This window comes from Polyodon spathula, chromosome 22 (genome assembly GCF_017654505.1).
Source record: "Polyodon spathula isolate WHYD16114869_AA chromosome 22, ASM1765450v1, whole genome shotgun sequence".
Classification (NCBI taxonomy): Eukaryota; Metazoa; Chordata; class Actinopteri; order Acipenseriformes; family Polyodontidae; genus Polyodon; species Polyodon spathula.
Window position 1 is genome coordinate 11,172,652 of NC_054555.1, and position 144,179 is coordinate 11,316,830.

Consider the following 144,179-nt stretch of genomic DNA (forward strand, 5'->3'; position numbering starts at 1 on the left):
ACAGGAAATTACAAGACAAGACAAACACAATCTTTAACTCTATATATTAATATCAGAAAATATTCCCCTCCTTTTCTCACAAGAGATAACATTCTTGCTCAGCACAGAGAAGATAAGTTGAAAGACTGAATCTCCCACACATGTTGTGCGGTGGAACCCTTTACTAAAGACAAAGCTGGTGTTTTCATTTTTTATCCTGTTGACCTTTTAGGGCTGAATTTATCATGACAAAAAAAGAGAGAAGTGGTCAACAGAATAGGATCTTCAGCTTGCAGCCTGCTCACATTTGTTATGTATTATGACTTTAGTTTATGAACTGTATAAAAGTCATTGTTTTATAGCATGTATTGGTGTGTGCCTAATATAGGTTAGCTTGAGTTCAGAAAAAGGTGCTAGCTCTTTGGTTTTCAATCTCTTTCCTTTCTTCTGTTGACAAGGCCAGACAAGTTAACAAGTTTGTAAACCTGAAGGGAACTTTTTTGTATGATATATTTTTACAGCTGAAACACAGTGTGGTAATTAAAGAAAAACACAAAGCGCTTTAATTCACAAGGAGAGGATTACAATAAAACCATCTCCACTAAATGGAAACACATGCAACATATAGCGCACACTTTGTTGAAAGAAATAACCTGTAATGCTGATGAAATCCCTGCTATGCATCTATAAATGTTGCTTCTCCCTGTCAGCTTCACAGGCAGGATAGCAGATATGGCAGACAGTGGTAAACTAAATACATTTCCTGCTTGATAATACAACAAAACCACTGCAGTATTAGACAACAGTACTTGTTGTTTAGAAGTGATAACATTTAAGAGAAAAAAAAGCAAAACTGCAATCCTTATTGTATTTACAGATGAACGCCCTAGAAACCTGAGTTGGCCTCTGAGTTGCCTTGTTTACATTGTCTAATGCTTATGAGTGAGTTGGTGTCCAACTGTTGCCATAGCTACCACTGGGAGAGCTTTTAGTAAAGACAACAAACCAGTGGAGAGCAGCATGGCAGTAACTGACTGAGGAGACTGAGCAGAGAGGCTGACTGTGTGTACTTCATTATACACCTCTTAAGGAGAAGAACGGGACGACAGACTGAGATCAGGCCACAGGTTTCGGGTGAGACTTGAACTCCAGTGGGTGTTCATAGGCTCTGTTAAAGCTCAGCTGTCTTTTATTGGATTTAGCGTGCTCTAATCCCACAGCAATACAAAAGAAAATCACCACTGGCAGCTTCAATACAAATGATCAATTTACATGTAAGCACAATCAGGGGCCAAACACACACAGAGAAACACTGTAAAGAATCTTTGCTACACGACTGCATGCAGGAAGCGTGCTGTAGACGACGTGTAAGAGCCAACATTATATGTTCATTCTCTTTAAATATACACGTTGCAGTTTAAATACTTGTATACAGTAGGTTTGCCAGGCCTGTCTGAAGCAATATATTTTAAATGCAGGACTTGGTATATACTGGAGAAACTGAATGCAGTCACAATTCCCTCTTTCTTTCAGGTGGTGAAGATAAGACATGTCAGCGGGGATGCTGAATGACCTTGATGAACAATGTCGATGCAGAAGCAGCTGTCTGTCAGGGATGACTGTCGCCCCATCACCGCTCTGGGGTACCATCCTGCACGGAGGGAGGTACTCACAGGCTGTGCAGGTACTCTACATGCAGGGCGGGTGGAAACGAAGGGCCAGCTTTATCAAAGGCTTTATGCCAAAATGCAATTTGCAGTGTTGTTTGTGAAAGGAAAACAAAACTGGCAATGTTACAAAACTAGTACCAAACAATCCAAAAGATTTTCAACAGTTTTTTGTTTTGTTTTTTTTATCGTGTAACTTTTGCATTTTTTTCTTTTACAAAATAATGTGCTAATTGCATTTTGATATAAAAAAATTGTCAAATGTGTCTAAATACTGTAATTAGCTAAGAAAAAAACATAAAATGAGTAAAAGTCATCTCATAATTTACTCTAAAACAAAGTTTGAATGAAATTAATTGTTTTTAATTAAAAACAAATGAAGGCTTTTCATCCTTTTTAAAATGAATCTTTAAACATCAGGACTAAGAAAGCTGTTTAATGGAAATACTGTAATGGACATTAGTGTTTATTTTATGCAACTGAACTCTGTATTAAAACCTATAACGATGCCTGCAACCTGGAGTAAGACAGCATCACAGTTCTTCACAGACTGGAACTTATAATAAGGACAGGCCACACAATTAGCTCACTGAATCTAAAGCATAGCTTGTGGAGGCAACGGCAGAATAGTGCAGTGGTAGATATACAGTGAATCATAGCCCAACAGATATAATACAGATAGACTGCATGTAACAGGCATTAACATAACAGACATGCTTAATACCAGTGAGAGAGTTCCACCAGCTGGGAGTAATTATAGAACGTCGTTAAAGATACCGGCATACCTTTTCCCAGTGGTGGTCTCACTGGACGAAGTCCCTGAAAATGACGATCTACCCCTGTCCAATTTTCTTCCCTAACCCTGTGGTAACACAAAGGCCAATGCATAGATCCCTGTGGTGCGCACATGTTTCAAACCATCTTGCATGACTCCCTCAGCATCTCAGCATACCAAGCAGGGGTTTTACTTGTTGAGCCACTGGGCACCCCATACATCAGTGGTTTTCTAACAAGAAGTTTTACTCAAAGAAAACATTGAGAAATGAATCTATTAAGAAATAAAAACAAAAAAAAATATATACTGTGCAAAACTTGCATCTAAGAATCTTCCAACTAAGCTGTTTATGTGTCATTTTGTCACATGAATAGAACTAAAGCTTATAAAGTTGGCTTAGAAAAAGAAATTGACTAAATCAGGCCCTTTTTTTTATGAATAATAATATGTGAATTCAAGAAGATGATATCTTTGTTTAATTAGATTGGGGATGTGTGACTCACCAGTTCTTGTGTGTTCACTTTCTGTTCAGATGGAGTTATTAAATGGTGGGATATAGAGAGTGGGAGGAGAACAGCCAGCTCCACTAAAGAGCATTCTGGAATGATCACACACTTCCTGTACTGGTCGGAATCCAAACTTCTCCTCTCCGCCTCAAACGATGGAACAGTGGTAGCGTGGACCATCGGGGCCACCGTACTTGAGAAGATACTGGTAGGAACATGGTTATACAGATATATTAGAAAAATACTACTAGTCAAACATTATAATACCTGTGTATTTGGACCTCTAACAGAACAGCCAGCAGACTACAGCACTACTAGCAAATGAAATGGCATGGCTTTGAAATATTGCACAGATACTGCAGAACACCTGAAATGGAAGTGTATTGGTTCATACACACCATTATTATACCATGCTATCACTTTCTACAATGCTATTGTAGTAGCCCTTGTGCTACCATTAGCCCTTAGTATCTCACAGCACCATTACCTTTGCATTCCTCTCGCACTTTCATTCTTGTTAAAAGGCACAACACAAATAGTCTTGTAACTATGACTCCCAGCTAAAACTATTCCCAAACTTTCTTTGCTCAAGGCCGCCCCTGCCCCAAGCTGACATCCTGACTGAGGACCCCCACCCAACCAATCCAATGGGAACTTTTGTTCTCCTTGTAGTTCCCCCCCTTCTGTTGTATAATGGCACATATTGTTAGCACAGTCATTAGAAGTTTATAAATGTACGTTAGAGCTAATAACAAGGCAATAAGTGTTCTGGGACATTATATCATTCCTTGATACAGCATCTTTGATTTATCAGTTAATGAGGCAATCTGGAATACAACTAATCCAACTTGTCTGGCATCAACGTTTACAGCTCCCAAAAATCTTGGATTCTGCAGCTAACTACCTGAAAGCTAACAACTGTAGGTCTTATAACTGTACAGTTGATAATGTGACACATCACATGGTGTAGCTCCTTTGTGTTTAAAGCACAACTGTAATAAATCTGACCCATCTTTTTTTCTTTTTTTTTTTTTTACTGTGCCAAGACTCACACATACGACACATAAAATAAACGTGATAAGCACATTAATGAACATATCATGTAAACCAGGGGATAAGGAGATTGATGTGAAAAGAATGAACTGTGTCACAGTGGACAGGGGAGAGAGAAACAAGCACGCTTTGTACTCTATTTGAAGATCACTTCTTCAATCCCTCATTCATTAGAGGAAGTAAGGAATTGATTTGTATCTGTAGTGTGAAAAGAAAGAAGAGTTCTTAATCAGCTACAGAATAAGTAAGATATCAGAGACAGAGAAGGAGATCAAAAAGGACAAACTTGAAAAGATAAAAATGATTTCCATTACATGAGAGTAGATGTTGAACTTCATGCTGATTTGAACTCAGCTCTCGCCATGATAAGCACCAACTAAGACATAGCTTTGCATTAAACTAATGTGATCCAACTCCATCCATTTGCGTTGTTTTCGATCTGATGATGTAGATATCCTTCTGTCTGATGTTGATTGCTGAAGTTTAATGCTGGCTCCAGGGATCAGCTCATTTTGCCTCCCCAGCGCATCAGCACACACAACGGCTGCGATGCTGGCTCCAGGGATCAACCCAGTGCGGTCTCCCTAGCTCATCAGCATGACAACCGTCTGGATTGAGCTAAGTAGGGTACATCTCTGGGGTCTTCAAGTGGGCACCTTCCATCCTCCGTGTTTCGTTGACTAGCCCACGACACCTCAAGAGGGCTCAACAGTGATTCTGGCATCCCAGCATCACCCCTCTCCATCCCCCACTCAGCTCAGCCCAGCTTACTTACCTGTACATTAGCGTTGCTTTCTTTCTATTGTGCTTGAGATCCCCATCCAGAATCTTTCCATCTCAACCACAGCCAGTTGCTGCTCCTTTCTGCTGCTTCAGATAAGTTCTTCACTGTGCGACGCAACTATTGGCTACTGAACCCGACGTCTCTGAGAAACCAGGTTGTAGAGTGTGCCACAAATCCACGACAACCCACCTCCACTGGGTAAACTCGGACCCTTGCTGTTCCGCTTCAGCAGCTAGTTGAGCATACCGAAGTTTCTTCCTCTCAAAGAAAATTACAAAACATTGCTAACAAAAAAAACTCAAATGTGATTACATACGAAATTAGATATCTATTTTTGCATTGAAAGTTTACATGATTATGAATTCCACATTGAGATTGGAGCGTATGTGGGTGGTAAGTGAAATGAAACTGAAAGATTACATTGTCTGTATTTTTCTGATGTTTCTATTGTTTCAGCTTATGTAAATTTTTGTCTTGCATGCTAAAATCTTAAACTATACTCACTTTGCAATGAGGTTGCTATGCAGTGAATCACTAATAGTCTAGTATAATGCTTAATTAAGTAGGCGAGCCTCATCTGCTATTTCAATGGATGTAATGAATTGGGCACGGGCACACGTAAATCCATAACATACTTAAAGTGTATTGCTAGCTAATACATATGGCAATCAGAACAAAATTTATTACATGTTCACGGAGGCATTTTAATGCCGTAAAATTTTACTTGATTGTGGGACACTACAGCTTTAAAACCTGAATAAGACAACAAAACATTTTCAAAAACAAAGCACAAAATGTGAGCATTATTTCGAACAATCTTCTGACCTTGCTTCCCGTTCTGTACCCTCTTTAGCTGGGCCGACCCGTTTTCTCCATGGCGATTAATCATAGGCGGCACCAGCTGGTGTGCGGTTTTGCGGGGCGCGTCACGGTCTACCCGCTGGACGAGAAGAAGGGGATCAGTACTGCAAAGAGCTCCAGCGATCACAGACACAGCGATATTGTCTCTTGCATCGTGTGCCACGATAGCCAGGTTTACACCGCAGGGTAGGTGAAAAACACACCGCAAGAATATGGTGTTGGGATTATATAGAGTAAAGAGTGACCCAGTACAGTATATTATGATGTTAAAACAGATTTCCACTGCAAAATAATTCTTAGAATAATTCTTAGGGAATATGACCTTCATAGGATACACATGGGAAATATAAGAACGTGGCCATTTCTTTTCTCAAAATAACATTACATCCAAGATTTCTGTTAAATTGGGTTCTGTAAAACCAGCCGTATGTCAAGCAGACAAACGTTTTGAGGAGGCCATTACTAGTTTTACTATCAATCAACCTGTATATAGTAAGAGCAACATTGGGGGAGTTATTTCTAAAAAGTAATCACTTACAGTTACAAGTTACAGTAACTTAATGATTTTGAAAAAAATGAACTAGTTACAGTTATGTTGCAGGGTGGAAGCCTGCATAGGTACATTGTGTGTGTGTGTGTGTGTGTGTGTGTGTGTGTGTGTGTGTGTGTGTGTGTGTGTGTGTGTGTGTGTGTGGGTGTTCAGCAGGGAAGGGGGTTCATTCCATCCCTGCTGAATACACCTGTGGAATGTGGCTGGATTTTCACTGAGTGAATGATTGATCACCAATCAAGTCTCAGCCACATGGTATAGAAGCAGGAGGAGGGGTTGCTTGTTTATTATGTTTGTATGTTACATTAAAATGTAATACCACAAAAGCTACCAGTAATGCTTTACACGTCACCAACACTATATTTGACTAGGTAGCAATTATGTACCCTGTGTCTTTTTTTTTTTTTAAATGGCTTTAGCCTTTAGTTGCCTTCCTGTGCTGTCTATGTATCATTATATGGTATTATAATGTGAATATAAAAAGTCTATTGTTTTGACAGCTATGACAGAAAGTTAATCATCTTTGACACCAGCTCGTACCCCAATGTGAAGGGCCTGACAGCAGTACACTGCATCTCGAGAGCTCATGAGGCAGGGATCACAGCCCTAGCTCTGGTCAAGGAAAAAGAGAGCACACGGTAAGAGACTAGCTGGCACCAAGAGAACTACACCAACTAGACTAGATAGATTAGCTGGCACCAAGAGAACTACACTAACTAGACTAGTGAGTATAGAGTGTAGGGTGTATTTGCATAAATGAATAGATTACAACCCATTTATTAATCTCAGTACCATCTTTAAACAATATCGTAATTTAATGTTGGTCACATCTCAATGCTAAGTAACATACTGAATGCTGAAGTTTAAGAGTGGCACACATTTGAAATGGATAAAATAAGAAATATGCCCTCAAAAATTAGCAATCAATTCATCTTATTGACTTTTGTCTTTTTTAACATTAGGCACATTCAATCCCACTGTGCATGTAAAAACAATATTATATTCGTTACAGTTTGCTGACAGGTTCCTTTGACAAGACTGTACGTGTGTGGTCTCAAGATGGACAGTTGATTCAGAGGATCAGTTTTTCTGGGGTGATCACTGGGCTGTGCTACGTACCCTGTGTCAGTATGCTTTGGATTGCCAGTGAAATGCCAGTCGCAACATTGTATGATCCCAAATCTGGAGAGATTGTAAGTGTGTAGATCTTATCCTTGTGGCTCTACAGCTTAAATCAAGAGAGATTGTATGTGTCTAGATCTTATCCCTGAGGGTCTAAAGCTCCAATCAATATTTTTTTAGCTAGGAAAAAAAGATCTGGGGTACTAAATATTCCATCAGTTGCAACGACCAGGGTTGTGTGATGCAATGCTGATACATCTTTGGTTGAAACATTTAAAGGTAGATGATTAAGATATTTGCTTGGGCACAGTGAATTTTCAGAGTTTGCAGGTTCGTGTTCAGGCTTTAACATTTACTCAAAAAATAAAATGAATTAAAATCTGTTTTATTACATTTTCCTGATATACTTTTCCCAATAAAATTATTTATTTAATTGGGCTCCCATAGGAGGTTAGCACAGTTGCATTCACAAAAATTACAATTTAATACATACAACTACAATCAGATTCTGTGTATCACTAGTCATTGTTTGATTTAATCCATGTACCTTAGGTAATGGTCTCACAGCAAGTCTCAAGCAAGCAAGCACATTGCTCAAGCACAAGCATACTAATATCTTAATAGTATTTAATATACATACAACATACTTATTAGTTATTTGGTTTTAAAGACTACCACATTCTGCAGCTACTTTATGAACTGGCAAGGTGGTACCAAAGAAAGAATGGACACTGTTCCAATGGACACTTTCCCTGACACTAGATTTCATGTTTCATGTTTCAATGGACGATCTGTCCCTGACACTAGGTTTCATTTTTCAGGTGTCTGACTTCATTGATACTTTCCAAAACACTGAAGGCGGGCCTAATCTTGAACGGCTCGTGTACGTACCAGAAACCAGCTCTGTTATTGGTAAGGGAAACATAAGCATTTTATAAACCTCCTTGACAAGCTAGACCAATGTTAACCTCTTTTACTCTACATGTATTTTATTTTTTGTGCACCAACGCTCAATTTAGGACAGAGAATCCATAATGGATGATTTAAATTACATTTGAGCAGACAAACTAATGATGGATGATGAATTTGGACGGAGACCTTGTCCATGGGTGCTGACAGCTATCCGCAATGTTGGCCGACTAGCGAATATAAGATGACATCATGTAGTCAAGTGCCACAGATAGGAAGTGTCTCATAGGGCCACCTCCCCCCAAAAAGACAAAGCCCCCAAACCATGACAGCCAAGAAATAGGAAAAAAAATGAATGAATAGTAAGCAGCTGAAACACGGGCCTGTCCCCCAGAGCATGAAATGCACTGAGGGAGAACCCGGCCTCTCCAGCCTGCCACACACCATGGCTGAGGGTAGCCCTTCCTCCAGGCTCTAAAGCCGGCCGTCACTGTTTGCTTCGCAGCGCGTGACAGAGAGGCCAAACAAAAGAAGCAACATGAATGAAAGACACACTGAATTTTTATGGTGCTTGGATATGACATGTTGATTATTTCCAAGAAACAGTTTTCAGAAAGAGGACCTAAAAAACAATATAAAGAGAGACCCAAAACAAAGTGACAGCCACAGCTGATGAAACGTTTTGAAAAACAGTTTATTGTGTGCTGCACAAAGCTGTAACTCCAGGGGGCTCCCAAGTGGCGCATCCAGTAAAGGCGCTCTGCGCAGATGTGCCCTATAGCCTGGAGATAGCAAGTTCAAATCCAGGTTATGTCACTGCCAACTGTGACTGGGAGTTCCTAGGGGGTAGCGCACAACTGGCTGAGTGCCACCTGGGGGGAGGGAGGGCTAGGTTATTCTTGGCTCACCGCACAACAGCAACCCCTGCCCAGAGCTGCGTTGTCCTCCTGTAGCTCTGGGTGGCTGCATGGTGAGTCTGCAGTGAGTAAAGATGCAGGCTGCTAACAGCACACGCTTCAGAGGATAGCGCATGTTCATTTTCACCCCTCCCTAGTCAGTGCAGGGGTGGTAGCAGTGAGCTGAGCCTACAAATAATTGGACATGACTAAATTGGGGAGAAAATAATAATAATTGTTGATGACTAAATTATGAAAAAAAAAAAAAAAAAAAAGCTGTAACTCCAGAGTTATTATTAGAGAACACTATACACTAGAGAATTATAGGGTATGTTTTCAAAGTCCAATTTTACAATTAAAAAACTGAATGGTATGTACAATACTTTCAATAATATGTCGTTAAAGAAGCCAGTAGCTATCCAGAAGTTTTACAAACATCACAAACTTTCTACAAATAACTCTTTTTGAATACTGTAACCATCAACATACAGTATACTGTTTTTCACTTATAAACTGTGATCTATTTGTCTGTTCTCATATGCAATCATACCTGTTTCTTAGTGAGGTTCTTTTTAATCATATTTCACAAAGCTGATGCATCATACATGAGTGCAAAATAAAAACAGTATTAAAACTCAGGAATACCTACAGTATCAAGAGATGTGAGCAAATGAACCGCAAAGCATTGCTGTGTGGCTCTGACACCCAAAGCGTGAGAGAAAAAGCATTATCATTGTAGACTCTTTCTAAGCAAGTCATCTCTGTGATTATTGGCTTTATTTATGTGCCAAAAGCAGGAAGCAGATTAAAGCAAAGAGACTCTCCCCTCATCAGATTCATAAAACAGTTCCCATAGGGTTGAATCTTATTAAGGGCATGTGTTTGATACTTGGATAACAGTTTAATTGAATTTATCAGAAGTGTTTTGCAATGGTTTGACAGGCTGAATATGAATTGTTCAATAATATGGTGGTGTCAGGGTTAATTCTAGCAAATGGTATTTACAATTAATCCTAACACTTATCAATTTCAGGCTTCTTGGAGAATAGCCCAGTATACTCTGGTTATAGTATTTTATATGGTATACAGTGTAATTTTTTGTTAAGACATGGTAGTATACCTCTTTTAGGAGGTGGACACAATACAAGGGGTACAACTATACAATGCTGCTAAACATATAAGTTATACAAAGAATGCATATTACATTCGGAAGATTATGGTAGCCACTTTTTGACTTTAGATGCCTTTCTATTTCTTAGGCTCTGCCGGTCAGCGTCATGTGACGGTCTGGAGGTACAACAAGACTGGGTGTGTCACAGTCCTTAAGAACAGACAGCCAACGGAGTGTCTGGCCTATAGTGAGTATTAATAGGATGCACAAACACTGGTGCAGAAAACAAAATGATACTGCACATGTATCCAGTAATCTGGGAGAGTTACAGTTATGCATTTAGATTTGCTTCTGTGACCTGGGCAGAGGCCCTGCATAATTAAAACATGTGTTTTGTGGCTGGCAGACATCTTGGATGGTCGCCTTTTCACAGCCACATAGTTTAATTGGTTTGTTTAATTGTTTTCATTAGTTAATTGAAAGTGTGGAATGTGGCCAGGTGGTAATTGATTTATTGATCTCAATCACCCCTAACCACACCCTATAAAAAGACTTTGCCCAGCTGACCACTGAAAGAAGAGACACCGAGTGCTTGGGCTTGGGCTTGGGCTTGGGCTTGGGCAGCTCTGAAACTTAAGTGTCTGAGTCTGGGTTTGCTATTTCTGCCACTAAGCTTAATTTAAATGTGGTTAATATAAACAGCAGTAAAATTACAAATTCCACTTTAAATAGGTCTCCTAAAGTCATATCTTAACTTTGAAGGCTTGAAGAAATCTTTGTCTATGAGTGTCTCCAGGTGGAGTTTCTGGCTTGTTGAAGCGGACTTCTTATTTAATTCTTTCTTAATTAATTCTTTCTTGCAATTTTTCAGCCAAGAAAAAGCCTATTCTCCTGTTCAGTGGCCATGGTGATGGGACTTTGCTGAAATGGGAAAGGTTCAACTCCTCCCACTTCCTCTATAGGTGCGTACTGTCACTGATGAAGGCACTAGTCAAAATAGTTGTCTACTTGACTTAATTTCTTACATGTAACAAGAAACTGATGTGAGTTCCAATACATACTGAAAGAGACTAAACCAATCACATACTTAGGGGTGGCTTCCAATCCCCCATTGAGGCCTTCCTATGTTGGAAACATATTTGGATATTACTATAGTAAGTTTGCCAAAAATATAAATATACATGCTGCTCTTTTGTGAGTATCAGAACTGGGGTTTGTTCAGTGCCAAAACCTTTTTTTCTGCATCCAAAGTACAGTTATTCAGTACTGAAATACACAGGTATTTCGAAAGAAAACCACGTGGCCAGCATTACTGGCAGTTAGTGACACTCGATGCACAGCCGTGTGTAGCAGTGCCTGTGCTAGTCATAGACAAAACAGCCCTAAATGTGGTGGGGGAGTCAAAATACAAGGCCTCTCTTTATAGACACATGCCCTCCTTCTTTCAGTAAAGAGCTCTTCAATGTGTTTGAAACACCTCCGCAAGGCAGAGAGAGACGGACGAGTTCCAGAGCAGACTCCAGCACTGTTTCTGATGAAATGAAGCGCAGAGGAACCTCGGCGAGGAGGTGCACCAGAAGCAATGAGAGTGTTCCACCAGCTCCAGGGGGCAAGACTGCAGGTTTTACAAGGTGCCCTTTTCTAATGGTTAAGGGGGTGTGTGTACGGCATTGGTATGGGCCAGTTCAAATGAACTGTTGCCTGAAAGGTGTATTAAAGGGGTCATTTTATATAGTGTACATAGTGATCCTGTTTAATTTTTTATCATCTGTGTTTTTTGTTTTTGTTTTTGCACTGTTGAAATTGATCAGTGTCTCCTAAGAGTTTAGTTGAATTGTGTTATGTGAAAATGGTGGTGTATCCCTCATGTTTACCTTTTGACTTCTATTTTTTTATATGTGTATACTGTGAATAAAAGCTTGCCTTTCAGGAAGGATGTTATGTTTTCACTTCCTGGGTCATTTCACCTCAGCAGTGTGTTCAGGGTCAAAGTATATTAGTCAAAGGGGATTGGTTATTAGCTAAGGACAGGAAAGAAAGCCCTAAAGGGACTCTCCAGGTGAAATGACCAAGGAAGTTCAAGACCTACTGAAAGCAAGGCTTACAAACAGAGATTTATTTAACCTACTGTAGAACAAGATATCCTGTTTTAAAATGAAAATGCTTACATTAATATGTGTTACTTTTGAAACTGCACATATGAGACCTCTATAGCAGGGCTTCTCAAACCCTGTGGCTGCTGGTTTTCATTCCCACCAAGCTCTCAATTACTTAACTTGGCTCTTAATTGAACTGACTATTTGCTTAATTAGACCCTTTTACTTGTTTTCAGTTGTAGATTTGAAGTTAGCCGTAACATTTGATAAGTAGCTTGAACTGCAACTGTTTTAGAGCTGAAAACAAGTAAAAACGTCAAATTAAGCAAATGATTAGTTCAATTAAGGGTATTGTTAAGTAATTGAAAGCTCAGTTGGAATGAAAACCAGCAGAAACAGGGGGTCCCAGGACCGAGTTTGCCCTGCTCTATAGGGAATGGAAGTGTTATTTACCACCGCTGTAAGAAGCATTGAAACTCCCTCATTTTAAAGGAGTGTGTTTGTGGAGGAGCTGGATCTGCTAGCCCTGTCCTCTGAGAATGGAAGTGTTTACCTCTGGGGCTTCGACGATTCTCTCTCTAGCCTTCTCAGGATGATGCCATCCAAGACTAATATCGACTCGGACCCAGCAAAGGCAAGAGAGGTTTCTTTCCTCCCCTTTCCATGAGGTAGCAACCCACATAGCTTGTAAAGGAGAAGAATAACGGTTTAACTGCCTGATAGGGCTCTACACACACACTGTACGAAAGAGCTGTGGGTGTCGGGTATATTATTATTATTGTTATTATTATTATTATTATTACCACAATGAAAAATAAAATTTCCCTGTAGTAAAGTTTCTCTTTAAACAGTGTCATACAAACAGAATATGTAACAGAATTGTAACTGAATCTGAAATGCAAGCCATCTCCATTTACCAAAGTTATCTCGCAAGCAAGAGGCTTAGCACAGAGTTGCATTTAAGATATTAACTCATTAAAATGAATGTGGTAAATGCGCGTGGTAGTGAAAAAAGAAAGCTATTGCCTCTTGGTGGGAAACTTTTTTTGCTGAAATGCTGGTGTAACTTGAAAACAGTTGGCATTTTTAAAATCCTGTATGCTACAACTACATTGCTTCCAAATATTTTAAGCCATGAAGAATCAGATTTCTAATAGAGATTAACACAGACTGCGGTTCACCTAGAGTGGAAGTAAACCAAAAGTGTGAGTCATCATTGCACTATAATTGAAACAATACGTGTACCTGTACAAAGCAAAGTGGTTATAGGCAGTTTTAAAGTAAAACAGAATTCCATTAATTTGCATGAGGTGCTACTCGAATGGGAAGGCCCCTGTGCTGTAGTGTCTAACTGAGGCAGAGGAGCTGGTTTGTGTTTTCTTAGAAAATGATGACCTCAGCCGATAAGGTCCCATCACATCTCTAAGGGTTTAAGCGCTCTGTTTGTGTCAGTGTTGGGTTGTGACAAACGCAAACCTACTCAATGACAAAATGGTGCCCCTCTGGAACTGGTGTACCATAAATCAGTGAAAACATTTTCTAGAAACTGGGACCACAGACTAACAATTTTGTGACTGACGATGTTCACAGCCCAGTTGTGTTCGTAGCGACCCGTTTCAGTTTCATTGTCAAATAACAGAAAGCCAAATGTGGTTGGGGTGGTCATCCTAATGCTCGCATCACAATGCAGAAGTTTCCCTTTTGTCCCAATGTTTTCAGTCACATCTTTGTGTTATCAGAGCTGAATTAATTATTGGCTTAAAACGTCAGTCTGGGTTCCACAGTGTATGCTCTGTCACAAGCATAATAGAACCCTTTTTGAACACAACCTTTCAGCTCTAATTGCAGTTGGTGTTGATTTGTATTAGATTTTGACTTTGTCTACTACGATACATGTATAAAAGATTAAGAATAATCCCAATGCTATCCTCCAAATAACTATGACAAGTAACTTGCTGTGTTTATACAGTAATATACGTTGTTCACAGCTAAGTGATTATCTTTTGTACTGGATCTTACTTTGGCATCTATCCTTGCATCCATTCAAATCCAGCAAGAGTGTGTGGGTGAATTGCACTGCTCCAAATTATTCTGTGTCACCATGCAGATTCAGAACTTGATCTAAGGAAAGGATAAACAGTTTGATAAACTGTATGAATTTATTTGTAGGTCCTGGTCCGTCTTTAACCCATCGTTTTGAGTTAGTCCAGGTCTGTCCAGGTCCTTATGGCTCTTTCTCTATCCTCTCTCTAAACTAAAATTATCTTGCTTTGGGAAATATATTTTTACATGATTTTCACAGCACAAATATAACTGAAATCACTTTACTTTTAGACTCGCTGCATTTCACCCAACAGCACTGCTTTGAACATCATTTCACTTCTTCACCCTGTAAAATTGATCAACTTTTTTTTTATTTCCCACCCCCTTCATCTACCATTTCCCACCTTGGTGCATAAACCTCTGTAAGGCATGCAATGATAATAATAGAAAGTCTTTTACACAAAAAACATTTGTCTACTTGACTTACAGTAGATACATATTTTAAAGGGTTTTATTCCTGTCTGTAATTTACTATTTTTCCAAAGGAACTATTTGATATTACAAAACAAGAAATACTCTTTTAGAGAGTGCTGAAGAGACCTTCCACTAAAATTACAGACTGGAGTAAAACTCTTTGACATGGTCCTTATATTCTTCTGGTTTTACCTCATTCCCTTTGCAGAGGTTTGAGTTAATGTCGGACCGAGCCGGTGGGTCACGGGACAGCAATATGACTGAAGAGGAACATGTTTCAGACTCTGTAACAAACCGGGTCTCAGGTACTGAGCACTCCATAAATTCTGGGTCAGCTTTAGTTTCTGCTGGTCCCCATGATCTGAAGCAAGTGCTCTGTAAAATAAAGATTGGTTTATTAACACTAGGTATAAATAACTTATGGGCACGGAGTTAAAGGAGTTATGTCAGTAAGGGCTTCTCATAGCATTGATATAGAATGCAGACAAGATATTCCCATTTTACCACAGTGAATGCAAGCTATGCAATTTCATATGCTTTGCACACCTGAACTTTTTCTACACAGTGCTTCAGTGCCCCCTAGTGGGTGCTTAAAAGAATTGACTACTAATGTACTATATGAATGATACACAATCTCCTTGTGTTATATGCTCTTTGACTAAGGCATCATGTACCTTGCAGGGTTTATTTGCAAGAAGGTTTTGGCAGGACACTTTCACACTGTCTCTGGGCTTGCTGTGGTAGGGAAAGGAAGTATATACAGTACTGTATACTTGGTAAGTTTGAAATATTTCAATAGATTACATGGGTCTCACACGAGCCTTTAAATACAGAATTGTTTAAATAAAATTAACAGATTCTAAACAGTTAATTTTTTTTTTTTTTTGGGGGGGGGGGGGGGGGGGGGTCTATGAACAAACTATTTTCATGGTGACATTGCCTTTGCTTACGTGCTAGAATAAAAAGTCTTGTCTTTTTGGATCTGCTTTGGATGGATCTTTTTGGCATTTTGCACTTCTGTTTATGTGTAGTATTATTTTATAAGGGCATTGCAAATTACCCTATTAAAGTTAAAATATGGGAAGATTACGGATATAATCATAATCTTAATCTCTTAAATTTAGATTAGCAATCCAGATGGCAATCTACAAGTGGGACTAAAACCCAACTAATTTTGGTTGTTGATATAAAAACATATGTTTTCTTAATGTCTAGTACAACAAGAATATGATGTGGAAGTGTATCAATAATTTCATATTTGGCATTGATTATTATTTTTTTTTGATGCTGAACTTTGAACTCTGTCAGATCAGCGGGGGCTGGGACAGAAGACTATGCATCTGGGATTTAAAGACTGGTGAACTACAGGACACCTTCTGCAACCCGGATCTCAATGGGTGGCATGAACTGAAGGAGGTGGCGTGTGATGGAATCATTTTAGACCTGGCCTATTCTCCAAAGAGGTGCATGTCTTCCACACTGGAACACACATGGGTTTTTGTTCAATTGAGTTTATAATTTTATTACTATTTATTTTAACATATCTAGAAAACCATGTGGGAAGGTTGAATAATGGGAAGTCTATAGCGATTCAGTTTGAAGACATATTTCTGTTTTGGGCCCTAACTTTAACTTTAACTAAGCTTCTTTTCAGTTCTGCTGTTTCCATCAAAGCAGATCACCAGTATTACGGCCATCAAGGGCTATCTGGTATGGTTCGTTTGCATGATTTTTTTTTTTTTTTTTTTTTTTTATGTATTTCCTTATGCAAGAAGTTTTACCACTTCTCTGCTAACTGTCCTCTCAGGAAATACTTGTCAGCTCTTGAAAAGCACATTTTAATGATGCTTGAACACATATATATTTTTTTTTTTATGTTGTGGCAAAAGGTGGTATTTTTACATGGTTGCATTCATATCTATGTCTAGCTGTTTCACAGCCAACTGTGCTGAACTTTTAACTGCAGCACTGACTGAACTGCAGTTAAAATGTGTTCTTTTTCATAGCACCCCCATTCACTAAAAAACATGTTGTATAGAATGTTTTGTTACCGACTGTTTTTTCAAACCTATTTTAATTAATTAAATCAAGTTTGCTTTTCATTTATTGGTTTCTAAAGTACTGTTTAACCTAGAAAATTGTTTATGAACAGCCGTCCTTGAAAAATACATTAAACAGGCTTTAGAGGCTTGTGAATAAAGAGTGTCTATAAAACATTCTTCTAGGGAAACAGTTCTTTGAAAACTGAAAATACTCTAGAACAGTGATATTTGTTTTTTGCAAACTGCAGCTTGATTTAATTAACCAAAATGAACTCAAACAAAAAAACTGTAAAACAGTCTTCTGAATAGAACCCACCATTTTCAATACTAAAGAGGCTGAAAAAGAAGGAAAACATTTAACAGATCTCAAGAGTTATGGTACAGCACAAGTCATTTCAATCAGAATAATTTACCAATGTCAGCTTGGAATTCTCCAAGGACCTTGTTTTCTGCTCATGCCATCCTCTAGCTACATCTGTGACCAGGAAATACATTTGCTTTCACACAGTTCCGTGTTGTTTTCAGAAACGAGTTTGCATACTCCTCCAGTGATGGGCTGATCTACATACGTCAATTCAGCCCTGTGGGCCAGGAGATGAGGTTGGTCAATGTGCTGCAGGGGCACCAAGCTGACATCACCGCCATCGTATGGCACCACCTGAGCGACAAGTGGATCAGTGGCTCTGAGGACGGCTCTATCCGCATATGGGTAGGGACAGGCCACCAACAGACACCATACCCTTTATTGCAGACTGCACACAATAGGGGGAAGTTAAAATGACAAAGTACAGATATTTTGAAGCTCTTTGACTCATATTTAGTATCTTAAGATGCTACATGAACAGACCATGTATATAAAAAATATATGTATATATTTGCCCATTGTGTCACTGTATTTTACCACTTCCCTGTCCTCCCATTAAATCTCTAAAAGCCTTTTTTAATGTGAAATCAATGGTGACAATGTATTCTCTCTAATAGGTCCCTCTTTTCAAAACGTGTTAAAGAAATGTTTTCTTAACCTTTACATACGCAGTTTCAGTTCATGAAACCGTTTTCATGATTTTGAAGCTCACCTGTTTAATATTCTGTACATTGTTTTTGATTCTCTCTCGTCATTTCTGTTTAGATAATAATTTTTCCATGCTTGATAACTACAATATTCCAGCAAAAAAAATAAAATAAATCCAGAAAATACTTACTCTAAGGCCAGATTGGGGGAAATCGTGTTAGAGTTGTGTTTTGCATTGAAACCGATTGGTGAAGCATTTTGCTGGAAAAATTAGTAAGCATGGCAGATAATGAGCAAAGGGGGACAATAACACCGAACACACACACATACTAGGATGCTAAACTTGCAAGAAGGACAGTGATAGCGATTCAGATATGCTCTTTAGAAGATGGTTAAAACGCACCACGTCATCTAAAAGTAGATGGAACCGACACATTTCTGCCGTGGAGTTTTTATTTTTTATACCCTCAGCAAATCTGCCTCCTCTTCCTGCTGTCTTCATCCCACAGACTGCAGATGGAATGCAATGTGAGCGCACCCTAGCTACCAATGGGGCGGTCAGTTGTCTTAGTGTTGACGAGCTCAATGGCTGCATCATTGCTGGAGTACACAATGTATTAAGGTAACTTTTAGCAACATACTTTTGTCTTGTTTTGTATTATATATATATATATATATATATATATATATTTGTAATAACTGTATTCGGGTCTGGGAACAATAAATGATATATATTGCATATGTATAGCTACTTTTATGTAACATACATTTATTATAAATGGATATTAAATTGTATTTCACAGCTATTAGCTAAAAATACTTCTTGGCCCCTGCAACTGGTCTGAACTATTTTACCCCAGCAGAAAAATGTAAAAACTATAATGCATAAAAAAATAAAGCATGAACAAAATTGCCATGTAATTGCAATAATAATCAACACATTATTGTTTAATTAGAATTTGTTAGATTTCATTGTCCATAAAGAAAATAACTATTTATGTACATGCAAACTATTTTTAGATGTAAGGTGTATACTCATTTCAGTACTCTTTCTCATGTGCAGTAATTTATAAAATGCATAACAGTGACGGTCTGTATTTTAAATAATGTAATCTGTTTCTTCTCAGGGTGTATGACCCAGAGTCATATTTACTAGTTCAAAGAAATGCTGGGCACACCGATTCCATCCGCTCTGTACTACACATCCCAGAAAGGAAGCAGGTAACTTCAATAACTTTTCTGAACGCATGGTTTAAATTCTCATTTAACAATATAGTTCTAGGTTTTAGAACTACATAAACTCAAAGACAAACAATGACAAAGTCTTTTTCAATGTCTTCAAAGGAAACTTGTATTCAGTGACAAACATTTCATCTAGAAGTGTTTTTCAATCTCTTCTAAAGGGAAGACACTGAAAAAGACTTCCAGTCGAAATGTTTGCTGGGATTTTTTCAGTCAGGAACCCTAAAAAATTATCAAATAACAGGATAATAAAATAAAAAAAAATAAGGAAACTTTTTAGCAGTAATAAGTAAAATAATTAGACACATTATTTTTTGTTTGTTTGTTTGTTTCAAGTTATGTTGAACATTATTCATTTAATCTCATAAAGTGTGATTAGAGCAATTCCTTATCAAATATAAGTAAAAAATGTCATTATTTGGAAGTTTTAACATATACTTGTATATTTAAAAGCTTATGTGAAATCCATACTTTATATAAACTGTTAGGTAAAACTAAAACAGGTAAGCAAGACATCTTGCAGATAGTCTTTTTTTTATTTTTTTTTTAAAAAAAAGCATTAAAAGGGGAAATCAGTATTTTAAAATGTTACTATTAATGTGGTTTCTTTACTTTAGTATGTGACAGCTTCATCAGACATGACTATACGGATGTGGAATTCTTATACCATGATACCTCCAAACACACAGCAGAGCTGAGCAACGAGAAGCACGAGAGATATCTCGTTCTGCATTGCAGCCCAGCCTTCACGATCAATACAAGAGATATCCCGTTCTGCATTGCAACCCAGCCTTCACGATCAGTACAAGAGATATCCCATTCTGCATTGCAGCCCAGCCTTCACGAACAGCGCAAGAGATATCCCGTTCTGCAATGCAGCCCAGCCTTCACGATCAGTACAAGAGATATCCCGTTTTGCATTGCAACCCAGCCTTCACGAGCAGCACAAGAGATATCCCGTTCTGCATTGCAGCCCAGCCTTCACGATCAATACAAGAGATATCCCGTTCTGCATTGCAGCCCAGCTTTCACGAGCAGTACAAGAGATATCCCGTTCTGCATTGCAGCCCAGCCTTCACGATCAATACAAGAGATATCCCGTTCTGCATTGCAGCCCAGCTTTCACGAGCAGTACAAGAGATATCCCGTTCTGCATTGCAGCCCAGCCTTCACCAGCTGCACAAGAGATCCTGTTCTGCATTGCGTTTTTGAGCATAAGACTAATGTGCTAAGATAAAATTATATTTTAGGGGCACTTTTTAAATGTAACTAACAGTTAATAATTAGATAACACGTTAACAAGTTGTGACATTTTTATTGAAGTTAATTGACTTATGTTAACAAATGTATAAGAAATGAACATTTTCTGTGATAAATGCATTAAACCCCCACTTCAGGATTGTCAATCATAAAATGTAAAACAAATGGAGCAACAATTGAGTTTGAAAGAATTCAAAAACAAACAAAAAAACGACATAAGTGCCTATACAATATATAATATATATATATATATATATATATTATATATTAATATATATATATAATTAGATATATATATATATATATATATATATATATATATATATGTGTTTTGTATTATATATATTTTTGTGAGCCTGATGGTTGCAGTGATTATATACTGTATTATATGTGTAAAGAAATGAAAAATAAAACAATACATCTGAGTGATGTAGATTGATGTGGATGCAGTAGTGTTGACTAATGCTAAGTTAGTTCCAGCAGACACATTTCAGGAGGTTCTGCTATAGACAATCTGACAGATGTTTCAATTCTATTAAAGACACCTAACAATGAAGCTATTAAATTTAGGCAACAATGGTCACCATTTTCCTTGCACTTTTAATAAAAGCTGAATAGGTTTAGCTGTATATATTGTGGTACATTTACATTGCTTGTTGTGACCATTAGAATCCAGTAGCATAACTTCCCTTTTGTTTTAGAAAAAAAAATAAAAAATACATAACATTTGCATCTTACTTACTGTAATATGGCAGCTTGGTTCCACTCTCTAAAGGATATTGATTTCCATAATCCATTTGCATTGATGTGTCCATTTTAACTTATGAGCAGTACACAGCCACTGTCCATTGTTTATGAACAGTAATGCCTTGTTGACCTGAAGTGTAACTCATTCAGGAAGCAAATGCTAACTTGTACCTTTGGAAAGGAAAAAGAAATAGCAGGTAAGTGCTACTTAAATTCATGTTGTGTTGTTGAATATGTGTGCAAAAATGTTAGTGCTTGATGTATTATAATTTTAATACGGTCAACATTTGTGATGTACTGTTAACGATTAAATGGTGCTAGAGTAAATGCAAAAACATGAAATGCTTTTTGAAATGTGTTAAGTAATGGAAGATGGAATTATTATTATTATTATTATTATTATTATTATTATTATTATTATTAAAAAAGGGATTTATTCAATTGTAAAACCCATCGTCATTTAAACCCTCTCTGGTATTTTCCAGAATTTTACACACAGACATGTGCTGGCGTTTCACATGCATTATTTGAGGTTTGATTTTCATAACCATGCTACACATAGCTGTTCTTACTGGTATTAGATGCTGGGTTGGTGATGTTGTGTGTAACTGATTGTGATATGAACTGTCTGAAAAAGAAATGATTTTGCAGTAGCCAGTAGCGTGTGCAATTTAGGGAAATTGGGAATTATTTATCATATTTGTCAAAAACATCATCTGAACTATTTTACCTATATGACTGTAGCTGGTTACTGGAATTGTTTTAACTGTTATTTGTGTATGTGTAGGGGTGAATTCATGTATGCATCAATTATGTTTGATGGGCATGATTATATTTTATATTGATTTTCTTTCAGTTCTAAAGTTTCAGCAATGAATATCTATGAAGATATTATTTCTATAACTGCTTTGCTTCTATTCATTGGTAAGTGACTTTTTAATGGTGTTTTAAAAGCAACAAAATCAGTAAACCTGTACAATCTGACAACAGTAAAATCATCTACACTACATCTGCTCAAAGGGCCTATGTGGTATTGAAAGTTTATACATTATCACATTCTATGCTGGTCCAATAAAAACGTTAATCTCTGGACCAACATAACAATTTTTACTTATTCAATAAATTCAATCAAAATATTATGTGCAACTCACAAAAGTTTTGACTCATGGCAGTGCCAAATTATGGCATAATTAACAGATGTCATGACGTTTCAAAGGTACCCCAATTAGATCCAGTTAAATACACTCCAATAAAAGATGAGTGGTTTATCCAGGATAGCAACATTTAGCAAATTACAATTGTTCATGGCTCAGATTTACCTGAAGAGAGGTGTAATGTGAATGTAGTTTATTACCGAACTTTTATTACCAGAAACATTGCAGTGTATCCGAATCACACTCCCTCTTGCAACAAAGCTGTGGAACAAAGTTTCCAGTTTTCAATCAGAGCACCAGCATTGTTGCAGGAGGGAGAGTGAACTGGTTACACTGGTGAGTCTTGACAAACACTGTCGAGCAAAAATGGAAAACAAATAATTCCCTAGTTGATTTACCTATGATCTGTGGATACAAATATCAGAACAGTTGGGATTGCATTGAAAAACATTGCTTCAATATGGAATAGATATACAACAACAGAGAAGTGATGTGTTTCTTGTAAACACTGCAGGGGTTCTGTGACTCAATGTTGTTAGGGATTCATTCATTGAATACAATGTGTTAATCACTCAACACAAAACAAGCGCTACTTTGTTTGCCCTTGTTTACACAATTGTGAATCAATAACAGTCTGACAGTGTGATGTAATATAGGCCCGGTCATCATGATCAAACTAACTAAAATCATTAATTTTGTCTGCGATTATTCATCTTCCCCTTTTGATATAAAATAATTTCGCAATATTTTTTTTTTTTGTTTGTTTCATTTAATAAAAACAAATCTTAAAAGGGAATTACTTTGAAACTGGGTATCTGCACATAGTATTCTCAGCACATAGTTCAATAAAATAACTCACCCAAGTTTGAAACACGTAGGGTCTGGACTGAGGTCATTAAATATCTTCTAGGGAGTGCTATTATTATTATTTTAATAACTAGAGAAAAAAAAAAAAAAAGATTAGGTTTACTAATGCAGCAGAGTTTTGGGCACCAATGTGAAACAGTCTGCAACCAGGCATGGATGAACAACTTCCATCATCCATAACTTCAAAAACACTCCGAGATTTACAATTATCTTCTACTAATGAAGCCAAAAGCCAAGATGTTTCTCTACTTGACTTTAACTGGATTGTATTTGAAATATTTTATTAGATTTTTTTATGTCATTATGAAACACAAATGTTCTTTTTTACGCTAAGATGATCTGAGAGGTTTGTTACTGAATTTGTTTAACAGGCAGTGGAGCACAAATCTCTGGAGATCTTCAATGTAGTCTGAACCCACTATACTGCAATCTGAAAGGAGATAAAGACCACTTAAATGTCATGGGTGGGGAAAAATATTACTGCTGTGAAAATGAATCAGGGAACTTCAGTGAACTAAAGAACTTTACTGAAACTCGTAAGTGTTTCATTCTCTGCATGCAATGTTTTCCAGATGACCCAATTAAGGTTTACTCATTTCAAAGAATGTTTTTTTCTTTTTTCAGTTTCAGGAAAATGCAATACAATTTGCCAGAAGGAAAAAAACGCCACAGAAATTAATATATATAAATATTTTGTTTATGAGGAAGATTCTTTTTACTGCTTTGGAGGTATGTTGTTTTCTCTTCTGCTGAAATATAATAAAGTGCTGGCAACTATTTTCTTTTTAGAAAGGACTTTTTGGTCTGAAGGAAGTTTGCCTTGTATTTTAAATATTTAGCAAATATACTTTCATTATAATGAAATTGAGCCTTGTATTGTACATTCAATCAACAGAAAAGACACAATTTAATTCTTATTTCTTTTATTTTAGCTTTCAAAAACATGTTAATATATGAGTGTATTTTGGTATTATTTTACGAATCATCTTACCTTAAAGAGTAAGTAGCAGGGTTCTGAAAAATATAGCGTTACACATCCCCAGGTTCTGCTACAACTGTTTAAATAACATACCTGTCCTTTCTTTTCATTGTTAACATCCTGATAACTTTTTACACTTATAACTTTAAAGCCTGTTTCAAAGCTCTTTTCGAAATGGCCGCTCTAGTGCACTGATAGTGTAAGGATTATTGCCCACATTGTCAAACAGGTAACACAGCAATAACGATCCACGATGTGGTACAGAACAGAAAAGCCAGAGCACTTGCTGTTATGCTTTTTTTTTATTTTTAAATCTTCCTGCAGTGAATTATACAGATCTCAAACCCCAGTGCATTAGAGGAGCCATTTTGAAAAGAGACTTTAAAAGTTCTAAGTGTTAAAAGTTGTCAGGATGTTGACAATGAAAAGAAAAATGACAGCTGCATTACTAAAACAGTTGTAGCAACATGTGGGGACGTGCAACACTTTTTCGGAACCCTGCTACTTACTTTTTAAACCCAGCCATTAAAAATAAATTGCTAAAATGAATTACTGTACATGCTCACAGATAAAGTGCATTATACTGTAGGCCCCCCTAATGATATCTTTCAGGATTTGAAACTGAAACAACTGTATGTCTAAATTTTGACATTTAAACACAATGTAATTTCATCCCTCTGTCATTAAACTGGCCACAAGGATACTCTCATCTGACCCACAGAGTCTCAATCCAACAATCTAAAATAAAAGATCTAAAACTAAACTGAAACTACGACAACTTCAACAGCAGATAAAACATTTACATAGCAGTATATTTATATATCCCTTTCGTGTGTGAACTCATTTGTGTACCAGACCACACTGATGACACACAGCATTATTGAATACAATGGAACTGCTGTCTCCTAGTTATGTATATTATATCTGGTGTCTTGCCTGATGTGTCATTAGTGCAGCAATTACATTTTTGAGTTTTTTTTTTTTTAATTAATTTAAATTGCCCAATTAATTTTTATCTTTAATTTGGAATGTTCCCTTATCACAATAACTTCCCACAGCAGCTCAAGCAAACTAAAGGTCAGTGGCAGTTCATTGACTCCGCAAGCAAATGACATGCCACTTTATACCTGGGAGCTACAATAGGCAAGCTAGCGGCCCTGCAGACATCAACTTGAACTCACTTTGCGCCTGGTCAGTAGGGCCCACAACAGCATGATGAGGAGAAACAGTCCTTGACAATTTTTCTGGCCTCCCTTGCCTGTACCATTCATCCTGCACACCATGCGCTCATGAGCCACTTTGGAAAGCCAGTCTTTAAACACATGAAATCTGAATAAAACTTCAGTCCAGTTTTAATCCATACAGCTATATTATAGACCTTGATGAAATTTGCATCACAATTGAATCAGGTGCAATTACCTGCCACCTATGTACTGCCACATAAGGGTTGCATAAATTAAATGAAGCAGCATTCCCTGGTTTAAATTTGGCCACCCCAAATGCGTATGTTCAGATTGTGTTTTTTGATTCTGGACGTGTGTAAATATTTCCTTAGTAAGCAGGCACTGGTGTTTCATTATTTCGTATTTATCTGTTGTCAGTTCTTTGCAACCATACTGAATGGTTCATCATGGTTCGTGAGCAGTCTTTACTTGGCTTGCCTGGGGAATCCTAACTGCCTGGCACTGAGAACACTTCCTCATTCCCTTCGTCAGGTGACAACAGGATGCTTTCAACTGCGCTGGCTCCACCTATTCTCTCTCAATATACATGCACTAAGTGTGGTTTCCAGAGTTGAATGGAACGAAGGCTGAAAATTTTAGGGGCGTCGCGAAACAAACAAACTTATACGACACAGTGGCAAAGTGATTTGTAGTGCTCCGGTGTATAGGTGATTTGAGGTGCTCCAACAAAGGACAAACACAAAGTTTACCGGTCAGGTTTCTTTTAATGCCCTTTTAAACCGGGTTTCAAATAATAAAGCTGGCTCTACCCAGCAATGGGTATTGCCAGCAAAAACTAGACTCAAAATAATAAAGCTGGTTCTACCCAGCAATGGGTATTACCAGCTACAAAACAAAGGGGTTGCAATCCCGAAATAATAACCACAGAAAACACGTCTCCAAACTGGGTGCTCTGGTGCAGGTGCGGTGCTCTGATTGCTGGTGCTCGTGCGCGTTCAGATCTGGGTTTCTCGCTGCAGCTCCAGCTTCGTATCAGCCGTCTGGCAAAACAAACACAACACTTCTCAATGAACCCACACTTCATTCAAGGTTCCGTCCTTGTCTCCTCCCATTAACCACAACAAAGGAGACAATTACGGCATCACGTCCCCCTGAAGTACCCTAAGCCCCGCCCCCTCCGATAGCTAGTTCAATCACGTCTCCTCCAATTCATAACTGAAACTTCGCTCACCGTACTAGGGCGATGACTCCAGGTACCGTAACGCCGCCCTTTTCCTGAATGGCCGGCTCCCGACTGTCCCTGGGATGAACTGCCCAACCATTCAGTAGGAAGCCCGCAGCTCCTGTTGTACAGTGCCCTCACCGGTCGAGAGGGAGATTGTTGATTTGGATTCATTCGCTCTCCGTCAGAGACACATAATGGCTACGGGTCATTGTAGCAGGTCTCTTATAAACAACATTTCTTTTTGCTTTATTACTCATATTTCCTTTTCATTTAAAAGAAAGCTAGATTTAACAAATTATTTATTAGCCACAAAATATTTCAATAAGTGGGTTGTGCCAGACCAAAGTCACTTCAAAAGGGGGGTCCCAAATAGATGAGGTTTGAGAACCACTGGAATATAGAAAATAGTCACTTAAACTTGCATACAACAAACTTTTTCTTTGCAGATGCACATATTGAAGCATCAAATACAACTGTTGACGAGGGTGACAATATCAACCTGACCTGTTCAACTCATAAAAAGGTCCCAGGAATGAGCTGGTTTAAAGACAATGGAACACTGGTCAACAGAACCCAAAGCAATAATCTGAACCTCACAAATGTGAGTGCAACTGATCCTGGGTCCTACTATTGTACTGCTATAAACTGTAGCAGTGCATCGAATAGGATAGAGATCATCATAAACTGTAAGTACTGCAAGAATGGCTGAAGTTGATTTAAGGAAGTTTACAACGACCACAAGTGACGTGAGTGTATGTGTTAACTTAGTGAGGCTCATTATTGTACATTTATTAATTTTGTTTATTGAAATCCTTTGAAGGAGGTTCCATCATACATATACACTCAACATATTACTGCTTATTCATAAGGGATACACTTATCTTAAAGATTCCCCCCCCCCCCCCCCCCCACTTGCTCTATGGTGCTTTTCAATTACCAAACAAGTTGGTTAGTGCTCATAATCACAGTTACAGATGCGTCAAAGTTCCTGTACATCTTATCCTGTGTATAGATATAACCCTGTGCATACAACATTAGAAACACAGTTTAAAAGAAAAAACAAAGCACACTACTTATGTCTAAGTCCTTCTGTGATTAATAAATAGTGAATATGGTTTAGCTCAAATTAGTATTTTTTATTTTTTCTTTCTGTAAGGTTCTACTTTCAATGTTACTATTAGTGCCACATCATTGGCTGTCAACGACATGGATAATATCACCCTGATCTGTATTACTGATCATGAAGTTCAGGAAGTTCTCTGGTTTAAAGATGCCCTACTCTTCAACAGAACCCAAAGCACTAATCTGACCATTACAAATGTGTTGAAAAACAGCACTGGATCCTACTACTGTACTGCAAGAAGAAGCTGTGGAAACAGCACATCTAATACAATATTCATTACAGTTACAGGTAAGACTGGTCATATGAACAGCTGCTGAAGTATACATTATTGAAAGGGAATTGAGATTTGTATGCCAATGTAGTGGCTATGCTTTAAAAGGCTACATTATCTACAAACAAGTTTTCCACAATCGTTGTACATTACCGGCTGTACCTGACCTTCATAACCGAGTCAGTTTGTGACATACAGTGTGAAGCAAGGACCAGAGGGACATTTTGTTTTAGTGTATTGTGCTGCTGAAAATAATCCAAAATGGTAGAATGTAAACAAAACAAACAAGTTAAAGAATAAGTAAGTGTCTTTACCTGGCTTTGAAGTGCTTTTGAGCAGATCTGGAAAATCTGAAGTGCTTGTACCAAACAACCTCCATTATTCCATTGAAATCACATGATCTTTCAAGACTGGGATGGAATGAGGAATTATAGTCCTCCAGACAAGCTCAAAACCAGGTAAAGATAGATTTGAGAAAACTGATAACTCAATGGGGAGCAACAGAGCCAAGAACCTCTCTGCAATATTACAAATCCACATGGAAAAAAATATAATAAAAAGCAATTTGAATTTAAAGCTAATTATTATTATTATTATTATTATTATTATTATTATTATTATTATTATTATTATTTATTTAAACTGAACACCATACGACCATCATGACCGTATAAGTATATATAGTATAAGTTAGTGATCAGCAGATGTGCAGCCGCACGAAGAGCACAGTGTGTGGTTTTCACTAACTCTACTGTGCAGAATAAATGATTTTTTTTCAATGGGTAAATATCGGGACTTTCTTCCTATCCATCAGGACATGGGATATTTGCAAGAAAATTGGGAGTGTCCCGACCATATAGGGACTGTTGGCATGTATGCATTTTGTTCCAAAAGTGGCTGGTTGTTTTGATTACAGTATTTTCATTTCCAGGAAGGAGCTGGAGCTGCAGGAATAGTTGTTCCTTATTTTGTCTAATTCTTTTTTTTTGCTTTCAAACAGATAATTCTCTTTTGATAATTCTCATATGTGGCCTTGGTGCAGTGGTGTTTCTCATTTTGTTTATCATTGTGATGAAATGCATGATTAAAAATTCACAAGGTAAGATTCACTGTGGATGGATGTATTCAGAAACTAGAATATGTGGAATGTGAGATTTGGGATTATTTTTAAGCATTTATCATTATGGTCTTAGAGTGTCAATAAGTATGGGGTTCTTATTTCATATATAAAATACCATGTTTCATTAGACCATTTAGCACAGTATACTTTACATTCTTTAGTAACTCCTAACCTATGTACTGGTCTACTCAATCTATACATCTAAATGAGTCCATGATCCAAGTGAAAGGGCTTTATCTTTGAAGTGATCTGCACTTATTTCTTGACAAAGTGTATGTAAAGGCCTTTGATTGCGTTTCCAGGAGTTACCACACTGAAATGCTGTCCGACAGAGGGGGCAACAAGCCATATATGATCCTATCAACCTTATTGAATGACCATGTTTAAAATGACACTCAAAATCATGTTAATAGCAATGTGTCTTCAGTGGTTACAGAATTTGATTTAATATAATTGGGCTGATAGAAAGTTTTGATTGAGAAACATTTGGTATCAATGGTAACAGTTGGTATTGAATGCCTATGGCAGAATGGCTGAGTTTCACATTTGTTCCAGCGTGGGATAGAATCTGAGGCACAGAGTCCAGGAACCGGATTCCTAACAGATGTTGGCTGCAGTACATTATGTACATAGAGGTTTAGAAAAGAACATTTAAAAATAAGAAACTGAGCCGAATCAGTTTGATACATCCAAAAGTAAGACAGGGAAAAAAAGAGCATAAATCTTTTATCTTTTGTATTTCTGTAGCCAAAAGAAAGCCAAGGACTAGATCAAATACCAACAGCACTGCCACTGTAACTTCAGAGTGCTGGTAAGTACGTTGAATGGATGACAGTGAGTGTATAGAAACAGCATTGCATAGATATAACAGCACGGTGATAATGTTATAGTGATAAACACACTTTAAAATAAACCTTGTATTAGCACGACCAACAATGCAGAATTCAAAGGCAGTTTTCTACCATGAAAAGGGAAGTGTGTATTTAATTGTCTAAAGAGTGGCAGATTTAAATCTCTTTTTCTAAACCTGATTTTTCACAGACCTTAATGTATATGATTTTTATTGTATGTCCCAATATTATTAAATCTGTCAATAAACCATCAATGATAGTATTTCTAAGATAAAAAAAATAGTACATTTGTAAATAGAACTACCACGTGAGACCAATTTACAACCTAACATTTAATTAATTTGTAGAAAATAAACAATTAGATGGGTTTCATTTTCGATCAATACAAGTGACTACCAGACTTTTATCATTGTATGCTTGCTTCACAGACACAAATTCACCAATCCCAGGGACCAGTCAGGCCTCATCAAACATCAGTTTGTCCTCGGACAGGGCAATGAAAACATCTGCCTTGATCCACCACATCTTATTTCACTGGGACGACAGAGGCTGAATTAGCTGGTGAACAACTATGAGTGATGCTGTGTTGAACAACCAGATATGAATTACTATAATGAAACCGGATCAGCAGGCTCTTTTTCTTTAACCCTTTATTAACAAGAAATTCAGGATCAGACAGCATAGATCTTGCAACGACGGACGTATATAGTAAAAAAATATATAGCACATTAGGAATCATTTTAGTGAGGGGGACATGGGAGCTCCAATAAATGGTACACTTATAATTTTGAAAAACATTGTAAAATGTACACAGTAATGTATCTGACTAGGGAACCAGTTTGTGATAAAGGACAGGGGAATTTATTATTTTAGAACTCTAAATTAAGTTGCCGACACAAACTTAAATATTCGCCCTGTGTTAGAATGGAGGGTAGTGTATATTACATTCCTGTAATACACAACATGTTACATACATTGCTGTGTCTCTACATATTAGTAAGCTCCAGCGCCCTCTAGTGCACAGCAATGTATTGCCAAATAATTTTGAAATACTGCAAGAATTAAGTGTGGTATTGCCAGCAAAACAAAAGCAAATTTCATCCAAATGAGCAGATCACTAGAAGGTGCTGGCTCATATGTCATTTAAAAATAATAGAAAACACATCCAAAAACCCCACTAAGTTGCATATACCTATGGCAGACAACAAGAACTGAAGAGCAGCTAATGAACCCAGGTGCAAGCCACTTTAACACAAACTTATAATAATAATAATAATAATAATAATAATAATAATAATAATAATAATAATAATAATAATAATAATAATAACAATAGGGTAAGGAGACCATAAAACACAAACACCAAGAACATTTCATATTTTAGAAATATTACATTTCTTACCTGTTTAATCCTATGGTGTATCTTCTGTATCGTTTTTTTTTTCAGCTTAGATCAGAGTTTGCCAAGCTTACTGTGCAGCAAAAAATTTCTGCTAAAAAAAACTTAATTGCAGAACACTAACATTCTGTAAACAGATCCAGGAAAACTCCATTGAGATGGAGGCATTATCTTAAATCAGATTTGCTAAAGTAGTGCTAGACAAGATTTTAAAATCCATATTCCTAGTCAATGTGTAGCTGCAATCAGGCACAGGCTTGCATCTATCACACTGTTATTGAAAATGCATTATGTCCCCAGCTAAAGTATGAAGACAACAAGATCTTAAACACAAATATGGTGGCCTGTGCTAATGCTGCTATGCTAATAAGAGGTGAGGAAGTGGGGTTAATTTTACAACCTTGAGTAGCACTCTTTATTGTTCTGAATTGCTTTCAATTCATACTAGAAAACCACCACAGTTCATCATCATACTAACCTTAGAAACATGTGCCAATAAATGAAGTTAGATTACATTTTCTTAGTTTAGTGACTTGTTTAATTGATGATGCCTATTAAATCATTTAAACAAATACACCTTTGTCTTAAAACTGTACATTACAATACAAGTGAATCTAACTTTAGAATTGGGAAATAGTTTATTGATCTCTTAATAGCATTCTTCAATCAAATACAGTTTAACACATTTTCTCTTTGGAATTTGGAAATTAATAGTCCCACAGAAAAGAGAAATAATGCTGGTGCTGTATTTCTTTGATTGAATATGCCTCTTGGCTTTGTTTAGATGGTAGCAACATAACTGTATTTTATCTAGGCATGCTTTATGTAACTTTATGTTTATAGTAATGATGTATGATTATTTGACTTGCTTTGTAGAACGGGATACAGGATATAATTAAAAACTAGTAAAAATTGCCAGTATAGTTTCTAAAATGTCTCTTTGGTGTGAGTTTGTTATATGTGAGAAACTGACTGACCAACTCTGTACCTGCCCTGAGGGCCTATTATAACTTGCATGAAAACTGAGGGAACGTTGAATAGTTATATCAAACTGCAGTTACTGAACTGAACAAAATTTATGGATTTATAATTACAGACTGAATTACAGGTTTGTTAAAAACAAACAAAAAAAAAACATTCCCATTTCTGTGCTTTGAAGGGAATGCCTCACCTCGTATAAAGTTGACAGATTAACAGAATTTGTTCTCACATGTAGAGGCCTCTGGTAGGCATTAACCTCTTGGTGAAATATACGTCATTTGTCATTTTCAATACAAAATTAGAGCTATCAATCTGATGGAATAGGAGATCAGCATGACTTGCTGTAGCCACGTTTAAAAATATAAGTTAGACATACATACGGACACACTGACAGATGTCTCCATACAACTCCAGATTCTAATGCTCTCAAACCCTCAATAACTTTCCTCAAGACTGGATAAGTGATTCTCTAGAGACATGTCAAAATGTGACACACAGATGGACATTCATACCAACGAACTACCTCCATAAGCCCCCAGATAATGATGCACTCACTCAATAATTTGTGCTAAAGAATTTCCTTCTCAGTGTTCATAACTGGATCAGAGGTTCTCTAGATCTATGAATGCTTGTCTGTTTGTCACACTTAAACTTTAACAATTATGATATACTCAAACAGTGTATACTCAAACTCTGGCTGAGTGGTTCTCTAGATGTGTAAAGATAGAAGTTTGATATACAGACAGCCTCTATTATCACCATATTCTGACACTACCAATAACCTGGATATTCAGGATAGCGTTTCCCTAGATATATGTAAAAATAAAACTAACACACAGACAAGGTATCCTCTTAATACCCCTGGGTTATGATACACTCAATATCTGTGCTCAAGAGGGTCCTAGCAAGTTTCATCCCAATGTGGCAAGCTGTTCTCTAAATATATATGCAAAAACTTTAAAGTGTGACATATGAGCAGACTGATGTCAGCCTCCTCCATATACCCACGAGGGAGGGGGGTGGGGGTCAAAATGATGAGGCACAGGCAAGGTAAATATGATTCCTCACAATAACAGTAAAGCACTAAAAATATGGCTTCTCAATAAGACATGGTAAATGCATAGCCTACACATGGAGCACTAGAAAGGCTATGCAAATTTACCTCAATAAGCTCTAATACGAGCAAAATTAAAATGAAAGGCCTTGTTTTAATGGACTGCTGGATTATCTTCCCACATGATGTCCTGAGAGTGACAGCTGGCGGGGAGGGGGGGTGTAATTATTTAATACAGGGGGTGTATGTGGAAGCCGGCAGCTAATTCTGGAGCCCTAATCCTGTCTTCCCAGCCAAAGAGAGAGAAAGAGAGAGAGAGGACTGTACATATTGCATAAGCGAAGACAGCACCCAGAATCATCTCAATTTGTGTCTGCGTGGCTGTGAATATAGAATGTAACTTTCTTTCCTCACTTTTATTCCTGAAGAAAACAAGATAAAATGGGAGAAGTTCAAAAGGTATGTATTCTATCTGTATTGGCAGTTTGGTGAGTCACCAGCCTTTAATGAGTTGAAGGGTTTTCTTGCGTTTGAAATAGTCGGCTTTGTATCTTCTTCTTTGAAGGTGGGGTTGTCATCTTTTAAAGAGAGAAAATCTGGACAGCTGCGGATGGACGTCGAGTTTGAAAACATGTTTAGGACGAGAGCAGGGTTTTGTCAGAATGCAGAACTATTTTTAAGATTCATCTGATGAATATTTAGCTTCTCACATTCAAGAATTTTGTTAAAATAAACTGCTAATATTAACATATAACACAAACATTTACTTAGCAATCTAGTTATTGGAGTACAAATTAATTGTGTAGAGTAGAATTTGACCTGGACCTCCATCTATCCTGTCTATCTATCCTGACACAGGAAAAGAATGTTGGAATACAAAGAGAGGCCAAACCCTGGACTGATATTAAGGAACAGTATTGATACCGATAATATAATTAAAAATAAATAGATATAATTAAAAATGAATGAATAGGGAGGAAGATGCAAAACTTTAAATGTTGTAATGTGCCTGTGTACATTTAAATATGCTCATAACCTACACTGATAATGTAGACTTCAGATCATCTGTTTAAAGGGATGCAGATGAGAATTGTAAGATTGCTATTGTCAATATTTTTGGTCCCTCATGTGTGGGACCAGATAGAGTCTCTCCTAATCTACTGAAAGAAAACATTGAAACTAATTCAGTCTCATACAAGCCCTACAGTTGTTTTGATCATTTGAATTAGGCTGGTGCATACAAGAATACAGAAACCTACATTGATTCATGAATTTGTTTTTAAGATGGCGAGAGGGGTCATTTATTTGGACACCTTCAAATGATGCTACTGCTTTCTAATCCTCAAATAATGTGCCATCTTCATTCAAATGAGCTGCAAAACAGATCAAAAGCAATATGTCAGTATGCCTTATTCACAATCATATATTGAGAAACACTGAATTGTGGATTTAATGTAATACAGGTTAACAGAAAACATATGAGACAACAACATAAAAACAAGACATGCATGAGTTGTTTATTTCTAGAAAAAATAATGAAAATCCTATATAATTCTAATAGTATACACTCAAGGATCAGATGCTTGATGGATGATGTAAATATGACTTAAATATGATATCTATTATAGAAAAATTAGCTCTATGTTTATGGGTCCCTAACCTTTTAAAAAAAAAAACATTTATAGTGTAGTAAAATAACCTGGCCCCTCAGCCAATATGGAATCTATAGCCAAAGTAGGCAGGGTGATGTTGGAATATGTGTAGCTGGGTACCAAGGAGAGACAGACAGCTTTTGTGGTAAACAAATAGTGAATTATTCAACCAAATCTGAAATAAACATGAAATAGCATTTTAATATGCAGTTTATAGAACCATGCTTCTGACTCAGATTCCTAGCTAGTCTGCTCCTCCTGCTAGTTTCCAAAACTTCCTCTGACAGCCTACTATCTCCTGCAAACTAAAAGATAAAGAACCCAGAATCCCTTTCCAAATAATGCAATGAACCATGCAAGTCCAACAGTTTTGGAGTCATGCTAATAATACCATGACCAGATTCACGAATACCTGTTTTAACAAACACAGCGTATTCTATCAAAACAGAAAAATGAGACCATTTCAATAACAAAATATATCCATCTACTAAAGTTTGCTAAAAAGGTCACTTTTTATTGGACCTTGCAAATCTATTAATCATGCCTAATACTGAGACTGTCCTGTAGTCTGGTGTAGCAGATCTTGGAGATAGAATCTGCTCGACCCGGGTGACCTTGCAGTGTGCCAAAAGTCTAATTCACGTTTGTTTATTTGTACTTGCTTATCCAGGACTTGTTCTCAGTCCTCCAGAAGCTGAAAGGCGCCCCAGAGAAGGAGTTCAGAATAGTTCTCTTGGGCTTGGACAATGCAGGGAAAACAACATTATTGAAGAAACTGGCTTCAGAAGACGTTAGCACCATTACGCCAACACAGGCGAGCTACACTACTGGGAAAAGAGAGGGAGGGGGAGGGGGTAGGATTATGATTGTGTTATATATGCAGGATTATAGGATTAGGTATCATTTTGATAACTTGACCTGTTTGAAGAAGTAGTAATAACATAAAAAGAGGTTAAGTGATATGTCTAGCTTTATATAAATGCACTTCCTATGTGGAAAAATGCAGAGCGCAACAACAGGTAGAAATTATCTTTTTAAATGACATATTTGCATAACTACTGTAGTAAAAAAGGGGCAGTAGGTCAAGGTCCACATATACGACACCATGGCTGAAGAGGTGATTAATGATGTAACCGGCAGGGAAACACAGCTCTTTCTGAGGAATTATGCTGGGAGCCAGCATGGCTTAGCTCAAGCTACACAGAGACCGCCTGGACTGTATCCAAAAGATCAGAATGTTTTCCAGCTCTGGAATCAGTAGGGTTGTGGCTGTACTTTTAAATTTAGATCCATGTAGAGTGCCCTATTGAAACGCTGGTGCATTTCATCTTATGGGGTATCAAACAAAATAAAGTACGTCTTATGATATACAAGCTTAGGGTAATGCCACATCATCAGGGCAGAGCAAAAATGATTAGCGGAGTTGATTTTATCAAGAGTTCATCAATAACCAAAATGTTTTATTTATTTATTAATCATTTACAAAATGCTGCCAGTGTAGGAATGTATGATGATGATGATACAGTGATATTCCATAAATAGAGAGTTAGAGGAAACTGAACAGATGCTGCAATCTGATTTTAACACTCTGCAGAATTGGTTTAGAAACAATAGGCTTGTAATGAATGTAAGACGAAGGTTTTGCTTTTTGGATCAGCGAAAAAACCTTATACAAAATGGGCATGTCGGGTGCCAATTAATCCAACTATTAACATATCTTACTTAATGTATGAGAGCTTTAAACATTCACACCATGTTCCATCAGAAACAGGGTTCCATTCTTGATGATGGGAGTTAAAATAGACAATATTTATAATGGATGAGGAAGACTAAATTGTCTGCTGTAGAAATAAAACTAATTTACTTAGCTTGTCTTAGATACAAGGCATTAAGAAACTCACCCATCCATTTGTATAATTAGAATTGTCAAAAAAGCCAATACAGAGGACACACATTTTGCTAGCACAGTTTGTAGATTGAATATTTCAATCAGTTTTGGCTGTGAATAGACTGGTTTGCTCCATGTTTTATGTTGTTTTAAACCAGGGTGATGGTTTGTTTTGTGATTAGTCTGGATTGTGTATATGTGGTAACTCTGTAATTGCTGCCTGTGTCAAGACTCTTCTGTAAAGAAGTTACATCACAGTGCTATATTTAATATAAATGAAATTTGTACGCGATTGTATTGATTACGGCAGTGATCGTAAATCCAATTTCAGTCAGTTCATATGTACATGCAGAAATAAAAGAATGCTGTAACCAGACAGTACAAGTTAGTGTTCTTTATAATGTACTGTGCTGAAAATTTAAAAACTTTATAAAATAATTTTTTGTTTCATATGCTGTAGTAACTGGACACATTCACAGCAGGTCAATGTAATCCCACAGTACCTCAGTCTGTGCAGTGATGCTGAGCTTAATCTCCACTTTCTGCCTGTAAATCAAGAGGTCTCCAGGACGACGGTCGCTCTATGGCTTTAAATCTACAGGTCTAAAAAGGCAGCCAAATATTCAGTTACGTTAATTAAAAAAGCGCCTGCTTCCTTTTCTTGCAGGGCTTCAACATTAAAAGTGTGGCTTCTAATGGTATGAAACTGAGCGTCTGGGATATTGGAGGTCAAAGGAAGATTTGGCCTTTTTGGAAGAAATATTTAGAGAGCACAGACTTGTTGGTGAGTTGCCTGATTCTATGGTTAAATCTAGAGATATATCTTAAATGTCATTTTAATATAGTTTTTTATTTCCGTTTTATGCTATTTTGGAGTGATTCAGAATTAGCTTGTTTTTATTTGCTCGTGTTGTTCTTCTTGTTTCCTCAACAACCATGTGACACTTTGACCTTTCCAAAAGTAGTAAATGGAGTTGAAAGACCAAAAACCAACCACTCATAAACTTCATCATTTACTTAGTTTTAAAAACAAAACAAAAAATATTGCAGTTTAACAGAAGACACCAAAAAAAGTACTTTCCTTGAATGCATATTGGCTACTATAAATCTGATTTAATTTTTGTGAAATCCCCTGTTCTGGTAATATAAATCTTAAGCAGTCCAATACCAAGGGAACAGATCAAGAATCCTTGAAACAAGCTGGTGCATCTCTGTGTGTTTACCCTGTAGAAGTAATTAAATAATTGAATTTTTTAGCTTCAATGAAGGCAAAACTTGGTTTACTAATAATGAGAGCCTATTAAGAACCTATCCATAAACTAATCTGCTAATCCAACAAGGAGATATGAGGTTAACATTCATTTTTTCTCGTTGCAGATTTACGTCATAGACAGCGCAGATAAGAAACGCTTTGAAGAAACTGGACAGGTATGTGTTTCAGACTGTTAGTTGCTTGAGTGTTGTTCCTTTTTAATTCACTGATCATCGATAAATTCTACCCTCATTTTTTAACCAATTTGAAAAGCCATTGAAACCCACTTAACGGTTAGGTAACCTGAAGATTAATGAGCAACCTCCATTCTCACGGTCTCTCTTCACCAGCTGAACCAGAGCAACAGATATTACCAAGCTACTGGAGGTAAAGAACCAGATGGAAGGGTTGTCTGGATTGACTTGTGGGGTGCTTGACCAGTAGGGGGTGCTGAAGTACAATGATCTGAACTATCCCTAATCATATTATCATGTCCACACCACTGCAGCACAAAACCCTATGCAGCATTCCGTGGGCCAGCCAAGGTTAGCAACTCAGCACCACCAGGATTCAAACCAGCCACCTCCTCTATGACTCTTCCTGCACTCCACATGGAAGTGCCTTCAATGGATGGTCCACTGGGGACCCTATTTGAGTCTGTATATGTGGGGGGGAAGGAGATAGTTATGTCTGTGAACCCAGTTTCAATACTGTACTTTATTACAGTACTATGCTTGATGGGTAACAGAGTAAGGAAGCTTTTAGTTTACAATCACCACATACAGAACACACTTTAAAATGATAAAACACATCTGAAAACATTCCCATCTGTAATCTTGTAATTTCACCCTTTCCTGCAGGAGTTATCCAATCTTATCGAAGAAGATAATCTGAAGGCAGTTCCAGTGCTTATCTTTGCTAACAAGCAGGACCTGGTGACAGCAGCTCCAGCGAGTGAAATCGCAGAGGGGCTGAACCTCCACACGTACAGAGACAGGGATTGGCAAATCCAGGCCTGTGCTACCCTATCAGGAGAGGGAGTGCAGGTAAGGGAGGGCCGGGACCAGACCGCTCTTAAAATCATTCACTTTCTTGGGAATCACTAACAACACCACTTCCATAATTCACTAAAGTAATTCTGACCATTGAATATCTTTACTTCTTTTACAGGATGGAATGAACTGGATCTGCAACACCATTGTAAATAAGAAAAAGTAAAACAAACAGTACTCTCCCCATTCTTAACAGTGTTTAAATACTAAAAAAAACACTTTTAATCCCACATTCTTTCTTTTGAAACTGTGTATTCAGCATTCAGTTCTGTCATGTCGAGAACAAACCAGTAACCTGTTGTAGTTATTGCAGACCACAAGTGAATTATTGATAAACCACCATCAGGGGCAACACATTTCCAGGAAGACTTGACTGGCGTCTCTTTTTCCCTGAAAACTCACAGTGCAACGAGACTCTTGAAAGCACCAGTCAATTTCGTTTTACCAAAAAGGTTTGGCTAATGAAGCCTACCGATTGTGTCAATTAAAACCCTCAATTATTAATAATTGTAATCCCTATCTTTATTCATTCCATATTTAACAATATATGATGTGTAATGCATTGAAAACACCACAGTGTGTTAAAACACCACATTATTAGGCCACATTATTTCTAATTCACATTTCTACTGTATGTGCGGGGGGCTGCTCATAATACAGTACATTAAACCCTGGGGCAGTTGTGCTTAAATACATATATTTTACGTGAATAATAGGACACATACAAGTCAGTCATAACAGCTTTATTAAAATGAAATCTACTAATACATATAAAGTAGGGATATTTCTGACATCCAATTGGTTTTCCGTAAAACCAAAATGAAAGTTTAAAACCAAAAAAACCCTAATGCATTTGTGCAGCCAAGGGAACAGGACATAGCATTATCACACACATGCAGTGTTTTTAACTGTGTCAAATAACCTCCGTACATGGTTAATGAATCACTCATTCCAATGTATTATACAATTAAACGTTTGATTTTTTTTTTAATTTCTTGATACTCAAATTGAGTGAGTAGACAAATTCACCAGCTGGGACAATTATAACTCCAACTGGAGGCACAGCAGAAGATATGCAGGACAGACTCAAGAAGGCTTTTTCCATTATTTCTGTGATTCAATACAGCTTGCAAATTCTGATTTCATTAAGGTTGAATCAAACCTATAAGAGATAGAGAAACAGTGGATTCACAAAATATGTATATTATAGTACATTATAAAATTCTCATCTAAATAATAATACAAAATGTGGAATAAAACTGTCCTTTTATCCCACATGTGTCATCTCCTGCCTGTCGAAATGGTTGAAAGACCATGACTGAGTATCAATGGGATTTTTTTTACTCTTTGCTTTCCAAGGCCTTCCAAGGCATCTTACAAGATGCTATGGAGTTTTTGTGGTGTGTTTTAAATATGGATAGTAAATACATAAACAGATACAATTTAACATCTACATTATACATTCATTCGAGGTAGGAACTGAAACACCTGCAAATCACCTTTATTAGCAAAAGCAATATAATTATTTTTACCTGACCACGCATTCTCTTCCATTCCTTTCCTGCTACGATTGCAGCTCCTATCCCACTGCTGTCCTCTCGGGGCATAAAGGAGACATCACACTCTGGAGCCAGCAATCTAAGAGCTTCTTGCAACCGTTGGCTGAACCTAGGAAGAAAATTACTCTTCTTCAGAACATAGAGCTAGGCCAGTTGTTTCCTTGAGGTTTACTGCCATTCTATACACAAAGGAAACTTGAGCATCCTTTTAGAATACCTTTAAGTTACTGACTTACAACATACTACAAAAAACAGTGCCAACCAATACTTGAAAATCTCTTATTAGAATTATTACCGATTTTACATTTAATTAATATGTTGGTTCTTAGCTTACTTTTTTCTTAGTTTTTATGTTAAATAAGGCTATATAAACACTATAGATAAAGTGCTGCTTTTATGTCACATTTTCAAATTCTTTAAAGTAAACGACTGCATTTATGAATATCCTTAGATTTCGTGAATGTTAAAAGTCTCATACAAAACCAGACAAATAAGAAAAAAATGAAACCGCTGCAGCATCTCCCTACTTGGGGTGTTTATTGTAGACTGTCCCGCCTACTGCCACGGTGGTGTCAAAAGAGGGGAGGCTGCGGTTGTTGCGCATGCGAGTGGCGATGGTTGCAAGGCCGGCTGCACAGAGATGAGCGGAGCGAGTCGACACAGCGATGCAGACTTGCTGGACCACCTCGCAGTCCTCACGGCTGGGCTGCAGTCCCAGGCGCTTCAAAATCTCACTGGCTTTATCCAAGCCCTCTGCATCTCTGTGGCACAATTACAAGGAGGGTTACAGTCAGAGCAAAGGCCCATATACAAGAGCATGTGAAACATGCTACAAGTGGAATATTGAATGTGCAGAACTGTAGCTCAGACTCTGCAGTCTTCTTGTAAAAAATACAATTTTAAATAAGGACAAATTATGTTAAAAAAGTTACAATTACATGCTACAATTACAATGATATTATAAATGCACATTTACTTTAACGTTGATTGACTAAGTCCAAACTTACTTCTCAATTTCAAAAATGTCCTGTGTTTTGAAACTGTCCTTCTCGAGCAGGACTGGGGTTTTCTGTCCTTGGAATAGAAGCTTCTCATTAATCAGTTTCACCAGGATGAGACGGACAATCTCCCCCATGTACATCCCACTGATCATCTTCTCAAAGCTTCAGGAAATAGAACAGAATGACAGCTAACAACCTAGAAAAATGTAACTGTGCTTGTGTGTGTTTGATTCGATTACAAAATTGTATTTTTTGGTTTTTATTATACTTTACAGATTAAACTTCTAAATGAACATTTAGTAGGAAAGGTCTGATGCAAACAGTACTCACGTGCTTTTAAATGGTCTGTAAGACTTCTGATCTAGCTCTTTATCAATATCGGTTCTGAAGTTATCAAGAACACCATCATCTCCAAATGCATCCCACTCAATGTCTATGCACACAGACTCCTTGACTCCCTCCACATTGCACAGCTCCTCCATATAACATGCGTTAGTCCCATCATCTTTCCAAGAACACAGCAGATGAGCACACGTTAAATAAGACAAATGAATAAAATGTAATAACACCATGACCTTTTACATGTTCTTCAATACATTGTGATGGCTGGATCCTGGGCATACACAAAGACGTGTAGCTTATGTCTCCAGATTGTGGATACATTATCAAACTACAGGTTTGTACACTAGACATCCTGGAGGTTGTGGAAGGTCAACCACACCACTGAATGTTTCACAAACCGGCACTGAACAATCACCGGTCCACTGCACATGGGCTAAATATCCACTTCAGGACTGGCACTGGAGTCACCATAAGCTACCAATCTTTGAGAAAGATTGCTCGAGTCTGGTTTGAGGTCAAGAAGACCCATTACAGTTTCTCAATTGAACCCACAACACCAAAGAGACTGCCGACTGCTGCCTTGATCACCAGGGGATGGTTTTTCAAAACTCTGGTAATCCGATTTATGCATTTGATCGGGATTATATTGTGATACTGGTTTTTCAAAACATCAACATGCAATCGGGATTACTGTGATCCATTTTGCTTTGGTAATCCAATTACCAAAGCGATTACATGTTGTAATTGTGTTTTTCGGAATTTAAAAATAGGAGATTTGGATTACTTTTATCCAGAATATCAGGATCATTTTGATCCTACTGCAAAGATAGATTTCACTTTTAAATAATCATAGAACATAGATATTTTGTTTGAATTTTAATAGAAAACACACTATGGGGCTGATGGAAGGATAGGCGTAGTGCAAAGAATTGCAGCTGCAAAATCCAAACTGCCTAGCGACCAGGCAATTATTTTGCACTGTGGCCTATGTAAGCTTAACAATATTTACAAATTACTCAACACGCTCAAATAATGAGCCACAATCATGATAACGAGGGTCGCAATGAGCAGCGCCTGTGCATCGGGTATTTAGCGGCCGCACTTACAGCCCAGAGGTGAGTTAGGAGTACAGAGTAAGCGCTGTATGAGATTTGTGGAGCACAAAAATCAAACCAAACACAACAATATGTCAGAGGAAGGGCAGCAAAGTTGTCTTGGCACACGGAAAAGAAAAGTTTTCTGAGGAGGAGCTAAGAGTCCTTACGGCTTAGGTCACTCAGCATTGAATTGAGTTATTTGGAAAAGACTCAGTCAACATCATTTATGCTACCAAAGAGGCCATATGGTCCTCTATAGTGGAGAAAGGAGGAGAGTCAACCAGGTGATGAAAAGGTGAGAGTCAGCTATTGGGTCTAGGATGACCTGAGGAGTGAGATGATAACGCCTTCCCCCCCACATCCTCCGGCATCCCAAACAAAGTGACCCTGGGGTTTGAATATGCAGGCTCTTCTGTCTTGCCCGTCTCCAAGCGTCAGGAAGTGTACCACAGCAGCCATCCTGAGGCCAATGACAGGTCTCTGAAGGCATGTGGTTTTATACAGCTCTTAATTACTCACTTCTTCAATGGTTTGCACCTTGTAAGAAGAAAACCATTCTTTACAAACTCCACATTTGTAGTGCCACTTTACGGCCGCTAAACACGGTTTGTGTGTGCAAAACGCAGATTTTGGCAGCAATATGGGTGTTTTACATCAGTCCAAAGGGTATTATAATACACATTTACTTACGTTTTGTATCCATGCTGGCAAATTAACAACTTGTGTCTGATTAAGAAAAAAATACATTTAGTGGTACAGCTTTTATCAAGAACAGCTTTGTTTTCTATTTACATGATGTCCAACACAAATGTGTGTGTTTGCTGTGTAGAAATAAAGATGTGGCGATATGACATATCTTTAATGTGAAACGTCAATGAAGGATCCTTGTAGAAGTCATTCTTTACAATGGCATCCCTCACTGACCATCCAGCAAGTCCATCCTGTTGTGGTTCTGCTCAAGGTGCAACATGGTACCCTGCCTTAGGCTCTGGCAGGTCGTCGCTCGAACCCTCACCCTCAATGGCAGGTAAATTGCAATTGATAGCGATATTGTGCAAAACAATGCAGGCTAGAATTATGTTGCATCCTTGTAATGGTTCCATACACAGGTAATTCAGACAAGCGACGTGTTGTATTGTGCATCTCGTTTTAGCTATTTATTTTCTGTCAAGTAAATAAAATAAATATTCTTTGCATGCTTTGTATGTGCAGTAATATTAAAAGTTAATTGTCTGAGTGTTTTTTGTCCTGTTTATCAGTGTTGTAACCCTCCTCTATACATCATAGAGCTTGGTGTTGCACTGACTTAAGGCTTAAGGCTCTCCCATGACGTCATCTGTTTACTTATTAGAAGCATGCCCTGTCAATTAAGAGGTTGCACAGGAGCCCATAATGAATGCTGAAACACTCAACTATATGAAAAACTGATCTCAAGACCAAGCCTATAGGCATCTTGATTTCTGGTGTTCAGATGAGTGTCACTGATATTATGTACATAATGAATTTATCTGTTCATTTTGATTGTGTGAAGAGTGCTCAAATTTGCTCAAATTTGGAAGCCACTTATATACTCACCTATAATGAAGCCAATCTCACAGCTGAGATCATGGTACGCACAGCTCATCATAGTTGCAACGACATCATTAACCACAACTGCATAATCAATGTTGAAATCCTGAGAGACAGGGGTGGATTAGCTGCTGCCCTCACCAGAATATATATATATATAAATCATTGCTGATTGTTTATGATAATTGATCATTTACAATGGATTCATTTTGTATCAAAGCAGTCAAGGTTCTCTGAAGAATGCTATGCAATGTTGTTTACTACAAAAAAGAAAAAAAAAAACTCACTTCTCTTTTGCTGATAGCTTCTTTCAGCAATGAGATTATATTCTTATCCTCCAATTCAGCGATCTCGAGTTCCTTTGTGCATTCAATTACTGCACCCTAAAATAGAATAATCAAACACCTTGTTAAACAACTGCTGGTAAATCGATGCTGATTTTGTAACTTGTATGGCTGTGAAATGAACCTGTGCTTTTCTTTTGGTTGGAGGCAGTGTATTAAAAAAATCTTCTTTACATTCAAACAAGGGATAATAAACATACTGACCTTCTCAACGGGATAGGCCAAGGAGAAGCCCAAGGGTAGCTTCATGTCTTTAATACCCTGGGAGTCCAGGAACCGGTACAGGCATTCAGCTAGGTGGTCAAAGAACTGTAAAACAAAACACAAGCTCTCACTGGCTGGAGGGGAAGAGCCAAAATGAAAGTGCATGCATTTTTTATAAACCTGAAGTTTATTCATAAATATACATTAGCAAATAAAGACAAATAAATATTGAAAGATTTGTCAGGTCAAGTTGCAATTGATTCTTTGCAATACTGTTAATTTCCCCTTACGTTTGCATTATGTTTGCAATGAGCATGTTAGATGCCCTCAAACAGAGGAAGGGGTAGTGAAGAACAGTCAATACTAGGTAGGGACTGGGTTTCAGAGGGACTGAACATGAAGGAAAAGGAGTGCACCCTCTGCCAAAATAGCTTGACAGGTTCTTGGCCTGGATCAGAGAGGATCCAGTTGTCATAGTTCACATGGGAACAAACAACAGAAGTAAACAGAGTCAGGAGGCTCTGCAAAATAAATGTAATGTATAGAGCTAGGGCAAAGGAATAAAAGCATATCCTCTAATCAAAAACAGGATTAGAAATGATGCAGAGGGGAACAAGAATAAAACCAACAAGTACAACCAAACTGTCACAGATGTTCATAAACTTAAATGGCTATATTTAAAATGCAAGAAGCATTAGAAACAAATTAGAAGCCATAGCCAATGTGGAAAACAGGAAAGATATAGGTTAGTTAGGAAAGACAGACCCGTTAAGAGGGGAAGGGGTTGCAGTACACATCATAAATGAAATGGAATGGGAAATACTGGAAAGTAATGGCAACAACAGTGAATCAATATGGATTAAATTAAATGAAAACAAATCTAGGGATTTAATAGTGTGAGTCTGCTATTGTCCCCCAAGTTCTGATGAATCATTAAACGAAAACTTATATGCAAGGACTACAAAATTATTATGGGAGACTTCAACTTCCCAAACATAAACTGGGACCACATGATCTCGGACAACAGTCAGACATGGGAATGATAGTAAGTGTAAGATTGTTTCTTATCACAACTGGCGATACCCCAACTAATACAATTCATGTCTAGATTTGGTATTAACAAACAACGATACAAGGACACACAACTTACAGGTAATAGAGCCATTAGAAATAAGTTGTGTTTGTGGCAAATAAATCAAGGGCAGTACATAAACCAGACAATAGTATATGATTTCAGGACAGCAGACAACATAGGAATCACAACAGGAGCTTCTAAACATAGACTGAATTAGAACACTAATAGATAATGAAGCTAAAGCTAAAAACAATTGGATTACATGTAGGGATGCAATGTTATCCCAAAAATACTGGATACATTTATCACAAAAATTTGAAAAGGTAAACTTAAGAAACAGAAACCGCGATGGGCAGGGCAGGGCAGGGCAGGTCTGCTGTGTGGTCCAGTGGTTAAAGAAACAGGCTTGTAACCAGAAGGTCCCTGTTTCAAATCCCAGCTCAGCTACTGACTCACTGTGTGACCCTGAGCAAGTCACTTAACCTACTTGTGCTCCGTCTTTCGGGTGAGACGTTGTTGTCAGTGACTCAGCAGCTGATGCATAGTTCATACACCCTAGTTTTGTATCTTGTAAAGCACTTTGTGATGTTGGTCCACTATGAAAGGCACTATATAAAGATTATTATTGTTTTTATTATTATTAAGTAGGTTATTAAACAAAATAATTATATATTTCTATAAAATCAAAGGGAGAAGCCTCACATAGAGAGAGGCCTGTAAAGACATAAAACAGACTAGCAGAGTGAAAAGGGAATTAGAGAGGCGAGTAGTGATAGGAAGTAAACTTAATCCAAACGAGATTGCTCAATATGTTAATACTAAAAGGAAACAAAAAGAGGAAGTTAGTAGTCTAGGTGACAGCAGTGGTAATTTAGTGACTAAAGACCGCAGATGTACTTAATCAACATTCTGTACAAGTATTTACAATATACCTAAGTTAACAGAATCATTACCAGTTTATTATAAAAGAAAATGAAGTACTAAAGGGAGCTAGCAGCACTTAACAAATTCCCAGGGCCTGACGGAATCTGTCCAGGAGTCCTCAGGGAAACTAGAGAACAGATTTTCAAAGCAATATGTCATATATTTAACAAATCTATCAATAAAGGAGCCATTCCACTGGACTGAAAAATTGGCAATATTGTTCCTATATTTAAAAAAGGGGAGATGCATCTGACCCAATCACTCATATGTAACATCATGGAAACTACAATAAGGACCAAAATGCTAAAACTTGGTATCCTTTTCGCTTTGCTGAGACGTGTGGTTTGGTTGTATAACACGAATTGTACTATATATATAAATCTTACCTATGATATTTACGTATTAGCATGGCTTAATAGCTATATATAGATAATATACTATATATATATATATATAATATATAATATATATATATATATATATATATATATATAGTAACAACATTATAGGATAAATGACCTGAACGGAGACATAAATCACTAAACTATGCAAATTTGCAGACAACTCAAAACTGGGAGGGGTCGCCAACTCCCAATCAGCACCTTTAATAGTACAAAGAGATTTAGACAAGATTCAAGCTTGGGCTGACACATGGCAGATGAAATATAATGCAAATAAATGCAAAGACTTGCACATAGGATGCAAAAACATGAAGGCAAGTACAACATGAACAATAACAAAATAGAGGAAGCTATGTATGAAAAGGACTTGGGGTAGTAGTGGTTGAAACTCTTAAGCCAAATAGAAGTAGAAGCTATAAAAAAAGAGAAATAATGTTAGGTTACATAGCCAAGGACAAAAATGTTTTGTGCATGCTTAAAATTATGACATACATACAAAAGGGAAATGCTCAGTGCATGTTGGAAAATGCACGTGCAAATCATAGGGCAACTCTACGCTTCTGCAGGAAGATGCTCCAGGGAATATGGAGATAGCTCCACTGCATCTCATTGACCTCTGAGATGCTCCAGGGAATATGGAGATAGCTCCTCAGCATCTCATTGACCTCTGAGATGCTCCAGGGAATATGGAGATAGCTCCTCAGCATCTCATTGACCTGTGAGTGTGTTCTCCAGACAGAGATAAGTCATGAAAAATTATGACATAGAGCATTTCTGTCATGTGTAGATGTGGCAATAACATAACAATGCAGTATGTCTTGGCCTTTAATGAGATATCTCGTTTATACAAAGAATGCATACATCAATAATATACTCTATATAGATATTTCATTGTGTTTTAAACACTTGCCTTTTAGGGAAAAAAACAGTGACGTCTCTGACGCCTCTCACCTGCATTTGTGTGGCTTAATTAGTTTACGAAGGGGTATAGTAAAAATAAATTCCATACCGTATTAGTTTGAATAAACACTGCACGGTTTATTTTAAATTGCTAAAAACAGCTGCGACGATTACTCAAGGGTGCCGGTAACTAGAGGTACAGTACTATGGTTTTTGAAAAGTGCAATTTTTTATGTTTCATTACTGAGAGACGCATTTATTCGAGGGTGGTGTCTATTATAAATCTGATCTCAAGGGCAGCGGTAATTCAAAGTAATACAGTATTTTATTTTAATGCGGTCAGTGTTTTCCCTGTCGCTTGTCACTCTTGCCAATTACAAATGTTTTTTGACAGTGACTAACAAAAAATCAGTCTAGGAATCAGTAGTGATGACTGCTTCCGTTTTTTAAATGTATTTATATGTATAATTTGTTTAATTTTTCAATAATTGTTTAATAGGATGTTCGTAGTTCAAACACAACCTCATAATATGACAGAGACAGATAAAGCAGAAGATCATACTACTGTAGTGCAATTATAGCAATGCAGCAAACAAAAGCATCGCCTGGCTTTACAAAAGGCTGCTGATATTTCTTAAACGATAACTTGACAAAACACAGCCGTACAAATGATCACGTTGCTGTTAAGCCATACTAATACAGCCAAATACGTCTCAGCAAAGATTAAAGGATGCGGTGTTTTAGCAATGTTCACTGCCTATAATATATCTTGCAAAGAACAGACCGAATTCAGACTAGTTATGTTCCAAAGTCAGGTAAGAAATGGAGTGTATGTAAAGGCTCAAACCAAAAAAAAAACTGTTAATTACTACAGGTACCCTAACTAGTAACACCAGCCTACAGTATAAATGTCCAAATTGTCATTTTAAACTGAACTTAGCAAGCAGCAAATGAGACAAACATGTAATCCATTTACAAACACGTAAGCGCAACATGGTCAAAAACATTTCTTTGTTTAACACATAAAAGACCAGGCATTCAAATATATTTTAATAAGGCACTATATAGTAACTCACCAAATAAATTTGCCATGGATTATCATTAAAAAATAAAGTTAAAATAAGCTACTGTGTATAGCAAATCCTCTCGTAAAAATAAATAAATAAATAAAATGGGCATTTTCTTTTTCCTATACCTTAACTGTTTAGATTTAAATATATCCATCATTATGATTATACGTGAGATGAATTAAAGGTTATTGGTCAAAATGTACATCATTTTGACACAGTGTACTGCAGTTAAATCAATAGGTTACTATAGTCTTATAATATAATAAACATACAGTGTTGAAATTGTTTGTACAGTAATGACTACTGAATTTCTCCAGTGACTACACTTTATAGAAAGGATTACTCAAGACACTTGTGACTACAAAAATATAAAACCCTGAATGCAGTCAGAATGCCACCACAGAACAGCAGAAACCGATGGGGATTTATACCTGCAGCCTATGTTGTTTTTACTAATAACAATTAATAACCTGGTGATTTTCAACATTTATTCATAACCACTTGCCTTAAATTAAACAAAAAACATCAAATTGATTAACAGGAATATTAACTAATGAGCCATTACTTGATTTATGGAGAACCTTTTTAATTCAAATATGGATTGATAATTCTGCATTATTGTCATTTGCTAATCTTAAAAAGAGTTTGTCTTCAGGCAGAATGTACCTATTTTGTGAAACAAGTTGTGTGTACAGTACTGTAGAGACTACATATTCCTTACAGAGAGGAAAGCAAACAGTTTTGCTCAAGGAATGTATAGCTAGAATAATTTTTTTCCACATTTTATCATCGTCTGCTATTCATGATGTACAATGATTGAGAAGGTTTAACAATGGTAATGAAAATCAATGCATAGTTGTAGATTAAGCAAGGGTGTTTAAAATATTAAAGGTGTCCCTATCAAAACCTTCACAGTTGTTTACACGCAGTATGCAGTATAATGCATTTGCGTTGCTGGATGTCAAAAGGAAAAAGAAAAAAAAAAGATTTTGTTGAAGTTTCTGTAGCCATGAGAACGATCTGTTGACTATCATGATCCCATTGCCTGTGTGAAAGTGTTATGACAGCATGGCATTATACTGGCATAGATTTCATGCTGTGAGCGTGACTGGGTATTTTTTACTTATTTTTTTAATGCCTGAGACAGCTCAGTAGCGGCATCTGTGTGTGAAAGGGGTATTGGACATGGTGGCAGGATTTCAAGCAACAGCCATGCAATGCCCCCTTCAGCCAAATCCAGATCCTATACTATTCTGATTCGCGGCACATTCACTTCATTTAAAAACTCCAGCCCACATTCAAATACACAGGTGCAATTTTCTACACTCTGCAGTTTTCTCCAAAATGGCTTCCAAGCTGTTTAGTTTTATCCAGAGTTGGGGTAACATGTAATGTAATCATATTACTTTTGTCAATAATGAGGTAACACATTACAATTTTTATGGTAGCAATATTAGCTTGTCTCTTTAGCGTTTCGCTGTTGTACACCTACATTGGTGGTCTTTTTTTTTTTTTTTCTTAAAGCCAAAGTACATTTCAGTTGTAACCCTAAATGTGAACTGCTTTTCAAACTGGAAGCACGATAAACTCCGCTGCAGCAGTCCATAAAGACGTAACTGCTATTTTCCTTGAACACTTGGAAACCCTGACGGCATACGTCATTTTATTTGAAATACAAATAATTGGACATTTCAAATTAGGAAGAAAATAATAAATAATTAAAAAATAAATAACTTTTTTTCAGTAACGTGCCCAACATGGGTTGTACCACAGCTCCACGTCTTCAGAAACAGCTGCAAAGCACGTTCTTGTTGCATCACGGTTTTCAAGTTGCTTGATGCCTTAAAGGACTTCTTCACCAAAAGGGATGCTAACTACACAAAAAATCTGTTCTAGAAATAGATAAGGTACTTAACAATCTGATTGCATCCAGTACAATTTAATTTGTCCTTGGGAAACTACCATTGCTAAGTCTCTTTTAGAGAATGTATTTTATATTATACTATAGTATTTTATACTATAGCTTTGCCGCATGTTATAGTACTGGAAAATATCTTAGATACAGAATGTCAGTTATGAAGCATTGCCTTATATGAACCAAAAATTAATGTTTGTTTCATTTACGGGAAACTACAAAGGAGTACCCATTGTAATTGCATGTAACTGAGTTTTACTGCTAAGTGATTTTGAAAGAATCTCTTCTATTTAATAGTATACACTATGGCCAAAAGTTTTGCATCACCTAGACTTTAAAGACACGATTTAAAAATCAAAAACTATCAAAGACAGAAAAAAAAGACAAGCACGTCATTCTGACTTTCTGTTTTGTGGAATATAATAAATGAGAACCAATACAGTGCGTTTTTTTCCCCTTCACTTTACAACGCCATTTCCATGTGTTTTATTTGAAGTGTTTAAAGTTATATTTCAGTTTTCGTTTTGCTTGTTCTGCTACAAAAAGGCACAAATAAACCTCATGCTATTACTTTATGAAAACGTGTCTACGGCCGCTGTTTACTGTGAAGAAAGCGCAATGGCAAGGAATGAAAAAAAATAGAAATACAATGCGGTGTCAATGACATGTACTGTTTATTTCAGGAATAAACAAAAACAACGTTTAACTTGAACTGCTGTTTGGCATCCTTTGTTGTGTAGTTAATTCACTGGGGTAAAGTAAGGCTTACACAATGTATTCTTTACTCCTGGGATATCTTTCTACTTTAATGTGTTACATATTGTAAGGTCTTGCTGTAAAATAGACACACACACAGGGGCCACGGCCACGCCCCCTGCCCCTGCTGCTATATATAGGATGCTATGTGTAAAAAAATAAATAAAAAAAAGTGTTATATTTTATTCTAGTCTTTTTTCCAAGATTTAACTTAAATCTTGTATTTTTCCCAAGATGTATAAATGTTGTGAAAATATATATTTTTTTAAATGTGTACATTCAGATAAAATTTATAAATCCTAAAATATTTTGCTAAATATTTAACTAAAACTTAAATCTCTTACCCAGATTTAACAGTTAGCTAAATATTTAACTGGCCAGCTAAATCTGGTGTTTGTATGTAAATGACCTTTGCCCGCTATGTGCTTTACATCAGCATTCACCCATTTCTTCTATCCTCACTCGCACGCATGTGGGGATAGCAATAGAATGAAAAACTTGCTGCTTGCATAGATTGAGCAGTCTCACGATAAAATTAATTCATATTTTTACACGGTTCTTGATTGATAGAGAGCAGCCCCTGTTTTACATATTACTATTCTCATACATTTGCATGTTTTAGGATTTACAAATTATATCTGAATGTACACATTTAAAAAAAAAAAAAAAATTATTTATTATCACAACATTTATAAATCTGGGGGAAAATACAAGGTTTAGTTAAATCTGGGAAAAAAGAAACCCCATAGCTATGCTGTCTCTGCCTTCGTTCAGAGCAATGATGGCTTTTATTACTTTTTGAAAAACAAACAAACATCCAAACCAATATTTAAATTACGAGAGAATATCCGATATGAAAAGCCTGTGTTCGTCCCAGCACTACTAATTACTCAAATGCTATTACTGTTTGTTTGGTCATGTTGTATGAATAAATCTTTACTGTTTAAAATAAAACTGAATAGCCTCAATTGCGAGATTTCTTTTATAACAACTTGAATCAAAGGCAACAGTCAATATATACGTTATAGCATATAAATCTGACGTTATTTTTAAAGGATAACATCATGAATGATGCATATACTATAATTAATACTAATTCCTTAATTAGATTATACATTTAACTACATACCCCGATGCATTTGAAGTAGCATATTGTTAATGCTATCAAACAATGTGTGTATGTGAACATTCTGAGAAGATAATAGTACCTGCATCACTGTGCCACGAGGAAGGTCATAGATTTTTTTCCCTTTCACCTTAGCTATCTTTCCAACTTCCAACAGTTCCACCAGCATCACCTGTACATTTCTACCTACATGCAGCACCAGGAAATCTCCATTCTCTGTGAAAATACAAAGGATTAATCAAGACCCACCAAACTCTTTCTTCCACCCAGCATCAAATTTGTACATGTGTAATAATGCTGATCATTTCACATAGCCCCAGAGGCAAACAGCCTTACCTGTGTGATCTGCTGTGTGCCTCACAAATGAGTGTATCATCTTGAGGGTGGGAGCAGAGTTGTTCTGCTTCTTCAGTCCCTTCTCCATGTCCTTGAGTAGGCGGGTAGAGATTTGACAAAGCTGTTGCTGGGAGAGTCTGAATGGCTGGAGAATCTAAAAAGGGAATGGATTCAGTGTCAAGAGATATGAGAAATCATGTCTTTCTATTACATACATACCACAATGTTTGTAATGAGATTCAGCTTTTATTAGGGAGCTGCCCTAAATCCCTTGTTTAGAAAGATTACAGAAGCAATTACCCTCCGTAGTACAAATTAAAATGGTGTGCTGCTTTTTTATGCGAAAAATTTGAAAAAGCAAGTCAACAAAGAAAAATTTATGATATATTCATAAGTGAAATGGAATTAATACACTGGGCTACAGTCAGACGATAAATGGGCTGAATGCGGCCAACGGGCTACAGCTTGTGTGTTCCTGCATTAGACCATTGCATTCTGGGAGATGTAGTTTTATGTCCCTCTGAACTACTGGACTACATCTCTGTCTCCACTGCATCTGCAGTGTTAAATGGGGTATATGTTCTTAGCACATTCGTGGACATATATATATATATATATATATATATATATATATATATATATAAATATGGTGTAATTATCTTTACCTTGTTGACAGGCCCGTTTATCTTGCCTTTTTCATCCAGGAGTCCACTGCTTCCATCGAAATTGAGAAACACTGGCTGATACACAGAATTATACAGATATTTAATTTCTATTTTTATGTCAATTTCCATCACACCACCTTTTCAACATAGTTTCAGATTTTGATGTGGTATGTTTTTCTGGGGGCATGTCAGTCTTTTGTTGGACCAAATCAACATACCAATATAACTGGAAATGCAAAGTTCCAGCCAGAGGACCAATGCTTCACACAATTGATCTTTTCCCCGGACCAACATGCATTGTAATGGAAAGTATACAGTAGGTGTACATTGTGTCGTTGACATTGGCGGGTGAGCAGGCCATCTACACATCCCTTCCAGCGCCAAATGAAGCTCAAATCCTGCATGTACAGTAGCCAAACTGCAACAGATTCCAGTGCACCTCTGCAAGTGATGATAGATGTTCTACAATAATTAAGCAAAATGCCACCCTGAGGTACAGATTAAAAACAGCCGTGTCCTAGAGGGAATGTACAGGGAGTTCCATGGGCTCTGGCACGCCAGATATCCACCCCCACAAACTTATAAGAAAATACAGATATATACATTTCAATATTGTTCCATGCTTGTTGTCTTATCTGTGTTCTTTGTTTTCCCATACTGTAAAATAATATATATATATATATATATATATATATATATATATATATATATATATATATATATATATATATATATTATTTTACAGTATGGGAAAACAAAGAACACAGATAAGACAACAAGCATGGAACAATACTTCAAGATATTCCACAGTTAAACATAATATTTATTAAAGCAGAAAAAAATAGCATTGTCACATACACCTATTTCCAGCAAGATGGTGCAACGGCCCACACAGCTAATTATTCCATTGCTTGGTTGCAAGAAGTGTTTGATGACCGAATTGAGACCCAAGGCCCTTGGCCTCCAAGGTCACCGCACCTGAATCCTTGCGACTATTATCTATATATACACAGTACTGTGCAAAAGTTTTAGGCAGATGTGAAAAAATGCTATAAAGTAAGAATGCATTCATAAATAGACATGTTAATAGTTTATATTTATCAATTAACAAAATGCAAAGTGAGTGAACAGAAGAAAAATCTACATCAAATCAATATTTGGTGTGACCACCCTTTGCCTTCAAAACAGCATCAATTCTTCTAGGTACACTTGCACACAGTTTTTGAAGGAACTCGGCAGGTAGGTTGGCACAAACATCTTGGAGAACTAACCACAGTTCTTCTGTGGATTTAGGCAGCCTCAGTTGCTTCTCTCTCTTCGTGTAATCCCAGAGAGACTCGATGATGTTGAGATCAGGGCTCTGTGGGGGCCATACCATCACTTCCAGGACTCCTTGTTCTTCTTTATGCTTAATGACTTTTGCTGTATGTTTGGGGTCATTGTCATGCTGCAGAATAAATCTGGGGCCAATCAGATGCCTCCCTGATGGTATTGCCTGATGGATAAGTATCTGCCTGTACTTCTCAGCATTGAGGAGACCATTAATTCTGACCAAATCCCCAACTCCATTTGCAGAAATGCAGCCCCAAACTTGCAAGGAACCTCCACCATGCTTCACTGTTGCCTGCAGAAACTCATTCGTGTACCGCTCTCCAGCCCTTCGTCGAACAAACTGCCTTCTGCTACAGCCAAATATTTCAAATTTTGACTCATCAGTCCAGAGCACCTGCTGCCATTTTTCTGCACCCCAGTTCCTGTGTTCTCGTGCATAGTTGAGTCGCTTGGGCTTCTGTCCACGTCGGAGGTATGGCTTTTTGGCCACAAGTCTTCCATGAAGGCCACTTCCATGGAAGACTTGCGAAGGGAAGTAAGCATGATGTGTCTCATCTGCTGCAGTAAGTTTCCTTGGCCGACTACTGCATCTACGGTCCTCAACGTTGACCATTTCTTTGTGCTTCTTCAAAAGAGCTTGGACAGCACATCTGGAAACCCCTGTCTGCCTTGAAATTTTTGCCTGGGAGAGACCTTGCTGATGCAGTATAACTACCTTGTGTCTTATTGCTGTGCTCAGCCTTGCCATGGTGTATGACTTTTGACAGTAAACTGTTTTCAGCAACCTCACCTTGTTAGCTGAGTTTGGCTGTTCCTCACCCAGTTATATTCCTCCTACACAGCTGTTTCTGTTTCAGTTAATTATTGTGTTTCAACCTACATATTGAATTGATGATCATTAGCACCTGTTTGGTATAATTGCTTAATCATACACCTGACTATATGCCTACAAAATCCCTGACTTTGTGCAAGTGTCCCTAGAAGAATTGATGCTGTTTTGAAGGCAAAGTGTGATCACACCAAATATGGATTTGATGTAGATTTTTCTTCTAGTCACTCACTTTGCATTTAGTTAATTGAGAAATATAAACTATTAACACATCTATTTTTGAAAGCATTCTTACTTTACAGCATTTCACACCTGCCTAAAACTTTTGCACAGTACTGTGTGTGTATAATTAATTAATATCAATAAAGCACTAGCTAATATGCATGCGCTTGAAAAAGTATATTAAAAGCTTTGCTTAACATACTAAAATGTTGCTTGCAACCTATTTCTTGCAGTTAACTTCTTTGCTTGATTATGAAGCTAGGGGTGTATTTTAGTGACCCAAGCTTTTCCAGACACAACATTTGTGAATCTAGTTGGGTAAAGTTACAGCCATGATTCTAACTTTACACAGTAAGCAAGGATAGCAATCATTGCCACAGCTGACACATGTAATTATACATTTTGTTGTTTTTTCTAATGTATGTTTATAAGTGTTAGGTGGTACTTCTAATCGAGTCGACTCTTTGCTGTGCGACTGAGCGATGGAAGTTGAGTATGTCAAACAAACAGTACAAGAGAAAGCACACTCTCAACTTGATTAGAGGAAGCCACCCAACACTTAAAGAATATCAGGAGTAAGGCTTTATTTTTTCATGGTAAAAATCAGCTTATTTCACTGAAAATACTTCAAGATATTCTACAATTAAACATAATATTTATTAAAGCAGAAAAAAATAGCATTGTCACATTTAAAATTGATCATTTTCTCTTAGTTATTACACAATCAAATGTTCTTGAATATTTAAATGCTTGCCTGAAAAACAGTAAATGCTAAATTGTAGAATATTTTGTTTATGTTCACCTTTTAAATACATTCTACAGGGTGTTTTATTTAAAAGTTTACCCAATAATAAATTAGAATAATGACATTAGAGTATTAGATGTCCTTTTCAAGATGTGTATGAATAGCTGGGAAACTAGTCATGTGACAGTTCATGACACTGTTAATGCACAACACTATGTTAGTGGCATATTGGAGCAATTCTTTTAAGAATTACCGCACGAGGAACAAACATACACCTATTTCCAGCAAGATGGTGCCCACACAGCTAATTATTCCATTGCTTGGTTGCAAGAAGCGTTTGATGACCGAATTGAGACCCAAGGCCCTTGGCCTCCAAGGTCACCGCACCTGAATCCTTGCGACTATTATCTGCGGGCTATTTAAAAGGACAATGTCTATTGTAATAACCCCACACACGGCTGAGGAACTAGAGAAACTTCACCAAGCCTATAACTCAGCAGCAACTGCAAGCGGTGTACCTGAACTTGATCCTACCATATCTGCAGTGTATACATGCCAATGGCGAACATTTTCAACACCTACTGTAGATGCGTTTACATATTTACATGTAAACATCAAGATGTATTTTTCTTAATTTCTTAATTAAGAAATTAAATTAAACTTAATTAAACTTCTAATTTATTATTGGGTATCAACTGGGTATCATCAAACAAAATAAAAACCTAAATACATGTAGAATTAACAGGAGACAAGCGAAAAGTCCCCTACTGGACAGAGCTGTCTTTAGCAGAAATATTAAATTGTGCAGCTCTATGCAGTGTGTTCAATCATTTACCAGAAGCAAACTAAACCTGCTGCCAGGTCTCTAATGCAGTGTAGCAGGTAATGCTGTATTAGTTAAGTATATTAACACTTTACATATTACATGGCAATGGGTCAATTTCACAGAAATCGTGAAATCTGTGATAACCATAAAAAAATACAGCCTTAACTCTAAAAAAAAAAAAAAAAAAAAAAAAAGACAAAAAGCTGGTGTTGCACTTACTGCCTGATTTTCACAAAGTGTATTTTTAGAGAGAAAATAGAGGCTGCAATGCATTTTCACTGCAAGTTTTTATTTATACTTTGCCACCTAATTATACGTCTTGATTTTCAACAGGGGCGGGTTCATTTCTTCTACTTGAAAAAAAAACTTTGCAACTCCTGCTTGTGTCTGATTTAATTGAAATGACAATTGATTTTCAGGTTCCTTAACAAGCCAGTTAGTCACATTTCAGTAGTTTGGACTTCCATTTAACTGGAAAAAAAACAGAGGAAGCGCACATGTAGTTGTGCCGGGGAAAAAAAGGAAAAAGACATTCTTAGCCACCCAAGTTGAGCCTTTGCTCGATATTTTACCACATAAAACTGTTCTTTTTCAGCAAAAGATCCGGAGTCACTGATAAATTTAAAATATGGAAGGACATAAACAAAAAAATAAATGTTCCATAACCCCCTAGTCTCTGTACGCTGCTTTGGCTAAAAGCATCAGCTAAATGACAATATTATTATTATTATTATTATTATTATTATTATTATTATTATTATTAAAGCTTGTCTATAGAAAAACGTATTTCAATATCACAATGTATTCTCTGATGCAATATTAATATTTCTGAATAAGGCACTGTTCTCCATGATAAATGAGTCGTGGCATGAGCCAGGGTACTTGGCATGCCTGGTCTTTCCCCAGCTGTTGTCTAGCACCTGTTGCATGAAAATGGCTACTGTAACCTTTACAGGTACAGGTATGGCGTGACTGTGGGCTGTTTGTGATTCTAAATCAGATTTAAGCAGATCACACAGCTATGTTATTGTGCCTATATCCATTCTGTATCTACGCATAACGTTTTTTAAGTTAGATCTGAGCTAAGTAAATGTCTGACTAGGACGAAATATTCTGGGTTTAGTGTAGGGTCGTTTTTCCCTCCTCCCTTCCCTCTTGTGCTGCAGTCTGAGAAATGGAAGCTTCGATATTGTCGATTACAGCTCAGTAGCCCTGCCAGCACTCGCAGTTTAAATAAGCCAGAGAGGGGTCATGTCTTAATTAGAGAGTATATTTTGGTGTACAAAGTGGGCACTTCCGTGTTTTGCACCTTTTGAAAATAAGGCGTTACTTGCAAAATAGAACCAATTATAAATTTCAATTGCTTAACAAGATGTAATGCCAGTGTATTTTCAAAAAAGCGCAAAGCCTAAAATTCTATTGCGCCACTGACTTATACGACTTTTGAAAATAGATTTCGCCACCTATCTGATGTCGCAAAGGCGTTTTGCAACCTGTTAACCAGTTTTTACAGAATCTGTTGTGGTTCAAACATTTATAGATTTTTGTCATTGACATTCTAATTGTGAGCGCTACATTCTCAGCAATATAAGTATTGTTCCAATGGAGATGTGGCATAATAAAAAAAGAAATATTGAAATATTATTCCATTAACTTTACCTCAGATTTGAGAGTACTTTCTTTCTTGTCTTTTTCATACAGGAAACAACTGCTACCACTGAAATCAGGATGCTCTACCTGATAAACAGAATGATACAGATACTGTATTGAATTTCTATTTTTATGTCCAATTTCATCAAACCCCCTTTTCAACATAGTTTCAAATGTTGAATGAACTAATGCCAGGATCCTGTCATTAAGCAGCAAAATCATTCTGATGTAAATTGTATTAAGCAATATTTAAAGTCTGAAGTATTGGTCACTTACCAGCAAGTCATAGATCTGTTGTCAATTGTGAACACACACTGGTGTGATTTGCCATGTTAGGTAAACATACTTCTTGTTAATTGTGTTTGATGCAAAAGCACATATGAATGATATTGCTTTGGTTTAAAACAGTAAAGAAAACTGAACAAAGTAAATTCTAAAGAAAATTCAATACATTCTTAATGTACCTAATTATTTCTGTATGAGGAAGAGAACCAAAATCTATAGCAATAAGTTTAGAATTGGTCATAAATGTAATAATTGAAGTAAGGGTGATAGGTTTAGGTACTCATAGCCAGCTCTCTGAGCTAGGGTGACTACAGTTACAAGCTATGAACTTAACTATGTATGGAATACTGCACTGTTTTTTCAGTGAGACAAAAAAAAATATATTTTTTTGGACAATGGTCATTATGAAACTTAGACTGGTTTAAAAACTAGATATGATTCATAAATTATCTGGCAGCTGTTTTTGACAGATAGCCTTGGGGAGTAATTGTATGTTTATTCCTCATTTTTCTATAATGTTTACTTGCTGTGTCAACCCCGGGTTCTCTGAAAGAGAAAATAGCCATCAACTAATGGGTATCACCATCAGGTGATAGGATTACGCTGAGCTTAATATAAAAGCTGCCTTTAGGCCTCCGTAGCTCCGACGTCAGCGAATCGCCCCTCAGGGGCTGAATGACTATGCAGAGCGTAGGAAGCCCAGCCTCTTTTGCTTCAGGCCGCAAGGGCTACTGAAGTGACCTCGCTGCTTGATGGCTGTTTTCTCTTTCAGAGAACCGGGGTTGCATCCACAACCTTACGTTCTCTTTCAATTCGAAAATAACCATCAACTAATGGGTACTGTGTACCAAAGCAGTCGCGAGGGAGACCGTGCGGCAGTAGGACAGGATCGGTCTACATGTAAAAAATATACACGGAACAGCGCCTCAGCGTGTGGTTCGAAAGACATATGTCCTAACACTGTTCTAGGAACAGAGGGTCTTTAACAGTACAATATCGTACCGGGGTACTCTTACCACATGGCTAACGCTGGACAGCATACTCAAAGAGTACAGCAGTCTAATCCAGACTAACACTAAGTGGTCTCTTCCACTGGTGTAATAGAGTCCAAGACCGAAGCTCCAAAAAGTGGAGCAGAAGAATCCAGCACATTCAGTCTACAGAACCTCATCAAAGTGTGTCGTAGCCCAGCTAGCAGCAGCACATATTTCAGACACGGACACCTCGAAAGAGGGCCCAGGTCGTCGCCATACCCCTGGTAGAATGCGCCTTCAATTGCCCCGGAGTGGAAAGGCCAGCAGATTCATAAGCCAGAGCAATGGCATCCACTATCCAATGGGACAGGCGCTGTTTAGACAATGCCTGACCCAGCGTCCTAGAAACACAGCACACAAACAACTGTTCAGTGTGTCTGACACCCCTTGTACGGTCAATATAGCACCTCAATGCCTGCACCAGGCAGAGCATGTGCAACCGTTGGTCCTCCAGAGAAGAGAAGGGAGGAGGATGGAATGCCATCAACTCCACAGATTGGTTCACGTGGAACGGGGATACTACTTTTGGCAAAAATGCAGAGTTTGGTTGCATGGAGAATCTAGACCCGTCTCCAGCGAAGCGAGTGAAAGAAGGGTGCACTGAAAGTGCATGCAGCTCACTCACCCGTTTTGCTGAAGCAATAGACAGAAAAAACGCAGTCTTTAAGGACATGAGCTTCAGATTCACAGTGTGGAGTGGCTCAAATGGGGTTTTTGTAAGGGCTTCCAGCACCACATCAAGGCGCCACAAGGGGAGGACACAGCCTCCTCGCACCCTTAAGAAATTGGGACACCAGGAAATGGTTTCCAGGTGATAACCCATCTATGCGCGTGTGACAAGCACATGCAGTGGCTTGCGAAAGTAATCACCCCCCTTGGCATTTTTCCTATTTTGTTGCCTTACAACCTGGAATTAAAATAGATTTTTTGGGGGTTTGTATCATTTGATTTACACAACATGTCTACCACTTTGAAGACGCAAAATATTTCTTATTGTAAAACAAACAAGAAATAAGACAAAAAAACAGAAAACTTGAGCGTGCATAAGTATTCACCCCCCCAAAGTCAATACTTTGTAGAGCCACCTTTTGCAGCAATTACAGCTGCAAGTCTCTTGGGGTATGTATCTATAAGCTTGGCACATCTAGCCACTGGGATTTTTGCCCATTCTTCAAGGCAAAACTGCTCCAGCTCCTTCAAGTTGGATGGGTTCCGCTGGTGTACAGCAATCTTTAAGTCATACCACAGATTCTCAATTGGAATGAGGTCTGGGCTTTGACTAGGCCATTCCAAGACATTTAAATGTTTCCCCTTAAACCACTCGAGTGTTGCTTTAGCAGTATGCTTACGGTCATTGTCCTGCTGGAAGCTGAACCTCCGTCCCAGTCTCAAATCTCTGGAAGACTGAAACAGGTTTCCCTCAAGAATTTCCCTGTATTTAGCGCCATCCATCATTCCTTCAATTCTGACCAGTTTCCCAGTCCCTGCCAATGAAAAACATCCCCACAGAATGATGCTGCCACCACCATGCTTCACTGTGGGGATGGTGTTCTCGGGGTGATGAAAGGTGTTGGGTTTGTGCCAGACATAGCGTTTTCTTTGATGGCCAAAAAGCTCAATTTTAGCCTCATCTGACCAGAGTACCTTCTTCCATATGTTTGGGGAGTCTCCCACATGCCTTTTGGTGAACACCAAACATGTTTGCTTGTTTTTTTCTTTAAGCAATGACTTTTTTCTGGCCACTCTTCCGTAAAGCCCAGCTCTGTGGAGTGCATGGCTTAAAGTGGTCCTATGGACAGATACTCCAATCTCCGCTGTGGAGCTTTGCAGCTCCTTCAGGGTTATCTTTGGTCTATTTGTTGCCTCTCTGATTAATGCCCTCCTTGCCTGGTCAGTGAGTTTTGGTGGGCGGCCCTCTTTTGCCAGGTTTGTTGTGGTGCCATATTCTTTCCATTTTTTAATAATGGCTTTAATGGTGCTCCGTGGGATGTTCAAAGTTTCGGATATTTTTTTATAACCCAACCCTGATCTGTACTTCTCCACAACTTTGTCCATGAGCTGTTTGGAGAGCTCCTTGGTCTTCATGGTGCCGCTTGCTTGGTGGTGCCCCTTGCTTAGTGGTGTTGCAGACTCTGGGGCCTTTCAGAACAGGTGTATATATACTGAGATCATGTGACAGATCATGTGACACTTAGATTGCACACAGGTGGACTTTATTTAACTAATTATGAGACGTCTGAAGGTAACTGGTTGCACCAGATCTTATTTAGAGGCTTTATAGCAAATGGGGTGAATACATATGTACGCACCACTTTTCCGTTATTTATTTTTTAGAATTTTTTTAAACAAGTTTTTTTTTCATTTCACTTCACCAATTTGGACAATTTTTTGTATGTCTATTACATGAAATTCAAACAAAAATCAATTTTAATTCCAGGTTGTAAGGCAACAAAATAGAAAAAATGCTAAGGGGGGTCAATACTTTCGCAAGCCACTGTACTGGCTTAACCGAGGAGAACCAGGAGGCCTGGGGCTCCTTGTCTCTGGGCCATTCCACCCGTAGACACTGAGCCGCTCGCTCAACCAAAGCCTCAAATGCTGGTCCTGGAGATACCTCCGGTTCCTGTTGCAGCTCGTCCACCGAGTTACAAGAAGGTCCCTCCTGCACAAGCTCGTCGTCACCAGACGCCTGCAGAGAGAGGATGTCCTCTTCATAGTCTGTGATGGCCTCAGGCTCAAGCTCTGGCTCAGGCTCAACAATCGGAATGGGCGGCCGGGGAACCGGCATGAGTGACAGTTGTCCCATCACCACCTCCATAAAACGACCAAATCTGGTCCGTGAGGGCCGAGATCCCGCTAGGCTGTTTGTCCCTAGGGGACCTGGGGCGCACACGCTTCCACGTGGGAGGTGAACACTCCTTAGGAGGGGAGCGTCAAAGCTGCCCCATGCTTCTGGTAGGTGAGCGAGAGCGTCGCCTGAGAGACGGGGAGGGTGACCTGGATAGTTGCAGTGGACAGGAGATGATGCTGTACCACCTGAAGGGGGAACAGACTCACAATAAGATCCCCTGCTAGAAGGAGATCCCCACTCCACTGCCCTGTTGGCTCTAGCCTTTAGGACCTGCCTCTGGAACTTCCCGCAGATAGCGCAGAATGCTATGTTGGACAGAGCCAAAGCAGCATGTTCTGGACCCAGGCATGAAACACAGAATTCATGTGGGTCCTCTGGGGGAATTTTTCGGCTACAAGAGCCTCATTCATGGAAACCCGGCATAGCGCACAGCACTTGCCCGGGTTGCATGGCTGGTACAAATGTACACAGGGCACAGGAGCAGGTATGCGCAAGAAATGCACGATAAGTGCATGGGCACAGAACAGATGTGCACTGATTAGTGCACGGGGTGCTCAGATGTGTGGGCGCACAGGCACCAATGTGCACAGAGAGCACACAAGCCACAGGTGCACAAACAGATGTACTGACACGGATGTGCACAGGTGTGCACGGAGCACAGGTGTGCAGGGGGTGCACGGGAACGGAAGTGTGCGGATACACAGAGGTGCACAGGTATGCATGGGGTGCACGGGCACAGATGTGCATGGGCACGGGTGTGCACGGAGCAGGCAAGGGTGTGCCCGGATCACAGGTGTGCACTGAGTGCACGGCACGGATGTGCCTTATATGCACGGGGTGCACGGGCACGGATGTGCACGGGTGTTCACGGGAAACAGGTGTGCTCGGTGCACGGGAGTGCACGGGTGCGCATGTCGCTGCGAGGGTGTGGTGAGACACACTTGCTGCTGAGTGTCTAGCAGGCTATTATCTAAATAAATCGCTGCTGTAGTGTTCCGTGTGGCCTTAATAATCAGAGTGTTGTAGAACAACAAATAGATTACGCTCAATCCTGATCAGCAGCTGAAAGCAGAAGAGGCTGGGCTTCCTACGCTCTGCATAGTCAATCAGCACCCGAGGGGCGGGGCGCTGACGTCAGAGCTACGGAGGCCTAAAGGCAGCTTTTATATTAAGATCAGCATAATATTAGCACATGACGGCGATGCCCATTAGTTGATGGCTATTTTCGAATTGAAAGAGAACTGAATTTAGCAGACATAAGTTGTCTTCATAAAAAAAGAGATTTTGTAGGTGTAGCAAACAATTATCTATATCAAAAAGTAAGTAGTTTCCCAAAAATAGCGTTATACGTCCCCACATGTTGTTACAACCGTTTAAATAACGTACCTGTCATTTTTTTTATTTACATTGTTAACATTCTGACAAATTTTTACACTTATAACTGTAAAGACTGTTTCAAAGCTCTTTTTAAAATATCCACTGTAGGAAGAGCGATTCATGGATCATGGATCGTTATTGCTGGTAACAATGTGGACAACAATCCTTACACTATCAGTGTACTAGAGTGGACATTTTGAAAAGAGCTTTGAAACAGACTTTAAAGTTATAAGTGAAAAAAGAATGAGAAAATGAGGGAAATGTAGAGAAATATTACATGACTATGTACACCAACTGGACTGTATGAGAGTGTATTTGTACCGTGAACTGTAATGTATGCTCTATAACCCATCATTTCAGAGTGTAAATAACAGAAAGTCAGTCTTTGTGAAATCAGGTTAACGGAAGTAGGTTGCTAAGGCAACAGCTACTTTTACACTTTGTGGTTAGGACTTCAAGAAGTGCAATGCAAGTCCTCCCGGTGACCTTGAGGGTGTGTGCTGACATGTGTGCTGCATTATTTTGTATAGAGATAAAGTTTAAATAATATGTGTGTGACTCCTGAATATTGGAATGAAATAAAAGAACAATATGTGTGTGTGTGTGTGTGTGTGTGTGTGTGTGTGTGTGTGTGTGTGTGTGTGTGTGTGTGTGTGTGTGTGTGTGTGTTTTCCTTACAAACTAGTAATTCGCTTAGCAAACTGATAAATGATATGTACCTTCCCCATGGTATTTTGTTGCCTTTTCTTGAATAAACTAGTTGTCCAGTCCTGATATGCAGATGTCTGATGACATCTAAACATTATTTAACATTTCAATAAAAATACATATTTACCTGGAGTACACAACCTTATTCTGTTCTGTTCAGAATCAATATAAACAAGATAAAGTTGTTCTGACCTGTTTTGCTATGGCAAGAACTGTGTAACATTATGAACCATTTGAAATTACAGTAAATTTAAGCTTGTTTTCAGACACACTGACATGAACAAAACAGAATGTAGTCTAAAAGATGGTATTGTTTTGTTACTGTGAGTAATTGTCCTTTTGAAGTTTTTTTTTTTTTTCCTTCTAAATAACATGAAAGGCAATGTATAACAAAGCTTTCTTGGGGGCACCGCTTCTCTTTGGGGGTGGGGCGGGGTTGGGGTATTTTTGCTGATAGAACTGTAAATCACCCAGGCAACCATTTGAGACCCCTGGACCAGTCTGACAACCAATGACAAGAAAAGTAAATAAATAAATCAATAAATAAATAAAAGGAATAAGTAAGATAAATTTACCATGCTTGCTGCCTTTATTTGATGAATGATGCTCATTTTGAAGGCAATTCCTGGTGATAGAAAGAAATAGTTCACATCAGTGTCTAGTTTCGATTTATTTTTTAACATTATAAATCGTGTATCAGAAATCAACCAATCGCAGTTAAATTTTTGCTAAAATTACTGTCCATAAACAGATGTCACCCTGTACATAAACACCACACCTTATTCAAATGTAAAAAAAAAAAAGACACATACCTGGTACATTTTGTGAAATGGATCATCCAATTTACTTCACTCTTTCTTTAAATTTTGATAAACTTTACATTCGTTTCTCAGAGAAAACATTATCGAAATCGCTACAGACTTAAACACATGGCTGAACTTTTTTTTTATCTCACTAATATTTTTAGTCATTTCAGGTATCATGCAATAATCATCATGTCAGTTCATGAAATGTACAGGGAAAAATAATAATAACATACAAATACACCATAAAATATGACATTAACACATTTGGAGAAAATAACTATATCAAATAATGTATCACACATTTATTTATTTATTTATTTCATTTATAGCCCACAGACATAACCTCTGTTTTATCTGAATTCAACAATAGGAAGTTTTGAGACATCCAGCACTTGATATCAGCAAGCCAAGCAGCAAATAACACCCCAATAACACCCCGACAGAAGTATCACCAGGTTTTAAAGACAAATACAGCTGGGTGTCATCCACATAGCAGTGGAAGCTCACACCATGTTTACTAATGATATCACCCAATGGTAACATATAGCAATGGACCCAGAATAGAACCTTGTGGAACACTGCAATCAACTTTGGTCAATTCTGATTTTTCTACCCCAATAGAGACAAACTGATACCTGTCAGATTGGTAAGACTGAAACCAGGATAAGACAAGGCCAGACAGTCCCACTAAGTATTTGTGTGGATTTAATAAGATGGAGTGGTCTACGGTGTCAAAAGCAGCACTTAGATCAAGAAGCATTAGAACTGATGGAAAGCCCAAGTCAGAGCTTATCAGTAGGTCATTTATAACTTTGACAAGGGCTGTCTCTGTACTACGTGCAGCACAAAATCCAGACTGAAATTCCTTAGATATACCATTGAGTTAAAAACTTTATGCAACCACCCTGTCTAAAACCTTGTCTAAGAATGGAAGATTGGAGATGGACCTGTAGTTATTAATGAGTTTAGGATCCAAGTTGTGTTTCTTGAGTGTTGGCTTTACTATAGCTACATTAAGTGCTCAGGGAACAATACTGGAAGAAAGAAAACTATTTATGATTTTTAAAATGTGGGTAATAATAACTCCAAGAGTGTTTAATAATTTTGTAGTAATGGGGTCAAGAGAACATGACATAGTTCTCATGTGATGAATCAGAGCTGTCAGCTCTTGAATGGTAATCAAAGAAAAGACTTCCATAGTAGCCTTAGAGGCACTAATAGGTAATACTGTGCAACAAGCCTCCTTAATAGAATAGGTTTGTGGAATCTGATTTCTAATGTGTAGTATTTTATTTTTAAAGTGATTTAAGAGTCATTACAGCTAGGACTAGAACCAGTATCAAGGGTGGAACTATTTGGGGAAGGATTAGTTAATTTATCAATTGTACAAAAAGAAATCTAGGTTTATTTTTATTAGTTTCAATTAAGTTAGAGTAATAAGTTGATCTGGCCAATGCCAGAGCCTTCCTATATTTAGCCAGGTGGTCCTTCCATATAGTGTAGTGAACATGCAGTTTCATTATCCGCCATCTCCATTCTAATTTCCGACCGTCATATTTCAATTTGCGAGTAGCATCACTGAACCATGGTGAGTTTTTTTTTAATAAACACCCTCTGAGATTTGACTGGCGCTACAATATCAAAGATACCAGTCAATGAGGTGTTGTAGGTATTCACCATCTCATCTAGAGATAAACCCTCCGGGATTGTTAATAAACCCAGTACATCAGAAAATTTACCAGCAGTTAAGGAATTAATATCCTGAGATGTAAATATACGTTCCATGGAATTTGTAGTTACTAGTGTGCTGACCTCAAAAAGAAATGGTGAGATCTGTAGTTAATACATCTTTAACAGCTAAACCACAAGAGATTGCCAGGTCTCGAGTATGACCATGATTGCATGTGGGACCTTTTACATGCTGGATATAATCTGAGGAATCCAGTAGCCTCATAAATTCCACAGAAGTGGAGTCAGATTCTGTATCAACATGTAGGTTAAAATCACCCAGAAAGGATCCTATCATAATGGACTGTCAATGAAGATAGCAAGTCACTAAATTCATGTAAAAATAACGGGTTTGACTCAGATGCTCGATAGATAATTACAATATGAACAGGTAGTGCACTATTTAGTGTTAATGTTAGCAGTTCAAAAGATGAATAACCTGGGACAGTAACCTGATTAATTCTATGTTCACTGTGGAAAATAGTAGCAAGTCCAACTCCCCGCCGAGTAGAACGAGCTTTCTGAAAAAAAGAATAGTAAGGTGGGGAAGCCTCAATCAGTGAGACATTGTCATTAGGTAAACGCGAAGTTTCAGTTAATGATACAATATCAATCCCATAATCCTGAATAAAATCACTAATTAACAGAGCCTTATTAGACAGATACCTGACATTAAATAAGCATAAACGTAGAAAAGTCCTGTCTAGTGCAAACGATTGAGCAGAGATAGTAGGAATTTGAGTAAGATAACTGGAACACACACCTCTATGATTACTCACTGGGAAGCGGGGGTAGCAGGAAGCTGTAACCTCAATATTGCATCTCTCTTTACCACCAAAGAAAATAACTTTACAGAGGAGTGAATCCTAATCATTTGTGTCATAGATGCAACCTAACACCTTGCATATGCTTTGGTCATATCCAATTATACAAAAAAAGTGGATGGAAATTAAACAGAAACCTTAACCATGAATGGTATATCCAATGGTTTTAACCCAACAATGTATACTACATGACATTTCATGTGATCATAATCGGGCATGATCCAAAAAAACACAAGGAACTTAAGTTGTATGCTCAGTAAAGATCTTTAACAAGATACAATTGGGACCAACTGGACTTACCAATTTTTAAATGTTTCCTTACATTCAAGTTTTAAAAAAGTTTTGGTTTTGATTACAACTGTTTTCTTTGTTTAAAAATCATACAAATACAAATTAAATAAAAATAACCCATCCAATAAACACTGAGACTGAAATAAATTGTTTTAAATATTTGCTCTTATTAAACAACATTCTGAAAGGGCACCGCCCGGCCCAGTCATCATACACTGTATCAATCATGGGTTTTCAATGCGGGTCAATTTACACGTGAAATGGTGATGCGCGTGCACATTCGGGAGAATGACACGGGAAAATCAGGTTTGTGTCCAAAAACAGCGGCCAAAGGGATAGGGTAAATCTCATTTACTTGTGTAAATGACGAAACGCACGGGAAAAACACGCCCAGTTTTGTATGTAAACCTGCATTTCACGTGTAAATGTTAATGAGCTTGTTTATTCTTAACTAGAAATATTGCAAGGGAGCTGGTCAGTTGTTACTGTGGATTCCAAGACGGCAGAAAGTAATGGCTGATGGGCGATTTTATGGTTAGCAGTGGTGTAGGTCATCTCAATAATTATTGTTTTTTGCTGTGTCTGGTCTGTCATGTTGTATACCTCTTGTGGGTTTACAATTTTCTATAAAACAACTTACCATGAACTGCGTTATGCCCTTGTTATACTATTAATAATTAGATGGTTAACTGGATGTTATGAGCCAGCTCGATCGCCCAAAACAGCGCAATAACATCCAACAAGTTGTTGATGCTCTCTCAGAACTGACCAAATAAAATTGCAAATCAACATATTAACTGTGCTTTATTTGTTTGCATCATTAATATTTGTAACTATATTTCAGTTTTTTATTTTTCTTAAAAATATTTCCCAACATAAAACCAATGTCACCTTACAATAATTGATTCTGAGTTTCAGCATTTAAAAATAAAATATCAAACAGAACGAAATTTCAATGTACCATTTGGAATTTGGTAATATGAGAGAATTGGTCAGGGGTCTGAATACTTTTGCAAGCCACTGTGTGTGCATGTGTGTGTGTGTGTGTGTATATATATATATATATATATATATATATACACACACACACACACATATCTATCTATATATATATATATATATATATATATATATATATATATATATATATATATATATATATATATATATAATATATATATATATATACATACACACACACACACACACACATATATATATATGACACCCAACTAATGACATTTGAAAAACAATTTACATATCAACTCCCACCTTTCCCATTCATTTGCATGACGTCGGGTGAAAAGCTTGGTTTACTCGAGTAAAATAAACTGAGTGAATGGAAACCCCAAAAAAGCATTTTACACAAGACATTTTTCTCGTGTTAAGTCACAAGTTAAAAAAAAGGAAATCTCATGAATGAGGCTGACAGAAATTAAGTATTCTCCTATTGAAGTAAATAATATTAATGAATTACAGAAACTACTTGGGGAATGTAATCAATGTACATTTGCAGAAATGTTGATGTTGTGAAATGTAAAAGGAGCATGTCATACATTGCTTCATAACAAAAGGGCTACTTTTAATATTTACCAGATCAAAGCGATCTCTGGAATTGGGTTAGAGGGGCTGGAGTTGTTTTTAAGAATTAATTAATAGGTGTTGTAGCTGTGAATTCTAACTGAAAACCAACTGATAAAGAATTAAATGTTTGTAATATCCTACTAATTAGAATTCATCTGGAAATTATATTAAATATTTACTGAGTCATATTTTCTCAAATATCCTGCTTTCTTATTTACATCATTTTCACTGAATATGAATATTATATCTGTATCAACATTGGAAAAAGTGGTAAACTATGCAGTACTGATTTTAACAATGGGACTTGGGAGCAAGAATGATGCTTGGGGTAAGCATGAGAGAGCACAAAAACACCAAAGTCAGTGACGCTTCAATAACCTCTTCCACTGCCAAAGGAAAAACAAGATCAGGAAAGTTACACATACAGAGACCTTTAGATGTTATGACTAGTTCAGCAAATCTGTACTAGACATGTTCCTAGACTCACATATTGCAAAGTATTCTGCAGAAAAGTCTAAGTCACACAAATAGTGAAAGCGTTTCTATTAGAATTTCAGCATAAATATTGCTTTAGAAATTCAGATTGCTTGACAACATGTGTTAAAAACAGTGGCTCATCCAGTTAAAGCACTGCCGCTGGGAGCGCAGGATGAGTCACACAGCTTGGACTGGAGAAGGAAAATACAAAAGAAGGAAAACACAAAAGTCAAAAAGTGCAAAGCGACATAAAGTTATACAGAGTCCCTTTATATCATTTTTAGTTAGTAATTATAGTTTTCTGTCTCAGCAGTTTGTCAGTCTGTGGCAGGGCTAGACGCCCTGCACGTGAAAAGGGGGCGGGGCAAAGCCCTGCGTTTTATTGTTTGATTTAAAATGTATAGTTTATTATTTAAAGAAAAATTTTATTTTAGAACGGGGTACCCCCGCCCCTGTGTATTTTGTATTTAGTATGTATATTTATAGGAAGTCAAAGCCGTATGTTTGTTATTGTTTAGCAGCGTGGATGGGGAAGAAGGGCAAGGCAGGGCAGAAAGAACTGGATTAATTTACTTGTACAAGGTTCAGTGAAGGTAATTGCTCAGCCTAACCTTGGCGTTCTTTTGTGTTTGACTTTGTTTTTGTTTGACTATTTTGTTCTGTGACCAGTGTTTTCTGTTCAAACTGTTTATTTATGTGTGTGTTTAAATAAACACTCTTTTGCATGGCAATACTGCCTTGTCTGTTTATGTTCCTGTATCTGGCCTGACGTCACCACACAGCCTTGTGACACAGACCCAGTCTGTTGTGTAGGGGTTGGTTGCCACAGTGCTCATAGCTATGAAACTAGATGGTGATACTGGCAGGTGATACTAACACTGAAATGTGTGTTCTATTGTCTGGAAGTCAAACATCTTGTAATTTGAGGTCAATTCCATCTAACATAAAGGTTAGCACATAACCTTTTTTTCATACACAAAGTAAAAAATGCATATCTTGTTATTTATGTTATAACTCTTAGTAGTATTGGAGTTTGTTTGAACTGGTTGATATGTTAAATAAAACCAGATACTGGCGTATCTTTTGGTGTAAAAACATTTTCCTACATTGCTATTATTCCCCACAAACTTTGCTTTTGTGACCAGGACAGTGATATTTCAAAATATCACTATTTCCAATGGGAAAACGGGCAAATTTGTATCTTTTCGTTCACATAAAGTCAGAAAAAACAACATATGAATCCAAATTAACATGTATTTATACTAAAGTAATACAAAAATGACTACAAAAGATTTAGAAGTGAGTAGTTTTTCGAGATTTACGATTATACTGTAAATTACCTATCAATATTCTTAACACATATTTTCCCTCACTGACACAACCGAAGCTGTTATTTATCTTTTCCCTCATTTACATAATCGAAAGCGAAACGATAGGCCTATGTATATCCTTACATTTTATATAGGCATATGCCTATATTAAGGAAGATTAAATAGTATGCTTTTCGTAAGTAAAGAGATGACAACATTTCATTTGATCAGAAAAGCAATACGATTTGATCCATGTCTCAGCCGATACTGTTGACTAAAAATAAACTCCAGCCAAGATCAGCAAAGAAATTAGCCTTCGTGAAATACGTTGTTAATTTAGATGATAATAAAGCTGATTAGTGGGCTTCATTTATTCACAATCAAAAGATTAAATATTTAACACATTTCATCACTTTTAATTGTAATAGTTTAATAGTAGAAAGTGGCGAAAAAGTTATTCACAATATTTCCATACTGTCCCAGTTTAAGGACTTAATCTGGTCACTTTAACCAATGAGAACTCAAATTGTATAACAGTGTTGGGAAGTGTTAAGTGTTTGAATTTAAGCACATTATGCCACGTTAAGCATTTCTCATAGTAAGCGTTTTATAATGTCCCTCCAGTTCTGCCATTATGATATTCTTATAATGGAGCATAACAGACTTGACTCCTTGTGGCTATGAAGGTCAGTTCTGTTCACAGAAACAGCGCCCTATGCAACAATGTTACTTTCACTTTTACTTACAGCCAGCTTACTAGAAAAGCAGAAATGGCAAAACATTTTAATACAAAAAAAAAAAAAAAAACTATAAAAGAATATTAATGTAGAATGTATTCAGTGCGATACAACTGCCTACTAAACTGCAAAATAATACGAGGTGTACGGAAGTACAGAATCAAAAGTGAAATTATTATTATTAAAGTCTCTTCTAGAATCTTATTTTCTTCTGTCTTAAGTACAAGACAGATGGACTGTCTGAAAAGTAAGTGAATTGGTATTCACATGCACTGTACCTGTTTCTGATCCGAACCGAAGCGCTCTTTTATCTAGTCGAGAAGATGCAACCACTCGCTAAATTAAAAGTCGTTTGGTTGAGGAGGATGTACCAGCAGACCAGACGCTCTAACGGTCTAGTTCCAACCCTGTAGTAAGTGCGCAGCTCCTATATCGAAGGTCGTAACCATAATGTGCTGGCGGAGTATTGCGACAGGAAGTTGATTTAGTACTCCCTCTGTGCTGGGCAGAAATAAATCCAATAACTAAACAAAAAGTCATGGAATTATGGTAAAATCAATGGGAAGACAATCATAATGGAAGGTTTTATTATGTTATGCAGCCAAAGGTTAGATAAGTGGTGAAACATTTAGAGGGGAATTGGACAGCGCGGAAGAGTAATGATCAGATTGAGAATTTGGACATACGGCATTCATTGAGAGCATCATTTTAGAATAGGGAAACATGTAGATGGATTATGTGGAGATTGTCAATGGTTGGAAACTGGACAACACTGTATTTCGGAATGTAGTAAATTCAAACAACAAAGAGAGGTCTTAATACATCAATTTAATGCATTAGAGGTGGATGATAAATGAATACAAAGCGTATTGATGGAGGGAAGAAGAATACAAAAAGGGAAAGAAAAACATAGAATACAATATATTCAGTCCACTGGAACAATGGCCCCAAGAGGGTCTAAAGAACGAAGTCTCCTGCATCGTACGCTTCAGCGGCGAAGTTAGGTTGATATTGGCTGTTCGGGTGGATATTCGATATTCGCGCAAAACACTAATATTTCACCCAATTAAAGATGTTATGCTAATGAGTAATTTAAGCCATGTCTCGTTGATTTGCGGGTAAGCAATCTCTAGATATGAACATGAAAAAATACGCATTCATATTCACTTTGCATTGTACAGTACAGTTTAAACTTTCACATCTTTCTGTAGGATGGTCTGATGTGATAGTATGCAGAGAATTATATGTTTTCTTTTTAATATCAGCGCTATATGAATACCAGTCAATCTCTATTTTTATATAGCGCAGAACAGAACAGACATTCTTCTGCATTTTACATCATTTTGCTGTCAAAATAAAATCATTTTTCAAATTGTACAAAAAATATATAATAATAATTCAGAACACTACAAGGTGTACTCAGAGTTCACCTTTTTAAAATGTACTACTGAAATGCTTTTGAACCCTATTTTCTGAGAATTATTTTAATGAATATAGCACCTTCAGTGTTTGTGAATTATAATACAACTGGACAACTTAAAAATATAAACTAAATATAACTAAATCAACTGCAGGATTTTCTAAAATTGTTTAATTGAAAAACAAGTTTAATTTTACTTTTTCACATCTAAGTTGTCTCTTGCTACAGTATGAACCATTACACATATAATTTCAACCATTGAAAAGCCACCAGTAAATCTGTTTTAATGGAGAGCCATACTTTCTGGATCAGAATTGATTTCATGCAACAGAGAAGAAAGACTTTCCTCTCTGGAATATAGATGTTGTTCAGCTGGTGGATGACCAAAGTGATGTGGCATAGCTTGCATGGGATATTGCTCTTGCTTGTGAACATCTGTGATGGATTTGGGGGGACTGAAGAAGATGATAGGCTTGGAGTGTTCAAATGTGTGGAAATCGAGTTTGGCATATTCTGTTGAAGGGGTAAAATATGATTAACAGGGTTTTAGCTAAATGTAATGTAAGCGTTAAGCTTTCTTAAAGTGTGTGTTAAGCAACTCTGCAAACTGGTGTATGGGACAAAAAGATACGAATGGGTTTCTGGGAGTACAGCCAAGCGAAACCTGTGGTTGATAAGCAAATACACCAGGGTGGGGGAGAAGCTGTTCGGCAAGAAAGAAGCTAGATAGAAGCAATTTTTTACACAGTTAAAAAACAATATTTAGGACATGGGATTAAGTATGTAGCATAGAATGTTCCAGAAGATTTGGGCTGACACCCCTCCCAAGGTGTGTGTGTGTGTGTGTGTGTGTGTGTGTGTGTGTGTGTGTGTGTGTGTGTGTGTGGTGTGTGTGTGTGGGGGGGGGGGGGGGGGTTAACATTGCTAATCATGTTTTCCACCATTAACAGCATTTCTCGATTGTGGTCCATTTTGAAGTTTCTGTCATTTCTCCTCTGCAGCTAACATAATTTGTGTTCTTCTTTCTTCTGCCTCCTAACACACTCTTCTTTATGTGTCATACAGTCCTCCTGCTGTTGTCTTTCTTTTTCAAAGAAAGAGAACATCAAACTTTTGCCTTGCCTTCTCTTTTTACGATTCTCTGTACAAGGGTTTTCTGGCACAACTGACTGAGGATGTATCTGAGCTGCTTCCCTTTGCAAAAGAGCTATAACTCAGATCACTGACAGCCCCTACCTGGTAAGTGATGGACACAGGAAATGCATTGCTGTTATCTTCCTCTGACATGCGAATGAAAGCTGTGCTCTATATTGCTTGCCACAGAACATGTGCCTGTAAAAAATAAGATACTGCGGTTTATGCAATCTATTTACTCTGATTAAGTTCACCCAACAAGACATGCTGCTTGTAGAAATACTGTGGGTAGTATCAATGTTTCAAGCTTAAATTGCAATTACAGAGAATTGGTAACCCAAAAGTCTTACTCTAGGGGCCCATTGTTCGAATAGTTGTCTGAATTACTGTACAGTGCGGTGCAATGCACAAAGTAGACTGTTAAGATCATAACAATGCTAATATAAGTCGATAAACTTTCAAAAACTGTAGAGACTCAGTTGAAAACATAACAGAAGATGCAAATACTTGGCTAGAATGAATGCCCTCTATTGAGGTACTAAGAATCCAGCAGATTTCTTAGGAATACCGTTAATGTAAACAGTGACAGGTTTATTGATAAAAAAAAAAAATGGAAGGGCATTGCAAAGAAACTGATCTTCCTCACAAATAGACTTTAGAAATATATTTTAATATATAGATTTAACTTTCAATATATTCTTAATTATTTCATGATATTTGTAATAAATCCTTTCAACTGTAATTATAATATTTTGCCGTTAGTTCATTTTTCTCTGTGGATGTGATTTGATCAGTGTGGGGTATCGTTTTCCGTATTGTTATAATGTCACGAAACTCATTCCAATGCTACGCGAATATATTGCAATGCCAGCAATAAATAAAAAAAAACAACAAAAAAAAAAAAAAAACATGATATACTAGTAAATATGTCTTTTATATGTAAAATATAGGTACACGGTATGGATTTATGATTATTAATTTTTCAGTTACAAAAGTTCTCGTTCCAAAAGATTTATTCAGCAGTCAGTCACACGCACAGCTCCCTAGCAGCTGCTCTATCACAATAACAACCACACCACAATTACCACAAACATCAACGCGTCACAGCGCTTTTTAAGCCCCAGCGCCTACTCTATTGAAAACTTACACATCCCATTGGTCATCAGCCGTACACTTCGGGCCAATGAGAACACACTAAACACGTGAACATACCGTGACTGACAGATCGGACCAACCACAGGGAAGATACAGACCACGCACCACACGACTAATACAGCGGGAGGGGCCAATCACAGGGGACACAAAGAACATGCTCTCGCGCGCAGGATAGCGTCACACAGCAACAGAGACAGTTAAACAACGGCGGGAAAAGCAAAAGACACGCACAGCACGTAAACACGCATACACAGAAGTACAGTACAACACAAATGCACAGACCGTTACAATATTATATGCGCTGTGCATTAACAAATTCGTATCTGTCATACCCCATATTCCCACCTTCACGCATTATACATTATAAATGATATTTAAACTGAATAAACACCATCGTTGCATTGACTGTAAAAAAGGTAGAATCAAACATAAACAGTTTTTTTTTTTTTTTTTTTTTTTTTTATTTCATATATGATTTAGATTATGTTTATTTTTGAATATTAAAGGATGGGTAAGAATTCTGACAGATGTGCAAAGACTGTGTATATGAGTGTGTAATATATATGTCGAGCCGTTTTGTGCTATTGATAGTATTGCTATCATTGTTAAGATAATTCTAATTCAGAAAATAAAACTGAATGTTTAAGTTATTGTTACTGTTGGAGATGAGATGCGTAAGTAGTAAATCAGTAAGGTGATTATGCTGTTAAATATTTGTGTAAGAAAAAAACACTACTTGTTTATATTAAAGAAAAAGGTAATTGAATATACTAAAAATTTAAAGAAAAAAGAAACAACTGAAAATAATAACAGTTGAAACCAGTAAGGATTGTGTTAGTTGCTTTACCTCTGTGTACATAAATGCAAGTGATTATAGCTGTTGCCAGAATGTTTCAGTATTAGTCTGTATAAGATCTGAGCGACAGATTGTTGATCTCAGACAACCCAATGGTCATACGGGGTCAATTGCAATGAACTTGCAGTGTTAGCACGGAGCTGCGTACCGGCTAGTACGGTACTATCTCGGGATCATCGCCAGCTGCTTACTAACTTAAAACCAATCGCAACGAAAAAGAAGAGGAACAACGTTGTGGACTATAGCAGATCCCCAGTTTTAGTACGGTACTAAGGATTGAGGTTTGTTTTGGTGTGCTTCCGAACAGGAACTGATGAGGGCCGGAGCTCATAATCTGAGCTACAGTACTGTTACAAATTATATTTTGAAAAGTGTGGTTTTTTAAGTAAAGGTTTTTTTTTTTTACTTATTATTATTAATTATTTTATTTTTTTTACAAAACCTAAACATCTTAATTATTTTATTTATTTTGATTTATTCATGATGAAATAATAGCCGGCCCTTGCTTTTTTTTTTTTTTTCTTTTTTTACCAAAATGACACCTCGCCCTCCGCAACACCGACAAAGTTGTTTGGTGTGTTGTGTAGTCTAAACATTGAATACTATATATATATAATTAAAGCATTAAACAGGCAGTGATTGAAACAGGCCCCAGCACAGCGGCTACAGCGCCGATCCGCTGTAGAGCCGCGACCCCTTCCTAAGACAAGTGTATCAATATTGTTGTGTTGCGTCCTTACCAGTCCTGATATAAATATATCACTTAAATATTGCAATTCCGTTACCTGTATGTAATACATAATTACTGTACGGCTTTAAATATATTCAATTATTTCACTGTATTTGTAATAAACCACGTCAACCGTAATTGTAATATGTTGCCACTGGATCGTTTTTCCGCGGTGGAAGTAATTTAGGAGGATTATCGTTTTCTGTGCTGTTATAATGCCACGAAACTCGATCATTCCAACGACACAGGAATTATTATGAATTGAGACCTTTTTAGTATGCAGCTGGGGACTAACTTCAGCCGCCAAGTTCGTTGCACTTGGTATTTAACTTGCGTACTAGATTAGTACATGGCTCCGCACTAAACACGGGATTAGTACGGGGTTAGTAAATTGCTTTCAGTTCGTTGCAATTGACCCAAAATGAAGACAGGCAGCATTGTGTCAAAGTTCAAGCTATGTGTTGTTATTTTGCAGATAACAGCAAGTGTAATCAAATAAATATGTTGCATCTGAATTGTTGCCTCTCATTCTGCACGTGTAACACTTTCATTTTAAATGGGAAATAAATTGTAATCCTCATTATGCTAAAGATACATATTGTAATAACCCGAGATCCAAGATGCAAGAGTATAACTTTAATCACCGTGTCTTTACTAGAACAATCTCTGTTGAAACCTACACATTAGTGTTCTCTAACTAAAGACTTCCTCGACCCACCGGTATCCTAGCAGAGGGTAAGTATATAGGCCGCTGCTGACCTCTAGTGGCATAACTTGAACTGCATTATATACATAAGCATTCACATTACTACACATATTCATATGTTTTTTCAAATATTATTTGAGAAATATGCGAAGAACGTCTTTTTTTTGTATAAGTACTTTAAAACAACTGGTACTACATTAAGTAACTCATTACACAATCTTATTATTCAAACAGGTGTAAACTGGAAATGTTCACTACGGAGTACAGCGCCGTTCCACATTACGGAGTGTGGATATTGCGGGACCCACGGAAATGCTACCTACGAAGTGCACTTCGAAGGGCGGAGGTGGATGGCGGCCATATCAAGGGGTGTTCCCATTTGTAGTGAACATAAACTACTCCCTCCGAAGAGCCCTTCAAGTGGGCGTTCCCGAAGTGTACAAGCACTGTACACTTTTGCGGAAGAGATCCTCTCTTCATAACCTGGCAAGTATTGCGTCAACCATATTAAGCTTTGTGTTTTAAAGACACAGGGCGAAAATGGAACCGGAGATGGACAACATGGAGTTCATGTACAAATGTATTTAGCAATTAGTAATACTTATTAATGTATTATTAATTCATTTGGCTGACGCATCTATCCAAACATATTGCAATATTATAATGCTTCTTGTGATAAATAACACTCGTGATTATTTTACGTGTCCCCGACAGATAGATAATTGAATCAAATTAATGATCGAGACGACTTTGTTTGCGTTATTGCGTTGGTCTACGAATAGCAAGCTAAGTTATTCCGTATAGATGAGACCTCGAGGGATCGCTGCAACAAGCTAGTTGGCTAGATAGCTTATTTATTCCAGTGAAACAGCTTTTTTTCAGCTCAATTACCTTAATGATTACAGGTCACATGAGGAAACGCAAATCTTTATTAGAGTCGAAGTTAGAAAAACAGCATGTTCACTGGGAAGAGGAACATTTCCAAGCTTGCCTACGGATTGCAGACCCGATCCTCCGCTGGCTATTAATTAATTAATTAATTAATTTAAAAAAAAAACAAAAAAAAAAACGATGGCTACTGCGGCTGCAACAAGTCTCTCCATTTTAATTCTCCCCTCCCTCAAACATAAATAAAAATATAAAAAAGACACGCACGCATATAATGACAACACTGGAAACAAATATTTTATTATTGCTTTATTATGAATAGCTACTTTAAGCATAACAATATTTAAAAGAGTAGAATATCTTACACATACAAACAAATCTGCCAACCCACTCCCGAATTTCCAACATTGCACTTCAGACAGAGTAAGCTACACATTTCAAGAGCTGACTAATAACGACGCCTTTCCCTGGCCGTGAGTGATGACGCTAAAGTATGTTCCCATGGAATCACTTTTACACCCCCTACGCCCCACTTCCAGAAGTGATCACTTTGAAGGGAGTAGGGCGTAGGGGGCAAGGTTTTGGATTGGAACACAGCCTGGGACACAGCCCATCTTAAAAATGTGCTTTTTTTTATTTTCAACCAGGTGTTTAATAAATAAACAAATACATAAATGTTCAATAAAGTTTTCCACTTGAAATTCAGTTATTTAATTTCCTTGTCCGTTAATAGAATGCTTTTAAACTGCTACAGATTTGTGCTCAACAACTTGACCTTCCAGTCCTTCTCAACAAACTCAAATACTGCTAAATAATACAGTAGCTTGCCATGACTCAAAGGAATACATTGCAAGATCTGCTTCTGGAGAGCCCTTGGTCTGGTGCATTGATGGAAGAGGATCCTGTTCTTCAAAGCATCAATACAGTTACAGTGCCTATAGAAAGTCTACACCCCTTTTCAAAATGTTCACCTTTTGTTGCCTTATAGCCTGAAATTAAAATGCATTACAGTATTTTTTTCTTTTCAAGTATCTACGCATTCTGCCCCACAACTTCCAAGTGAAAAAAAATATTCTAGAAATTTGTAGAAAATTAGTTAAAAATAAAAACTGAAATAGTTGGTTGGATAAGTGTCCACCCCCATTGTAATAGCAATTCTAAATTATGTGACCATCTGTGTTAAATTGTAGTGATTCACATGATTTCAGGATAAATTCAGCAGTTCCTGTAGGTTCCCTCTGCTGTGTAGTGCATTTCAAAGCAAACACTCAACCATGAGCGCCAAGGCGCTTTCAAAAGAACTCCGGGACAAAGTTGTTGAAAGGCAGAGATCAGGGGATAGGTATAAAAAAATAACAAAGGCCTTGAATATCCCTTGGAGCACGGTCAAGATGATTATTAAGAAGTGGAAGGTGTATGGCACCACCAAAACCCTGCCTAGATCAGGCCATCCCTCCAAACTGGATGACCGAGCAAGAAGGAGACTGATCAGAGACGCTCCCAAGAGGCCAATGGCAACTTTGCAAGAGCTACAGGCCTTTATAGCCAAGACTGTTCAACGTGTGCATGTGACAATATCCCAAGCACTCCACAAATCTGGAAGCCATTACTCAAGGAAGCCCACCTTGAATCTCGTTTGAAGTATGCAAAAAAAACACTCAGGACATTCTATAGCCATGTGGCAAAAAGTTTTGAGGTCTGATGAAACTAAAATGGAACTTTATGGCCTAAACGCCATGACAACGCCAGTAACAAGTCTGGCCGATGCAATGGTCTTCAGGCCCATTTAAACAAACAAAGCCCACTAATTCATTACATACCGTGCACTACACATTCTTTGAATTTGGTTGGTGTCAATACCATTGAGAACAACTGCCAAGAGGATAGTAATTTCTTTGCGATACTGCAGTCCATGTACAGTTTTTTGCACTGCGTCAACTCACTGGTGGAATAAAGTTTTTTATAATGCTGACAAAGTAAATATGACTGAAATCCCTATCAAGCATGCAATGGAGCTGTCGCGCTGACTCAACATCAGCACTTTGGAAGAACTACAGCTCAATAAGGGATGCTTTGGGGAGTCAGGTCAGGTGACATTCATGAATCTCTTGATACACGACGCGAGGCAACTTCATTGTGTGGCAAAATGGAACGATTGGAAACAGCCTTCATGGCCCATTTCTGGGATGCTGTCCTACACAGGTTCAAGAGGACGGGTGAGCTGTTGCAGAAAAGCGACATTGATTTAAAGACTGCTGTGCAACTACTGAAGTCTTTGCTGTCATTTGTGGCATCACTTAGGGATCCGTTTTCAGACTTTGAAAAGACTGCCATGGGTGTTAGAGTTGTGTGCCAGACCTATCAGTACGACCTTCATCGGATAAGGAAACGGCAAGCATTTACAAATAAAACCAGGGAGCATGAAGTCACAGTTGAGGGGAGCCACAAATTTCAAGTTGAGACCTTCAATGTGTGATTGATCAGTTACTCAGCTGTCTTAATCAACGACTGGATGCATACAGGACTCTTAATGATTGCTTTGGAGTTCTGTTTGATGACAAGGAGTCTGACACCAGTGATATTCGTAAGCTGGCCAATACATTTTCCTCTGCTTACCCAACTGATTTGGATCAGAGCTTTGCAGACAGGTTAATTCAATTTAAATTATTTGTAAGAGCTGAGCAGGATAAATCACCCTCAAAACTGTTGTAGATTGTGTTGAGTAATGGTCTACAATCAACCTTTCCAAATGTAGTTGTTGCCCTGAGACTTTTCTTGACTCTACCTGTAATTAATTGTGAGGGTGAATGATCGTTTTCGCATATGGCAAGAATAAAAAACGAACTCAGAACAAGTATGTGTCAGAAATGCCTTAGTGCGCTTTTATTGATTATTGAGTCCGAACTTGTCAGAGAGCTGGACTTTGATGGCGTGGTGACTGAATTCTCAAGGAAGAAATCAAGAAAGAGGTTGATCTTCTAAGGTACGAGGCACATCGCTGTTGGTATGTATGACTTAATTACATTTATAGATGGTGTGCTGTTCATTTTTCATTGGCTGCTGTAGCCTACCGAACAATCAGTTGAATTTTGTAACATAGTTTTACATATAACTAGCTGAGGGGGAGTTGGTAAGAGGCAGGGTGGGAGGGGGCCATGATGCATTCGTGCCCAGGGGCTCAGAATTTGTTAATCTGGCCCTGCAAATGCCTTTTTTTTTTTTTTTTAACTTTGTAGATAGATAATGTCATGAACTTGTCTCGTACATAAAATAGGACTAATTTACAAATTAATGAATGATATTGCAACCTAAATAATGCTTATTTTTAAATAGCTCATTAGCTTAAATTCCATATTTATCTAAGTAGGGGGAGTAGACCTAAGTGGAGACAGCAAAGTACTGTAACAACATTATTTTCGTACTGTTTAGATTTTAATGTTCAAATGGCAGTGCTGAACAATTGTAACTTTTGTAAATTGACTTCATTATCTATTCCAGATTTTAAAATAATCGTGATTAGAAAGATTAATCTGCTTGGAATATTCTTGCAAAAAAGGAATCATGAAACTTAAAAAAAAAAAAAAAAAAAAGAAAAAAAAAACGTGTAATCTTCCATTAAAAGTCTAAAACGTGATGTTTTATTAAGTCTAAAACATGGTGTTTTATTTTATATTATTTTTAATAACATTGAATATATTCTTGTATGAAATTTAATTAGTAATGTAGCGGGGTTGCTCACGTCACTTTAGGCACGTTTGACTTATTTATTATATTATATTCACTTTTTATTGAATGTTGTTGTTTAAGCACACTTATTTTGGCACATTATTTTCTGTTAGTTAATGCTCTCCTGTTTGCGGCTCCCAAACGTGTCAGTTGATTGATTTTGGAGAAGCTGAGCCCCTGGTATAAATGTTCCTGATTTCATGTTGCCAGTGATTTGACTTGTCCGGTGTGATGTGAAACTGGGTTTGTTTGGAGTGGAGGCTGACGCGTTGCCAGCAGGTAACCGGACCCTGATTCGGCGGGTGGTTGGAGAACAAAAATGAAATAAAGAGCCGTCGAATTAAGTGTGTGTTTGGAAACGATTTTAGTATTTTAAAGGCATATATGTAGGAGAGTGCTGGAGATGGAGGCGTATGGTTGTTGTGTTTAGTGAACCACGTCTCCACCATAGTATTGAGCCGCACTGCCGTTTAGTTTTCAAATTAAATGCAACCTACATGATATGTTGTATGTTGTAGATCTACCCTGTTTTTGTTAAGCACAGTACCACCTGTAATTGATAAAACGACGTTCTTTACCTATAATATTGTGATCTAGCTCATTTCCCTTCTGGTATACTGTCTGCCTAATCCCACCCCGATCAGAAAGAATCGGTGCCTGACTCATTACGCCCCCTAAACGATACTATTCTCCATTGGCTCTCTGTGCTACGCGTAGCATATGTTTCCCTACGCGTTGAGTTTTAATATTATGGCGCTTTTGGCGTTTTCCGTTGTTTTTAGGACGCGTTGTCTAATCACAGTCTTCTTTACGCGTTGATCAGTACGGGTTCTCACTGGTCACTTTCTTAAGCATTGTGTCAATGTATTTCTGACCCCGATGGCAGCCCATATTCCACTGTAAACATGCGCGTAATGCTCGGCTCTCGAGATTTATAAAATATCCCGCCCCTGTTGTGACTGTCCGCGCGGATTGGTCTATTTTCGTTTGTATTCCAAAGCAACCTAAAAGGACGCAGTGCGCAGCACACAGAGAGGTGGTACAGAGCACCTCTGGGATTTACTCTCCTGTTTCACCGTCCAAGTGATGGTAATTAACACAAGGCATTATTGTAACGAATGCCTTGTGTTTTAAAAGACTGTCTCATAGTAACGATACTTCCGCATGCCAAAATGAGTGTAATTATAGATATAAGCTCGGGCAGCGACGAGGAGCCGGACCTGGAGATAGTAGGTGTGTTTAGAAGTGTCTGCAACTGCAAGAAACTGAACTCAACTGCTGTCGGGCCGGTGAGTGCGCATCTTCATCCTGTATGTGTTATGTAGTTTCCCCGGTGTTTGCTGTAGGCGCCATGTTGAGTGAGGGCAATGCGTTCATCCTGTACAACTTCACTAGAGTGAAGAGCCGTCTGTCCAGCATTGCATTGCAGAACAGGCACCTGGTTATGTAATCTCGAGGAAGGGCAGCATTACGGAAAATTTGTTTATGCAACGATCACTATTCGGTTGGTGAAGTGAAAAATATTTACTGTAATCGAATGCTTTCAGATATACAAACAAATATAAAAAAAATGTACATAGTGATTACGGTTTAAAATAAATTAATAAATTCATTCAAAGAAATAACTTATGCTATAATTACTGGAAGTGGCATTCTCTCTCTCCCAGGATGGCCAGTCAACTTCTGAATCCAACTGGGTTTATGAAGAGTTTAATTTAACACGACAAACTTTACGTAGCTAGTGTGGACTATTTAGCTAGCTAGTGTGGACCTGCGGGAACCGAGATCGCTCTAATATATATATATATATATATATATATATATGGCGCGATCTCGGTTCCCGCAGGTAGGCGCATCAAACAGGGCGAGCGCGAACCTGGGACCTCTTCACTAAAGCATAACGTGGGGCGGCACTGTTATTGACTAATCACATAAACCCAGAGGCGGATGAGAGCTGTCAAATAACTTCTCCTTATAAGCTTGCTGCCAACAGCAAAGATAATTAGATCATCCATTGCCATTTGTTCATTTCGAGAATATTTTAATGATATTAGTTTGACAAAACTGTTGTCACAGAAACGCCGGTGGACCGTGTAAAATAAACAACTGTAAGTGCGATAAGATAGGTATTAAACTTCAGGTGTCGCATATCAGCGGTACGGTAGTTCAAAAGTTACTTTAATGAAAAGTACTGTAGTGTACAAGCGACAATTAAAATGGGAGTTCTGTTATTTTGAGATGAACATTGAACTTGTTCTGTACATTTTGTTTTTCCCTCAGCCTTTGATATAACTTTAGTTTGTAAATGTACTGTATAAATTATTTGTGCCACCACTATATTGTCGCAAAATGAGTCAAGCTGTGTACGAAATTGGTTTCAGTTCATAGTTTCTGTATTATTCCTGTTCGTATTCTTTGTTTTACCTACATGCTCTCTTGAACACCAGCCATAAGATTACCTGCTACCAGTCCTGTATCAAAGCTTGTCAGGTCTGCTGTATTATCATTTTTGACCTTAAACAATTAAATAACTATTAAAAAACAAAACGTAAACACTTCATGTAATCACATTAATATGAAGTGGTCCTTATTTTAGGATTGCAGCTTGATTGCTTTTTTCTTTCCAAAAACAGATTTGATCTAAGTATAGTCACTTCAAGTATTACAGTAAATTACACAATGAGGCAACAAATTTAATAAATAAAATGATTTGATCTATATAGTTACTGAAGTACAAAAATACCAGACACGGATATAATATAAAAAGGTAGTATTTCACACTAGAAGAGGAAACAAATACAAAATAAACACACATTAAATATCAGCTTTCAGTCAGTAAACCCAAGGAGGACAGAGCCAGTGTTCAGACCTTTTGGTGATCGGTAAACCCACACACTTTTTTTTTTTTTTTCCTAGAACTTCATCGACTTGACAAAAAATGACAATGACCGGAAGCGCCACAGACATAGGAAGAGGAAGAGTTCAAGTGATCTTATAGTAGAGGTGATGGACCTGAGCAAGTGCAGTTCTCCAACAGAGAGCAGCAGGGGGCAGCAGAGTCCCATCAACTCTGAGAATGTGCTCACCATTTTGTCAGAGGAGGAGGAGGAGGAGAATCCAAAAGTTAATGAGTCTCCTACAGCCACCAGTGCCATGCAGCCGCCTGACCTGGGACTCTCCGGCTCTTGCTCCCTCAGCGATCTCCCGGATGCGGACATCTCTTCCCCCACACTCCCTCAATACCAGTTCCTGGAAGACTCCCAGTTTGAAATCCAAAATGAATCCCATTCCTCTGGGGCAGAGAAAGAGGATCCGTTTGAACTGTGCTCCCGCGGTACCAAGTCGTTCCACAGTATCGCAGCTCCTGACGTGGGCACCGACCAGCCCTGCTCTTCAGATACAAATTCTGCAGAACCCCAGGAGCACAGCATGGAACCTTCCGAGGTTGACTTTCAGAGAGACCTTGACACCAAAGAGCCGCAAGACACACAGTCCAAAACGCCCCCACCTTCCCATGAACTTGACGAGTCCACCAATTGGCCTTTCACAGTTTCCTGTTCAAGTGGCAATCTTGCTGCCATCTCAAGCGAAGAGAAGCATCAGCAGGGAGAGTGCAGAGAGTCCTCTTGCAAGAGGTGGCAACCAGAGGGCAGCGCTGATGAGCCCCTTTGTCTGCAGTGTTCTGTTAAAAATGTTCCTAGTTGTCATTCCTTAACAGAGCAGCAGCAGGGATCGCTTGGTTGCTCTTCCCAGATTGGTTCTAATTTTAACGAACAGAAAGTAGTTGATACCAGCAGCCCGACTTCCACGGACATTCTGGCCGGTGACTCTCCTGACTGGCTGATGGACTGTGACCTCCCCTCCCCTCAGCTGGACAGTCCCGACAGCCTGCCCTTTGTGAATGAGATGGAGTCGTACTCTGAACCCTGGAACAGCCTCTCAGATGGGAAGGCTTCTCCCCTCCCGTCCCCTCCTTTGCTGAGACAGGAGGTGGATGGGGAAGGGGACGAAGCCATGTCAGAGTGTTACTCCAGTGTGGAAACGGAGCAGGAGTTAGAGGAGGAACAGGATCTCTACTACATAGACCGTGCTAAGCGCAAGAGGCTCAGTTTATTCACTGGAATGCCAATCCAGCACATGCTTCCCTGGAGAATGTCAGAGGAGGATGACGATCAAGTAAGAGTATGTAATATTTTTTAAGAAACTAAAGCACAGTTTTGAAATTATTGAAGGTTATACTTTTGAGTGACTACATCATGTTTGAGTAGTTATAATGGAAAACATGCAATTTAGTTGCCTTCTGGGGACGTTGACTGCCAAAGCCTACTGAGGTGTTCATCTTAAATAGTTTTAAGATGGTGTTAAACAAACCATTTATAAAAAATACTCCAAACCTTTATAAAATAGAGGGTTACAAACAGTTGAGAACTTGAGGTATGTTACTCGTATGACCAGCTGCCAGCAGTTTGAGCAATGAGGCCCCTACTAAATCTGCTCTAAACAGACATCCTTTATCAAGTCATGAATTAGTCTCACCTGTGTCTTAAGGTTAATTATTAGGAGGAGGTAAGGGTGACCGATTGCTCAGACTCATGGCTTCTGATCATTTAAAATAAACTTAGTGAGGATAATGGGTTTCATGAGTTTCTAACCCTGGTCTTAGTAAAGTTCTCAAACAGCCTTGTTTAAATACAACACACGGTTGGTCAGTTTGAGCGAGTGTCTCCCACAGAAAGTCTGCTTCCTGCTCTTGTAATGTCTCTTTCCATTAACCCTGGGTGAAAAGACTTGCCCATGACCAGGCAATGAGGAGCATTTGCAATTCAAATCCAGTTTGTATTATTTTGAGTTTCCTAATGCTACTTTGCATTTTAGGCTGACGATGGGTCTGATCTGAGTGAGGATGAAGTGACGCGGGAGCCCATCTCTCAGCGAAGGTTGCGGTTGGCTCTCTGCACTATTGAGGAGAGCTACCCCCAGGCCACCCTGGAGTTCCTGTTTGATTTTATGAGCCCGCGCTACTACCCCCCTGCCGACACAGTCAACCATGTCCTCCGGGAGATCCTGCTGAACTCTGACTCCCCCATCCTCGCCGAAGAAGCCTACACCCTGCTTATGAAGATCCAGCTGTAAGTACCGGCAAAGATACCCAGTTAATAAAACTAAAAACGCAATTTAAATACCATTCAAAAGAATATAAATATATTAAAAAAATGAAAACTACAACCATTCCAGGACTTAAATTTGAGTTAAGTTCAAAACTAACATTTTCCACACAGCGAACAGTAAAAAGAATGGAATAAGTTACCAGGTAAACAAGAGCCTGGGTCACTACTTATGGAGTTTTGCCTGAAAAGGTACAAACATCCTGAATCTGTGGGAACTGCTTTTGTACTGGAAAGCCTCTCTATTCCAATATCTTCTTCTAGCTTTCACCCTGCAGATCTGTCTACAGTTCAGTGGGACTGGGAACTTGTGTCCTCCGTCATGGATGAGAAGGTAACGATATTTTTTTTTTTTTTTTTTTTTTTTTTAAAAAGCACTCTCTCATACATGATTTAAAGCGTCAACAAAAACCGCTCACGTGCTGCCTGTCCCCCCGCAGGACCCCAAGAAAAGCCAGTCCCTGACCACAGGGCCGCTGTTCCTACAGTACGTGGTGCAGACCCTGGAAGATGATTTTCAGCGCAGGGTAGGGCAGCAATCATTGCAGCTCTCCATCGTCAAGGCAACGCTTTCCTGTGACAGGAAGTTTACCCATGTCAGGTTAGCAATGGCAGAAGGTTTTCAATTATGGTAATTTCTGGTGGCTTCCAAGCATTCTGTACCCACAGTCACAATTCTTTTATATAAGCAAATCGCAGGAGATTTCTTTAACCTGCAACATGTTTATTAAAATCACAGCAAGACTTAATACAGGTTCAGAAAACCAGGAAAGGCTAACAAGCTTTCTCTGTCACTGTAAACACACCACATTTAAACATGTTGTCCTATACCGTAAACTACAAGGTTTGCCATTGCAGTGAACATGAGTACTGGGCCACTAGCATTTCAGACATTTAAAAAATATGCATTGCAATTTAAGAAACTGAAAATATCCAATGTTTAACTTACAACAAAACCATTTAAAATATGAAAACAAATTACTGCCAGTCAGACTCCCTGACTCAGTCTTAGAAAACTGGGCTTGGATATTCTCTATGCCAAGTTTCTTACCCAAATCAGTGAAAAACAAATGCTATATTTTATAGTCACACTTATCAGCACACACACGTATCCCTAAAAGAGGTTTTCTGTTGCAGAGATGTGGTGGACTGGTTAATAAGTGCTGTTACAAACATCACTGGGCAAGAAAAGAAGAAAAAATCAGGAGATGATTACAGACTCAAGTAAGAGCGCTACTGATGTTTTAAAATCCGGTTTGAAGAACACCCTTGTATCATTTCTGTGCCAAGACTGAAATCCGGTTGGTTGCCTAGTTGATTCCTTCTACATAAGATGGAACGTTGAAGCCAACTCAGCTGTTGCTTCCACTTTGATAGGGAGGAGGGTGGCGGGCGCAGGTGATTGAGCCTTCACAGTCCACCCTGCTAACCTGGCATCATCCATACCCCCTTAAAATCTGTAACCAGCTGCTGAACCAAGAGTTTGCTTCACCTATACTCCACAATTGACTATTGGCAGCCAAGGAAAGGTTGCTGTATTACTTAACAAATTTTACATCTGCATTAGTGAAATATTAAGGGCATGGCACGGTGTGTATTGACAATATTTGTATGCAGTGACTGTGGAGCAATATTAATTTCAATTCATGAACAATAAAAAAGTGGCACTTATTTTTAAATACACAATGTAATAAGGTTGTAATGGTCAACTTTGTATTAGGCTTCTATACTGAGCGTCAAAAGAAACTCATTACTTCTACTACTTTAAACAAAATAACGATTTGTTTTCAAATCTTAATTGTCCTTTTAATAATTATTTTGCTTTTGTAAAAGAGCTGCAATATAAACAAAGGAGAAATATACAGTTTATAAAATATCAAAGCGATTTTAAAAATACACTCTTTACTTAATGTTTTACACTTGTTTTATTCGATACAAAGCCCCTTCATTGAATAATTATAATAATGTAAGGATAATATTGTGTATTTCTTTCCATTTCAATTTAGTTATCTTTCTTTTAACTACCACTCAACAGAGAACACTAAACACTAAATAAACAGAAATACACAAAATATCATCCTTACATTATTATAATTATTATTATTCAACAAAGGGGCTTTGTTACAAAAATATAAATCTCTTAAGTTGCGAGTCACCAAGCGTTTTGAGACGGAAGCATCAGCATAGTTAGATAAGCATTTCAAAGTAACGAGGCATATAACACAAGTTTTCGTAATACTAGGCCTTTAACGGACACAATGTTAGCTGAACTGACAACTTAATGTAATAATTACATGATTGGCCTTCCTTTATCGGGTCATTTTACTTTTTTATATTTAGTGATGCAGATTCAAATTCAGATTTATTTATTTATTTTTAATAATAAAAAATGACCAGATGAACAAATCATAAATTAAAATGTTTTACTTTCATAAAGTATTACTTATGTTTCTGCTTATTTATTAATGTGAAGCGGTGCTTTCTTAGGCGTTCAAGCAGAACGCTTATGCTGTTATGATAAATCACTGACTGTTTGCATAAAGAGCAAGTCACCGTGCCAGTGGTTCCATCTGGAGGAAGAAAAAAAATCCCCTGGAACAGCTGGATGTAGACCTGGAGTCTGAGTTTGTTTTTTGCTGGAGGTAGAAGGGATTTTGATCGTAGTGTAAAAAAACAGAGAAAGTGGGCATAATAAAACAAAAAAGAAAGAGGTGGGGAGTCTAGCCCGTGTTGATAAATTTACGGGAAACATTTGCCATAAATAAACAAATGCTAATCCTACTGTCTCTGCATTCAAAATCTTTATATCTTTTCTCAATTAATCTGCTTCTCCACATTTACTATCGCTTAAAAAAAAACAGCCTGTGTGTGTATTAGGGGGAGGGGCTCATATCACTGCTTGCTTCAGAGTGCTCACTGTCAGGTCAGTGTGTCTGGCTATACCGTCTCACTCGGTCTGAAATTGCTAGCTGTGAGCACCGAAGATGGCGAGCCACAGTATGCTGCCCTAGTCCAGCTTCCAACATGCCGATTGCACAAAGGCACTGCTCTCTTGACAGATGTGGCATATTGTTTTTTTTCGGATTTTTTTTATTTTTTATTTTGTATTGTTTTTATTCAAGCTTGCAATTAAACAGCTGAAATATCTCCATATGCAGTGTCCAATCAACTGTCTTACTAATTAGGTGATTAAGTGCATATGCTTCAGTCACTCAAGCGTGTCATGGTCAAGGATGAATGATCGAGTGATTTTAAAAAGAAACCAAAAACATTTCAATGTCCAACCGTATACCTTTTATATACCTTTTTCCCCCTGAAAATAGTGTTATAATAGTTAAAAGTTTCTTTTGATGCTCGGTATATAACTTCGATTTGAACCGCCAGCAAATATTTATTTATTTAAAGGATACATTAAAGTAGGCGTTTAATCTTAGTTTAAAACTTGAAAAATGTACAATAAAAAGTCAAATCCACAACAAATTGCAGAACATTAAAAATGTATGAGCCATATAAACAGCCCTGAACCAATATAAATAAAAAATAGTCTAGGACAATCCTCGATAACAAAAGAAAGTTAATATAAAAACATTTCATTGGTGCCACAAAGAAAACAAGAACACTGTACAGGATGGACCCTACCTGTCCCTGCAAAGTAGTGTGCCTCCTCTGTTGCTCACCGTTTGTGTCCCTGCAGTGGTGTGCCTATTCTCTGTTGCTCACCGTTTCTGTGCACCTGCAGAGTGGTGTACCTGCTCTCTGTTGCTCAATTTCTCTGTCTCTGCAGAGTGGTGTTCCTGCTCCAGAAGATGCTGGCCCTGGCAGTGGAGGTGGATCGCTCACCTACCTGCAGCTCCAACAAGCTCTCAGAGGAGATGTTCCAATCCTTTTTTGGCAGTGCTCTCAGGAGGCAGCACATGTGAGCATCTCAAGAGGGATGAGTTATCAACCTGCAGTCATGTCCAACAAATTCTTTTGACTGCCCCAATCTTCTACACATTCCTTGGTTCAAGTAGCTTCAGATTATTTAAAAGTTCTTTGACATTTGTAGTATGCATAGATGTAATCAAAATACAATTAATTTAACACATTACTACCATACAAGTACTTTTTTGTTCAAAGATAAGAGTAGATACAGTACTGTATATAAAAATAGTTTTGGTGCCACTATGTATTCTGCACCCCTTAACAGTCCATTTCTTTCTCCCCCAGAGTGCAGCTGTTGAACACTATGGAGAGCCAGCTGCTGTGCTGCAAGCTGCTCGAGTTGCTCTTAGGCTACGCCTGTCCTCTCAGAACACAGCTGCACATGTCACTGGGCTTGATCCTGCACTTCTTGCGACATGCAGAGCTTCCTCTTGACACCACGGTGGGTACCCACCCAGCACTGGCTGCCTGTCACACCCCCAGCCACTGCTCAGTGGTGGTGTTCCTCTTTAACAGTGCTGCATGAGTAGAGGTTAAACAGGACCTTTCTAATCAGGGGAAATTCATTGAATGCACACATTTTAGTAATGAGGGAAGTTCATGGGTATCTTTTTTATAAAGCAAGTACAAAGTATACAAAAGAAAGAATGATTATCCATAAAACAGGTGAATTCAAAGAATTGCTTTCCTTAAATCGAGCTGTTTCTGCATGGTATACCTTGGAACAGCATGACTGTCCAGCCATTCTGTTGTTTGATATGAATGAGTTTCCAAAATGAGATCTGGCTTTAAAAAATAAACAAAATGAATACCTATGTGTGTCATTCAGTATTGAAGTCATTTATTGCAGGGACTGTCAACACTTTGTATTATCATGATTCATTTGCTTTGTTACTTCAAACATTTTATTTCCTATGTGAAGCTGTATTACATGCAAGTTTTACTTTGTTATTATGGCAAAATGAATGTGTACAGGTGTAAAAGGTACATTTAGTGTTTGTAGAATATCTACTTGGAAGACCTACCCCATGGTATTGCCCCTGTAACACTACCTCTGTGTGCAGGGTGGTGCAGAAGAGCGGTGGCTGCGATGGGATGATTTGCTTAACCTGCTTGTGCTGCTGTTCCACAGTTACCAGGAGGTCACCAATGGTAAGACTGGAGATTTCTTGCATTTTCCAAGCTAGGTTTTCCAGCTGGTTAACACTTTCTGCTGCATGTCAAATCCAAGGTGGCTGCAAGCTGTTAGTGGGATATTTGTATACAGAAACAATAAATTCATCTCCGAGCTGGGCAAAATAGATTCAGTTGCATATAAAAAAAAAAAGATGCTAGAAAAAAGACCCAGAGGCAGTGGAAAAGTGCGTTTGCATGTAAAAGGTAAAACTGCATTCCCAAAATGCGTGTTTTTTTAATGTGGTGTCCCTCCCCTCTGTCATTTGTCTCAGTTTAACACGCAAAAAAAAAAGTTTACTTTGGCATGGACTGAAAGCATGGTAAGAACTATTTTTAGAATGCGGTTTTGTAAATCGGCAAATACTGTACTGTATTAGTGCTTTATTTTGCAATCTTTGTTTGTATCGTATACGTACGGTACATGACAGTAATTGTCTCCACATTAATCAACTACAATGTAATATAACGACCAACTCAGATACAGTATTTCCACATATCCCCTGGTTAACTACATGTATTTATACAGTGCACTTACTAATACATAATTAAGTATAGCAAAGGTGTGAACTGTAGGCGGTTCCCAAGTCACAGGAGTTGGAAACTAGGCAGAACTGTTAAATAAACAGACGTTTCAGACACATAGTATTAGCCACTAACTTTACAGTTGTATGAACTTTTATATTCATTTCAATTACATAGTGCAATACCAGTGTTAGATTTTGTGCACAATGTGAGGTTTCTCCCTTTTGGAGTCTGGATCAAAATAAGAAATCTAAAATAATCTATTATCTCCTTTCCTCACCAGGTTATCTTCGATTTTCCATCACAGAACGTGCAAAACACTATGGCACGAGGCCAGCGGTGATCGAGGAAGACAGGATCACAGTGATGGAAATCAAATCAGATTTGGATACTTTCCGCAGCAGAGTGTCCAAAGACCTGGGTGAGCCACTGAACTTGCAGCTGGAGGAACGACTCGGCCAACTGCAATCTCTTCTCCTCAATTCAATTACGGGGAAAAACGAATATACTACTTTTTTGCTTATGTAAATAAATGGTTTAATCCACTTTTTTTTTTTTATAAACAACCATCTTTTAGTCTCTTTCTTTTGCTAAAATATTGTTGTGCCATTTACTTTGCTTCTGTATATCATTTACAGAGCCTTTTGTAATGAGTTTGCAAGACAATGGGGTTAAAACATTGAAAGAATACATACTGCAAGACCCTCAACCCGTGAACATGGGCAACATCAGTGTTTTCATTTTAAAATGAAAGTCAGGCTTCACCTCAATTGTGCAAAAAGTGTGTTGCATTTTCTTTATATTTAAATATTTAGTTTAAAGCCTTTCAGAACAAAAAATACTATGTTTTTAAAACAAAACATCTCACTCTTACCATCAACATAACTTTAAAATCAGGAGAATGATCTGCAAAGACAGATGCATAAGTAAATCCAATAGTAATATAAATCAGGGCTCGCAAAATGTTGGTCGTGGTACTTCAGGCAGTACATTGTAGACATTTGGTTGCCCATAATTGACCTCTGGACTGATTTGTACAAAGTACACTGTACTAAATACAGGTACAGTATCACAGGGTTCATACACTTTTTCAACCTCAAAATTCCATACTTTTTCCTGACTTCCATTTGTTTTTCCCAAACTTGTGTTTTAGTTAGTTTCTACTAGTTTTTCGATAGTTATTCACATAGATATATCTATGCATATCTAGCAAGAGACAATGCAGGTATGCAAAAGAGAAGATACAATCTAAGAAATGTCCAATATTTGAGAACTATGTTGCATTATTTACAAAAAATAATATACAAAGTTGTATACTGCAAGTACACTTGTGCCAAAATAGGATTGTATAATGGTACCATTAGTATACTAAAACCAGACACCTTTGGCACAAGTATAGTTTTTTGTAAGGCATGATATTAGATTCTGATCCAAGCTTCTTTATGCCCTCTGTTACATTTGAATACTGGGAGGTGAAAAAATAACAAATTAAATAAAATTATTAAAAAGCATTATATATTAAAATGTGCAAGTGGCATGTGTTAAGCATGTAAGTCAAATATTAAATACAGTACACCCTTGCTAGAACAACCCTGTTTGGGTCCAAAGTTTTTTGTTTGCTATAATAAAAGGACAATCCAAACAAACACTAAGCTGCCAGAGTCACCTTGAATAAAGACATTAGCTAAATTCTTAATAATAGAACTGTTTTATTCTTTGATTTTCTTTATTATTTATTTGTCACTACTAGCACTAAACGGGATTGTGAATAAAAGTAGAATTACAAGTACAGTACCTATGTGTGGCATGCTGCATCCAGTATTCTAGCTATATCCGTTGAAGAACAAAGTACAAAGCCCTCCCCCCAAAAATAAAAATCCCCAAAGTTTGTTTTGTTTCAATTACTAATGTTACTTGCAATCTTGGTTCCTTACTTAAAAAAAAAAAAAAAAAAAAACACATCAATGTTGCTTTGCAGTGCAGGTTGCATAGAGCTGTATGAGCCCATATCAGCAGCAGTTTATTATTATTTTAAAATCAGTATTTAAATTGTACAACAAAGGCCTTATAGCGAGGATGTAAATAGTATATCTACACTCAGCTGATGGTTTGGACCCGAGACACTTGCTGCACTCAGTACTGTAAGTTACAAGCAAGCACCATACAGTTAAAATAAAATTACCGGTACATTTTATTAATCACATTAAATAAACGAAAAGCGATGTTAACATGCTACGTGCTAAATCTGAGTCAGTGATAGCTATTGTATTCCGTTTTTTTTTTTTTTTCCCCCCTCGGTTGGGAAATAACGTTAACAATTTAATAAAGGTAACAAGAAAACCAAATAAATGTTAGTGAGCAGAGTACTGTAGTTTGTAATATTAGTCTAAGTTTGTTTAAAAAAAATAATTCACAGCCTTCAATATAAAAGTATATACTTTGACTGTCGTAGTGTCCATTTAACCTTTGTTTCACTGACATATACCAGTGTGCTGACTAGATAGAACTGCTTGAGTTGTCAGGGGTGTTACACGGGGCAATCCTCGCAGGATTTGGTTACAAGCAATGTGTATGTGTACGTCACCCCGGAACTCACTCAAACATTACCAATGAAAAACACTGATCCCTCTAAACGTGTTTTACCGGGATGATCTGTGATCGGAATCTCGATTGAGAAACCGCCGTTTGATTAAATCAAAGAACGTTATCTTGTTATAGTGTAAAAAATTGGACTGCCCGTTGGACAAGTAGCCAAAAAAAACACGTTGTCCGACAGATCGTTTTGGTTGTCCTGGAATGTCGGGCTAGTGATTTTGCGAGCCCTGTAAATGCAACCTATCAAATTTACAACACACAGCTGCCTGTACAAACTTGTCTTTTCCACCACTGCAAACCGAATTAATACAAGGATAATATCAAAGTCTGGACGCAACACTAATAATTTTTTTCTCTCACGTCCACAATGTTTTAGAACTCTTTACATCCTAGCCTTGTATTTAATGTTTTTCACTGCATTTCACATATTACACATAATTTTATCTTGTAAAGCGCTTTGTGATAGTGGTCCACTATAAAAGGCACTATATAAAATTATGATTGATTGACTGATTTAGTAATAGGGGACCAAGCTACAACCAACATCAAGTGATACACACCTTACACCAGTCTTGATCTAAATGTTTCTGATCAGTGTTTTACCTGCATCAAATTTAGATGCACAAAACAAAGTGGATCAGAGACAATTCCTTTAAATGTACAATGACTGCAATTAAACAAGCACTATGTTGGGTTGTGCATACATACATGGATTGCAAGGGGGGCAGGGGTAAAGGACCATGCACACAACAGTGACTAATACTATACAGAAACATGTTTATATACATGTAACAAACAAAACTCTACTCAATGTATCTATTACAAGTGACAAGCTTGAACACACCTGCTCTGCTCAGAAGACATTAACACTTTCAGCTAACCACAAGTTTTTACTTAGAGCTCAGTCAGAGATGTCACGAACTTTCTCTGCTCTGCACTTAAGATCTTATGAAAAAAACAGGGAAAGGCATAATATACCCAATCTCAAAATATCTTAGTAAACTAGCTGTGTAAGCTAATACTGATCCTTGAAAGAAAATCTTCCATGTATACAGAAAGGAGCTGTTTTGGACACCTACGTACTGATAATCAAGGAGTCACACTAACAAACTTGACAATGAATGTGGTGTGTGTGTATATATATATATATATATATATATCTACGCACACACACGCCAGTATTTTACTTGGATTAACGTTAAGTGATGATATCAAGTAGACATGTAAACAAAAAATCCTTGCAAAACCTAACGCGCATCTAAATGGGTGATCCGAGAGATCCCTTTCAGCAGGTCCCTTTAAAGAAGTGAACAGGAGCCAAGAAAATCCCTCAGGCCGGGAGGCGAGGGTTCCAAAGACTGTTACATGTTTAATCTATCGGGTCACTAGAAGCCAGAAGGGGTAAGCACATTCATGTCACGGGGTTTGAGGTTGTGTGATCGGGGCGCCTGCCTCTTCACGTCCATGCCTGGTACATCCATCCTTGGGGGTTTCAAGTTTGCAGGATCCTCGGCTAAACGGGTGGCCTGTGCTCGCATCAACTCCATTGGGGTAGGCTTCTGAGCACCACGGTAAGACTGCAAAGCAAATCCTGCTGAGGGAATAACAACATCTTCTTACAAAGCATTGCATATACTCTTCAATCTGACCATTTACAAATTTATCGTTATTCACTGACTGACTAATTAAATTAGTTTTTAAATTAGTTTATATATATATATATATATATATATATATATATATATATATATATATATATATATATATATATATATATATATATATATATATATATATATATATATATATATATATATATATAGTTAGTTATATATATAAAATTGAGAGAGACAGAGAGTGTTATTAAGGATACATTTTAAAATCACTAAGCTTCACAGAACATACTACGTAACCATTCGGCTGGAGGAAATTAATAAAGCAGCGTGGTGTCCCAGTTGAGACCGAACATTAACAAAACAGATGGTGATCAGTACCTGGGTCAGTGGTGGATTTCTGGACAGATCGAGGACCAAAGAGACTCCACTTCTCAGTTGTTCCTCCCTCCACAGGACCCATATCGATGCTGGAATTAGTACTGGCAATTTCAGAACCAGTGAGGGAGGCTGTTGAACCCTGACTGAACCAGCCCCTGTAAAACAGGCAACCCCAATATCTTACATTTCCAAATAATCTTAAAGAAAAAAAAAATTCACAGTAAAACAGGTTTAAAGGGCACTGCATATCAACAGGACACTCAGTACTGCATCTTCAGCCAAGCCCCACCCCTAGTTTGCTGTATTTATCACATACCTCTTCATAGTAGTGCATACTGATAAATCCTCTCCTGATCACTCGTTTTATCACCATCTCCTCAATAATGCTATCCAAGTCATTATTTTATTACTATAACATTTCAAAAAGCTCTGCAGATGTCTGTGATATTCTTTGAGCACTGGATGCGGAAGCAGCCATCTTGTTTTTTTATGTCCGTGTAGGTCTGTGGTGCAGGGCCTCTGTGTATTACTCAGATCCACCCCCTTTTTTTCGGCTTCTATCAGTCTCACTTGGCCATTGAAAGGTTTTCTTGGCTTTTTTTGGAGAAAAAAGGACTAGAGACCTGCACTTGACGTCTTGATGATGTCGGACAAAAGTTGCTGTGTTTGTTTTGTTTTAACTAAAAATAATAAAGTAAAGGAACTATAGATATTAAAACAAGCTATTTCTCAGAAGCGTATTTGACAGTACCTGCGTTTGTGTTTGGGGGATGTCTGAGGTGTCCCACTAGGTGTGGACTGTGTAGATGATGTCTGTTTCTCCTCTTTGGACTCCCCACTCTGCATCTTCAGCTTCTGTTAGCAGGGAGAGAGGCAAGGTTAGGTCAGAATAACTAATACAGGTCTGAATAAGGGTCCATGGCTTCCCATCAGCAGAACACAAAACACCAATGAACAGAAATATACAACAAATCACTACAAAACAAAGATGCTGCAAACACTAAAAACACTGAAATCGTTTTCTGACTTGCTAAAAGTTTAAACAATTCCAACTTGACGACGGAAATAAATACGTTCATAAACTCAGAATCCCCACGAGAATTCTACACCACAGTGAGTCAGATGGACAGTTCTATACCAAAAACTAACTACTATGTGCTATGACTTCAAAAACATGAGTGACTGATTCATAAAACAAATATGAACTCTGCTCATAGTGGGAAGCTAAAGACCCCTTGGGAAGAACTTGTTACCTCCAGGGGACAATGCCCTCAGCCTGTGGCTTCGGTCATTATAGTTCTTCCCTCGGGGGGCCATAGTTTCCCACTATTAGCGCATAACAGTAAATTTTCATTAAAACTAACTCCGATTAAACAAATTTCCTGATACGAATTAACAGTTGTTTACTGCAAATTATAACACAAACTTTTTGTTTGCAAAGTATATTGAAGCCCCCCCCACCCTGACGGGAAAACTTTTTTGAATAAAACTAATTGCCCTATTTCGAACATCAGAGTGTAAAGGATATGGGTAAATGTATTAACTTGCATCTAGATTAGCACCTCTGTACTGTATTTTAGTGTTCAACAAATAATGTGCATTATCCTTGCATACAGAAGTGGAGGTACTGATAGCAGTGAAATGCACCACCGTACAAAAAAAAAAAAAAACTTGCTGCAGATTTCAACTTTTCCATGAAAAAAAAGCCATTAAAAAAAAAAAAAAAAATCAGGATACAATACAAGCCTGAACAGCAAACTGTGGACACAAGTAGTCAGCGTTTCTGATGTGGAAGACATTTTGCTTTTGTAGTTAAATAAGGCCTGTGATCAGAATGTGCCTGTATCTCGGACAATTAAGATACAAAGCTGAGAAATTAGCACAGCATCTTCTGGGACTTGCAGATTTCAAATGCAGTTCAGGATGGCATGCACAGTAAATGTACAGAGCTGTGCATGCAAAGTAACGTACCTTGTTGCTTTTGCAAGTGTTTTTTTTTTTTAAAAAAAAAAACAAAACTTTTTGAAATGTATACTTTTAAAAAGTTCACACATTTGGCTTCCACTCCTGATATGAACCACTTCTGCTCCATGATGTACAGAGGTATATCAAAAGACAAAGCATGTACAGTACCATGCCAAACCTGCGCAAGCCAAGGTTTGCAGTCTGCAAGCTTTTAAACAGAGCAACACACCTCACCATTATTTTTACCTGAAAATGGTTCACATTCCTATGCCCTTGCACCAACAAACAAGTAGTGCTGAGTAAAACTATTAATGTAATCAATTAATCTATCGATCGTTGCTTCCATTAATTGATTGTTCAGATAAATACCAACACATCATTCAATAGCTAGCAAGCTGAACCATTAACATATTTTTATGTACCCAGTACAATACATGTCTCGAGATGATTGCTTTTCTATTTCACCAATAAAAAAATACTCTACAATTTCTAAAGTATATAAAGTATTAAATAAAGAACTCTCAGCATAGTATCCTTCTTAAAAAAATGCCAAGGTCAAATGATGTATTGAGACCATTAAACAAACCACAAATAAATCGATGATAAAAAAAAATAAATATTCATCCTATGTTCTTATGCAGCAGCCACATATAAGGACGCATAGATAAACACATCAACAGTAACAGCGAAGAAACATCCAAGGCATGTAATGTACTCAAAGTAAAAAATTATACAAACCAAAAGTTATAATTAAGAATACACAGCAGAGGGGTTTCAACTATAAAAACACAGAACTTTATAAAAACGACTCTGAAAACTTTCAACTGCATTGAACACCCTTTAACAACTCGTAAAAAACACACAACACGACTGCTTACTAACAAAACAGAACACCACCTATGCTAGAATATATAACAAAAATGAGGTACTGTACCTGTACTTACTGATTCCATAATATAATAATAATTTAAAAAAAAAGAAAGAGTCTGATTCCGGAATCAAGTCGGTATCAGTAGGCCAATAACAGAGGAATTGAATCAAAGGCATAACATTGCCTAAGTAGTTTGTTTTCCATTTGTTTTAGAAATGAAAGAGTAACCGAAACGTGATCAAAGTACTCAAATAATAATTTTATTAAGAATACTAGATTACTCTAATATCCACACTGAACCTTAAAACACACATATACATATAAACAAGGTTTGGCAAAAAAAAGGGTTAAGCCTTCAAATGAAGTAAATTAAGCGACAGTTAAACTTGATCGTAATTTGTGGGTGTTTTAGTAGTTCTGGGACTACAGACTCATGTGATTGAAGATCAAATGAATGCAGCCATGTATCAAAACATTCTACAATGTACAATGATAGCATCCTCTTGTAGGCTGATTGACTAACAGTTTACCTTCTAACACGAAAGCATACGGCGACGTCAACTATGAAATTCTTGAACAACATAAAGATAAGTTCTGGAATGGGTTTCACAATCACAAAATATCAATTCAGTAGAAATGCTTTGGGCTGATCTGAAAAAAAGCTGTAGCCAAGCATTGTGTATCCAATCTTTCTGAGGTGAAGAAAATATGTAAGACAGAATGGGCCTAGAAGACCAACAAGATGTGACACACTGGTTAAGAATGATTATAAAACGCCTGAAAGCCATAACAAAAGTGGTGCCAGTACTTTTGTCCTGAAAAAATACTTTAAAATTAAATAAGTTTGCTTTTTTTAACATAAAAGATTACTTATTAATTACTAGAAATGGTGTATTTGCTTTGTGTTATTAGAAAGTGGTTAAGGTTTACTAAATGTACGTCTAATGTGTTACTTTGAATTATAGTATAAGCATATGGTGCCAATACTTTTGTCTGCAACTGAACATAATGTGCACGTTAGTTTATTCAACAGAAATTTGGCTTATGTATGTTTATAAACATACATTTGTTTTATTTACGTTTTTAATTCCTCAGAAATCTTGTGTTTTGTATGCATTTGGCTATACGGTTTACAAATAGAATGTGTATTGTATTGTTCGACACATAGTACATGTGCATGATGCCTGTTCTTTCAAAAATAAATATTTTGTATTATTCATAAAACTGTTAAAAAAAAAAAAGTGTATACAGGTGCACTTATAACGGATCCTGTTAGAACGCAGTAGCGTTTACAAGGTACTGAAGAGGCATGTCCCTGCCAAACAACATGAGCTTTAACGGGAATTACACTGCTTAAAACAACTTGTTATAACGTATTTACCGTTTAATACGTAGACTCCTGTTTCCTGTTGTGTTTAATACGTACAGTTTAATGCATAAAGTACAGTTTAATACGTAGAGTTTTCCTGTAGCTCAGATAATTATTTCCCATAAATAAATTACATCCGTGTCAGTGAATGAAAGTCACTTGTGTCGTCAGGAAGGAAAACAGTTGCAGTTTACTTTTTATCTATGTTTTTGTTGCAGTTAAAATTGTATAAGTTATGCGTTTAATTACATTTAGGGAAAATGTGATATAATATCGCGTTCTTTGGCAGTTAAGCTTTCTTGTATTGTTGATCTTTAAAACATTTGTCTATAGAGTGTAAATACTTAAGGTGCTTCTGTTCGCAGGTACATACCGTATTTCAAATGGCGTTTAGTACGTTCTTCATTTGTAAAGTACTTACTGACCGAAGTGGATTGCCCCTGTATCAAACGCGTGTCTTACGTTCGATTGGCAAAGGTGCTTAATGGTCAATGCTTTAGTTTTATTTTATATCCAGTAGTATTTTAAAGCAATTTCAAGCGTAAAACAAGCAATTAAATATTTCAGAAATTTGGTACCTGGAATGCACGGTTTTTTTTTTTTAAATCTGGAGTTGAAGGGTAAAAGAATTACTGATAAAACGAAACTCGTATTAATGAGAGTTGACTGTAAAAAATAATAATATTACGAAAAATAAATAAATAAAACATTGCTAAAACACGATATAATACCAGTTATATAAATAACAGACAATGGTCCCACAAAAGTCTGAATTACACTGCCCTCAGAATGTTGGAGCTGAATTTCAATTGAAGGAGCTAACGCCTTAAAACATTCAGCTGACAGTAAATAAAACCCAACAATCCTCACACGAAATGTTACAAACTCGATATGTACACACGATTCAGATACTCCTCAACCTCACTTCCAAACAAGCTTCTATCGCCATCACTGGGTACCTGATAACTCAGCCCCCAGGCTTTGCCCGGCAGACAAGGCCTTAACCCGATATATGCTATGTTAGTATTATTCTGCATTAATATTGACATCCCTCAAACAATTGTACACAAAAAACCTAACAATGCCAAATATAAGACAAACACCTTTCAAAAATAATTATTTCCTGCATCTTGTCCCACAATGATTTCTTCCCAGTAGCCATGTTTTTCTTCTTCAACAACAGCAGGTCTAGAAGTCATGTGATTTAAAGCTGTAATATGATTGGCCGATACTTGTCCCTTATCAGTGGGCTGCCTGGCAAGCGAACAGTCTTATCTGTTCTGGCCACATAAAACCACCTCCATGGGTAAACAACTTTTTGTGTGCGCGTGTTATTTAAATTAAAGCCCTACACGTTATCAGCAAGACCACACTTTACAATAAAGAACTATGTAAAAATAAAAAATAAAAAGTTAATTTGACTACCATATAATAAAACAGACAAAAACATAAAAAAACGCAGGTACTCTGCCAAAGGTAAAACAAACACCATCTACAGTCAGAGATGCTCTGAAAGCTTTAAAGAACATGCAGAGCCCCCAATGCAGATGCAGAAAAAAGTACCTGTTAACAGATTTCCATTAAGATTAAAAAAAGTACCAACAATTTTCCGTGGACCTCATTTCACTGCAGTTGTACTGTATTTAGTAATGGAAATACAGTGAACAATAGGGAAAACCAGCAACAGGATTAATAAAAGGGTGGTGGTATTTAGGTCCATTGAGGATCAGATTATTAAAATAGCTTCCACTAAATCATAGAGTTGTTAGATGGACATTAATTAGAACACATGTGTTTTAAAGTGTGCATTGGATTCAGCTGTTTCTTAATAGGTAATCTACTTCTGTTTTAACAAATACTTCGCTCAGAGAAATTTGAGTTTGAGTTCAAGTCAAAGTACCATAAATCCTAATTTATTAAAAAAAGTTGCATTCTGTTCAGAAATTGAGTGATGCTTAAAGGCTGTGTTGGTGGGCTGATACCAATCCAGACGATAGTGAACAGTTTAGTGACTCACATGCACTGCCTCTGCCACGCGATGGTAATGAGTCTCCTCTGCAGTCAGCCCCTTGTGGGGGGTGTAGCCCGTGTCTGTCAGGCCTGCTTGCCGTTCAAAGCGCTGGATGCTCTCCTGGGTCTGCTCTGCAGGAAGAAAAAAAAAAAAGCACAGACAGCTAGGTTAAAGAACTGTTACCATCACCCTCCCCATTCTTAAGTAAATCCGGTACCTGCGTATTGACAACTTTTAAAAACCAACAAAGTGAAACATTAAAATGGAAGAGTTCATCTGGACATAATGGGATTCCAGGAGAGACTGTGGCAACTCAAAGTTGGTTAAAGTTGTAAAAGTATTTGAGCACAGTAATATTTTTACGTTTAATACTGCACAATTAAATGTAACAGAAATGGAAATAAGACTCCTACTGCATAGCAGTTTCACCCATTTTTTGATTTATGAAACCCTTTATGAAACCAGGACAGTGATATTTCAAAATATCACTATTTCCAATGGGAAAATGGGCAAATGTGTGTCTTTTCATTTACATAAAGTCAGAAAAAATATGAATCCAAATTAACATGTATTTATACTAAAGTAATACATAAATATACTGTATACTGTATTTACAGTATAATCGTAAATCTCGAAAAACTACTCACTTCTAAATCTTATGTAGTCATTTAATGTATTACTTTAGTATAAATACATGTTAATTTGGATTCATATGTTGTTTTTTTTCTGACTTTATGTGAACGAAAAGACGCACATTTGCCCATTTTCCCATTGGAAATAGTGATATTCTGAAATATCACTGTCCTGGTCACAAAAGCAAAGTTTGTGGGGAATAATAACCATTTTCTATACTTTTGAGGCATAAGCAATTAGGAAATAACACTTACTGCCCAGGAAAAAAACCTTAGCCTCATATAAATCATCTAGTCTTTGAAATTGCATTTCATAAATAATCAGAAAACACAAACAAACCTTGAAGCCCTGTATTTAAACCAGTGACAGTGCTGAACTACACTATTCCATTAACACTGTTTGATTTTAAATCAACTCACTGCTACCTGGCTACTGGATGATTCATGTTCATAGGAGAGTTGTGATATTTTCTTTAAACAATACATCATGTTGTGACAGAGGGGTGTATCCTGTGTCTCATGATACCTGACCAAAAGCACTAAATTGCTGCTTTCTGTATACTAAATGGTTCTAGAATAAATACATTAAAAAATGATTTAAGTCTAGTCTTGTTTGCAAATAATAATTTGATCCAATTAAAACTTCTTATAAAAGTAGCCCAGCAAAACCATAACATATAATATTGAATTGCGATATCATTACCTTTATATTTCATTGCTGTTGTGAACTAGATAAATAGCCAGATCTATCCCTAATGCACCCATATGAAGCCCTATCTCTTACATTCGAAAAGAATAGCTCCCTTCTCTTACTTGTGATAAGTGAGTTCATGATGACGGATGTAGCCTTCGCCTTAACCACTGGCTTGCTCGCAGTATCACTGGCATGGAAAGGGGGTAGGACTTGCCCGTTTTCTTCTACCTGCACAACAAAATGAAAAGGTTGATTTGTTTAAAAATGGGCAGCGATAAGACCGTGACCTGAATGCTGACAAGGTCCCAGTAGACTGAAAATGCAGGGCATAAGGGACTATAACAGACAAAACCAGAAATAAAAGTTGACAAATGAAGAGTATGCAATTAGTAATTTCTGTACTGCTGCTTCCATCGGACAGGAGGTCTCAGAAAAGATGGATGGGTTTTCTCCTAGTAAAATATCCTAAAATGTCAACAGCTGCAGCAACTTTGAACTGCATGCTCCATTCAATAATCCGAGAGGTGCTTCCTAAAACACAAGCACCCATCTCTGTCAGACAGCAGTGCTTGTGCTGTCAGGACTAGCAAGTCGGAGACTGCAAGAGCTTTTGAGCAACAGCAGTGAAACAATATACTTTCTTTCATGACCAGCGTTCCCTCTAAGCATTTTAGATTCTGAGAAACTTGCCGTTTTGACTGAGAAAGGGTAAATTATCGGTGAGAAACCTTCGGCTACGCATTAACCCTTTTAATATATATTTTTGTTGTATTATAAAATTTTGAAACAATATTCCAACACAAGTATCACAACAATTTTACAATTTACTTTAAATTTAAACAAGTCATTTATCGTGGCTCTTCTTCCGATTTTGAATAATCCTCTGATCCTAGCAGCCCTGTCGGTTGTTATCATAGATAGACAGCATGCTTAACTGGTGGCCTGCATAACATCTGCTTTATTCTACTGCATAAAACACTGGCATCTGCACTGCCTTCAACTGTAACCACCATTAGGGCTACTCATTGTTCCACTGTTGGGAATACCAAATTCCATTTTTCAAAAATGGACAATTCCATTTGTTCCCACTTTTTATCAACATATTAATAATTAAACATGGCACTTGAACATAAACATAACGTTGGTAGTTAAAATAAATAAACCAGTGTTGCTGTAATAGTAAGTAAAGCACCTGAAGTCACTTCAAACCCGTCAATGTTTATAGACATCACTTGGCCCATTGCTGGCATTAAAATAAGCAGGAAAACCGAAGAAATATATTACAACAGTTCAGAAAACCAGATGTCCAGCACAGTTGTGAGAATTGCATTTACAGTCTTCCATTAACACAGTAGTTCAGTCTACAAATAAAGGTGGTTTGAAAAGACATGTTTAGCTTATTGCTGGTATTTACAACAACAATAAATATGAAACAGATCAGCAACAGTACAGCAATGTCATGTGAGAGTAATCCTATGTCCAGTACACCTCAAATTAAGTTTAGCATTTTACTGGCATTATAATAATAGCCAAGATAAAATATGAAACACTGATAAAGGCGTGTTAACTGACTCGTTGCTCTGAAACAGGTTCGCTAATATGTATTACCCGATATGTATTATCTCAATTGTTTCTTTCCTAATTCTGCAGTGTTACTTGCAAGATTTATAAAGGGGCGTGTCTCCAGACAGAATGTCTTTAAATGTCTGAAACCAAAGGTGTGTAGTAACTACATCCTTTACACAGTAAAGGGATCAATTTCCTTTAAGGATTGTATAGCTAGAAAAATAGTTTTGAGCTCATTTCTTTGTCGTCAGAAAATATAACACAATTAATAAACAGCCATGGTTTAAAATTGCTAATTATAGCTTCATTAAAAGGAAAGTAGCATGGAAAGAAATAAACTACATAACAATGAAATAGGCAATTAATTTAGTTTACTTCGGGAAAGATCTGCCTTGAGCGCAGTACCTTAGGTCGTAGTTTTTCAGCATAAAATGCAGTGCTTTGCCATTGTTGCTGTCTTATTTGCTTTCTTATTCTCTATGTGTTTACGACTGGCATTGATATTTAATGGTATTGACTCGTACATGATCACGAGAACAATAGCAAAACTTTAATATTATTGCACCATCCTCATAAATAATAAGATTTCTTTTAACTCTGTCTTACTGAAACATTGCTTACTTTTCTTCGTTAGTGCAGCCGCCATGTTGAGTTTCAGCAGAGACATGGAGTGAAGTCACATGATGAACAAACTCGCAAAAAAAAAAGAAAAAAAAGAAAAAAATGGACATGTCCTTTTCAATTACTATACACTTAAATGCGTATTTTCAACTAATGTGCTGATTTACATTTTTACCAGTTTCAAAACTGCTTGAGATGATTTCTAAAATGGGAAAGGGAAATAAAACTAAAACCATCAAAGTGTGAGTACTGAAATTTTTTATTTATGTTTATCGGAGTACTTGCATTTCTAAATAAGGCAGGAAGGTTGTGCTTCACTGATTTTAGTATTCAATTATACGACGAGTTAAAGTTTATGATCACCACTCTCAGGCAGAATCGCCAGATGCCTGCTTCACCCACCCTGTACCAGTAGATTCGCAGGTACCCAAGCGAGCTCTGCACTATGTGACATGCTTTTTTACAGTGGGAAATCAGACAATCAGCTGCAAGACACACACAAATCTGCTTATTTTAATGTTTTGTAAGAATGGTCTCAAAATAATAGGTTTACCTCGAGAGGCTGAAGTCTCGATTGAGGTTAATATTTATGATAACTTGCGAAAGTAAGTAAACCGAGTGCAAAGGTTGTTGCCAGTTACTACTAAAAATGCACACATTTTAGCCTTAGAGGGAACGCTGTTCATGACGATATAGTTAGAAATGGATAGTGTGTTCCAACACCTGCAATTTGCCTTATAACAAAACAGTATATCAATAATGATTTTTGATCTTTTTACAGTTTTTACAAAGCTGTATTTGTAAGTAGTGCAATACAAGGTGGTCTGTTTAACATACAGAAGAACTGATGCAAGTTAACTTCAACATAATGCAACTATATATCAATATTTAATTTTTCAACAAACACTGAAACTTAGACAAATTACATGACCTCATTCATGAATCACATATTACATTGATCTGCATGTGGTTATGCACATCATATTGTTTTTCATATCATAAGGCTCAAGCAATGAAAAGCCAGACACCAGTAATTTCATTGAGGGATGGGGGAGCAAAAAGTGAAGCGAGACAGAGACAGTTAGACATAGAGAAGCCTTGCTTTTACCTATGAGAAGAGCTTCAGGCAGAAGTCATGTCCTGGACCACAAGCTGTTTCTGTAGATGAGATACATAGAGGGGGGAGGGAGAAAGACATGGGAAGAAAAAGAGGTGGCTTCGTAGAAAATGTGACTTTCCTAAAAGGACGACTGCTTTTTCCTACAGGGGACAGGGGAACAGAGAATGAGAGAAAGGAGAAAGAGGTTTTTCCGATACCTCAGAGAGATGCTGGTACTTCCTCTCTGGGATGACAGGCTTCTTCCACAACATGTTGGCACTGATGTCTGAAGGGGGTGGAGTCATGGGGCCCAGGTCATCAAGGGCGTCATCGTAGCTGAACGCATGCCGATTCATCCCTACTGGCAGAGACCCAAGCATCCCCTCCGAACCTCCCGACTCCAGGGCTGGATGACGAGACGAGAGAGACGCAACCATTTGGAACAGTTATATTCAAAAAGTTGTTTCCAGTCTAAAACAGCCGAGTGCTCAAGTGACCTTCAATATATTAGTTTGTGGGTGTGGTTGTTAAATAAATTACAGTTTTTCAACCTTAAAAAAAAATGCAGTTAACGATTGGAGAAAGATCTTTATTCAGTAGAAGGCATACAGTGTAGGGTCAATTTCATATTCAGTATTTACTCAGTCTTTTACATATACAAATAAATGTTGTTTGTCAGTACACCTTAGGGCAACATAAAAAAATAAGATTTCCTTATTGAGGAAGTCACATGTGAATGTACAATAGCAAACAGCGACTCACCTGGCATTTCAGATGGTCTTGAAGCCATAGGAATGCACCACAGATACAGCTAATGAGTTTAGACTAGTCCTTTGGATTTTCAGCTAAGCAGAAAAAAAAGTATTAGTCTTGTTACAACAGTTCCTCTATATGTTCATACATTCTAAAAGACCACCTTACCAAGTCCAAGATTAAGACCTATGGTAAGGTGCTGGAAATTGTATACCCTACAGAATACTGATGCTGGGAAACATTACAAAATGGCTCTGTAGACTTTAAAAGTGAAATAAAGGAATACATTTAAATGTACATTCCACATTATCAGGAAGTTTGAGCAGTGGCGGTCACTTACCAAGCTGAAAATCAGTGGGGTTTATGTCTGCTGCTGAACTTTGACACACACTGTTAAGAAGAGACTGGATCCAAAGCATCCTGGAGGAGTATAGAAACTGAGCTGGGATGCAAATGAGCTGGCTGAAGACCTGGTGAATTACAGAAAAAAAAGCAACAACATTAATGACATCCTTAATACCTGGATAGATTATCTAACACAAGCGGCTCTGTCACCCTTCTTGTTAAAGATCCCCATCCCTGCTTTAACTTCAGAGATGTAACTTACACGGGTGTTCTAATGATATCCTAACTTCAGGTACGATGTGTATAGGACTATGTATCAGAATACGTGATGGTCCCGAGTCTACTTGTATTATGCATCATAATAACATCAAATAATCATTAAATGGATTACTGTTGTGTCAATTAAAAAAGTTAGGGAGAGCATGTATTCATACCAACTATAAAAGACACTTATTCTACATTCAAGCAACCCTTGGTGAACAATGAGCTACTTTGTTTTTGGTCTTATGTCACCATACAATGATGCATACCTCAATGGGATATATCATGTAAAGTACCACAATTCATCCTACAACAATGACACGTGCTACAGCATCACTTGACCCACGGCAGTTTTCTTAGGCTCCTGTTGATCCTGGTCCACTACTGTACAAGTACAGACTTCCCTACAACCTTAGAACAAAGTGGCTTTTATATAGCCTGTCCCTTGTATTTATAGCTAGAAGTGTTTCCAACATGTGCTTCAAATATAAATGTATGGTTTGAAAAGATATCAGTCACAAAGTCCAAGAGGCTACAGAATGTGGCATCAGAAAAAAGACAATTATTATTATTTTTGTATTCAAGTTTAACCAGGATAATTACTCTGTGATACAAAGTCTGTATTCCAGAGAGGGTCTCTGGACAAATGGCAGCAACACTGAACAGATTCAAAATAGAGAAAATAATAGTAATAAAAAAAACAAAAGTGATAACATTTAAAAAGTGGATATTGTATAAGGTTTACAATTTTTAAGTTTTATTTATTTATTTACTTTTTTATTTTCACATTTAATTCCGGAGGCTGGCGTCTAAAAAATACATTTGTGCGCCGAATTAGAAAGTTATTTGGTTCAAATAGAAAAGCACACATCCCGTCATTTGTTCTAAATCCAAGAACCGTGTTATTATTATTTTATTATTTAATTGCCAATTACCTTCATACCCCTAGCGGACAATGTCGGAATTGTAGAGAGGCTGACTAAATGAATGCAAAAAGAAAGTCCACTCTCAAATGCGTTTAATTATGACGGGCAACGCAATTATATATATATATATATATATATATATATATATATATATATATATATATATATATATATATATATATATCTATATATATATATATATATATATTAAACTGTTTAACTGGATTTAAATCTTTAAAGTTGATGTTGAAAATAGTCTAATCGGTAATCTCGCTTGATGTTTCTGTCATATTGTTATCGTGGTAAACACAATTAAGATATGAAGATTACAATTATGATATTAACAATAAAGGCACGTTTATTGAATTGACAGCAGCTAATGCATTGTACGCTCACAGAATCAGAATCTACCATGTTCTTGTTGCTACCTTCCTAATCTATGAACAAAGCCATTGACGCTGCTTTTGAAATAAAAACCTGTCCTTCAATTACACGGCCTATAATATCAGTACCGGTAAATATGTTACTTACTGATCTCTATAAATGTACTAACCTGGTGCTGATGCTCCTTGTCTACTGGAATTAACAATGTAGCACTAAAGCTTGTCTAATCCAGACAGAAATGCCATTATTTTTGTTAATTTTACACAAACATATTTTGCTATCAGCCATGGTTTTCCTCAACTAGAGACCTAAAAACGGTAAATACCTCTCGCGAGAATTCAATCGAATCACAGGTGGAAATAGGAGGAGGCAAGGCTGAAGGATAGGCCATCTGACGTATCTGAATATAAGGGGTACTCGTTAAGTTGCAATCCTCAGCATCACTATCGAATGTTATAGGAATCTAGTTTTGGACACATTTCGATCTGCCCCGCTTGAGGAGGATGAAGTTTGTTAATTGAAGAGATCGAAGTATCCAGGAGTTGCTGGGCATATTTTACTGATTGTGATGTTAGCGTCAGTATTGAACAGGTCCAGAATGAAAATATAAAAACAATATTTTGTTTAAATAAATAAATAAAGCAATTTATGTTGTTTTACGGCCCTAGTTTGCTTTGCACTAGTGTGTTTTATTATTGCATACTTCTTCAGAGGGTACACTACTCTGTGTGTACATAAAAATGACGTGTCTGACCGGAAGTGAGAATAATATTGCGTCTCACAAATTCTCTACATTTCAATCTGAAGAGTAGAAGATCTTAAATTTACATGTGATCGAGACGGTTCTGACAAAACAAACACTGAATTATAGTTGGTATAATTGAACACACGCTCCTCCTGTAGTTACCCAGTTACTCTGCAGTTATTGAGAACGAATGATGTTTGATGTAACTGCACCTGTGGGAGGGATTGCTCATTCAATCCATTTGGCGATACAAGTCCTGCTGCGCAGCTAATACACACTGATCACTCCTGCTTTCTGTCCTGTTGTGATGCTTTTCCGACGTCACAGCCCTCTGCAGCTGTGATCTTCCCCTATTAAACTTCAATGAACATCAATCACAGGCTAATGTGATTGCTGGTTTCTGGAATGCTTCCAGTTTAAGTGGAGTGGTTTTTTGACAATTTCTGTAAATGACTTGTTGTTGGAAAGCCCTTGAAGCATACTTTAAAATGATACTAACGTTGTTTATCCAGGTCATCCCCCAATTGAAAAAAAAAGGTATTATGACACCCAAAGCGGCATTTTTACCACATTCATTCACTTTCTCACACAGCTCGTCTATTGCATGCACACGACACGAATCGCACATGGATTATGTATTATTACCAAACACAAATGGAGGAACCACCTCCCCAGAACTGGATCCACTTATGCTGGGATGAACCCATTGTTTCAAAAAGCATGGCCCAATAATCCTTGTTTATCCAATCTGGTAAAGGTGGTCGCTGCAGTCAGCTAAAATCCCTTTTAAACTCGTCTACCAATATTATGACCAATTTAACAAGTTGCTTATGCCCTGTATACTGCAGTATACTGGGGGGGAAAAAGGAAGTCCTGTACTGCCCTCTCCTGGTGAGTGACAGGAAATATTCTTTAAATCATTCAGAATTATTTTAATCTTTAATAATCAGACTCAACATTTCCTCATTTTCAGGTATAAATATGATCTATATATTAGGTAGGCCGGGATGGTTGTAAATTAATAAACCAATAAAATAAAAATAAATAAATAAAAATATAAATCAGGATAAAGTAAAAACCTGCACCCCGATGGACAGCTGTGGTTCAAAACACTTAACGAAGTCAGTTTCTTTTAGTATTTTAAATTTGCCTTCATGGATCCAGGATAATTTCCCTCTGCTGGCTGATTTATGATTCAGGTCATATTTACAAAAGGATTGCCCATGTTTTACGACCATAAAACGTGTGGTGAGGGTTCTTAATTTTTGGATGGGATTTATAAAACACACACAATGGCATAAACACGCAATTAATACGTGATTTGCTGGGGCAATGTGTCTGTGGGCTTTAGCCCTTAATGCATATGTAATTCTATATGTATATGTAATTCTGGATTGTTTATGAACGAAACCGCTAAAATTGGGAGGGGATTTTGCAAATTAAGTCTATTAAATATTCAAGCTTTTTTTTTTTTTTTTTTTTTTTTTTTAAACTGTCGGTAATTGTGATCCTCGTATTTGCATGATTCTTAAAAAAAAAAAAAAAAAAAAAAAAAAAAAAAAAAAAAAACAGGCGTTAATTTGTCGCAGTCAGACAGCAGGCTCTATAAAAGCCAAGGTGATGTGGGAAACTTGTCTGCAGCAAGGAGACATCGTTTTCAAGGACAAAGAAACATTTAATACCATTTTGCAAAGCGTTCATTTTTAACCCTTCTGATTAAGTCAGTTTGTAAATTAATATTTATAATACCGGTACCGTATTATTTTGCAAACTCCAATTTTCAATACATGTTTCTTAGCTTACATGACAAAACAGAAAGTCTGCAAATATAGAATATAGAATCCATGTAAAAAGTTTCTTTCTTCTCCCCACAGTGGTAAAGCAAGGTTCTAACGAAAGCCTTTACTTAGGGTTGCAAGTATTATTAAAAGAACGGTGGAGGGGATTAAGAAAAGATGGAACGATATTCGAGGCGCACAGAAGAAAAAGTTTCGTATACAATGAGGGCTCATCCTCCATCTCTATTTTAGTAATGCCTACAGAATGTTTTTTTTTTTTTTTTTTTTTTTTTTTTTGTAATATGGCATTCTGGTATTTAACAATACTGGTTCAGCAAGTACAGTTTTTTGACCATACAGTATATGCCATACTCTATGTATTATTTAAAAGCATATCTGTAAGAAATACTACAGTCTTATAAAATAGGTGGTTATCTTGACGATGAGTTCGGCCGTGCTGAACACCCACATTACGTGACTTTTTGCGGTCGGTTTTTCCCCTTTATAAATTTGGGTCTCAGTGACATAGTGACTCTATAACATTATATCAGAAGAGTGGCATATTGACAATAATCAATATAGAATTTATTGTTACTTGTCGTTTCTTTGTTAGGTTAGGTTAGTAGTAAGAGAAAATTGATAATCTCAAGTCACTTCTTGGTAAAATAACGGTAAAAAAAAAAAAAAAAAAAAAAAGGTCAAGAGACCTAATGGCACCAGTTGTCTACTGTACCAATGTAAACATAGCCCAAGGTGACTTTTTTCTTTTTCTTTCTGTGGCAGACCTCCAAACAAAGACCACAGTTCTAGATTATCAGCCTTGGTGAGATATAGATGATGATATATAATTGTCCATCATTATGTAGTTCATGTTTTGTAGTACACAGTAAGTGAGATGAGTCATTCTGTTCATTACCATAAACAGCATGTGACTATGAAAAGGTGATTTGGAGCCTCAAACCAAAATCCATGAGTCCAGAAGAGAAATATCCTAGTGACTTTAAAGGACTGCAGCAGGAGCTAAAGACCATTTCTTGAGCTAAACCAACAGCATTTATAAGCGCCATTCCATTTCTCTGAAAAAACGACACTTGTAAGCACCATTTCATTCCAAAATAAATGGCCTTTCCAGCGCCAAAATAATCGAGTGTTACCTTTCTTCACACTGGAATCCACAACATGCCCTCGCCACAATACACTCAGAGACAAACAAAGAAGATAAACACCTGCAATATGTACTATTTACCTGAGAGCAAATGGGCTGTCTCTTGCATTATCGTTAAATGCTCCACTCCAATGTCTTGAGGAAAGAACACTTTAAGATGTTCATAATTTATAACAAATAAAACACCTTGAGTGCACACCAGCTGCCCACCATGGCCCAAAACCCTATTGATAGTGTTCTAGCAGGTGTGGCCAAAACCCCATTGACAGTGTTATGGCAGGTCCTTTTTTGACCTCACTGCTTTACAAACAAATATTTACATGTAAACAAATGTACATGTGTCAAAGCGTTTTTCTCAAGACACATTTTAAATACAAATGCCAATGACACAGAACACGACTGCTCCATTTTAAAATAGGAAAAACCAGGACAGACAATAAACCCATAATCCTTTGCATCATTCGCCTATGTTACTTTAAAGCAGAGGTGCACAACTCAGGTCATGGAGGGCCGGTGTCCCTCCTGGTTTTTGTTCTAACAATACCCTAAATTAGTTAATTGGACCAATTATGCTTTCTAATAAGGTCCAATAAAGTACTTTAGGGTGCAGTTGGAATAAAAACCTGCAGGGACACTGGCCCTCCAGGACCGAGTTGTATACCACTGCTTTAAAGAGTAAGCCTTTTTTACATTTCAACAGGGGCTGTAAAAAGAAGGAAAAAACTGGCAACTCTTTAACATAATACATTTTTTAAATGTGTTGTGGCTTCAGTATTCTTTTGTATAACCTTGCTTATAAAACAGCTAAACTATAAAGCACATTATGGCAATAATTTGAAATGTTGAATACATGGTGTCACAATAAAGGAAAAAAAAAATGAATGAAGAGGTCCCTAAACCCCTTACCGTGTGCTTATTTTTTCCTATTTGGTCAAAGAGTTTGCCAGGGCTACTTCTAGCACATCTCATAGCTTTTAGTTATAGTACAAAGTTGTGTGACATTACGTCACAAATGGCATCTTCACTGCTGAAGTCTCGTGAGCATAAGGTACAGCTTCCGGAGATGTTTCCATGAAAATAAACCTCAGTTCCTGCTTTTTTGGTGTGAGAAGACAATTTACCCATCCTTTTGAGACGTTCTATGGTTTGGCCACACATTTCCTATAGTGTGAGTAATGTGTGTGATATGTGTGCGCCACGTCACATTCTCACGACAATGGAAAGAGAATCTGTAGTTTCTAAACTGCATGGAAACCTTATCATTGTTACTGCCACTTCTCAGTATTATACAGAGAATTATATTAAATTGGGTTAGAGCAATAATACTCAAATAAAAAATCCACATGATGCATTTTACTTTACAATTCTTTATTATGTTCTTGTCTTAACTGCGAACAAGCATAAAAAGGAGTTACATGTCATAAGACAAACAGTTGCCTATGGAATCCCCAATAATGTGTGTTCGTAATGTTAATATAATCCACAATTTCAATGTGTAATAAAAGAAAAATTGTAATATTGGCAATTTAAACACTTGACAATGGAATTACATAACAGTTTTTTTTTTAGTTTTTTTTTTTTTTTTTTTTTACATATAGCAATGCAATACTGGTGATCCTTTAACAGCACAGATGACTGCTTTTTCAAGCAAACATTTGCTAATGAATGGGAATACAGAATACTTTAACACAAAATACACTTTACACCAAGTGTAAAGTTCATGTTTTGTACATGTTTTGAATCAAATGTCTTTTCAGAGATGTCATGATGTCATGCTTGTTCGGAATGGTCTCTACAGTTTAGTTTCAGTTTGGCTGCATGTCTGAATGTAGTCTAGTTGTGAACCAGTCTTCAGATAGTGTATTCATCAAGCAATTACAAAACATCATATATAAGCATGTTTAGGTGGACTGCAGCTGTACAATCTGTAGAATTGGACACAGTACCTCAGAAATACCCTTATTTAGGTACTCTATGTTGTCAAGTGCCAAAAATTTGAGCAGTCAGCTCTCTTCAGTTGGCCCTCGGCTTAAAATAAATGCCACCATCTATAGCTGCCTGAACAGATCTTGTTGCAGATAAATGACCTGCCGACACAGGCGAGATGTATTACTGCATTAACCTTCCTGTGAGAAGTGTAATCAAAGCACATTTTGCAAGTGCCTGATTGCTCAAACTCCAGTCACCAGTCTACTATCACAGAACTTCAAAGTAGCAGTCTGCTAAATCTAGCTTAAGTGAGATCTTAAAGAACCGGACAAAAATACAGGGAAACAGGGAAACGTAAAACATGTTTACCTTACTAAAACCGAACTGCTGACTGAAGAGCAGCAAAAAACAAAAAGAGATTGACTCAAAGACACAGCTTCAGTATGTTTGTGCTCATTAAATGTGTGTCACGTTTAAACTTGTGTACTTGCTTGTACCAAAGACTACTTACTGAGGGCCCTTGCAGTCTTTTAAAACCTATTAGGAGCCTTGAAATGGGAAACACCTACAAATTAACAACAAAAAGTGTGGGGCTCAAGATGATAACCTTGTTTTAACCATTTAGACAAGCCGAGCTGCTTTCTGTAAAACTGCATCGTTTTGAAATATTTTGTGAAACAATACATTTTTGCCAGCTAATAGTCCGCTAAGTGCTATAGAAGCGTCAAAACTGTCCATTTAAACAATACAACTAATATCCACACTGCGTAATTAATGCAAATTCATATTACATGATTGCTATTCCTATCATTCATGTTTTCTATGAGACGTTTCACATTATTTAGGCGGTAAACAAGGGTAGTTCTGAAACTCAAACCCGAGGGGCTAATGCTCGTGTCTAACCTTACTTCTGTGTGTTAGAGGACTGCCTTTGTTATAATCGAGATTGTTTCTTTTTTTTTCATGTAATGGTTACATTATTGCAACAGCATTCAACCCACTTTTATGTTTTTTTTTTTTTTTTTAGAAATATAAAACTCAATAGCATTTGTTTCAACAATATTTTACTGTGCTGCACAGGGGCAGCTCTATATACTGTACATACATATTCATTTTCAAAACAAATGTTCACAGTTTTAAAGACTTTATTTTTTAAGTATAAACCATTTTTAAAACACTTTACATATTTTTTTTCTGCGACTAATTTGCTGAGCAGCAAATTAAAATTAATATAAAAACCTTAATGAACAATTCTTACATATATTACAAAAAGAAAAAAAAATATGTCTTTGCACCAAAGTTTCTTTTTTTCTTTTTTCTGGTGACTGCTGCATGATTGTCATAGAGTACAAGGCTGAAAACAAAAAATGGAATTAAATAAATGAACAAATAAATACGTTCTTGATTTTATTTTGAGCTGTGACACTTTTGTTTGTGTACATTGGTGACCACTTTTAACAGTGTGATACATTGTCCACAAATCTACTGAAACTGATACTTACAAAACTATTTAATCTAAGTAAATTACACCCTGAACAAATGTGTTATCTGACACTATGTAGTTTAAAAAAAAGACAATGTATGACATTATTTACTGTAATTATAGCCACCTTTTTTGGAATTGAGAGTTTGCTCTTGTCATTTTTCTTAATCAGCAGTTTACAGTCTTTATATGCATTAAGGGCCTGAGACAGTCTGTGTTTGTGTGTGTGTTTGTGTGTGTGTGTGTGTTGAGTTCTTAAGAACCTTCCAGGCTCTTTGCCAATTTAGTTTTTAACTATAAGCACAATCAGCTTGACAAGTCATATTTAACTCAAGACATTTACCCCATTCCAAGCAACCATCTTTAAATCCCTTTTGCAAAATAATAATTTCACTTGAACATTCTCTGAAGCCGTCATATTTTCTTTCTTCAGAAAACCCCCAAAATCTGGGTTACATTTAAAAAAGGGGTACTTTTTGCAACAATTGTTTTTCTTTTTAGCTCTGAATGCTTTTTCATTTTTTTTAAAGAAAGTCCTTTGTGCCAATTGTGTGGCATAAAAGTCTATATTTAGAGTATTTTTATTATTTCAGTCTTTATTGAGTACCCCCTTCAATAGTTTAATCTCCTTAGGAGAGGAGACAGATTCAGAAGTTTTTAATTACTGTTGCAGGTCGTGTGTCGATAGGTCAAAGCAATCTAGTTTGTTACCTTTTGCCCATTTCATTTTGACGGAGGAACTGGATATTACTGCTACTGTCAGCCAATTCTGGATACTGCTCTATTGGCAGTATGTAGTAGCCATCATATCCCTGGACTCTCCCTGTATTCAAGAGCTGTTGCTTTTCTCCGTCAGTCCATAATCTGCTGCCCTCTTTGCTGTCTCGGGCGTTCTGTTGCTCCTTATACCAAGCTGTAGCCATAGCTCTCAACCTAGCCTGATCCAACACTCTGTTCCTCTCTTCCTCCACAGTCTCCATCGTCAAGCCATAGCGGATGTTCATTGACAAAGTGGCGTACTGAAACTCGATATTTGAAAATCTACGAGTCCTCCCTCCGACCAGAAGCGTTTGCTGGGTGACAGTGATGTTGATGCCGCTCCCCAGCACTTTGCGGCCGCTACTCATACCCAGTGTAATGAGGTCGCTGTCAGCAGACCCAAGTTTCACAAAGTAATGGCTGTCCCTCCCTTCTATGGTGTAATGAGTCCCTTCCAAATAATAGGCATTGTTGAGAACCGCAGCTATCTTCCTGCTGTCCTCGCTCGCTATGATAGTGATCCCAGTTGCAATTCTTTCATTTTTGATCGCAAACATGATGCCTTTTCCAATAATTGGTTTATTGGTTCCGAACCAGCGGCCTGGTGTGTCCCTTTTTCCGACCTGTTTGTCTTTGTTCAGTAATCTTCCTTCAAGAGCCATGAATGCTTGGTTGTGCCTCTCTGCTGCTTGTTGGACTCCAGTGATCAGCTAGAATGAAGCATAACAAATCATTACAATTGAAATGTACTGCATGTAGGGGTGTGAACAAACTTTGGACTCTGCCTTCATTTTGAGACACTTGAAGTTAAAACATTCAGACATATACACTCATACTAATATCAATCTTTAGTAGGTTCCTGAAAAGTAAGATGGTCTTTCCAGCTCAATTTGACCCAGGGGTGGTTGGATGACCTCTTTTGTCAAATACTTGCCCCTATGCCTTGTTTTTTCTTTGTTGGAAATACCTTAAAAAGATAGTGCTTTAACCTGATTTGTCTTGGTCACCCCCCATATGGAGAGGTCAAAATATTGAGATACGTTCTAACCATGTGTGGCATGTGTTAATAAGCCTGGTTTATGTATCATCAACCACAAATAGAGGAAACACCTCAGAATGTGGTGCACTTGAGCTGGAATGAACCAAGTTCTTGTGTATGTATTCTAGACTTCAACAGAAGTCAAGGCCATTGACTGCTGCCTGACGGGTTTGTGACAGCTGAAAGAAGTAATTTACAAAACAAATCCAAACAGTGAATGCAACCCAAACAGTGAGCAACTGCAACAAACTTCTAAAGGGGGCGATTAATTTAGTCAAATGCTTTAAATGGTGCACATACTTTATTATATTAATAGTATTGGAGTCCCAGTAAATGCATTGACAATCTATTCATTTTCTGGTGTGCTAATGCTCTATTATGTCCCGGAGCTAAAAGCCCCTGTTTAGCCTAATGGGTTATTTTAAAATGTAAGTTTCTTTATACAGAGTTACTCATCCAGAATATAGTTTACAAGCACATATCTGTCAACTGCCAGCTTTAAACTGCTTGGATGAGTATTGATAATTGTGCTCATAATAAATTCAAAAGGCACATGCCTGTCCATTTTCACAGTCTTGGCTCACTAAGAGCTCGTACGAAGGTTCCACAAAATATATCCGATGCTTGGGGAAGCCAGGGATGATATTGCTTAGCTGGAATCCGAACATCACCAGCCAGCTTTTCACATCTGTGAAGACATTAACATACCATAATTGACAATTAGTTCAGTTTAGTTCTTAATTAGTTAAGATTTCTGAAGATGTCATCTCGTGGAGTTTGGTCAAGAGCAGAACGATGAAAACAATTATTTTTAATAACTTGTGGAAAAGAATGTCGTAAACAATTTTGATCACAATTTGAAAATCCGTTCTCCAAATCAATGACGTGTGAAGTGCAAAGAGCTATTTAACACAGTAAAATGTCATTTCCTTTCAACCTGCCCTATTGGATTTTAAGAACATGTTTTTTAACCAGACAGTGTTTTCTTTTTTTTTAAATGCAGGTTAGAGTGTAAGAGTTATTTGTTAATTTTGTGTTAACTCTAAGGAGTAATGACTAGTTTCAATCCTTAAAAAAAATTAAATTAATAAATAAAAGATGTCTTACCTGTAACATAATTCTTCAAGTCCAATGTGTCGCTGAGTGGGTTGTTGTTTTTAAACATGTACAAATTGAATGGAGCCGGTTCTTTGCCAATCTTCTGCCACATGCCGTAATCTGGAGCAGTCCATCGGCCAGCCAGGACATCATAATCTCTCTGCATGAAGTGAACTAGTTTGGTGAGGTGGTCATACAAGCCTCCGTGGAAGCCCACGACGAGCTGGAAATCCATGTTGGAGTCGTGATATATCTCCCCGTAGGCGGTGTACTGCAGCAACTTGATCATGAGCCCGTTGCTGCTGAAGACAGCCAGCGGGGTTCCAGTATTATCAGAGGCAATGTAATACTCCTCTCCACTGCTGATCTCCATTGCAAACAGGTGGCCTTGCAGATCATAGTACAGGGAGGTGATTTCTGAGCTGGAATGATTGTAAACGTGGGTCACCCTGGCTGGGTTGTTGAGATCGGCGTAGAAAAACTGAATGTGTTGGCCCAGGTTGTTCTTGCTGGAGACCCTCCTTGCTAGTCCATCGTAATGATACTGGACATTCCAGCCACTGCTTTTGCTGTAGGCCCTGACCAGCAGACCTTTGGAGTTGTACTCAAATATATCCGACCCACGTTGACACAGGACACCATCTTCATCCAGCTTGTACTGAACATCCCCCAAACGTGTGATACGGTCCCTCAGGTCATAGCGAAGTGGCATCAATCGGGCACTGTTGCCAGGGTTCAGGAGATGCAAGTTCCCATTCAGGTCATAACTGTAGCGCCATGTTGGCCAGTCATTTACTTTTACGGCATTAAGTTGTCCATCTCCATCATACTCATATGTGTATTTTGTTGTGTTGGCGTATGGGCCAAGTTTGAGCTCTCTTTTAGTTACCCTTCCCATGCTGTCATACTGAACAGTCATCCAATACATCAGCGAACGGAATATCTCGTACTGAACTTCTTTGATGCGCCCGTGGGTATCGAAGTGTTTGCTGAGTGTCATGACTGCGGTAGTGATGATCTGGTTGATGTCGTAGTAGATGACTCCAAACTTACCAAAATGTTCCACCTTGCCGGAAATCTCATCATAGCGGTAAAGGTCAACTGGGAGAGGAGTCTCACTGATAACTGGCTTCATGCTGGCGATGCGGAAGCTGTTATCATGGTAGGTATAGTCAAACCTTGCATTCACCATGCCCTCCTCTGAAAACCTATAGATCTGCTTGTCTATCAAAGGACCGATTTTCCTGTAACGGATGGTGCAGGAGAAGCTGCCACTCTGCAGGTTGACCATTTTAAGGACTCCAGTGGTTTCATCGTAGCCAAAGGTGACCACAGTGCTGTCGTACAAGACTTCGGACAGTTTGGATAGCTTGCCGTATTTGTAAAACACTTTGCGACCAGTTCCCAAGAACAATGTGTCTAGGAGTCTGCCGTCTTCGCTAAAGTCATGAATGACGGAGGCATTGCTTTCCGGGGGGTTGTAGGTGTTTCTGATGTAGCCGATGGAGGTGTGAGTGGACATGGTGTGTCGTGCCACACTAGGCATGGTGACAGCAGTGACCCGGGTTGAGGCATCAAACTCAAAGATGTACTGCCGCTGGCTCTGCAGAAGTAGCACCATGGACTGCAAGTAGAAAAAAAAGAAAAAAGCATGTACAATGAGAATCAATTCTTCCAGACTAAGTCATCTATCTCATTTTCTCCTTTTCTACATTGGTTTTTTTAGGGGCTCACGTAATACAGTAATGAATCAACTCTTTTTTTTTTTTTTTTTAAACATCATGAAACCTGTTAATTGTGCAAGCAATTTCAGTAAAGCCAGTTGGCATTAGATGGGTTGGAAGGCAAATTCAAGCCTGCATACAAATTAAAATGAATTATTCAGTAATTAAACAAATGCTACTTTACTTTAGTATTGCATTGTATTTTAATGTGTCATGAGTGAGTGAATATATTTAATAAAGGAAGATTATGTAAAATGTAATCATCACACAATGAATTATAACAATTAAACAAACACCCACGCAATCAGGTAAGTTGTTTGAAAGAACAATTTATTTCAAAGATTACATATGAACCATCAAGAATAATAGCCTAGAAAGGGTTTATCCGTTTCTGAAGTCCCATAGAACCCCTAAAGAAGCGAATAATCTCCTCCAGTTGTTAGATGGAATGGTGACACACTAAGTAATCTAGTAGCTGTATACTTTTCTTTTTTTAAATTTAGTAATCACACTGCAGGCACACATGCAGCCACCTCGAAGCTACAGCGTTGGAGGACAACGCAGCTCTGGGCAGCTTACAGGCTAGCCCGTAGGTGTCCAGCCAGACCTCAGGGGTCGCTGGTGTGTGGTGAGCCAAGGACACCCTGGCCGACCTAAGCACTCCCCTCACCGGACGGCGCTCGGCCAATTGTGCGCCATCCCCTGGGAGCTCCCATCCACGGTCGGCAGTGGAATAGCCTGGACTTGAACCGGCTACATCTCTGTATATCTCTGGCCTAAGTTTGAGTTCAGGAGCTGCTATTCATAGACATATGTAATGTAGGCTATTCAATATATATCTGTTTTCAACATGTGTCTTGTGCCTATGACTTACCAGAAACCAACCTAATTTCCTTTCCTAACTTTCTTTTTTTTTTTAAATCTTTTCTTCTTCTCATACTATCATATGTCGATTGGGAAATTCTCACTAATAAAGTACCAGTATTGATTTGTGATACTCACACATTATTTCTCAGAGGGAGGGCCAGCCCTTTTGAATTCCTATAAGAACACTACCACATACACTTCAATCACTGATGAAGGCACTTTATATAATTTTGTATATTAGTTTCTGGTTTGACCTTTACAGTACATGGCTAATGCTTGCTAGGCTCACCTTTTCCAAGTAAGAGTAGCTCCATATCTTGCCATCCACAAAGGAGCGGGACACAATCCTGCCGTGGCTGTCATACTCTGTTCTCTCGCTCATTGCCCCTCGCTGCAGACCCACGAGTTGCCCGCTGGCGGAGTAAGACACGTTGACTGGCGCGAGACCACTGCTGGGGAGCCATAAGGATGGGCGGCCTTGCTGGTCATAAACAATCCTCAGGGTGAACTTGCGATGGTCGTCATAAATCTTTTCTGTGCGAGTGTTTCGGTCAAAGTCGATGGACAACAAGTTTCTTCCATGTGCCTATTTGAAAAAAAGAAAAGAAAAAACATCTATTATATTCAATTGAAATAGACACTACAGACAATAAGATTTCTGTAGTCTGTGAAGGTCTCTGAAATTTCCAAAATAGTATCTGCAACCCCCCTTTTCCAGCTAATTAACATGTTTAGTGATATTAAAGAAACAGCATATTTTAGCAGACATTTTAACTAGAGGCGTTTCTCAGCAGCATATTGTATCAGTCCTGGGGGGTAGCCACAATACAACTATGTGACTAAATTTAGGGGTGATGGTACCACTAAACCCCTGTAATTCTGGTACTGTTTGAGGCCTGGTCCGCAGATGAAATCCCCGGCCAGCTGGAAGAGTTCATTGGACCTGCATGATTGTGTGTTGGGAGAGGGTAGGGTTACTAAATTAATCCCTGTAGTCACCTATGTTTTCATTCTAGTGCCAGCACGCATTTGGGGCTGCCTGGGTCAAGGCACAAGTAATTAAGAGGTGGTGATAGAAGAATAAATAACGGAGTGAGGGTGGTCTGCAATAGAGTCCATTTTGAAATCCACACTGTCTTGGTACTTACTCTGAGTTTTCTCCCAAACACAGTGACCTTCCCTTTAATTTGTTCCTTCCTCAGACGCCACTCAATGGAGTTCAGCCCGTTCTCCATGGGCAGGGTGATGTTGCGCAGCCCAATGGTCGGGCTCACGGTGCCCGCCAGAATATGAGGCTCAGTGTGGAAGCTGATACCCATCCCGTTCGCATACATCACCCGCAGTGTGCCATTGTTACACAGCTGGTAGCTGTTTCTTACTTGATCTGGAAAAAGATATTAGAGTAACATATATGTTAGTAACAAAAATAACCTTAACCAGTCATCAGTGTCATGACCTGCACCCATCATACGTCCTACATCCGTCATACGTACATGCAGGGGTTAATCCGTAAACAAAAAGGTTAAGGACGAGGAGAGCATTTTTGTTTCTAGACCTAATGTAATGATCTTGTTTTACAGTAGCTCCTGTATATGCTTCAAGTTCTCATCTGCTTGTGGATGAGGGTTTCATGCCTTATTGTTGGTGTTGGGAGCTGCCTGCCCACCTTTTCCTAGCCATGTTTTAACACAACGACTAATCTAATAAATAGGAGTGGTGACACGTGTTGTTAGGAACACTTGTTTTTAGCTGTTTTAACTGTTTCATTCTTGCCTGTCAGCCAAAAAGGAACTGGATCTTGGTTCCAGTGCGATCGACAAATGAACCCCCATGTACATGTAACAATGTAAGTGTGACAGGCAGATAGACAGGACCCTTTATAAATCACCATACTCCAATACACTCAGTAACTTGAACTAAAATGTCTATAAATAAATAAATATTTAAGATGTTGTAATAGGGACATGCATCTCCTTATATCCCCATATTCAGAATCTCTATAACGTGTATTAAAGAATATCCCAATCAAGTTCTATTACAGCTGAATACATGTTCCTTTTGACTTAAGTAAAAGTGTGATGCACATATATACAAAAAAGAGAGACTTAAAAGTGTTTTCACAACTTCTTAAAACTAGCTGTTAATTAAAAAACAGCCTTTTAAATTCACTAATAAAACCAAAAAATAAATAAACTTACTGGATAACATGATATGCCTGACAATTTTTAGTCATCCACAACCAAGCTGTTGCGCACAATGTATATATCGTGCTATATTGTTCCGGACAAATGCTAGGCTTCATGTAAAAATAAACACGTTCCTGTTTTTACATTTTTTTTTTTTTTTTTTTAATTTGAAGTTAAATACTGATTTATAAGCGTCTACCTCTGTGGAAGTGCAAACATTACTGGTAGCATTAAAAGCAGTCAAAAAGCCTTTTTCATTTTATTTGACCCTTGGGGAGATATTGCTATACATGTTTAAACATTTTATTCTCCAAGCTCAAATAATTTTCATTAGAACTCTGAATTTACTCTGCTGTCACAAAATGAAAATGCTTGGGGACTAATATAATAACTCTTCTTCACTTTGTATACAGCGAAATAAGCTTTTGGCCAGTAACAATGACAAACAATGGCTTTTTTAAATGAAGTTTCAACATAATATTGTACCTTTTGTTCTTTAGCAACATCAAATGAATATGGAATAATCAAGCAAAAGCATCCTATTACCAAAGGAGCATTGCGGAACTGTGGCAGGGCAACTGCCCCGAACAATTGGTAATTTAGTGTTGGTGTAATTTGTATGTGGAAATTAGTTTACTGTGTGTCTTTTTGGAGTTGATTTGTGTGATTAAATTATTGTTTACAGACGGGCGCTCGATTGAGACTTGCTGCCTGCTAGGCTTGGTTGAGGGGAAGGGAAAGTGATTGGCTGTGCTAGTCTTCAATCAGCAGATGGGCGGGTCTTGATTGAGTGTCCGTCAATTTAAAAACATCGGTGGAGAGCGCTCCGGGCAACTGCAACGCCATGCTACAGAGGGGAGCTGAGGAGAGAGTGTGCGTTGCAGAAACAATAGCTAGGCAACCCTGAAACTGCAAACAGTGCTTGTGAAGGCGATGCCCAGCCAAGGCTGTATGAAGCAGCAGGAGCCATCGTATGAATACCGGCTCATCAGTAGGTTAGTTTAGGGGAAATAGTGATCCCAAGTCATGTACAGCGATGGTTACGTAGTGTAGCCGGTCCATGGAGCGGGATGCCTCATTTATAAGGCTAGCGCTCGCGCTGTATGGCACCTTTTATTTGTAGTTTTTGTACTGTGTTTTATTTTGCCTTTTGTACCGCTTGCTATATGTGTCCTCTCTGCACGACCATCGCTGGTAACATCACATTTATTTATTTACTTTTGTATTAATACATCCTGCACGTCTGTGTTGGCGTTTCAACTTCATGTCTCTGTCATGCATATCAGTGGCTACCCACACACGTGACACGAGCACTCTGTCACAGGAACACAAGCTGAAGGTCTATCATTAAAGACACTAAGAAAGGCTAGACAAATGTTTGTCAAAGAGTTACTATTATAGTATTACTCTAGTACTGGTATAAAATCACAAGACACATTCTGAAGACACACTGAGAACATAAATATAATTCAGTGAATAAAACACAGCCTGGGTACATTTTTTTCTAAACTGACTAAATATATAAAATAAATTAAGTTAATATCTATTCAGAGTGCAGCTGCTACAAACATTGAAGAATGAAAGTGAAATGAAATATCATTTCATGGTTTCCCTGGTTTCTAATTTCATGGTAAACTAACTAATCACAGTTTGATTAAGATTCAGAATGTTTGATCTAGGTATACTTCTGGCAATTTAAAACCTATTTTTTCATTAGTAAATAAAGTAAAAAATAAGGTTTAGAAGTTAAAATGCAGATACAACACACATCATGCAGTTGGCTGCTGTGTGTCCTATTGGTTTACCTTGGACCACGGTGTAAGATGCTTCCACTGAAGAAAGGTTTGTGATAACGGTGACATCGTCATCCCTGTTGGAGTTCTCAATATCAATATTGATGGATTTCTCCATTTCACGGTGCAGGCTGGTCACCACGCCAGTCGGATAAGTGACATTGGTCAACCGGCCCTCATTGTCATACCTCGCAAGAAAAGAAACACTTAGTGTTCTTACATAGAGTCATATTGACAGTCTGACTGAACATTTAGGTACCTAAATGGAGTCCACAACCACTGCCTGTTTTCCAGTTAATCTCAATGGTGCTGGGGCAACCCAAAACAATCATTTTGAAACTGACAACTGAATTAAGTTTGCGCTACCTATTGATAAAAAACAATACAAAGCCATGAATTCCTGACTCTGAGGATCTGTAGTGGACATTAGTGGATTTTTAATTGTATTTAAATCTGCTGACACAGGTAGGAGTCATTCATTATTTGGTCTATAGCAAATAAAGTTCTACAGCTTTGGCATGTGTCATTCCAAAACAATCCACAAGATGGCTGTCCTGCTCTGTGTGAAGAATAAAAATCAGAGACTCACATTTAAAAAAGAAAAAAAATAACATTATTTTAATTCATAAAGTAACTGATGAGAAAATGAACTCCAATACTATTTTAAAGATAATGTATTCATATATACACTTCCAATTTCTTGCCTTTAGGCACAGTGACTATAAAATTGGAATTGCTTCAGACTTCCCCACAACCAATTTCCTTTGGTCACTTAAGCAAAGTATAAAAATAAATCCTGTTCATAATAGCCTTTTATTTCAATTTCTTAATCGGATATCAGACAGACTTATTGGCTACAGGATTACTTAAGTGTCAGCTCACAAATGTGTAAATGCTGTATTTCAGTGGAAGTACTGTACGATGAAGCAATTAGACACTTTCAGACACACTACTCGTACTGCAATTGCAATAAGATCAAGCATACGATTTCTTACTCATAAAATGTCGTCCATCCAGTTTCGTCCGATTTAGTGGCCAACAACCCGCTGTTGCCTTCGTAGGTCATCAATGCTAGCTCCAGGTTTTGAAGTGACACAGACTTCAGCCCACCGTTGGTGCCAACGCTTAAGGTAACAATCTGACTGTCTGGCAAAAGCACGAGGCGCAGCATGCCAGTGGAATCCCTTCGAACCTTTAAGGTATTATTGCAGTTATCCACCACTGTAGTAACATCATTGTTTGGGTTATAGGTAAAATTATACAAGGGCTCGCCAGTGACTAGACTCAGCGTGTGCAGGTGGATCCCATCCTCATTAAAGACGTACATTTCCTGTTCTCTCGGGGAAGCCACTTCGTATTGGTATGCCGAGTTCAGAACTGGCCGATTGCTGTTTACCGCTCTGATCCGGATATTACTCAGGTCTGCAATGTAGAGGGTGCCGTCTGGTGAAACCGCCAGGGAAGAAGGAGAATTCAAGCTTGCGTCCGTGGCGTAGCCGTCATCACCGGTGAAGCAGTTACAGTTGATGTCGTTTTTGCAGTCGCAGTCAGAGGCGACCCCGGCCAGCAGAGAGATCTCCCCGTTAGTGGTGACCTGACGCACGCGGTTCATCTTCATCTCGTCTGTTTCAGCGATGTACAGCACCCCGGTGTGGGACATGGCAATGGAAGTGGCAGACTCCAGAGCAGAGTGTATGGCCAGCTTGCTCAGGGAGTAGTCAATGCCAGGGACCTGGCAGTGCATGGGTCGCCCAGCAATGATGCTGACCTGATGGTTCTCCGTTATGCGTAAAATCACATTGTTCTCCAAGACATAGAGAGAGTTGTCCATAGGGTTGATGGCGAGATCTGTGGGCCATTCTAAGCGAACCTAGAACAAAAGGAAAAACTTATATTGGTATGCAAATATAGTCAAGGTGGCTTGATTGGCTGTATAGCAGTTTCCCTGAACAAAATGGATGAATAATGTATCAATAATTTAACATTCCCAATCATAAAGAAACTAATTTAATTAATTCCTGAAGGCCACTGTTATGCAAAAAAAGGTTACAATTTATAAACTGAGTAAAAAAAAAATAAAAAAAAATAAAAGTAATAGTAAGAAGAGGCAATAATGTTTCAAGGCATCAATTTATCCCTTCTAAAGTTTATCATGGTATTTTTGCATAGTAATTTTGCATTTTCCTATGGTTATACTAGGCATTTACCATGGTTTTTAATATGCTTTACCATACCTCTCTAGGCTTTACAATGCTTACCTATTATTTATCATGCTTTCACTATGCTTTATTACACTTTTCTATGCTTTTATGTTTGTAAACTAAATTAAGCCAAATGTGAATGCCTCCCCCTCCCCCCACAGCAGCACACACACACACACACACACACACACACACACACACACACACACACACTTAAATGCTTTCAGTATGCAAAGTCCTAAGGGGCAAGTATCATAGCTCAGGTATATGTTCGTGGACAGAGTGGATATGTAGACCTAATACATATGCTAATGACCTACAATGCACTTCCAATGCGCAGGCCTTATAGACTTTTCAAATGATGTCTAACGTAGAACATTAGATGGCTCCATCCTCTAATTGGATTCTGCTCCCTACTGGCTTTTTCCAATGAAAGCAATGGTGGTGGGTTGGAAGCAGTATACTCAATTATTCCAAACAAAGAAATTAAACAAGATCTTGGTTCTGCATAAAAAACATAGCTTTATTTTCAGAAATGTGAAATTCATAGGCATAAGAAGCCATTTTAGAACTCTGGAGGATGGGACCCAGCACATCTATTCTAAATAACAGGGAGCCACTGTACTGTGAAACCAGTTTGTTTGTTTTTTTACCTATCAAACTTACAAAATTCCAAAGCATCTACATTAAACTACATAAATATATCCTGCGCTCAACTATTTTTCTTCTTTACTGTGTGTTTAGCAACTCCTTTGTTACAACTAAGTGGCAACATCAGTTAATCCAACAAGCTTACAGTCTCACTTATAAACCAATAATAAACGTGGCTAATATGCTGTGTTTCATTTTGACATCACTACAACACATCTGGTAAGGGAGTACTGCGTTCCACAGGGAGCCGGAAATAGCAGCACAGCAAAGGCAACAGAAGCTAGAGGTTAATCTGTAAAAGTCTCTAATTCGTACCTGGCTCACGTCCATACTGGAGTCACAGCTGAGTGGTCGAACAGCAGTCAGGTCGTTGGATCCAAGAAGGGTTGAGATGATTCCATTCTGGTCCACTTTGCGGATCATGGTTGCATCCACAAAATACATTAACCCATTCTTGTCCACAGCTATGCCTATGTGTATTAAATTGAGCACAGTTTTAGGTTTGCATATCAACAATTATTCACAGTCAACAAGCAACTAAATACCCTGCTTTTTCTTCCCAAGCCACAGAAATCCCCATAACAGCTCAGGAGAAGTGAAGGTCTGTGGGCGTTCTCAGATCTCATGACCTGCAACTCTACTGAAGAGGCCAGTGATCTGTACGACTAAGGGCAGCTCTGCAAGTGTCCATTTTGAGTTCAACGGACACCTCAACGTGAACAACATTTAATTGTAAAATAAATAACGAAATGAATAAATAAAATAATTTAAAGAAAACAGCATGTTGCATGTTTGAAACCATTAAATAGTTGTATTCCCTTAAGAAAAGTATTTTTTTAGTTATGTTCCTCTACAACAAAGTCTGTTCCAATTATGTTTTGTACTTATTATTGGAAAAGCTGGTGAGGAAATGTGTCAAAATTAATACAAACAAGATTTCCAATTAGCTTGGATTAACTAGTGTGACCAATAAGAATTTAAGGATAAACAACAATGTGTAGCTCAGTTGTATTATTATTTTTTGTTTCATATTAAATTAATATTTCAGAATATCATCTATATTGGCAACTGGTACAAGGCACTTTTAATAAAGCTAAATTCAGGCTGTAGACAGACATTTCAATGTGACAGCTCACGATGCAATGCTCTTTTTTATCTGCTTTATCAGTTTAATGAAAATGAAGGTTTGGAAAACCTGAAGTTCATGTTATTAACATGGCAAGGGAAGGGTCTCGCCTTTTTCTCAATATGTACAAAAGTAACGTTGGAGAGAATTATAATTGTGTTTGGAATATCTTGGAAAGGGCAGAATACAGGTAACTAGGGCTGCATCCTATAAACACACATTAATAAGCAATCTAATAAAACAGCACCTCAGGTAATGCTGGAAATTGGGACCATTTTTCGTACTTGGCGATAAGAAGCCACCTGCATTAGACATTCATTAACCTTTTCAGCGCCACTAACTAGGAAACTCATCACGCCTACTGCTAAAAAACAACACCTACCAGTTTATGAAACCCACAAATAAAAAATGATTACTTTCTGATCGTATGGGGTGTGATTTTTATGTTGTCATTCGCGGAACTGAGTAATTTTGAGTAACTAGATTTTTCTTCCAGACAATAATAGCAGTAGGTAGGTTTCATACTTTTAAATGTATAGCTAATTCAGACCCTTTAAGCACATTTACAAATGAGAGGAGGCCATCCGGTCAATCAATGCTCACTCTATTAGATGGTAATCTTAAAACTTTGTCAATTCGGGTCTTGTAGATCAAGTCGTTGAAGTCCTATAGTATAATGGATATGCTGTGCACTATCATATTAAAATGTGTGCTGATGGCAGAAATGTCATCATAGCATCTTCACATTCCCTCACATGACCCACCTCAATTTTTCCTGAAAATGGATACGAATCAAGTTCATGCCAAAATGTGTATTTGTATATGATTCTATCCAAATTAAGTATCCAAATCTGCAAATACCCTCATCAGTGTAATGTAAAATGCTAAAAGAAACAGCTGTTATATTAATAATGTACAGTTGCAGTTTTATGTTGGTACAACAGGGGGCAGTAACATTCTGTTTGCGTGACATTGAAATGCATGAGCAGTTGCTACCTTATTGTGAGAAGGGGAGTGAGGGTGTCTCTGCACAGGAAGAAGTAAAAAGTTTGCTAGAACTGCTGCAGTCCTGCAAATTGATTCTTACTGTTGCTAGTGCTGACAGCCTTTGTTTAGAAAAAAAATAAATTCTGTACAGAACGAATAGTTCTGACAAGCAGACTCGGTCATGCCGAGACACAACAGAAGCTTTAATCTTAAGGAACAGAAAGCAGTGAAAGAAAGGGCCTCAATTTAATCTGTTCCCAGTTGAAATCAATGAGTGACAATCTTTGCAGGTTTTGGCAGATTAAGACACCTTATCCTTGAAAAATCCTATTCTGGGAAACTCTATTACTGAGATAAGTAATTCATTGATCCTTGAGCCAAGAAATTAATAATAATAATAAAAAAAAGCTTAGGGCTTGAGTATTCTTTGTGATTGTGAAAGTCTACAGCAGGAATATCAAACCATTTGAGTATTAATTGGTTAACCTGAGGATTTGTAGCTTGCTCTCTGCGATTTTTCCCTGTTTTAGTATCTCGGTGATGGAGCAAAAACGCTCGTACGTCCTTTTTTTATTACTGCCGCTGCTAATTAAATCGAATAGGTCTTGTGCGATTAACAAACTGTGGGTAATACTTCAAGTGTGAATTCAAAAGTAGATGCATAAGAAGTAAAATATTATTTACTGAATTTTAAAGAAGTAATCATTCATTTATGTGATATTCTACTCATTCATATTCCCACTCAAATTAATTTCCAACTCCCACTGAAATGTTTCAGCCAACACATTTGATAATAAAGCATTAGTTTGCTAGGGCTTTGCAATATCCAGAAAAGTGTCATAATAATACAAAATGCTCCAGTGCATTATTTAAATCTCAACAGTGGTTTATATATTAAATATTAGTCCTATCAAGATAATAGTTTTCTTGTCCAGATGTACACACTTCAAGACAAACTTTTGCAAAATCTGATATAGACATAGATATGGGGCCAATTTTTTAGATTTTTCATAGAAACCCTAAGTAGAATGAAAATAGGGTATTTTTCTTATCAAGGCTCATCCCATCATAGCACACCATCCCCCCCTGCTACTAAGGGGTTAGTGGGAGTATAGCACATTACTGTAATCCGATTACATTTTTCAGTAACTTGTAGCTGTAATGGTTCCCTTTTCAGAGAGGCAACTACATATGGTATATGAAAACATTACGCAGTTCATTTTAGTCACATTTTAAAAAAGGACTATGGCTAATGCATAACATGTTAATCAAAAATGCGCTTCAACAGCACAAGTCAACCGTTACATGTCACATGAATGCACTTTTTATATCATCATGCTAGAAAATGGCATCAGAGAAAGGAAGGAATGGGTTTGATATCTGAATCTTCAAAAGAATATTTCTAGCTGCAGCCTGACCAAACCAAAAATTTAAAAGCAAAATGTTAACTGTGGCTGAGCAACAGTTACCCTTTTTTCAAAGTAATACATTACTATAACTAGTTACAATTTTGGCTAATTGTGCATCACCCCCTGGGATAGCCTGGATTTGAACCTGCAATCTCCAGGCTATAGGGTGCATCCTACACTTCATATGCTGTGCCTTTACTGGATATGACACTTAGGAACCCCTTGTAGCAGATTACTTTCTAAAATGAACTTCCCCATCATTGATAGGGCATTCATTTAATAGGACCAATTTTCTTTTTAATTTTCCAAACTTCAGCTTCCATTTATACCTTCTGGTCCAACTAGCAGTTACTTCGGTAAATGTGTTTATACTGTTTAGGATTTTATAAACTTCAATTACGTTCCCTCTTTCCTGTCTAGGCTGAAGCGATTTAATTATTTTAACCTGTTCTCCTGGCCCATGCTTTATGAGTCCTGGGATCAACCTTGTTCTCTGTACCTTTTTAAGTGCAATAAAGTCATTTTTGTAGAGGGCTGATCAAGTTGAACAGAGCATAGCATAACTTCTCTTGACTTGTATTCCAAACTTTTGGCAATGTAATCTAACACTATATTTGCCCCTTTAATTTCCTCCTCACATTGGCAAGACTCTTTTAAAGAGGAGAGTCCGTTTTAACTCCAAGATACTTTTTAAATTTTCCTTATTATTTTTTTTACTTCAACCAAAAGACAAAAACTGGCCCTGTGTATTATGCTTCTCCTTCACAGCCTGGCCAAAACACACACAAAAATGTGAGCAGGTTTCAGCCCTTTTCAATTCCTACCTCTGGGGCTCATGAGTGTGGCCTCAACTGCCTTCCCTCCGTCCCCACAACGGGCCTCATCAAAAGGCAGACACTGCTCCCCTGTCCCTGCCACCACCTCAGAGTTTTCTGACAGCTGTTTGCTGCCCATAAGCGACTTTATGCGGTAAATGCGCCGGCTGTTGGTGTCTGAAACGTACAGTGCTCCTGTAACTGGGTCCACAGCCAGGAAATATTTATGAGCTGGGTTGTTGCTGCAACACAAAACAAGAAAAGCCAGGATGAATTTGGGAAGAAATTCATGGACATTTAAAGTGGTAGTAAATGAGCTTTAGTTTTAGTCTGCTTACCTGTGTGTAAAATCTTTGTTTCTTTAGAAAAAGAGACAAGAGAGAAAAAGAAAGTTTTTTTTTTTAATTAGTAATAACGAATACAAAATATAAGTTAAAACAATACCATTTAAAATTTAACTCTACTTTAACTGTGTTTAATTTTGTTAATTTAATGAACGATGAATACGAGTTGGTTGTGAGATGTACAGTAATACTTTATAGACCACCAAACACATTTTGCTTGTGGCATGAGCCATATTTGTACCCAGGCATCCAATAGAGAAAACCACAAGAGGCTAATAAAGAAGCCTACTGCATCGCTCAGTCTAGAATCTAGTACATTTTTTAGAATTGAGTCCCATGGTCCTGAGGCCTTGTAGCTCAATCATTTTTAGGGGAACAGTAGCGACAGAACGAAAAACAATCTTCAGTGAGTAATGTGGGTTGGTATAGACTGACAGTTTCTCCTGCTAAAGGCCATTCTCTACTTTGTCTGTGAATGGTATAATTTTACATGGTAGTGGGGAGCCAGTGGAGCATGGCTAAAGCAGGGGAAATATGCAAGCTTATGTACTTTAATAAAACTTCTAGGCTGAGTTTTGAACAAGCAGCCTAAAAGGCCTAACCTGCACAGAAAGAGCAGCTTATGTGAAGCAACAGGGAGAAAGTGAGCTAAAAGAGCTATAGGCTTCCTTAAGGTCTGAATATGTTTCCAATCACAGACAACTGCAGAAGAGTATATAAGGAAAAAGACAGACAGTCAAAAAAGGATACATTATGTTATGTTTTAGGACATTGTAGCCACTCTACTGCAAAATGGTGTGAGAAGAGTTTGCATTCTGCTTGAAACAGGCTTTAAGGTTTAAAGAGAGAAAATGTCTGTTTAGATAATAATAATAATAATAATAATAATAATAATAATAATAATAATAATAATAATAATAATAATAATAATCCATCCATTACACCGTGTAACAATTTATTTATTTTTTTGGTTCCTGGGTAGTAAGTAATAGTAATAATAATAATAATAATAATAATAATAATAATAATAATAATAATAATAATGCATGGAATAAAGTACACCCAACTGTATATCATAAGGCTCCTCATAATTTAAATCTAGATGTCATTTTGATCTGTTGTTTTTGCACGTTGGTTTGTATAGCCATTGTGAGGTGAATGCGTTTGTGTGAAGTCATTCATTTACAGGGGCTGCACAAAAACTGGAAATAATACAGCTGTAAAGTCCTGAAGCTTACAGAGGTGTAAACTTTACCACAAACACTACTAGTAATAAATAAACAAATAGAGAATTCCTTTTTCCGACATGCACTTTGATCCAGGGAACAATCTCAAAAGTTATTAAAGCTTCCATCAGGTTGCCTGCCTTTAGAACTCATTCTTTGTGATTTGCTCCTAATCCGGTGTATTCACTGATTGTATTGCGTGCATGGTAGAACAACTCTGAAGCTAGGTGTGAATGGGAAGGCCTCCTCTGCAGGGTTTCAGAACAAAACCAATCAAGACGGTCCATCTCCCCTGCAGTGTACACAATACATTGGTTACTTTCTTCTTCTTGTGTCTGTCCAAAGGCCAGTTGTGACATGTCTGTCTCCTTTTGGATGTTCAAATAAATAAACAACAAAGGAAGGTTTTGTGTGTTTCACTTGAGAAAAAATAAAAACCTACACCAATACACAACATTTTGTGTAACTAATGTCAAGGTGTTTCTCATATATATATCTTTTCTGTTGAAATGTAAATCTTAACGTAAAAATTATATCCTTTGGATGTCAAAGAAAATTTTTTTTCCAAAATACCAGTGAACCAATGCAAATCACGCTGTTTACAGTACAGTTAAGCCACTTTGCAATGCAGATGAATAGCTTGAGCTAAGGACAATAACTCCCTAAATTCAGTTGTTAAATTCACGTTTAAACATATTTTTGTTTTACAATCACTTGTTATACAGCTATGACCAAAAGCTTTGCATGACCTTTGCATGAACAAAGTCGAATGAAACTTGCTGAATAATATTATGCTAAATACATAAAAATATTTCGTTAACATGAAATACTGTACTACCATTATAGCTTCCAGTAAACTTCTGTGATATCATTTTGTAGTTTCTTTGATTACATGATGTTAAATAAAAATATCAAAATATATATATATATATATATATATATATCTATATATATATCTATATCTATATATATATATATATATATATATATATATATATATATATAGCCAGCTGCCCAAGAGCCAGCTGCCCAACGTTTCGATATGTTGTACATATCTTTCTCAAGGGAGAATGTGTTTGAATCAAAACATTGGAGGTATTTATAGGTGTTTGACGGCATGACAACTACTTGTTATTGTTTATATTCAAATCCATGATTTATTCTTACATGATGTAATGGTGTTCTATATAGTGTGACATCATTTTTACTTTTATCTTTAAATCTGTAATTAAAATTAATTATATATTATCATGTTGGCTCTCATTTTATATATATATATATATATATATATATATATATATATATATATATATATATATATATATATAATATATATATAATGTCTAATATTAATTATGTCTTAATCCTAAAAATCTAGGTGATAGAAAACAATTTTGTAGAAACAGAATACAATATAAACATTTACAGAGTGCTGTGTTTATTTCACTTATAAGGATGAATAACCCACATGCCTTCTTCAGGGGCTCATTGCTTATTCAACCTTTGTCTTTCGTGGAATACCTAAATGTTCATGGAGTATCCTACATTGCTGTTCAGATTAATTAAAATGACCCAGATAACATTTTTAAACAAATCTTAATTGAAGGGCCGCTAAATTAGTTAATTCTTCTTTGGTGATATTTGAAAGCCAATAGTTATAACAACACTCTGGCTTTACCTGAGCTCCAGGATACTAGTCGTGTTCATGGAAGGAAACACCCTCCTCACAAAGTTAAGATCCCCGATGTAGAGACTGCCATCAATGCCTACTGCGAGCGCCACAGGGGCGAGGAGCTTGTTCCCATCAGCCAGGCCGCTGCAGCTGGGGCAGGTGATGCTGCGTCGACGGCCGTTACCCATGATGCTAGTAATCACTGCAGGCTGCTGGGTAAGAAAGAGATTCTCCCCGTTTCCTTTGTGAAGAATACCTGGCGAAGGGGGAGGGGGAGATTCAAAACACAAATCAACTAACTTTCAGGATTCAGGTGCAAAAAATACGAGGACACCGTTAATGAATGTGCTACTTAATGTGGCATGTCTAACTGTAATTTCAATTGATAAACTGATTAATCCTATTGGTTTTCTGCTATTTTCCAGTGCTAACTGAAGTGCAACCTAACAAGAACTGATGCGTTGAATACACTCGAGACAGCTTCTGTTAAAACCTCTCAAAAAAAAACAAAGAAAAAAAGTGTAACTTACCACCACTATGCCGTTTCAATCGTATACATTTTGTTCAAGTTCAATTAGCTTTCAGTACTGTCATATAAGACAGCAATTAATTTGGAATCTTGCGACTTTCCAAAGGCCCTCAGCTGATAACTACTATTTTTTTTTTTTACATTATCAGATCGTCAGTACTACTCACAACTTTTTCTTAAACTTTTTTTTTTGTAATATTTTATTCTAACAGTAAACAAAATATGTTTTAGTATGTAAATTGTGACTGCTGTATTTTCTCAGTATGGAGTGAGTCAAGCGAAGTAAGAAACCTACCACTTCTGACGTTTAGGACATGGTGTTTATCTATAGACCACCCTCCGAGGTTTGAGGGGTCCAGCTCATACCCCTGAAGAACTGCTGTTCTCTTCTCCCATAGAATCAGACTTGGGCAGGTCTCGTACTCAAAGCCAACAGATACTGGAAAACACAAAGAGAGGAGATGTCATGTAGGAATCAGTACTCAAACTGTTTACACCAGCACTCTGAAATAAAGTAACCATGGCCTTGATTTTCCAATTTCCTTGATCAATTATTCATGTTATATTCATTAAAGATAGCACTTATAAACAGGTATAATAACATAAAGTGGGATTATAACCTCATTTTGAAAAAAATTGATTTGCATATTCCCATAATCACACTGAATAAGTCATGCCTTATCATTAAGGTTACAATTTTGTCCCAGAAATTGTGAATTTGAATAAAGTCAGTGAAATCTTGGAAATGGATGTAAAAACACATTGATTAGGTGCTTCCTTCCTGTTTCTATCAAAAATGCAATATGCCATGCGCTGAAAATACAAACCTGCGAGTATCTGTCAATTGTTTGGTTGTGTAGCACACAGCATTTACATGCAGCTATGTAGGTCAGCGAATGAGATTTGAATCTGACCTGAGCTAGCAAGCATGTACATGAGAGGAACTGCAGAAGTGCGAGCAAAAAGGGAAATATTACTGCTAAGCAGAGAGATGAAAAATATCTAAAGGGAACATTTCATGAAAGTGATGGCATGATGTTTTGTACAGCATGTAATGTTCCTACGAGCTGTGACAAACACAATGAAAGAGCTTTGTACAAATGGAAGCTACAAGCCGTTGAATCTGCAGTAGGAAATGGTGAGTGAGCTGTTTTCTGTAAAGACAGAAGAACAAATGTATCGCAGAACAGAAGTTTATTGATCACAGAGGCTTTCTTTAAAACATGATGTTTCAGAATCGTGGAAAAGTGTAAGTTTTGTACTCTAAAGTAACATTTAAACTTGTCAGTAGTCAAAACCAATAGTCTTTGTATTATAATGGATCCTACCAAGTTACTAGACCCCAGCCTGAGTAGTTGGGGTCAGCAGTTGCTGTAAGGCAAACTAACCCCCAGCCTATTTTTCTCCTTTGCTCGTGCCAGCATCAAGGCCAACACAAAGCTTCATGTATTGTCCGAAACCAAGAAAGGCAACACACTTGTGGTGCTATTTTAAATCGTAAAAAAAGGAAACTGCAATTTCTAAACAGCTTCTCCCTTGACTGTGACGCTGTACCCCTTGCCTGTCTACATGCAGCTCCCACTCCCCGCTTGAAAACATTCAAAATGCACTTTACAAGGAACTGTGGAGGAACACAGCTGCGTGATAGACACCATCTGTTTTAAAATAAAATGATAATTCTCTATTGCATGAGTTATGATTTGCGACAGAAATGACTAAATGCTATTGCGCTGCTGCGGGTGCCATATGGTCATGAAAAGAATTTTGCTATCACTTTCTAACATCAGTTACCTAATTGGTACCTTGCAGGGGCAAAACAAATAATGTTAATGAACATTGCACTATCAGCGGCAGTGTACTTGGTAAAACTGTGATTCTGTTAGCCATTTTGCACCTCCACTAATCACCTGAAAGACCTACACTGAATCCTGCCACTGTATCTGTCACATCTGGGGGGTGCCAAAACATCTGAGAAAACCATCCAGCTTCCCCTTTGTCCTTCATTTGCTCTGCACTACGGGATCGATAGAATTAGATTTCTCTAAGCCAATTTAGAAAAAGAACCAGAGTGACAGAGATAAAGATGCCTACAGCTACACAAAATAGACTTACAGATTGCTAATTTCTTCACACTATGTGAACTTCAAAAGACCGGATACAAAAGAATTGAAAGTTTAAAGTAATAATAATAATAATAATAATAATAATAATAATAATAATAATAATAAATACATTTAATTTATAAAGCGCTTTTTCAAATCCAAAACATTTAACATAGCCGAGACAAGACAAGACACAAGATGAAAGGGCAAGACAAAATACAGTGATAAAAATACATTCAACAAAATAATAACAGCATTAACACAGACTCTTGAAGGCCAGTTTTTAGGCCAGAAGTATTTACATTAACATAAAACAGAGCTTTTAGACATGATCCTCAGAATGATACCAAGCAGCTGGGGCTCCAACTGATTATTTGAGAGAACAGCAGCTTTTTCTTCCCCACATATAACTCAGCTTTTTCAACAGCAGTGCTCAAAAACATATTCTGCTTGCTACTTCCTTAAACAAAACACCTGAAGGCAACTTAACAAAATAGGTCTGTTATTTTTGTTTTGTTTTATTCAGACAGAACATCATTGAAAATTCAAGAAATAACAAAACTAACCAACAGCTTCTGAAAGCCCATAGACCTTCTGGCCATATGCATCAGTTTTGTCCCAGATGAAGGTGAAAGCCAGGTTTGGGGAGGCATGGAACCACTTCTGGAATAGATGCCCTTCTACTGCCACCATCATATGGACCTTGATCAGGTTGAGGGGTACCAGTGTCTGGGTCATAGTGATCTTCAGAAGAGACTTGTACCCTGAGGTGCGGGAACTGAGATAGCAAAGCTTGAGGCTGGTGCTGGGGATTTCAATACGTTCGTGAAGGACCTACAGTAGAGAAGGGAACAGTGTTATAATGAAGAGTGTTGATACAGCAAATCAAGTGCGCCTATTGAGATATAAGGGGAAGGAGGTCATCAGGTGGCCACAGCTCATGGTGTAAACCACTCCAGTTAGCTCAATACATGCATTCAAT

The 144,179-nt window shown here is 37.6% G+C and overlaps 7 protein-coding genes across 14 annotated transcripts in view; 4 read left to right on the forward strand and 3 right to left on the reverse strand.

Moving 5' to 3' along the window:
• The first annotated feature begins 1,009 nt into the window (after positions 1–1,009).
• Positions 1,010–20,600, forward strand: LOC121296891 (uncharacterized WD repeat-containing protein alr3466-like). Its single transcript, XM_041222790.1, has 18 exons — positions 1,010–1,113; positions 1,513–1,663; positions 2,954–3,135; positions 5,618–5,811; positions 6,676–6,813; positions 7,188–7,368; positions 8,119–8,209; positions 10,362–10,460; positions 11,085–11,175; positions 11,662–11,844; positions 12,802–12,943; positions 15,035–15,131; positions 15,508–15,602; positions 16,135–16,289; positions 17,394–17,577; positions 18,390–18,502; positions 19,008–19,101; positions 19,740–20,600. Exons 2-18 carry the CDS (start codon positions 1,564–1,566, stop codon positions 19,818–19,820), a joined length of 2,220 nt encoding a protein of 739 aa, XP_041078724.1. The 5' UTR covers positions 1,010–1,113; positions 1,513–1,563; the 3' UTR covers positions 19,821–20,600.
• Positions 20,601–21,048: 448 nt separating this feature from the next.
• LOC121297418 (limbic system-associated membrane protein-like) lies at positions 21,049–31,176 on the forward strand. Of its 2 annotated transcripts, XM_041223736.1 has the most exons (9): positions 21,049–21,326; positions 21,986–22,053; positions 23,522–23,686; positions 23,775–23,879; positions 26,985–27,224; positions 27,695–27,949; positions 28,933–29,031; positions 29,800–29,863; positions 30,332–31,176. In XM_041223736.1, coding segments are annotated over exons 2-9 (981 nt in total). In that variant the 5' UTR covers positions 21,049–21,326; positions 21,986–22,001; the 3' UTR covers positions 30,333–31,176. The 2 variants fall into 2 exon arrangements, with proteins under 2 accessions (XP_041079670.1, XP_041079671.1); XM_041223737.1 differs by lacking the exon at positions 28,933–29,031.
• Positions 31,177–33,308: 2,132 nt separating this feature from the next.
• On the forward strand, positions 33,309–39,816 carry LOC121297021 (ADP-ribosylation factor-like protein 3). 2 transcript variants are annotated; one of them, XM_041223035.1, is made up of 6 exons: positions 33,309–33,796; positions 35,660–35,803; positions 37,545–37,661; positions 38,255–38,305; positions 38,990–39,175; positions 39,300–39,816. In XM_041223035.1, exons 1-6 carry the CDS (start codon positions 33,779–33,781, stop codon positions 39,345–39,347), a joined length of 564 nt encoding a protein of 187 aa, XP_041078969.1. In that variant the 5' UTR covers positions 33,309–33,778; the 3' UTR covers positions 39,348–39,816. The 2 variants fall into 2 exon arrangements, with proteins under 2 accessions (XP_041078969.1, XP_041078968.1); XM_041223034.1 differs by lacking the exon at positions 35,660–35,803.
• Positions 39,817–39,909: 93 nt separating this feature from the next.
• LOC121297019 (hexokinase-2-like) lies at positions 39,910–74,495 on the reverse strand. Of its 2 annotated transcripts, XM_041223032.1 has the most exons (14): positions 74,360–74,495; positions 66,900–66,949; positions 60,079–60,156; positions 54,466–54,540; positions 53,801–53,954; positions 53,547–53,680; positions 45,298–45,402; positions 45,037–45,132; positions 44,756–44,855; positions 42,072–42,246; positions 41,748–41,903; positions 41,268–41,501; positions 40,714–40,849; positions 39,910–40,343 (listed from the first exon to the last, which is right to left on the reverse strand). In XM_041223032.1, exons 2-14 carry the CDS (start codon positions 66,933–66,935, stop codon positions 40,338–40,340), a joined length of 1,485 nt encoding a protein of 494 aa, XP_041078966.1. In that variant the 5' UTR covers positions 66,936–66,949; positions 74,360–74,495; the 3' UTR covers positions 39,910–40,337. The 2 variants fall into 2 exon arrangements, with proteins under 2 accessions (XP_041078966.1, XP_041078967.1); XM_041223033.1 differs by lacking the exon at positions 60,079–60,156.
• Positions 74,496–85,676: 11,181 nt separating this feature from the next.
• LOC121297260 (SUMO-interacting motif-containing protein 1-like) lies at positions 85,677–96,548 on the forward strand. 2 transcript variants are annotated; one of them, XM_041223458.1, is made up of 10 exons: positions 85,677–85,985; positions 87,613–88,872; positions 89,572–89,825; positions 90,126–90,195; positions 90,302–90,462; positions 90,999–91,085; positions 93,646–93,777; positions 94,071–94,227; positions 94,850–94,937; positions 95,767–96,548. In XM_041223458.1, the coding sequence occupies exons 1-10, from the start codon at positions 85,815–85,817 to the stop codon at positions 96,009–96,011; spliced, it is 2,625 nt and encodes an 874-aa protein (XP_041079392.1). In that variant the 5' UTR covers positions 85,677–85,814; the 3' UTR covers positions 96,012–96,548. The 2 variants fall into 2 exon arrangements, with proteins under 2 accessions (XP_041079392.1, XP_041079391.1); XM_041223457.1 differs by having other exon boundaries at positions 85,679–85,985; positions 87,613–88,878.
• Positions 96,549–98,838: 2,290 nt separating this feature from the next.
• On the reverse strand, positions 98,839–113,890 carry LOC121297240 (putative monooxygenase p33MONOX). Of its 2 annotated transcripts, none has more exons than XM_041223413.1 (9): positions 113,739–113,890; positions 111,994–112,123; positions 111,663–111,745; positions 111,119–111,306; positions 107,734–107,842; positions 106,295–106,419; positions 100,824–100,927; positions 100,073–100,227; positions 98,839–99,669 (listed from the first exon to the last, which is right to left on the reverse strand). In XM_041223413.1, exons 3-9 carry the CDS (start codon positions 111,688–111,690, stop codon positions 99,464–99,466), a joined length of 915 nt encoding a protein of 304 aa, XP_041079347.1. In that variant the 5' UTR covers positions 111,691–111,745; positions 111,994–112,123; positions 113,739–113,890; the 3' UTR covers positions 98,839–99,463. The 2 variants fall into 2 exon arrangements, with proteins under 2 accessions (XP_041079347.1, XP_041079346.1); XM_041223412.1 differs by having other exon boundaries at positions 98,839–99,672.
• A 4,738-nt stretch (positions 113,891–118,628) lies between these two features.
• The window catches only part of LOC121297123 (teneurin-2-like), a 483,736-nt gene continuing 458,185 nt past the window's right edge, over positions 118,629–144,179 (reverse strand). For all 3 annotated transcript variants that reach the window (XM_041223184.1, XM_041223185.1, XM_041223186.1), the window contains 13 exons: positions 143,764–144,031; positions 141,391–141,534; positions 140,573–140,822; positions 137,663–137,683; positions 137,334–137,566; positions 133,303–133,457; positions 131,131–132,005; positions 130,148–130,323; positions 127,305–127,540; positions 126,446–126,742; positions 123,575–125,189; positions 123,025–123,155; positions 118,629–122,138 (listed from right to left, as the gene is read on the reverse strand). In XM_041223184.1, coding sequence (XP_041079118.1) covers positions 121,377–122,138; positions 123,025–123,155; positions 123,575–125,189; positions 126,446–126,742; positions 127,305–127,540; positions 130,148–130,323; positions 131,131–132,005; positions 133,303–133,457; positions 137,334–137,566; positions 137,663–137,683; positions 140,573–140,822; positions 141,391–141,534; positions 143,764–144,031 — 5,163 coding nt within the window. In that variant the 3' untranslated portion in view covers positions 118,629–121,376. The remainder of the gene's footprint in view (positions 122,139–123,024; positions 123,156–123,574; positions 125,190–126,445; positions 126,743–127,304; positions 127,541–130,147; positions 130,324–131,130; positions 132,006–133,302; positions 133,458–137,333; positions 137,567–137,662; positions 137,684–140,572; positions 140,823–141,390; positions 141,535–143,763; positions 144,032–144,179) is intronic.

Excerpts from the sequence above, each read along its gene's own strand:
- LOC121296891 (XM_041222790.1), top strand. The coding sequence starts at position 1,564 with ATGTCGATGCAGAAGCAGCTGTCTGTCAGGGATGACTGTCGCCCCATC. Across the intron at positions 1,664-2,953 it reads GGTACTCACAGGCTGTGCAG|ATGGAGTTATTAAATGGTGG; the intron begins GTACTCTACATG and ends CTTTCTGTTCAG. Across the intron at positions 6,814-7,187 it reads AAGGAAAAAGAGAGCACACG|TTTGCTGACAGGTTCCTTTG; the intron begins GTAAGAGACTAG and ends TATTCGTTACAG.
- LOC121297418 (XM_041223736.1), top strand. The coding sequence starts at position 22,002 with ATGAATATCTATGAAGATATTATTTCTATAACTGCTTTGCTTCTATTC. Across the intron at positions 23,880-26,984 it reads TTCTTTTTACTGCTTTGGAG|ATGCACATATTGAAGCATCA; the intron begins GTATGTTGTTTT and ends TTTTCTTTGCAG. Across the intron at positions 27,950-28,932 it reads AATATTCATTACAGTTACAG|ATAATTCTCTTTTGATAATT; the intron begins GTAAGACTGGTC and ends GCTTTCAAACAG.
- LOC121297021 (XM_041223035.1), top strand. Across the intron at positions 37,662-38,254 it reads TAGAGAGCACAGACTTGTTG|ATTTACGTCATAGACAGCGC; the intron begins GTGAGTTGCCTG and ends TTCTCGTTGCAG. Across the intron at positions 39,176-39,299 it reads TATCAGGAGAGGGAGTGCAG|GATGGAATGAACTGGATCTG; the intron begins GTAAGGGAGGGC and ends CTTCTTTTACAG.
- LOC121297019 (XM_041223032.1), bottom strand. The coding sequence starts at position 66,935 with ATGAGCATCATTCATCAAATAAAGGCAGCAAGCATG. Across the intron at positions 45,133-45,297 it reads TGGCCTATCCCGTTGAGAAG|GGTGCAGTAATTGAATGCAC; the intron begins GTCAGTATGTTT and ends ATTCTATTTTAG. Across the intron at positions 40,850-41,267 it reads GTCTACAATAAACACCCCAA|GTTCAGCCAACGGTTGCAAG; the intron begins GTAGGGAGATGC and ends TTTTCTTCCTAG.
- LOC121297260 (XM_041223457.1), top strand. The coding sequence starts at position 85,815 with ATGCCTTGTGTTTTAAAAGACTGTCTCATAGTAACGATACTTCCGCAT. Across the intron at positions 91,086-93,645 it reads GGAGATGATTACAGACTCAA|AGTGGTGTTCCTGCTCCAGA; the intron begins GTAAGAGCGCTA and ends CTGTCTCTGCAG. Across the intron at positions 93,778-94,070 it reads GCTCTCAGGAGGCAGCACAT|AGTGCAGCTGTTGAACACTA; the intron begins GTGAGCATCTCA and ends TTTCTCCCCCAG.
- LOC121297240 (XM_041223412.1), bottom strand. The coding sequence starts at position 111,690 with ATGGCTTCAAGACCATCTGAAATGCCAG. Across the intron at positions 107,843-111,118 it reads AGTACCAGCATCTCTCTGAG|GTAGAAGAAAACGGGCAAGT; the intron begins GTATCGGAAAAA and ends TTTGTTGTGCAG. Across the intron at positions 106,420-107,733 it reads CATGAACTCACTTATCACAA|AGCAGACCCAGGAGAGCATC; the intron begins GTAAGAGAAGGG and ends TTCTTCCTGCAG.